The sequence below is a fragment of the Rhinolophus hipposideros genome (genome assembly GCF_964194185.1).
Source record: "Rhinolophus hipposideros genome assembly, chromosome: 2".
NCBI classification, from domain to species: Eukaryota; Metazoa; Chordata; class Mammalia; order Chiroptera; family Rhinolophidae; genus Rhinolophus; species Rhinolophus hipposideros.
Window position 1 is genome coordinate 53663679 of NC_138048.1, and position 120666 is coordinate 53784344.

At 38.2% G+C, this 120666-nt stretch overlaps 2 protein-coding genes across 3 annotated transcripts; both read left to right on the top strand.

The window, feature by feature from the left end:
- Positions 1 to 33704: 33704 nt before the first annotated feature.
- On the top strand, positions 33705 to 96518 carry ATP13A3 (ATPase 13A3). Of its 2 annotated transcripts, XM_081075273.1 has the most exons (34): positions 33705 to 33773; positions 33952 to 34014; positions 40976 to 41074; positions 42316 to 42489; positions 43167 to 43349; positions 43657 to 43727; positions 45404 to 45484; positions 46666 to 46735; positions 48492 to 48626; positions 49060 to 49132; positions 51385 to 51516; positions 52871 to 53050; positions 53191 to 53348; positions 54034 to 54222; positions 54936 to 54997; positions 58509 to 58659; positions 61533 to 61649; positions 62220 to 62237; positions 62330 to 62483; positions 62580 to 62700; positions 65749 to 65873; positions 67655 to 67830; positions 68340 to 68462; positions 68541 to 68620; positions 69253 to 69295; positions 69384 to 69493; positions 69716 to 69812; positions 70731 to 70803; positions 72844 to 73021; positions 74316 to 74503; positions 79617 to 79705; positions 85146 to 85226; positions 86598 to 86687; positions 93075 to 96518. In XM_081075273.1, the coding sequence occupies exons 1-34, from the start codon at positions 33729 to 33731 to the stop codon at positions 93270 to 93272; spliced, it is 3927 nt and encodes a 1308-aa protein (XP_080931399.1). In that variant the 5' UTR covers positions 33705 to 33728; the 3' UTR covers positions 93273 to 96518. The 2 variants fall into 2 exon arrangements, with proteins under 2 accessions (XP_080931399.1, XP_080931400.1); XM_081075274.1 differs by lacking the exons at positions 85146 to 85226; positions 86598 to 86687 and having other exon boundaries at positions 93075 to 96512.
- A 347-nt stretch (positions 96519 to 96865) lies between these two features.
- Positions 96866 to 101482, top strand: GP5 (glycoprotein V platelet; the record flags this gene model as incomplete). The annotated part of the gene is given in 6 exon segments (XM_081079058.1): positions 96866 to 96947; positions 99356 to 100368; positions 100860 to 100896; positions 100899 to 101066; positions 101069 to 101219; positions 101221 to 101482. Coding segments are annotated over 6 exon segments (1713 nt in total).
- Between the last annotated feature and the right edge of the window lie 19184 nt (positions 101483 to 120666).

Sequence of the window (120666 nt, forward strand, 5' to 3'; positions counted from 1 at the left end):
GTGGTCACCAGCCGCCCCCCAATCCCTTCACCCTTCCCCCCATCTCCAACCCCCTCCCCCCCGCCCATCTAACAAATCTCGGTTTTTTGTGTCCCCAAAACTGTTTCTGATTAGTTCATACACATATTCTTTTCTTTAGATTCCGCATATAAGTGAGATCATATGGTACTTGTCTTTCTCTTTCTGACTTATTTCACTTAACATAATGTTCTCTAGATCCATCCATATTGTTGCAAATGATAAGATTTCTTTTTTTCTTTATGGCTGCGTAATACTCCATTGTATAAATGTACCACAGCTTCTTAATCCAGTCATCGACCCATGGGCATTTCGGTTGTTTCCATATCTTGGCTATTGTGTAAAGTGCTGCAATAAACATAGAAGTGCATACAGATTTTTGAATTGGAGTTTTGGATTTCTCCGGGTAGATGCCTAGGAGTGGAATTACTGGATCATAGGGTAGTTCTATCTTCAGATTCCTGAGATACCTCCATACTGTTTTCCATAGTGGCTGCACTAATCTGCAATCCCACCAACAGTGCACTAGCGTTCCCTTTTCTCCACATCCCCACCAGCATTTGTTGTTTGTTGATTTATTGATGATAGCCATTTTGACTGGGGTGAGGTGGTATCTCATTGTGGTTTTTATTTGCATTTCTCTGATGGTTAGTGAGGTTGAGCATTTCTTCATATGTCTTCTTGCCTTCTGTATGTCCTTTTTAGAAAAATGTCTCCTCAAGTCCTCTGCCCATTTTTTAATTGGGTTGTTTGTTTTTTTGGAGTTGAGTTGAGTAAGTTTTTTATAGATTTGTGATATTAATCCCTTATCAGATATATGATTGATAGTCTTTTGAAAAAAACTTTTGGGGCTGCCGTTTAGCTCTGTTGGTTAGAGCGCGGTGCCCTTAACAACAAGGTTGCCGGTTCGATCCCCACATGGGCCACTGTGAGCTGCGCCCTCCACAACTAGATTGAAACAACTCCTTGACTTGGAGCTGATGGGTCCTGGAAAAACACACTTAGAAACAACAAAAAGCAAAAACCAAAAAACTTTAATTCGTTCTCAAATTTAATGATTAGAGGGAATTTTGACGTTAAGTAGGCTTCTGTCAGTTTACACAGAATCACCGCGGTCATTCAGGTCAGCAAATATTTATTGGGCATTTTTATTATGTTTTTAGTTTTTACTTAAATTTATCAGGGTCCCATTGCTTAAAAACATTATATATATTTCAGGCATACAATTTTATGATATAACATCTGTACACTCCACTGTGTGCTCAGCACCCGAAGACTAGTCTCCTTCTGTCACCATGTATTTGACCCCCTGTACCCTCTTCATCTTCCCCTCACCCTCTTCCTCTCTGGTAACCACATTCTGTTATCTGTGACTATGAGTTTGTTTGTTTTGTTTATTTGTTGTTTTTGTTTTGTGTTCTACACATGGGTGAAATCATATGGTTCTTGTCCTTTTTCCATGTGACTTATTTCACTTTAGCATGATACTCTCACGATGCATTATCGGGCATTTTTATATTATATTAAATCCTGTTTGTCAAAAGTATTTTATATGCCTAAAAGCACTCTGCAAAGATGTTATTATGTTTGGTGGATTCATAGACTCCAAAAATATCATGCCCCACATTTTTCAGATGGGGAAACTGAGGCCCTGGGAAGCAAAAAGACTTACGGATCATCTTTCCTTATTTAAAATGATAGCACCAGGCTCTGATGATTCAAGGAAATGAGACTTGCAAGTAATTTATAATCTAGCTCAAGAGAGAGGACACTAAGAAATTAAACTCATGGTGTTTAATTTCTTGTTTATACTTCATTTGAATAGCGTGCCCTGGTGCCTCTGAAGGTAAACTGGTGACATAGGAGCCCAAGTCTTCCAAGCAAGGTTGGAGAGACCATAGAGGAACCTAAGTGAAAAGAGGGCACAGAAGTGACTGAATATACCATGTTTCCCCGAAAATGAGACTGGGTCTTGTATTAATTTTTGCTCCAAAAGACGCATTAGGGCTCATGTTCAGGAGATGTCATCCTGAAAAATCATGCTAGGGCTTATTTTCTCGTTAGGTCTTATTTTCGGGGAAACACAGTAGAAGTATATCCATGGCTCCCTGGAGAGACAGCAGGCTGCTGACGACTGACAATGACTGAAACCTGAAACAAGGGCTGAATCTCTATGAACCTCTATGGGAGAGGCTTGGGGATCCCCTTTTAACCAGCACCCACAGGCAACTTCAATGATTGGCTAAGTATCAAGATAGAAAACATGGTGAAAGAGTGAGAGATGGTGAGTGAGAGGAGGTGTGGGGAGAACCCATCCTTTGGTCAAATCATTCCACTGAAGTCAATCTCAGTGAAACAATCAGAAATTTGGATAACAGTTTACGTGTTCCAGAATTATTTATCATTGCCTCTGTTCTCTCCATTTTTCTCTCCATCCCATTGCACTAGTCACATGGAATACTTGTAGTTCCCATAAACATACTGCATACTCTCTCATGGCCTTTACACATATGCCTTTATATAATATAGGCCTTTATGTATATCATATATATAAATATCTATCTATCTATATTTATGTCTATCATATATATATATATATATATATATATATATATATATATATATATATATCTCATATGGTGCATCTTTGTATCTCCTCTCACTTTTCATTCTTTACCATCCTTCTAGAATATGCTAAATGTCACCTCCTAAAAGCATTTCTATCACTAAATGGTTTGGGCTGAACTGAATTGAATTCATGTGTTGAGGCCCAGCCTCCAATGTGTCAGAATGTGACTGTGTTTGGAGACAGGGCTATTAAAGCAGTGATTGTGTTAAGAGGAGACCCTTAGGGTGGACCCTGATGCAATCTGTAAAATGAGATGTGGGTGCACAGACACTGGATATGCAAGCACACAGAGAAAAGACCATCTGGAGACACAGTGAGGTGGTGACCAAATCCGGGAGGAGACCTCAGAAGAAACCAAACCTGCTGACACCTTCAGCTGGGCTTCCAGCCTCCAGAACTATGAGAAAATCCATTTCTGTTTTTGCGTTGAGCCACCAGTCTGTGGTACTTTGTAAGGCCTTTCCTCTTTGGGTTACTACAATTCCTTGTGCCTCCTTTTGTCACCTTATATTAAATGTAGTTGTCTGCTTCCCAGTCACTTTCCTTCCACCATTTGTGTTCCTGGAGGTCTCGACTTATTCATGTTTGTTCCTCAAACAAGCTCAGTGCCTGATTCTTGAAAGATAAGAGTTCAATCAATGCAGAATTAATTAATTAGCATAAATGAAAGCAATATAAATAATGAACAATAAGGAACTGGACAAGCGAATTATAGCATATTCATATAACTAAAACAAGGCTTACAATCAATTTTGAATAATGTGGGGGAAAATCTTATGCTCTCATAGTAAGTGGGGAAAAAGTGGGATAACAGATTCTGCCTTCAGGATGAGCACAATTATATTGAAATGAATCAAAAGTGACTGAAAAACTGTGGAAAACGTTCACAGTGCCCCATCTGGATAGTGGCATTATGGATGTTTGTCTTTGCTAGTGCTTCCAATTTCAGAAATTTGTACCCCTAGTCTTTCCTATTGAAAGTCTTCCTTACGTCCCCAGGGAGTCTCCACAACAATCTGTACTTACCTCCTTTGTTGCATTTCTCTTTCTGTATTTCAGTTTCCTGGTTTCTTATTTCTGTTTTGCTAGACTAAACTGTAAACTCCTTGGAACGGGAGCAGTGTTTTTCTACCATTGTTTCTCCAGTGGTTGGAATATTCTAAAACACACAGTAGTCATTCATTAAATAGTTCTTCAATGAATGACCGCAACAACCACCACAAAAAACATGGCTTTTTTTTTTTTTTAAAGGAACTCATTAAACATCTTTTTTTTCATGTCTGGCAATCCAGAAATATGTGAGCAGAGGTGATGATTTGTCAATATGAATAGAGTCCAGTAATGATTCAGGTAACCTTGTGTCAAATAGAGGGATGAGATTGGCCCACAAGGAAGAAAATTTTGTGATTCGAGAAAACATTCTGAAAGGCCCAGTTGTGAAACATGCTGAGGATGAAGAAAGAAAACCTGGCCACATTTTGTCAGAAGTTTTTCCAAGTCCCTTACCAGTCAGTCCGTTTATTTGTTCATACAACTTGAGGTCACGGTAAGATAATACACCCAGGTTTGCAATGAAGTTACTAGCAAAACACATGGAGTGTTCAGATGCCCCAAGTTAACAGTTTTTCCTCTCGGAGTTTAGCCTCAGTTTCTGGTGAAATTCTGCAATGAATGCCCACATCCACCCTTGTAGATGAGTGTGGACCCATCTCCATAAATATGTACTAGATCAGGGTCTGCTTTGAAAGTTTAAAAACTACAGAGTGGCTGTTTATGGAACCTACTACAGAGCCCCACAGTGGCCTCAGCCCTCTGGATTCGTCTTAGCTTTACTCACACACTCAGAACAGGGTGAAACCCAGTGGGCCTAAAGCAAAGGCGGGGATCTTAGCAAAACACAGCTGCAAGTTTCAGCTTGTGTGTAAGTGTTACTCTGCCTCGTGCACATGCCGTTTTCTGATTTGCTTGGCTCTGAAAGCTAAGCTTTCGGGCTTTAAACTTAATCCAATCAGACCTGAATTGATGCCTCTTAATTATGCCTGTGATGTCGTAAATCAACACCCTATTAGGAAGTCATTCACGTATTAAATATTTAGGAACTTATTACAAGAAAATTGCAACATGTAACCCCTCAGGCGGGAAGACATGTTTCCTGTACAGAGCAGGGCTCCCCGACATTGTGCAAGACAGGGCTGAGCTACTGGTCATATCCCCATTCATATATTTCATCAATCCCAAAGCTTAAATCCAACCTTTCAAATAATGAAAACACCCACCCAGTATAACCCTCTACCCCACCTTTGTTTTTTGTGGGTTGTTTTTTTTTTTTTTGCCTCTTTGTGGTCCTCTTTATCAAGACAAGTTGAAATTAAGTCCTGATTTGCAGAGAGCAAAAATTTCCAATACTGAGTATTTTCTTTTACTGCTCTGGACATTTGAGATACACCGGCAAATTAAGTGAGATCTCTGCCGTTGTGGAACTTATATTCCAATGGGGGAAATTAACAATAAACAAAAGCAGAATAAACAAGAAAATTGTATAGGGTGTTGGAAGGTGACAGGTGACATGGAAAAAGTAATCAGTAGGACCAAGTATTGTTGGGGTGGTGGTGGAGGGAGTTGCAGTATTAAACAGGTGGTCAGTCACATGGGAAGACATGAAGACGGTGGGCCAGTTAGCCAAGCAGATACTTGGGGGGAGAGCATTGCAAGAAGGAACACGGAGCAAAGGCCCTAAGGTGGTAGGTGCTGGTTATGTCAAAATAACCCCTAGGAGACCATGTAGCAGTTGAAGAGTGAATCAGGTAGGATAATAGGAGGGGATAGCAGAGAAGGAAGGGGGAGGGGAAGCAGGTCAGGTTGGCTGTGTAGCCTGCACAAGGATGTTTGCTGGCTTTTGGAGTCTACACAAAACTGGATGAGGTGAAGAGACTGACAGACAAGACTGGTTCTTGGAATCAGATCTGGACTTTGCCTCTCCCTCTACCACTAAGTTAATTGTCTGACCTTGGACAAGGCCTACTTCAGAGCTTTTGTCTCCAGGGTTGAATTAGAACATTCCTAAGACTCCTTTTAGTTCTAAGATCCTATGACTTTAGGCAGCCATCTCCAACCTGTGCTTTGAGCAGCAAGAAAATATCTCAAAGTCCAAAAATCTCACACATTGGCAGCCACCAGACCTAAAATCTCCAGATAAGCCTCAAGGCTTCAGGCTTTCTGGAGTCATGGGGCCCTTTTGAAAATATTGGACAAGAGCTACAGAACTTCTCCCCAGAAAAAGGTAGAGCTATGTCGCACACAAGATGTTACTCACAGCTGTTGGGAGGTTAGAGGGTCCTTGAAACATAAACATGGGCCACCCAACCCAAAGTGATCTGTGGGTAACTCTTTAAGAATCAGTGCATTAAGGAGGCTTGTTAATTTCCCCTCAAGTTTCCATTATGAAAATAGTTCGTACAGTCAGAAAAACCAAAAGAATAGTACAACAAACTTCTATGCATCTTCCATTTAAATTTCTTCAAAAGTTAATATTTTACTATTTATTGTAACATTTTACTATTTATTCTATCTATCTATCTATCTATCTATCTATCTATCTATCTATCTATCTATCTATCTATCTTTGTCGTTGACCCATTTGAAATTTGCAGATATCACGGTACTTCATTCCAAAATACTTTCTGCAAGTATCTCTTAAGAATAATTTCCTCATGATACCATTATCACATCTAAGAAAACTAAAACTGATTCCACAACCTCATATCCAGTCTAAATTCAAAATGCCCTTCATTTTAAGAATTCCTTTTACATATTCCCAAGATTCTAATCAAGGTTCCCACATTGCATTTGATTGTTATGTTTTATTGGTCTATTTTATTCTAAAATAATCCCTCCATGGTTTTGTTTTCTGGTTGTTTATTTTTCAAGATACTGAATTTTTGGAAGAGTTCAGACCAGTTGTCTTGTAGAATGTCCCCACTTCTGGATTTGATTGATTGTTCCCTAGTAGTGTCTAACTCATTCCTCTACCCTCTACATTCCCTATAAGCAGGAAGTTAACTCTAATGGAAACTGTGAGTTTTAATTGAAGTACAGTCTGGGAGGGGGTATCCTTTTCTAGGTATTGACTGAATTAAATCCCACTTTAGGTCTTGGCACTTTAGAAGATCATCTTTAGCCTTATAGTATTCCACCCCTAATGGGAGGTGTGCAAGGGAGGTGGACATGGTTATATATGCAGAGGAGAGAGAGGCAAGCTTTCCATAGCAGGGAGAGGAGCAGCACTGAATTTGGAATTTAGCTCTGGAGTTGATTGTTTTCATTCCATGGCCCTCGGTTTTTACCATCTGAAAATTGGAATAATAATAATTTCCTTTTCAATGGACTGTTGGGCTCAAATAAAATAATAGATCAGAAAATTCTTTCTTTGTAAAATGAGAAGATCTACATGGAAGCATCTCCGCTTCAGGGATTGACACCAAGTGCAAGATGTCCTTGATTCATCTCAAGTGAGCAAAGTATCTATATCTGCCCATCTATCTATCTATGTATCTATGTATCTATGTATCTATGTATCTATGTATCTATCTATCTATCTATCTATCTATCTATCTATCTATCTATCTATCTATCATCTATCTATCATCTATCCATCCAGAGTGATGAATTTCTGACACTTCTCAAGAGTTACTGGAAAGAATGGTGAGGGTCAGTTTCTCAATGATGTTTTAATGCAGTGGTTCTCAATCAGGGGCAATTTTTTCCTCCAGGGGACATTTGGCAATCTCTGAATACATTTTAGGTTGTTAAACTGGGAAGTTGCTACTGACGTTTAGTGAGTGGAAGCCAAATTGCTCCTAACTATCCTTCAATGCACAGGACAGCTTCCTTCCTGCCCCCCCACCCCCAGCACACACAAAATTATCTAGCTCGACATGTCAATAGTGCCAATATAGAAAAATCTTGATTTAATTTAATGTGAGGTACAGTTAAATATTGAACTTTGTCCAAAATCCTGGACCAATCCTTCAAATAAATATTGAGATTTGGGGTGACTTACACCAAAATTCCGTGACATAAAATAGCAAATTATGAATAGAGGAAGAAAACCAGAAAGAAAAAATGGTGATACAAATATGTTAAAATCATTTCAATCAACATCGTTGTTTTGGTTCAACTGAGCTTTCTCCAAGGTTAAAAAGAAGTTACAATCAGTTCTATAGTTTTGATTATCAGAAAAGGTAATTCCTAAGGGACATTGCTTTTCTTAAATTGCAACCTAAAGTTTTCATAAAGTATTTTTGTGTGTGTGTGTTTATTTTTCCCCCAGGACCCATCAGCTCCAAGTCAAGTAATTGTTTCAATCTAGTTGTGGAGGGTGCAGCTCACAGTGGCCCATGTGGGGATCGAATTGGCAACCTTGTTGTTAAGAGCACCACATTCTAACTAACTGAGATAACTGGCTGCCCCCATAAAGTATTTTATAATCAGGGAATAATGAGTGATGTGTTGATGGGATGGGCAATAGTCTCAGTATTTGTGCACAAATGCAGAAGTAAGCTTCATATGGCTGTTTATTATAGCAACTTAGAAATGAACTGCAGGGAAGCTAGTTAGATGAACCCCTGTTAGGGGGATGCTGTGAGGCACTAGATTAATATGATTCCGTTTGGAGCCTTCTGTTGGCCTAATTTGATGAAAGAATTGAATTCTGGTACCTGGAAGAATATAAGGTTTAAGTAAAGGCACAGCTGAACCATGGCCCGGAGGCTTTATGTTATTTAAAACCCTTTGTAAATACACAATTTTTAGGAATAACAACTTTATGAAGATATTATTCACAGCTATAAAAATCACCTTTTTAAAGTGTACAAGTCAGCGGTTTATAGCATATTCACAGAGTTGTATAATCATCACCACTATCTCATTTCAGAATATTTTCGTAACCCCAAAAGTCAACCCTGAATTCATTGGCATTCACTTACTCTTCATCCCCTCCCCCCACGTCTTATCCCTGGCAAACATTACTCTATGGATTTCCCTGTTCTAGACATTTCATATAAATGGAGTCATATAACATGTGGCATTTTGTGAGTGACTTCTTTTACTTAGCATAATGTTTTCAAGATTCATGTAACATGTATCATGTTCTAACATGTTATCAATATTTCACTTTTGAATTGCCAAATAATATTCCATTGTATGGATATACTACATATTGTTTATTCACTCATCAGATGATGCACATTTAGATGGTTTCCTTTTTTTGTTATTGTGAATAATGCTGCTATGAACTTTCTTATTAATGTTTTCATCATGAAAGGGTATTGAATTTTGTCAAATACTAGTTTTGCCTCTATTGATATGATCATGTGGTTTTTGTCCTTTATTCTATTAACATGGTGTAGTACCTTTACTGATTTTCATATGTAAAACTAACCTTTACATTTTTAGGATGAGTCCTACTTGGTCATGGTGCAAAATTCTTTTTATATGTAACTGCACTTGGTTTGCTAGTAGTTTTTTAAAGATATTTGTGTTAAGATTCATAAGGGATATTTCTTGTAATGTCTTTTTTTTGGTTATCAGGTTAATAGAGATTTTATAGAATGAGCTGGAAAGTTTTCCCTTTTATTTTTTGGAAAAGTTTGTGAAGAATTGGTTTTCTTCTTTACATGTTTGTAGAACAGATCACTGAAGTCACCTGATCCTGGGCTTCTCTTTGTGGGAAGTTTTTATTATTATTATTATTATTAATTCAACCTCTTTACTTGTTATAGATCTATTTAGATTTTTTTTGGTAGTTTGTGTCTTTCTAGGAATGTATCCATCTTGTCTAATATCTAATTTGTTGGCATACAATTATTCATAGTAGTTCTTTACAATTCTTTTTATTTCTGTGAGGTCAGTAATGATGTGCTCTTTCATTCTTAATTTTAGTAATTTGAGTCCTCTCTCTTTTATTTTGGTCACTTAGCTAAAGGTTTGTCAATGTTGTTGAAATTTTCCAAGAATCAAATTTTGGTTACATCAATTTTCTCTGCTGCTTTTATATTCTCTATTCAATTTGTTTCTACTCTAATCTTTATTATTTCTGTCTTTTGTAAATGTACTATTGAATGTTTGCACAATATTCCATATGTGGATGTGTTATAAATTACATTCCAATTTTGCTGACTGTCTTTGGAGCTTTAGGTTTTCCCTTCTTCCATTTTCCCCCAGTATAAAAGATATCGAAGTGACCATATCTATATAAGCATTTTCTGTTTCAATTTCTTGTATAGGGTAATAGAGGAGAAATGGCTTTGGAGGGACACTCTCGTTCTTCAACTTACCTAGCTATGTGACCTTGGGTAAATCACTCATGTTTGAGTTTCTTCATCGGCAATGTAGGAATATTAATACCTTCCTAGGTACCTAGGTTATATTATTAGGGTTCTATAATTAAAATATCTAGGGCAGAGGATGTGAACATTTCTAAAGAAACTTGATACATAAAGGAATATTTTTAAATTAATCCTTCTTATAAAAAATAGGAAAAGGAAGTAAATATATATATGGAAGGAGTTACTGCCAAAGTTCCAAAATAGGTATTTGGAGGATGTGGTCTTTTTTGTGTATCAACTTGGCTAGGCCATATCTCCAGTTCTTCAAACACTAATCTAGTTGTTGCTATAAAGGTACTCATATTTTATAGATATGGTTACATTCCATAATCACTTGACTTTTAAATAAGGGAAATTATCCTAAAAATGTGGGTAGGCTAATTGAATCATTTGAAAGGTCTTAACAGTAGAGCTGAGGCTTCTCTGAAGAAATTCCATCTAAGAGTTCTAGTCTGCCCTTCCTGAAGACATGCCTTACATATTTCAGCCTTGCCTAGCCAGTCCTCACGATTGTATAGGCCAATCCCTTACAATAAATCTCTTTATATCTCCTACAGATTCTACTTCTCTGGTTGATCCCTGACTTTTACAAAGCAGGCCAAATTTACTGAGAAAAATGTTAAGAATTCTAAACTTCTTTCTCCCACATTTATTAAAACTATAGACTCATTTATTCAATATTTGTTGAGTAACTACTACCTGGAGGTTATTGTTCTAGTTGCTGGGGTCATAGGAATGAGCAACATCAAGAAAGTTCCTGACTTCATGGAGATTACATATCGACAATAACAATTATTGACCACCTGCTACTGTGGCCACATGTTGTGGGGGATAAAAAAGGTGAATACAATTCTGCCTTCTCTATTGGAGCTTGTAATTAGTGGGTGACTATTTGAATGGGTAAAAAGAGGGTGGAGCTGGACATGATTTTTATTTGTGGGAACATGTAATTTCTCATTAAAAGATAAAATCAAGTATTTTAGGAACCCGAAAAACCTATTAGGTATGACTTGAAGGAATATTTGAGATCTTTAGGGTCCTGAGTCTTCTTCAAATTTATGTATGAGTATGTTTAAAAAACGAAACTAAGTTTATACATTTATTTAAAGATACCTGCCCCCCCCCGCCCAGAAAAAAAATAACATAAATTTAAAAGATTATAAAAGAAACTTTTAGTAAAACCCAAGAGGTTTCACTTTGGTAGTCGGCTGGTGATGTGAGCTACTTAAATGTATTTAAGGAGTGTAGTGACAAAGAATAACGTGGAAACAGCAAGATTTTTCTAGTGGTCTCCACCTTGAAACCTTGCTCTCTTTTATTCTATGCCTGCAGCTGTTGTGGAATTTGCGAAACCTCGAGCTGTTTGGACTCTGCTTGCCAGACTGGATTAGATTACGGGTAACCTCGTGGTGGAGGCGTGTTTTTGGATCAACTCACTTTTGAAATGTTTGTGAAAGAAATTCTATGGCAATGGGACATCCACATGGGAGCTTTATCAGCATTGCCTTAATTTACCAATTCTGGTGAGGCATCTTTGCTTTGAGAAAGAAAACAAAAACAAAAACAAAACAGGAAGAGCAAATGGGCTCTTTTTCTTTATACGGAAGCAACTATCTTTATCAAACAGCTTTATGGTGGTTTTGAGATACTGACCCGTGGTTTATAGTGCAATGAAAATCTGCTGACCTGAGTGAGGCAGTCAGGAGCCAGTAAGACTTTCACTGAGCAATTCTTTTTTGTTGCCAGGAGTGCAAAGGAGACTTTGGACCACCTGTAGCTGGATTTGTTCCTCATTCGCTCTAGAAGCCAGAACTGCCAGATCTGAAAATAGGTCACAAGTGACAAGCAGTCCCTGTGAGGCTTACAGGAAGTAGCTGCAAAGGTTAGGGAAAGTTTTTAACTACTAATATATAGGAAGCCAGTGAATGATAGTTTGAGGAGCTTCTCTGCTTGGCATCTGAAATAGCCACATGGTGGAGCTGCCAGGGAGTCAGATGACAGGTATGGAGACGTGAACCTGATGCCTGAGCCCCATAAAAGAGGTACCTTTGCTCTCCTGTGCAAAAAACCCATGTCTATATAGAGGAATGATCCTGCAGGAATCAAGGGATGATCGTAAGGGATTTACAGCATTAACTTCAGAAACCCAGTGCAATATCCCCAAGTAGAAAGTCAGGGTTGGGATGAACAACCTCTGAATTAATTCCAACCCTGAGATGTTGGGATCCCATGAAGTCAGATATATGTTTCTGTTAATACACATTTTCATGGATCATTTGTTACTGAAGTTTAATGCTAGTTCACTGACATAATTGTTATAGTACAGATGTTAGGGTACAGTTAAATCTTGACATTATTTTTCACTTGTATTATTGGCCCAGAATCCAACTTCAAAGCCAGCTTGAACCTGGGGCCTACTAGACTCCTAGTAATAACTATTGTCTCATTCTATATGAACAGGGAGGACACCATAGGGCAGGTGTCAGTGAACCTTTTCTGTGAAGGGCCAGATAGTAAATATTTTGGGCTTTGTAGGTCTCTGTTACAACTGGTCAACTCTGCCATTGTAACACAAAAACAGCCATGGTAATGTGTAAATGAATGAGCATGTCTGTGTTCCAGTACACCTCTATTTATAAAAATAGTCGGCTGGCTTTGACTTGGGCTCTAGAGGGTAAAAGCATGGACTTTGGAGCCAGGTTCAAACCTTGGCTCTATTACTTGCTAGCTGCATGGCCTTGGAGAAGTTAGTTAACTTCTCTGTGCTTTGATCTTTTCATTTCTAGACTGATAATAGTACTTACGCCACAGTGTTGTTATAAAGATTAAATAAGTAAGTTTGTAAAGTACTGAACAGTTCCTAGCAGATAGTAAGTGCATATAAGTATTTGTTAGATAATCAACCATTTTGTGAGGTGGGTAATATTATTCCCATTAAAATTGAAGTTCTAAGAAATAAATACTCTGTTTCAAAGAAGGCTAAGCTTTGAATCTCATTTTCCCACCTCCGGTACAATTGCTCTTTACTCATCAGAGGTGAAATCATTACATCTAAACACAGGGAAATTTCTTGTAGCAGCATATGAGTCAGGCTTCACCCCTAAAACCATCAGTTACAGGGCTGCTTGTATTTTTCCTCTCCCTGTCCACAGCAGGAGTTACTACAAGCAGCAGCGTGCTGGAGCTGGTTTGTGTCAGCTTATTAGAACAGACTGCTAAATTTTCAGGAATTTTGTGAGCAGCTTAAACTGTTGATAGCTTGAAATTGTCTGTGGTGGGAGTATTTACACCACGAAACTGGCAGGTGCTGCTTTCCTGTTGGAAGACTCGCTTACTAGCACATGACTGGCTATATGTCAACAGTGAGCACTCCTCCAGCAGGAACCCTATGTCCTAAATAAAGAGCTGGTAAACAATATTCAGTGGCACGTGACGCATCACATCCTAGGGCACGGTGGCCTGAGAAGAATGCTGGGCCACTGGCTATTGCTTTGTGGCAGAGACCAAAAAAATAAATAAATAAAGATTACATTGCTTAGCAACACAAACTACTCAGTGTTGGCCCCTGAACTCTGATTTCTAGACATCTGACTCACAGCTTTGCTCCCTGTTCCTGTTCCAACACACACACACGCACACACACACACGCATGCACGCACGCACGTGTGTGTGTGTGTGTGTGTGTGTGTGTGTGTGAGAGAGAGAGAGAGAGAGAGAGAGAGAAATTGACAGAGAGGAGAGAGAAGAGAGAGAGAAATTGACAGAGAGAGAGTAACCTTCATGGTTCAAGCTAAATAGGGACAGATGGCTTAGGAGGAGCTAAAGGAAAGAGAGCTTGTTAGGCAAACATCATAATCAAAGTACTTTTAATGGACACTTTTTTCTAGGAAAGGCAGTGAGTGCTGTGGTATTTTTTTCAGTTTCATCTGGAAACAGAGAGATAATAATACCTACTTCCTAGGATTATTCTAAAGATTTAATGATTTAATACATTTAAAACTTCCTCAGTTTCTTTATAAAAAATACAGATAATAGTAACTGCTACTTTTAGTATTGGCACTGTTGAAAATATTCAGAACTGTAGAAAAAACATGAATATGACAGAGACTAATGGAAGACACAAACACTATACAGGGTCAATAAACAGACACTAGTTATTCAAGGCTGTAAATGATGTGAAAAAGATTCACTGAAGAGAGATTCTTAGCGTAGGAGCCAGGAAAAGCATTTGATGTTTGATTGTAAATTCATTCATTCATTTCTTCATTCGTCAGACTACAGGAATTTGAGCATCTCAAGTACGCCAGACTTCATCCCGTGCTGGGTCTATAGTGATAAATCAACTCAGTCTCTGCCAGTAGCAGCAAGAAATTGCTTGGGGGGGATGGAGAGGGGAAACTTTATGTGCCACTTCCCCATAATTCCCAAAGTCCGTCTCCACATTTACAAAATGGACAACTGATACTTTTCCAACCTTTAAAGTGCCATGCAAACACAGCCTCAAGACAAATACTCATTTCCTCTTCCAAAAGGATTGCCACTTTTTAAGCCCCTTCTAGAAAAATTCTGGAGCTATAGGTGGTCCCCATCATTACAGAGCCCAGAGACAGGTGTTAAATACAATCATAAACTCACAAGTAATTAAAATTATAATAATAGTTATAAAGAAAATAGATGGAAGTCATCAGAAAATAAAGAATGAGTGTCTGAGGAAGGCCTTTTTCAAGAACTGGTGAACGCCCATTTAAGACAAGAGCTGAAATTTGTAAGAGCCAGGCAAGGAAAAAAGGGAAGAGAAAAAAAGGTTTTGCAAAGGCCCGGAGGCAGGGAAGAGCTTGAAGTGTTTGAAGAACTGAAAGAAGGCCCACTGTGGTTGGAAGGAGGTAAGGTAGAGAAGAAGATCTGGGTGAGAGGAGACAGGTCGGGGTGGGGGGTGGGGTGGATGAGTGCCAGTGACAGAGGAGGATGGGCAGGACATATCCAAGAGTGGACCTTGTAGGTCATAGAAGTTCACATTTTATTCTCAGTGAAATGGGAAGCACTTGAAAGCCTTCATTGAGAACTATGCTCCAAGTCACACTCAGTAATATACTCTGGCTGCTGTGTGAGAATGGATTGGAAGCAGCGAAGAGTGAAAGTGAAAAATCAGTTGGGGACTAAGGCAGTAATTCCAGGTGATAAATGGAGGCAGCTTGGATTATTCTAGTGGCAGTAGAGATAGAGACATGTGGAAGGATTTGAAATGGGTTTCGCATTAGATTGGAAAGAATGACTCCAAGGTGTCTGGCTTGAGCAGCTAGATGGGTAGTGCCTTTTGAGAAGGTTGAGAAGGCTGGGAAAGGAGCTGGTGTAGAGAAGTAGGGCAAGAGTTGAGTTTTGGGTAAGTGAATGTATGAATCAGCGGAGAGTTGTCGTGTGAAGGTGAGAGGGAAGTATGGCTTAGGGACTGTGAAGAGAGACCTGGGCTGTGGAGATACCATGGAGAGTTACTAATGTCCATACACAGCTTCAGCTATGGGGATGAGTTCAGCTGGGGGAGCGCATGTGAATCAGGGCTCTTATCCTTTTTTTGGGTCCCAGACCCCTTTGAGAAGCTTATGAATGCTATACTTCTTCCTTTAAAAGTACCTGCTTACAAGTTTAAGGAATTTGTAGACCCCCCTAAAGCCCATCCAAAACTCTGTAACATTGATAAATAACAGATATAAAAGAACAACAATGAAACTGGTGTAGAGAGAGAAATAGGTCTTGGACTGAGCCCTGGGGAATAAGTACCATTTAGAGAATAGAGGAAGCATCCACAATAGGTTGAGAAGGAGTGAAAAAAAAAAAAAAGGAAGAATTCCAAAAGAGAGTTATCAAAGTATTTTAAGAATGGGAGCTAAATGCTGCTGGGAGAGCTAGAAAGAGTGTCCACTGGTGTTGGCTACAGCAGTGACCTTTGGGAGGCCTAGGATAGTATTTGTGAAGGGTTAGCTCCCTCAGCAGGAAGCATTGATTGATCCTCTGCAAAAACTGGAAGGAGAGAGACACTGAACAGGTATGGGGTGATGTGCAGATTTGTGAGTGTTCCCTCTTGTCAATCTGCATTTTCTCAATTAAATACGAGGTAAGGTGATGGTGAGAGGGGAAGTCATGCAAGGATGGAGCTTTTGAGGATGGAAGAAGTATGAAATAGTCTTTGTGGAAAGTAAGTTAGAGCTTACTGGGAGGGTTGTTGTCTATTTGCTGTTTATTAACTGGGAGGGTTGTGATCATGGGTGGGTGTTGGAGGAATGAGTAGGATCAGAGGAGGGAAGAGGTAGGCCCAGCATGAACAGTGGCCCTGCCCAGAATCATCCTGGGTGGAGAATCAACAAGCCTTCTAGAACCTCTCAGGACTTGCTTTGCTCTCTATCTCTCCTTTTTTTGACTTCTGGCATCTCCTCCTTTCCTGGCTCCATCTTTTCCCGCAGCCTATAAACATGCTCAAGCCTTTCTCAGTGACTCAGCCTCTCCTCCCATCAGTGTCCAAATTCGCTTCTTTCCATAGCCAAAACAACTCTAGCAGGGAATTTTTGGAAATACTCAATTGCTCTTTTTCTTCCTATAGTTTCCCCTTGCCTGGGCGTGTGTTACCTTTTTCTGGGGATTTTGGCTGCTTCTTGAATTCCTGTGTTCTTCATGGTCTTTTAGAAGCCCGAGTGCGTTGACAAGTTGATGCGGGATGCCTTGAAGGTACACATGCAGCCAGAAGCCAGGAGGAACCTCTGCAAGATTTTAAATAGGAGCACAGTTTAGATAGTGCATTCGGGAGGCTGAGTGGAGAATGAGTTTGTCTGAAGGAGCCTGTGAGGAAGGCTGCTGCAATAGATCCGGCTGAAAAGGATGGCTAGTTGCATGCCAGGGGGAACGCAGGTAGGATTTGAGGCTTATTACGGAGACGGAATAGATAGGACTGTGTGATCAAATAAGGCAAAGAGCTGAATCAAGAATGACTCACTCATCCCCAACTTTCCAATTCTGATGACTGTGGATGGTGGTACCAACAGCTGAGGGAGCAGCTGTTATGGAGGTAGAGGATGAGTTCAGTTTTGGACATGCTGAGTTTGGGGAGCCCCAATGACATCTATATAGAACTGCCTGACAGGCAGTTGAATATTTGGGTCTAACTTATGGAAGAGGTCTGGGCTGGAGAGTGCTGAGTTGATAGTTGAAGCCATGAGGGTGGAAGCAGGTGGTCTCCTAAGAGAGTGGGGTGAGAGGAGCTGTGGACTTAGAGTGAAGTTTTTCATTTAAGGTGCAGATTCACAATTGGTGTCATTTAAGGATGCCACCAGAGGAGGCAGAGGTTTTATTTACTGAGATGTGGGTATTGGGAGAGTACACTCTTTTGGAAACCATGGTAGTATGAGATTCCAGAAGGAGAGAGTCATTTGAGGTGTTAAATGAAGCAGAGATCCAGAGAGAGATGGTCTGAAGGTCACGGATTACTCTTGTCTGAGTGGGGTGAAGGGTGCGCGCAGCGCGGAAGTGTGTGTGTGTGTGTGTATGTGGAGAAAAGACCAGCCAGACGGCCAAGTGTTGAGAAATGAGGAAGTGGAGACAGCCAGGGGAGACCGCTGTTTAAGTGGTCTGCATGAGAGGGAGAGAAACACTTGGAAACTAAGTGGACAGGGCATTTCGGGTTGACTCGATAGTTTTGTTTTTAGGACTTGAGCTTGTTGAAAGGCTGAGGGGAAACAGCCAGGAGCCAAGGAGCCGGGAGAGGCGGAGGAGGCTTTAAGAGCTGAATTCCACTGAGACAACTTCTTACAGTTTGCCCACCACTTCCACACCCCTATCTCATTTAATCATTTGAACACAGTGAAGTTTGAAACAAATAAACAGTGAGACTGAGCCCAGGCGTTGGGAAGAGAGGTGTGGATCCCTCCCTGTCCGGAGTGCTGTCCCCACCACCACGCCCTACACAGCAGGGCCAGGAGCAGCTTTTTCCTGGCTCCTGGTGAGGTGACATCGGTGCCCTGGACTTGCCAGGGCGGTGTGCTGCCCCAGATGAGGTGTCACCATGTGTCGCGGACCAGGGGCCAACCCGTGCGTCCCCTCCCTTTCTTAGGCTCAAGCGACTAAAAGTTCTGTTAGCCGCGAGGTGGAATAACATCACCTAAGTTTACTCGGCCCGCGCCCGAGGGCCGGGTCTCACGAGCGCGGGCGGAGTAGCCTTAGGGCGGAAACGTGGCCCGAGCCCGAGACAGCAGGTGACTGAGCGCGCTCTCGCGTCGCAGAAGGGACGCGGCGAGAGCCAAACTCGCGATTTGTATATCCGGCCGGGGCTCTGCTGGGAGATAAACCTTCTGCGGAGGGAAGTGTTTAATTTGCATCCAGCACTGTTTGAAGAGACGCCTTCCCGCAGGGGCGGGGGGACTGGGCACGCGGGATCTTTCACGTGGTGCGTCTCCCAGTCCTGCGCCCGCGGCCGGGCGCGCGGAGCCAGTTGTCAGCTGAGAATTAGAGTAGGTTTTTGTTTGTGTTTGGAAGGCATGGGGTGCTGTTAAGGAATACAAGAGACCTGGATTGGGAGCTAAGATCTGGCTTCCTCTCCATCATTCTAGCACAAGCTTCCTCTGTGACCTTGACGCCGGGCCAGTCTAGTGTAGGGTCCTTCCGGAGCCTCAGTTTCCCTGTTCATAAAACAGGGATTTGGATTATGATCTCGTCTTTGCACGGTCAGGGTGGCATATTCCACCTCCTCCCGCCAAAGGAAGAAAAGCCGTCCTCCGTTAGTAACGCCCTCCCTAACACTGAACTCTTTTTAGAGTGCCCTCCCAAATGCATTCTTTTCTTCATTCGCTCGGGCGGGGTGGGGGGGGCTAAAACGGCGAGGGGTGGGCGGGGCCTGTCACATCGCCCCGCCCACCCGGTGGTCCCGCCCCTCCCGTCGTCCCCTTTGCGCCCCTCCGCCCTCTGCGCTGGGATGAGGCAACCACGTGACCTCACATCCGGCGCGGGAGTCCCGAGCTCGCGGCGCGCTCTACCGCCCGCCGGTCGGCTGTCCCCGCAGCTGGGTCTGGGCGCCGCCGCGGAGGGGAGGGGGGTCCGCTGCGTGGCTGGCGGGGGGAAGCCGTTTCGGATTGCAGACCGCCCCCCTCCCCTGCCCGCCTCCCACTGCCGCCCTCCCTTGTTCTCGCTCGGTCCGGCTGCACGCCGCCGCCGCAGGCGGGAGGAGAGCGCGGACACCCTAGCGCCGGGCTCGGCCCGGGCCCCGCCGCGGCGCCTCCCTCCTCTCACCCCAGCCGCGGCGCGCGGCCACGGCGGCGGCGGCGGCTCCCTGAGCCCGAGCGACCCGCGGCCGCCGGCGCCTGCCGAGGGCGATGGGGCTGGGCTGAGGCTTGGCGGCGGCGGCGGCGGCGGCGACAGCGGCGGGCCGCGGCCCGGGCCCCCGTGGGTGGCCTTCGGGGTGCTCCGGCCTGGAGGCCGCGGAGGACACGGCGCGGCGGCAGCGGCGGCCGGTGAGTGGCCCGGGCTTTCTCTGGGCGCTGGAGGGCGGGGGGGGGCGGGGTGGAGGAGGCGGACGGTATTGTCGGCGTGGTGGGTACCAGGTGAGCTTCGGTTCGGCCTCCTGGGGCCAGAGTGGGGCATCATTTCGGGGGAGGGGTGTGGGGGGGCGCCCTGAGACCGCGGAACCTCTTCTAGGACAGGTGAGGCGAGAGGGAGCGATCCACGCTGTGGGTGGGAGGGCCGGCTTTGGACACGTTCCCTGTGTTGGGGCTTGGGAGGGGGATGTTGCAGCAGCCCGGGTAGAGAGTCCGGGACGTGGTGTGGTTGAAGGTAGTAGGGATGCTGGCAGGTCATTTGATGGGTTTCTGCGGGTGCTGCTGACTCAAGGAATCTTGAGTTCGCCGGTGGCCATGGAACAGAAGAGCTGCTTGCCAGTCACCGCACTTGACAGATAAACTAAGGCCCAGAGAGGAGAAGGGACTTCTCACTGCTTAATTAAGGCCTCTCACTTTGACTCATAATGAGGGCTAGAAAAACCAGGCCCCTTTCCTCTAATTCTTAGGTGGCTGCTCTCTTTATGGCCTTTGCTTCTGCTCATTCCCTTCACAAAGTTACGTTCTGGTCGAGGTATGATCTCTCCCCCCCCCCTTTTTTTTTTCCGGGCGGGGGGAGCTAGTGAATCAGATTGAGGATTGACAGTAGCTTCCCAGTTTGGAAAGCTTTTGTGACAGGTGTTTATCGTTTCCTCTTCCCATAGATCTGACAGAACATCTTTGGATCTTGGTATCTGGACATAGGAGGTATGAATCACTAACATAATTAACTACTTTTAATCATCAGTGTCTTAGAGCTATATTTAGTGGTTATATTAGTGCAAAATGAATGGGTATGGAGTAGTAAACCTAGAAACAGAAACCAGTGTTTCCTACATAGAGTTCTGAGCTAAATGAGAACACTTGTATATGTAATGACTATTTTAGATCTATGAGTCAGAAGTTAGAATTTTAAAAAAATCTAAAATGCAGGAACGTAAAAGATTATTGCAAAATGAACACTATCTTCTAAAGACTGTGGCTAAAGTTAAAGGCGATTTGTCTTTTGAAGGACATGTACATGCTCTACCTTTGGTCAGAACTCAGCCTCTCTACCAAGGCACATTTATTAATTTTGTTTCACTCGAATGTAAGTAGCATTCTTTTCTCAAAAGGATTGCTAACTTGCGGAATGGCTACAGTTGCCAAAATATGTATGTAGGCACCCCATTCTGGTTTAGCAACCCCCTTTTTAAGGCAAATCAGTTCCTGGAAGTTGTTTGAAATAGTAAGCTTATTATTAATAATGGTTATGGAAGTTTACTTTTGCTACTATTGTTGGTTTTGCGATATTCACCGTTAGGTGATGGTGAGATGGTTAAGTGAGATTTTTGAACATTGTTAGAGCAACAAAGCTTGTTTTTGGTCAGGGGATTGGGTAGGAAAAGTGATGACACTGTTCGGTTGCCTCAATTTACAAGTAGTACAGTTATATATAAATAAATTATATATTTTTAGAGTTTTATTTGTGTTTTTCCAGGACCCATCAGCTCCAAGTCAAGTAGTTGTTTCAATCTAGTTGTGGAGGGCGCAGCTCACAGTGGCCCATGTGGGGATCGAACTGGGAACCTTAAGGTTAAGAGCACCGCAGCTCAACTGAGCTAACCGGCTGCCCCCTAAATAGAATATTAAGTAGCAGTTTATCTTGAAAATGAAGCCGTCCTCCATTTGATGCAGTGTTCAAGTTATGTAGTAGAAGGGCTGACTTCTTTGTGCAGGCCAGCCAGGAAGTTTTATTTGGGGTACGTCTGGTATTTAAGTTTTAATTTACAAGTCATTTGAGATAAATAGGATAAATTCCTACATAGGAAAATAGTATTAGAGTAATCAGAACAAAAGCTCTATAACCCTGAATGTCTAAGTAGTATCCATCTTCTGATGAAATTTCTGCTTGGTTCTCCTTATTAAATATTAGAGATGAAATACTTCAGTTGGTTTAGTTAGCTCTTAATAGTTATCTCACTTAGGTAATATCAGTTGCCCATCTATGTCATGTTTCAAGAGTGTGGATAATTGTGGGTTGGCAGCTGTAGCATACTGTAGTAGAAAAAGCATGGAGAATCAGACCTGAGTTTGATTTCTGACTTTCTTAACTAGTTGTTTGACTCTGACCAATGCTTATAGTTATCGAGTAAGCTTACTGTATACTAGGCTTTGAATTAAACACTTGACATGAAGTGTCTCATTTAAACTCCATTTTACAGATGAGGAAAGTGAAGTTCCGAGATGTTAAGTTACTCAGAGTCACATACAGCTAACTTGGTCACATACAGCTAAACCTAGAAGTAGAAACCTTCTCATACAGTAACAGAGCTAGGATTCTGGCTGTCATCAAAGTCCCTTACACTGTAAGTTGCTTAACTTTTCTGTTCTTCTTCCTCCTTTTTTTTTCCAAGTTAACAAAGACTACTAATACTTACCTCAGAGTTTTGAAGATTAGCTGAGAACGTATAAAGAAGAAGTACCACTCTTCCTGGCATATAATACATAGTTCCTTTCACTCTTCCATTCCATTTACTAAATCAGGCTGTGCTTGTATAACATTGTGGTTTTGCAGTCTATGCATATAAGGTTTTAAAATGTGAACATAGTTTATTCCTAAGATTAATAGCAGTCCTACGAGATGAGTTATGATCAGTGATACGGGGCATTCTGTGAAACTGTCTTTATTCTGTATTTTTTCCCTGTTTGGGTGTTGATGGAAATAAGAACTTAATGCTTGTGACTGACAACTAGGTGGTTGTAATTTCTAAAATCTTGGAAGACAGAAATAGAATTTCAAAATGATCTTGATTCCTTGGTTTATGTAAAGCTGGGTTCTGTTTACTGGTGTACTCAGCAACCTAAATTAGCTATGCAAGTACTAAGTGGGAGACCTTGTGAATAGACCTAAGTTAAATAAGAGTTAGCAGTTTATCGCTTATTAAAGATAACAGTCTTAAAACTCTTGAAACAATTCACAGTGATATGCTAAAAGAAGATACAGTAGTGTGTGACATCTACCTGATAGGTCACCAGAATGTTTGTTCCAGTGATAGACTGTATTCTGAATGTGTCATATAGCTCATCTGGTGAAATTTGAATCCAAGAGATAGCTGACGGGATTTAGTCTTTGGTTTTGGAACATAGTTTGTGCAATAAAGCTAACTGGCCTACGGAGACAGTAAATTTGAAGTCATCAAAACCATGTTCTAATTAACTCCCCTAACTAGTCCAGGAAACATACAAGAAGCAAGGATATAATATTAGAGTCTAACTTGAATTTTGTTAATCTTTCTATTTTGATAGTAGAGAAATAAGATCAGAATTGGGGCATATGTTTTGAGATTTAGGTTAAAATATGTAAAAGGCTCTAGGCTTATTTAATCTGGAGAAAAACAGGTGGTATTTATAAGATAGAATGTCCTGAAGTTAATGGTAATTAATGATTGCAAAAATTATGTGTTAAAAACATTTATATTAGTAAGATTAAAAATAGAAGTAATGTGAAATGTCATGAAAAATGGTAATTGGAAAAAACGATTGTTATTATAATAGTGAGTTAATGATATGCAGGAGAAAAATGGAATGCAGGAAAGGGACAACTACTCATATAACCAAATAACTGAGAATGAGTAAAGTTAAGGACCTAAATTCTCACTTCAGGTAAAAATCTTGTCAAAATTACTCTTGAAAAAGTCCTTTAGGAAGGCACCAGTTTGAAAACTGGTTAACTGACATATTTTTCAATTCCAACAGCCAGTTTTTCCTCCAGCTTTTAGAACAGGTTACTTTTTTTGGTGACCTGCGTTATAATCAGCTATATGGGATATCATTTGACAGGTGACTGGGCCTTTACATGGAGGAAGAGCAGATTTATCGTCCCCATCGCACGCTTACTCTGGTACAAGGGTGGAAGGGCAGGCATCCTACCACCATTATGGAAAGTATTTTTTCTCTTGTTTTTCTTTTTCCCCCACAGCACAGGTGGTTGAATGGATATAACTAAATGCACATATGATGTGACTCCACAGTGTGAATAATAGAGAAAGAAATTTGGTATTTATGAAAATCTGCTATCTCCCCAGAGTTATGCCATGCAAAAAAATGTAGCTTAATTAAAAGGCTAAGTAATAAAGTTGGGAATATTGGGGACCCTTGGTACTTGTATAATTCTGGGTTAATACTCAGCTACTTTCAGTGTTTTTAAGAGTTAATGTCTTCCTTAGCAAAATCTGTGTTATTTTAAAAGAACTATATAAGTTGTTAATATTTTTCATGAAATTTAAAGTGTCTGAAACTAAACATCACTTTTGGGATAGCACGGTAAGAAAACACCAGTCTTTAAAAAAACAACCACATAATGGTGGCTAAAGATGCCCTGGGAGGAGGGACTGGTGTATGGGTTAAAATGTGGACTTCAGAGCCATATACAAGTCATTTTGAATTCCAGCCTTATCACTTAATAGCTCTGCAGTCTGGGTCAAGTCACTTAACCTTTCTTAGTTTTTTCATTTGCTGAATGGAGGTAAGAAAATATAACTGAGTATTGTGAGGATAAAAGGCTCAGTAAATGGTAACTTACTATTATTTGTTAGTAATATTTAACATATTGGAAACTGAGAGAGAGAGAGAGAGAGAGAGAGAGAGAGAGAGAGAGAGAGAGAGAGAGAGAGAGAGAGAGAGAGAGAGGTGTGTGTGTGTGTGTTTGTGGGGAGACGTGATTGAGGATTGCTATTGTTTTTCTTTCTTTTTTCTTCCTAAACTGGAACAGCAGGCAATGATAACATGGTGTTATATTCAGGCTTTTCAGAGCAAAAATGCCATGATTTTGTATCGTTGATAACAACATCCTAAAAACCTCAAGATGTTAATCTCATGTATCTCTAATGTACATTTTATGTATATTTTCGTCTTTCTCTTTGTGTCTCTGGGCGTGTGTGCAGCAGTCTTTCCCCCATCCTCTGTTACTGTTACTTACCCATTGTCTTTCTCCCTGGCCACATTATAAAGTTAAAGAACATGTTTAATTGTATGTATTTAATAGGATTTTATGTGCCTTATTTTCATTGAAAATACTGATTAGTGAAATGTGTCTACATCTTTTCTTTAAAACTGAGACTTGAAATTTTACTTCTGTGGCCTTTGATTTGATTTCTTTAAACGTGGGTTACTGGTTCTTCATAGACTGAAGATTTTTCATACATCTCTAGATTATGCCTTTTTAAGCCATCAATTTTTAAAGCTCATTTATAATTAGTTTTTGTCCAGGATTCCCTAAAGTTTCTCTCTAAAAATTCTTTTTCCTTATTTCTCAAGTAAGAGGTGGAATCCTTATTTTACATGGCAACTATAATAACAATTTAATTTACTATGTAAATGTGAAGTACTACAGGTAAGTAGCCTGCTTTTGTTTGGAGCACATAATTATTGGAAAGACTAGACTAACCTAGCAAATTCTTAGTTAAAATAAATTTAAATTTTTATTTCATAGGTCCTTTTGAAATGAAAATGTGCTTTTTATAGTTATCACCACTGCCTTAGAGTCAGTTGATGAATAATTTTGAGGTAACCTCTGGTTGTTTTCTGTTAAGTTTTTGGTGAGAAGAAGAATAGAATAAACGGCTTCATTTAGTCAGGTTCAAAAGCATCTTAATGTGTTTTTCCCCTAAATCCTTTCTTGTCTCTGGTGTAGCCCACTGTGAATGACCCTCATGTTTTGTTAAAAGCTGTGGCAATTACCAATTACTGTAGTGCGTAAGAGTTGTGATCTTACAGGCAGTGAGAAAGGAGGCTTGGCTAGCGCCTCTTGGTTTTGCCTTTAGGATTGTGCTGGCACATCTAACTGTTCAATGCTTTTTTAGTTCCTGTGTGTGCCAAGCTGAGGGCTAGATACTGAGTCTACATTGGTGAGTGAGTTCTGCCATCTTAGAGATCAGCAGTCTGACAGGCGAACCCACGCTGCTGCGTCACACGAGTCCAGAGGGCGTCATTCACACTGTGTTCTTTGGGATGTGGCCCTTTGCGTGGCCTGGGTCTCTTTCAGACTCCATTACATATAAGTTCATCTGTATCTTTATCATGTCCAACAAGGCCCTCATCATAATCTGATTGTCTCATTTCCCCGCCCGTTTCCAGCCATTCCCCAGAGGCCACCCTGTGCTCCAGCCAATTTAAGTAACTTGTATTCCTGATATTTTCTAGGATTCCTCACATTAGTACTTCTGCATACGGCCTTACCTCTGCTTGGATTCCATTCCCCTATTATTTTTCCTCTTTTGACTGCTTGTTTGCTTGATGAACTTAACACCCTTCAGGTCTTAGATCAAGGGACAGTTCTTCTTTGAAGTCTTTTCTATCTTTTCCCTACTGTACTGTGGCACTCAACTGTTTTGTTTGATCTATGTTTGCGTACTTGCTGGATTCATCTACTAGAATTGGCTCCCTGAGGTTAGAAATTTAATCTATGTCGTCTCTAGCATTTAGCACAGTACTTGGCACATGTAGACAATGACATCATAACAAATGACTTTTTATGAAATCACAAGTGGTGATTCTTGCTAGAATGCTAAATTATTATTTATAGACTTATTTAAAAATATTAGGATACTTGGTCAACATCTTGGTTTTCTCAATTAATTTGCCTTTTCCTAAATCAAGCAGTGGTCTGGGGTTAGATTTCAAGTTACTACTTGGCTAGGATAAAAGTGGTGTTTTAAGTTGATAGGTGAACATGTTGGTGAGACTTTCTGTCCATAGTAATGAAAAATTAACCATGAATGGTCTCTAAAACAAACAAAGGCTTTCAATCCAGGAAAGGTGGGTGACTCCCAGGACTGCGGTGGCCCCCAGTGTTACCTCTGTCTCTGCCAGTGGTGCCCACTCTGCCGGGCAGGAGTGGATGAAGTGAAGAAGGGGGAACCCCTCAGGCAAGCCCAGTCAGGGAGACTTCCAGACTTGTACCCGCCAACCTTTGAGTGGTAGAACTGAAATGCCCACTCCCCACATCTCCGTACTTTTTACAATTTTGTTACTTAGAGATTTATCTTAGATTTGTCAGCTTTAAGAAGCTATAATTCATTTATGTATTAACTTCTGAACAGAGTGATCTTGACTGACAGGAAGAGGAAATAGTTGATAGTTAGGAACATAGCTCTGTGGTGGTGTTTACACAGGGTTAGGTGAGGTCACCAAGGGGCCTGGGAAGCAGATCATGGAGAGTCAGGACGCGGGCATAGGCTTGAGATGTGCGGGCACACCAAAGACAAAATGTACTTACTTGTCCAAGTTTGCCCACAGAAATAGAATTTTACCTTGTCTTGCCCTGTCTCGTTCATTCAGCTGCATTGCTGGGTGCTGGCCTGGTTCCCAGTCTTTGAAACGTTTAGTCTGTATGTCCAGTATTGTGGGAAGTGTTCTCTGCCGCATAAAGGAAGAAGGACAAACGTGGGAAAAGTCCTTTGCTGGAAGGTAGAAGGGACAGTCAGAGTTTAGTAGGGAAGGTAACAACCAGGGTCTGGAAGGACTAGCAGGAGCTCTTCAGCAGAACGAGTTAGGAAAGGGCGTTGCTGGCAGACAGTAACATACAGGAGTGGAGTCAGGAAACAGGAGGCTTTCGGAGGCATCACAAGTGGTGTTCTATGTAGATGAGATGTACGGTTTGTGAGGTGAACGACAACCACTAGCAGGGCCAGATTTGGAAGGACTTAGCATGGCTGCCAATTAGTTGCAACTTTGTCCTTGGATCCCAACTGGGCCTCACTTCCACTCCAGTTCCTCTTGGTAGTGGAATGGTAAGACTTTTCAAAGTCTTGCTAGTGAGAGGACTGCATAACTTTGTTTAATCCAGTATTTTTTTTTCAATTTATGGCAGCAATTTTAAATGCCTTTAAATTTTTTATTTTGGAAGGACCCTTACCTGTTTGGGAAATCCTGCTGCAGACAATGGGAAGCTATTGACATTTTAAGGAGAGAAAGAAATGATCATACCTGGTTCGTTTGTTGATTTGAATGAGGGCTGTTAGGGGATGAGGACCTGAGTTGCGGCAGTGCCAGTGGAGATAGGGCATGGTGAGGCGGATTAGAGAAAGGTAGAAATGATAGACTCATTACCCAGGTGCACGTAGGTGTGGGTTAGGAAAGAGTGTAGGATAACTTCCAAATTCCTGGCGTGGGGTTTTAGGCCAATTGTATTCATTAGAGTAGAGGAAATTGGTGGCGGTGGTGGTAGGGCATGTTTTTGGGAAGAAAGATAAGATTGAATTTTAACTGTATGCAAACATGTATGATAGATGTTTCAGTCTGGATGTTGGTCTGGCGCTCGTGAGACCAACTAAAATCAGCTAAAAGTATGATGGTAGGAGTTGCCACTGTAGATGGGCCAGTAGTGCCTTCCTTAGCCTCTGGTGATGTTACAAAGAGAGAAGCCTGGAGAAAATGCAAAGTTAAGAAGTGAGCAGAAGAAGTAGAGGTTGGGGAATATTAATAGTTCAGAAGTGGACAGAGGAAGTAGAAGTTTGGTAACCTGGTTACCCGCCCCCATTACCCAGGTTAACGTAACATGAACTGTAATTCAGCTTAATTGTGGGAGTAAAAAGATCATTTGTGGGCCATCTTGGGAGCCTAGTCACTATTTTTCTTATGGAAGGATGTATTTCGAGTTCACCGGATTTCAAATGAATTTTTGGAAAGTAGACCCTTGAAAGATGGTGCTGTCTGCATGTCATTCCTTTTTGGTATTAAGTCACTTCATGCTTGACTTTTTAGGGAAAGCGATGAGTGCTGATCTTGGTTAAGTGAATATTCCTCCCCCCCCTCCTCCCCCCGTTTTTAAAAGACAATGTTGATTGAAAACTGGTAAGTAAAGTAGATAATGCCTGTAGAAGTTTTCTGTAAACCAAAAATCTCTGTACAAATGTCACTATTATTATAGTTGGCACAGTACCCAAATACATCGATTTAAAAAAACACACAAAAAAAACCTCAATAGTGTATTACAGAATGACCGTAGGAAATGAGACAGTTCAGATTTCTGTAATGATTGTACCATGACTAAGGCCATTAACCTCTTCAACAGCAATTTGAAGTGCTGCATTTTTAAAATATTTGTTGAGTACGTAGTTAGGGCTTTGTACTTCCTTTCTATGCTGAGTCAGTATGGGTAGGCTTCAAGTTGGGAAAAAGGAGAAAAGAGGAAAAAGACTAATTCACATAATTTTAAAAAGTTGATCCAAATGCCTGTCAGTTATAATTCTAAATTTGTAGGATTGTACTTGTATAGAATAGTTTCCTAGTGATTTTGTGTTTCTTCCTTTGTGTTTGGGTCTTCATAATGTCTGGAAGAATGAAATGTGAACCATACTGTAATATATAGATCATGAGTAAAACGGATTTTGCTTTATTTATTTATTTATTTATTTATTTATTTATTTATTTAAAGTGTGTTTTTCCAGGACCCATCAGCTCCAAGTCACATAGTTGTTTCAATCTAGTTGTGGAGGGCACAGCTCACAGTGGCTCATGTGGGGATCGAACCGGCAACCTTGTTGTTAAGAGCACTGCGCTCTAACCAACTGAGCAACTGGCTGCCCCTTGACTTTGATTTTTTTCAATCATACAATAATCCTGAAGTGAACCATGCTGAGTAATGAAAAAAATATTTTTGGGTTTGCTGTTAGTAAGAAAAATGGGCATCTCTGATCTATAAGTAACTCCTTAACCTACTGAGACTTACGTAGACGTATACTTCTCTGGAACGTTTTCTTTTGTTCTTCCCTCTTTATTCTTCTCTGCTTTAACCTACCGCCCACCCCCCTTCTCATCCTGGTCCTTCTCTAAGATGCTGCTCTATTTTGGTTCCTATCTGTTCATGCTATTACTTTTTGTTTCAATATGCGACTACAGTGTAACTTTTTTGAGTAGTTTAATCAACCATTTAAATTCAGTGCTGTGCTACCAACAGAGCCCTTTACTCAAGTGAAATGACAGTGCTGTGAACAGTTAAGACCAACTTTGAGCACATGCTTGTAGTGACCACTGTATTTGGAAGGTCACCTGCCAATAGAAGCAATAAAACTTCATCTAAGCTGCCTCCTGATTTTAAGCTATGCTAAAATATGGTAAATTTGAGTCTTAGAATTACTGAATGTTTAAATTTCAAAGACTGTCTTTTTATTGCTGATTGAAATGTCAACAAATTACTAGGGATTTGGATTAATAGATAGCATTGCAGTTTAGAAGAAATAATCTCTAATTTGCATTAGAATAAAATAAACATTGATTTATATATTACTTAACAAAGCCACTTATCTTGAACTTAAAAGTGTAATTTTTAGCTTGGGGAGTTAGGCTTAATTATCCATTTTGTTTGTTTCTACAAGCTGTTAGTACTAGAACTCTTTTTCAGTGTGTGTGCTGCCCAAGCGAGCACTAGAACTCTTGATTTGTCAGTTCTTGTATTAGATGCCCATGCCACACAATTTCTTTTGTGCTTTTTGAAAATACTCTTACTTGTTTCAAGTAGGTTGTTTTGCTTGTAAGTACCCACTTTTCACCTCCAAAGAAAAAAGCACAAAACTTTTACTTATTTCATAGATCTTAACAATGCAGAGGAATTTAAAGAAATGGCTAATGGTAACATATACTATGTATAGGTACATGTGACGTGAATTTCTAATCGGGATTGTTGGATTAAGATATGTGGAAGCTTAAATTTTAATTTATTGTCAGTTGGTTTTCCAAACAGGTAGTACAGATTCGCTCTTAACAGCAACCTATAAGGGTGCTCCTTGCCATTTTTTTTTTTTGCCAGCTGTAGGCAACAATTTTTACACTTTACCTCATCTTGTTTCTGATTTTTTCATGTGCTCTTTGTCACTGGTTTCCCCTGCTCCACAGAATTGTAACATCTCTAGATTCTAGTTTCAGACAATTGGGGATTTGGGAGTAATCTGTAGTATTAAGGGAATAATAATGTACCTACACTGCCTTCCTCCCCTCCCCATTATCATTTGTTTTGTGTTTATTGCATGTCTTATTTTTCAATTGAGATACATGAAACAGAGGCTCTATTATATAGGCAACTCCTACTTTCCTGTATTAGTACCTCCAGTGGTACTAAAAATCTCTTAGATGTAATTTCTTACCTTTAATCACTCTTGATCAGCAGCCAGCTGCTCTGTGGAGACTTGTGAAAACTGTCAACCTCCTTCCAATGTTGGAACGTCACCTACTGGTGAAAGAGTGCAGCAGCAGACTATATACAAGGGCAATACATACTTTACTATCTACCTTAGGTCAAAAACTTCCATGGTTGGATTGCATCATACGAGTTATTACAACTGCTTCATTTTAGTGGAGAAGTTGAAACCAAGATAGTTGAAGGAGCTTGCATACAGTTCATGTTGAATTAATTGTCATTTACGGACAAATTAAAGCTGATTCTTGAATTCTGTGCTCCTTTCATTTGTTTTTGTGTATTATGTATTTTGGAGTACAGTTGTATATTTCCTACTGTCCCTAATATGGTAATGAATATGGCATATATGCTTTTTAATGCTTATAGATGAATTAGTCTGATAAAATAATTTTCAATTTGCTGTTCCTGTATTTATGTGGTGTCACTGGCTCATGCTTTTTCTCAGGTGAGCCAAGATGTGGAGGGGATATATAAAGAAAGAAATAACTGTAGCTTACTAGAAATGTACTTGTTAAAGAAGCCTTCAAAATTACTTGCCTGGGGTGATCACTTCGTAAGTTATGTAAATGTCTAATCACTATTGTACACCTGGAACTACTGTGTTTCCCCAAAAATAAGACCTAGCCAGACAGTCAGCTCTAATGCGTTTTTTGGAGCAAAAATTAGTATAAGACCGGTCTTATTTTACTATAAGACTGGGAATAATATAATAAAATATAATATAATACATATAATACATATAATACATATAACATAATATAATATAATACCCGGTCTTATATAATACCAGGTATAATATAATAACCGGGTCTTATATAATACTGTATTTCCCCAAAAATAAGACCTAGCCAGACATTAACCCCTAATTAATGTGTCTTTTGGAGCAAAAATTAATGTAAGACCTGGTCTTATTTTACTATAAGTAAAATATAATATTCAAATATAATTTTCAAAAACCTGAAAAGAAATATAAGACCGGGTCTTACATTAATTTTTGCTCCAAAAAATGCTTTAGAGCTGATTGTTTGGCTAGGTATTATTTTGGGGGAAACATGGTAATATAATATTGTATGTCAATTGTAATGAAAAATTTTTAAAAATTAAGAAGATGACTACTTGTTTGGGCTAAAGTAAGTTAATTAAGAGTGAGATCCAGAGAATCGGAGAACGGTCTGATAGAGCATCATGAAGTGCTTTGGCGGTTCAAGCAAGCTCAAACCCAAGGTTGACCATGCATTGTAGAATTAGAAGTTTATCCATATGCATATACTCAGCCTTCTTTCTTTTATTCCTTTCTTTCTTTAACTATTTAAAAATATTATTAAACGTAGATGGTGAAAGCATTCAAAAAGCATTGAAATCTCTCTCACTTCTACCCCAACACACTGTTGCCACTGGTAGCTAAGTTATGTAACTCCTAATGTTCTTAATGTCAAGTCTAAGCCAGATAATTACATTATCTTTCCCAGTTATAACTTACAGTATTTTGTTAAAGCTATCACATTGTTTTGTACATACAAAAAAGTATAATTTACAAAGACTGCACTTTACAAATGTAAATATAGTCTTACTTTGGTGTATGTTGGATACAATGGTCTTCCTTAAGCCTAAACACAGAAACAAAAGCGTGTATTCTAAGAGAAAGTTCAAGATGGGAAGTGATAAAATGGGTATTGAGTAGAGCTTTGTTAAAATTTAGCTGGTATCCTTGTAAAATTTCCACGTATTCATTAAATTATATTATGTCATCCTTATTGTTAGGAGCTGACTTTAAGTGGTAAGTTTTGCCCTCATAGCAAGTTGTCACAATTTGGTTACTGTAGTTAGGAGATTGAGGGGTTTTTTTTACTCTTTTTATATAAGTATTTGTACACACATGAAAATTGAAGAGGCTCATGAGCAGAGTTAGGATTTTATATGTTTTAGGGCATTTTTTATTTCAATTGTAAAGGTGGAACTGCTTTTGAATTGCAGAAGGTCATCTTAGTTGTTGGGATGCTTCAAACTTGACAGTGAAATAATATTCAGAATGCCAGCTATGCTGTTTATACTTCAGGATATTTAAAACACCTTTTGCAGAGTCCTTAAAAGATGGGTTTCTCAAATTTTTATTTGACATGGGCAGGTATGTTTAATTCTCAGAAAAATAATCTTAGAAGTACAAAACAAAGGGGGAGGATTCATTTCTCTTTCAACAATACAAGGTGGCTCAGAAGTCTTCGTTCAGTTTTAATTTTTAAAACTCCAGTTGTATACGTTACAAACTTATAAAAAGCATATTATTTGAGAATGTCTTTTGTAATAATGTGGTTTTGCGAATTTTGGAGTAGTACATTTTTAATTTTAGTTTTTTGCTTCAGCCTTGCTGATGTTGCCAAATACTGACTGAAGTAAACAATTAAATTAAAAATGCATTATTTAAAATTGCTTTGCTTGAAGTTTTACTTGAGTTACAGATTGTTCTCTAAATCACCTTGTGAAATTACTTACTTTGGAATTCTAGGCACATGTATAGAATATCCTTAAACCCTTCACACATACACTGTTACAATACTGTTGGTACAACAATGAGAAATTCAGGTTTTGAAGCAAAGAAGATTTAGAGGTTTGGGGATTTCTATGCCTGTTAAAGCCAACTCATCTTGTTTTAGGAAATGAAATATGACAGCTCTTATTCTAAAGAGCATGCTTTAAATGGTTCCTAGAAATTATATAATGGGAAAAAATAAGTAAACTTTAAAAAATTAGTATTAGATTTAGTGAGATTTATTCCTGATAGCTTCACTTTTTCCTGTGCTGATAGTTTTACTCACACACACAAAAATCAAGTTCATTGTAAATGCAAGGAAGGGTTTGGTTAAGCACAATAGCCTATGAGCTTCTTGCTTTTTAGATAACATCAAGGCTCGGGCATGCACTGTGGAAGTGGGGCTTCAGTGTGGTAGCTCGATATGATTTATTCAAGTAACAGGAGCTCGACCAGTGCTAGTCAGATGGTAAGAGGGGTATAGCTTCTGAAAACCCATTTAAAGTCAGTAAATTAAAAAATCCTAAATTTTAAGGTCTTAATAATTTTGGAAGAAGTTCAGGAAAAAATCCAAAATAAATATTTGGCAGAGAATTCTCACTTGAATGGATTTTTATGCTTAGATTTATTTTATTTTTATTATTAAGAGCCAGCTTTTGAAAGCTCTGCTAATATCAGCAATTGGGAGGAATGCTGATGTAGTGCTATTGGTAAGAAAAATTTCTTTGTTTCTTATGAGCTTGATTAAAAAACACATGCATTCCAGCACACCACCAACGCTATACTTCTGTAAGTTAAATGGAGTTTAGAAGTTTTCTATTAATGCTTTAAATGTCTAATTAGGTATATGGTAAAATAGTATTTAATGTGTATTTTCATCTTGATAGGCAGTATGTTTTAAATTATGTTTATATAGATTTTTATCTTCATGGAGTCATAGAACTGTTAAGGGCTTTCTATTTATGTACATGGTTTTAAAATTTAAATCTACATTTACAGTACATTTTAAATGTAAACTGTTGGAATTGTTCTTGTTGGATTTTACTAAAAGTTTATGTGAAAGGTGAATTCTTGGTAATTTCTTGTGAGGTATAATGTGTGTAAAGAGAATAATAATTGGTGGTTTTTAGAGCAGCTTTTTATTTAAATTATTTGTATTACCTTTAATATTTCAACTTTGGTAAGACTTGGTAAGACACAAATTTTGCCTTAAAAAGGAGCTAAATTTTGGAGAAATAACACTTGTTAAAAGAGTAATGAGATAATTTGGTCAAGAATTATAATGAGAAAAGTATGAAAATAGATTGTCATAGGCAGTGCACTATATACATAGTAGCTTATTTAAAAATTAATTGGAGTATTTTTTGCTATGTTTAGTGTTTGTTTTTTTTTTTTTTTTTGGGTGGTGGTTAGTTTTTAACTGTAGAAGATGAAATGAGAATATACTGTGTTTCCCCGAAAATAAGACCTAACCGGAAAATAGGCCCTAGCATGATTTTTCAGGATGACATCCCCTGAACATAAGCCCTAATGCATCTTTTGGAGCAAAAATTAATATAAGACCTGGTCTTATTTTCAGGGAAACACAATAGTTATGTTAGACTAAGGTGAATTCAGAGATATTTTGGGAAAAGATTTTAAATAGTTATAACTACGTGGACTTAATGAAAACAATGCATTTTAATGATAATTCATTTTATAAAATTATAAAAAGTATGCTTATTTATCTACTAATACATTCTACACTGAAAAATTAGGATTTACAAAGGTGGGGAAGTACATCTATATTCCTAGGTGATGGATAAAAAATCAGAGTGAAGAGGCATTATGTTCAAAACCCAGCAGTATGCCTGGTACAGAATAGGTTGAATCATTGGAATTTGGATTCATAGAAGCAGAATTCTCAAGATTTTATGGGCTTTGGTGCCAGGAATGAAAAAAAATTTTTTTCATGTAAAAGCTTTAGATGAGTGCTGTTATTTAATTAAAAGAATTTGTATTGTAGATAATTTCTCTATACTGGAAAGTAGAAAGATTAGTATAATGAACTCATGTACTTATTGCTCAGCTTTTAACTCAGCTTTAGCAGTTATTAACTCATGGCCATCCCCTGACTGATAAAGATAGGTGTTTTTTTTTTAATTTAAAATTTTTTTATTTGTAAGTTCAAAACTAGAAAAGTTGCTGTATTGATGTAAAATTGTCCATTACATTCCGTGATTATCCTTCTGACATTTGCAGAATCTGTATTGATGTCTCTTCTCTTATTCCTAATATTGGTCATTTGTATCTACCCCTGCCTTCTCTTTGAGTCTAATAATGATCAATTTTATTCATCTCAGAGAACCAGCCTTTGGTTCATTCATTTATTTTTCCATTTTTCTGTGTTTTATTTCATTGATTTCTTTTCTAAATTTGATTTCCCCTTAGTGCTTACTCTGGATGTAATTTGCTGCTTACTACTTTATTAAGGTATTAATAGAAGCTGAAGTCATGATTTGAGACCTTTCCTCTTTTCAGATACTGGAACTTAGTGCTATATATTTTTTAGATACTGTTTTAGTGGAGTCTCACAAATTTTGATATGTTATGTTTTCATTTTCATTCAGTTCAGAATACTTTGTATTTTCCCCATTGATTTCTTAGACTCATGGATTTTTTTTTTTAGAAGTGTATTATTTTGTTTCCAAGTATTAAGGCTTTTCTACTTATTGTTAATAATTTCTAATTTAATTCAGTTGTATTCAGAATATGCTTTGTATGGCTTGAATCTTTTTTATGTCCCAGAATGTGTTCTTCCTTGGTAAATGTTCTGTTGAGTGTTAAAAGAATGTATATTTTACTGTAGTTGAGTAGTGTTGTGACCAATTGGGACCACTTGATTGGTACTGTTGTTCAGCTCTTCTATATCCCAACTAGTATTTTTTAACTCTACTTGTTCTCTTATTGAGGGAGTAGTATTGAAATGAAATCTGAAACAATAATTGTGAATGTCTGTTTTCCTTCAGTTTTATCAGTTTCTGCTTTGTGTATTTTGAAGGTCTGTTAAGTGTATACATGTTTAGGATTATTATTTTATCTTCATGAATTAACCCCTTTGTCATTATGGAATGGCTTTATCTCTGGTAATATTCTTTGCTTTGAAATCTCCTTTGTTTGATATTAATACATTCATTCCAGCTTTATTTTGAATAGTGTTTGCTTGGTATATCTTCCATTTACTTTTAACCTACTTGTACCTTTATATTTAAGTTGTGTGCAGTTACCTAGTCTTGCATTTCAAAACTACAACCCCAACCTGCCTTTTAATTGCTGTTTAGGCCATTTATATTTAATGTAATTATTGATAGGCTTAAATCAGTCATCTTGCTATTTTTCTATTAGCCTATTGTTTCCTTTTTCCTTTTTTTGCTTATTACAGCAATTGAGTATTTTTTTATGGTTCTGTTTAATCACCTTTGCTGTTTTTTTAGCTATGACTTTGTTTTACTTAGTGGTTCCTTTAGAGTTCATAGTATACATCTCCAACTTATTATGATACACCTTTAAGTGATATTACATTATTTCATGTATTGTATAAGAACTTATAAGAATTTACTTATGTTTCTCCCTGTTCTTTGTGCTGTTATGTGTATTTACCCATATAGTTAACCATTTTTGATGTTCTTCATTCCTTTGTGGAGATCCATATTTCCATCTGTTAATTATTTTTTTTCTGCCTAAGGACTTTTAACATTTTTTAAAATAGTGTAGGTCTGCTGCTAGTAAATTTCTTTTCAGCTTTTGTGTCTCTAAAATAATGTCTTCATTTCACCTTTGATTTTGGAAGATATTTTTGCTGGGTATAGAATTCTATAAATAGTATTTTATTTTCTTAGTACTTCAAAGATATTGCTTTGCTGCCTTCTCACCTGTATTATTTTTAGTAAGAAATCTCATGTCGGTCTTAGCTGTCTTTGTAGGTAACATGTCTTTTTTCACTCTCTCCTTTCAAGATACTTTTCATCACTTGTTTTGAGCAATTTGAAGATGACATGCCTTGGTGTAATTTCCTAATGTTCCTTGGCTGACTTTTTTTTTTTTTTTTTTAATTAATTTTATTGGGGTGACAATTGTTAGTAAATTTACATAGATTTCAGGTGTACAATTCTGTATTACATCGTCTATAAATCCCATTGTGTGTTTACCACCCAGAGTCAGTTCTCCTTCCATCACCATATGTTTGATCCCCTTACCCTCATCACCCACCCCCCACCCCCTTACCCTCTGGTAACCACTAAATTATTGTCTGTGTCTATGAGTTTTTGTTTCTCATTTGTTTGTCTTGTTCTTTTTGGTTTATATACCACATATCAGTGAAATCATAGGGTTCTCTGCTTTTTCTGTCTGACTTGTTTCACTTAGCATTATTCTCTCGAGATCCATCCATGTTGTCACAAATGTTCCTATATCATCTTTCCTTAACGCTTGGCTGACTTTTAGTTGGGCTTCTTGGATCTGTGGACTTACAAGTTTTTCAGCTGATTTGGAAAAAAATTCGGGCCGTTATGTCGTTACATATTTTTTGGTCCCCCTCACCTTGCATGCATCTTAGTGTGCTTGAAGTTGTCTCACAGCTTACTGTTGTTGTGTGTGTGTTTTCCCTAGTCTTCTTCATTTTTTATTTTGGGTGTTACATTATTATGCCTGCTAGTTCATTGATTTTTTTCTGTAATGTCAAATCTGCTCATAATTCCATCTAGTATGTTTTTCATCTCAGATATTGCACTTTTTATCTTATATTCCATTTGGTTCTTTTTTATTTCTCACATCTCTACTACCATGTTCAATATTTCCTCTAGGTTTTTGAACACATGGACTACAGTTATAGCAGCTGTTTCAATGTCCTTGTCTACCAATTTTATTATCTGTGTCAGTCCTGGGTCCTTTTCTCTAGATTTATTTTTTTCTCATTGGTTGTATTTTCTTTCTTCCTTGCATTCCTGTTAAGTTATAACGGGATGCTAGCCATTGTGACTTACTGGGACTAGATAGTTTATAAACCTGTAAGTCTACTTGAATTTTATTCTTGAAGCAATTAAGTTACTTAGAAACAATTTTATCTTTTCAAGTCTTAAAAGCTTTGTTAGGCAGGACTAGCTTTTAGGACTACTAAAGCAAAACTCTTCTAAACACTCTCCCCTGATTCCTTGTGTCTAATGAGGTTTTTCACTGTGTTTGGGGGAAACAGGCACTCTTCCCAGCCGTGTGAGCCCTGACGCTTTTTTCCCTTTAATCCTTTTGGGTGGTTCTTTCCCCGGATTCTGGTAGTTTCCTCACACACAAAGGCTGATCAGTACTCAGCTAAAGACGTGAGGGGGATCATCTTGCAGATTTTCAGTGTTCTTTCTCTGTACAGATCTCTCCTCTGGTAATCTGCCCTGCACACCTGGTCCCTTTGTGCCTCCCCAGACTCCCAGCTTCATCTCCCCAACTCAGGGAGACTACTCTGCCCCCCCCCCCCCCCCCCCGCATTCCCTACCCTCCTATTTTGTGGCCTGTAAACTCTTTAGTTTGTAAACTGGGACAATTGTAAAACTCACCAAGTTTGCTGCTTCTCATCTCTGTATCAGTTTTCTTCTTTGCCTGATGTCCAATTTCTTGAAAACTGTTTTTTTGTATATTTTGTACATTTTGTTGTTGCCATCATTTTAGGCAGGAGGGCAAATCGGGTTCCTGTTTTTGCATCTTGGTTGGAAGCAGAAGTCTCTCCATATAAGAATTGGAAGTAGTTCCTTCCCCTAAGAAACATTTCAGGTGGTGGTGATGGGAAATGAATATCCAAATTATATGTATTTAGTTATAAAAATGAGTCTTATGAATCCTGAATGATGATCCTGAGATTCACGTCAGAATTTAAGGAAGAACCATAGACTGAAGGTTAAAAACTACAGACTGGTGGTATTCTTTAGTGGGGACAGTGTCAGGGCAGAGTGCCTTTGCGTTACCCTTTGAAGGTAGGTACGCGCTATTTACCTGGCATGGTTAGGCAACAACAGCTGATCTTTTCTACGGGGAAAGAGGTTGGGCTTGCTCCTTCTCCCCATTATACATCGAAATCGTACTGATTTGATAGAGCAGTCTTACCTTGAGGGGAATGACTCTGGTAGCATGCTTCAGGGTTGTAACACTACCCTAGACTGAAAAGAAATTGTTAGTAAATCGCTCAAAGGGTTTTGCATGACAATGTGGCTTGTTTTGGAGAAGTTGGACCAGATACTTTTACAGTTTGTTTTGGAAGGGGTGTGTGTGTGTGTGTGTGTGTGTGTGTGTGTGTGTGTACACATCCATATTTGTAATCAAATTCCTGAATTTTATTTTTGTAGAAAGACTCTACTTAGCCCAGACTCCATCTTCAGGGCCACTGGAAGGTAGAGAAATTCTGGGTACTGCTGTAGGAGACGTCAGTATTTTTTATTGGTCATTTTGTTGACATAAATCAAGATATTTCAATAATCTCATATAGGATTAGTTTAAAATCCTGCAGTTAGTTTTATTTAGCTATTAATTTCTATCATGTAAACATTAAATTAGTTATTGCTATCTTAGCACAAAGTCTTCATCTTTTGAGTGCCTACCATGTGTCAAGCCTGTCCTACACACTGGATAGATAGAGGTATGCCATCTGGAATGAGGGAGGTAATATTACCGCTGTTCTGCAGAGATCACCTTAAAGCAGTGCCTCTCAAACTCTTTAGGCTTACACCCATAATCTTGACAATTTATTGTGAACTCTAAAGAGCTTTATGTGGATTATATCTGTTGATAACGTATTAGTTAAAACTGGTATATCTTTGAGAATATTAGTTTGATAAAACATAATAGTAACAAACATTACATATTAAGTAACATTTTCCTGAAAAGTATTTGCCAAAACAAAACAAAAAACGGTTCATAAGAAAACTGGCATTGTTTTTCAATTTGCAGATCTCTTTAATGTATGCTGAATGTCTAATATTTGAAATTCATCATATTTTTTAATACAGGAAAATTTGTCAATGAGCTCAATGGATTTTCTCTTAGACAAATATCACGGGTAGTCAGAAACAATCAGAAAATTGCATAGTGGACTTTGACTCAGAATGGAGGATTCAGTTGAGTGCTCTCCAATAGGGGTACACCTGTCATAGGGATTGACTCTTGGCCAGGGAGTGTCATTCTTGTAATAGATGCTCAGCAAATATTTGTTGGATGATTAGTTTAATCCCTGGGAGGTTTTGGGTTAGTTTCACTACTGGTGCTTTACTTCTTCACTATACTTCAAACAATAAATTAAGTTGTGAGAAGCACTTTTAGCTTCAAGTGGCACAACTAGGTTACTTCTCTGAGTCTGGAGAACAAGAAAGGAAGATTCTGTAGAGTTTCTCCCAGAATTTAAATTGTTTTGTAGCAAGGCTATTGCTAGTATAAATTAATGAATAAATACGCCAAATTTTTTGATAGTAAGTAATGCCAGTTCAAGAACTGCACACCATTGAAAATGTCATTAGAACCAGCAAGCACTTCAGTGACTACTTAAGTATCAGTTAAACTTTGATACATGTATCACAATGAGAAATGTGATAGTATGAAGTTATATAGTCTACTAAGATACAAAATAATTCCCTAACATTTGTTCCTCTCTCTCCTCAGTTATCTTCAGCTGTTCTGAAGCACACGACCTTTCAAATCACTGTAGATATGGACAAAGAAGAAAGGAAGACTATCAACCAGGGTCAAGAAGATGAAATGGTAACCGGTTTTTATAATTTACTTATAAAGTATAAAGAATTTTTCTCTGCAATTTATTATTCTAGGGGAGTAGAAAAGTATATTTAAAAAACCCAGCTAAATCAATATGCTTTCCTCATCCTGTGTTTTTGAATTGGGATTATGTTAACATCTCTTTGTTGATTTTAGTATAATTCCTGTTTCACTTGTCAACTATTAAAACTTAGAGGAAAGAGGTATATTTTTTTGTTTGTTTGGTAATTTAAGAAGTTATGTTAGCTAATGCTTAAGTATAATCCCAAATACAAAATTTCTAATTTTGATTTATAAAAATGTTTAAAATCAGCTTAATAAAAAACAACTTCTGAACTCTGTGTGTGTGGGGAGAGGGAGGGTTGTCAGGTAAAATATAAGATACCCTGTTAAACGTTAAATGTGAATTTCAGATAATCAAGGAATCAATTTTTAGTATAGTGTCCCAATGTCCAAAATATTGCATAGGGCAACAAAAAAATACTAGTTTTTTTTTAAATCTGAAATTTAAATTTAACTAGGACCGCTGCGTTTTCATTTGCTAAATTTGGTAACCCTTGTTAGGAAGGGGGATAACTGAAACAACTGAAATAATTTGGGTCATGAGGTCTAATTGATAGTCATAGTGGTATTGGGATAATTAACGAATGATTTGGAAAAAAAGTAGTGAAAACCTATCTCATCTAAATGAAATGTGATATTCTGAAACAGAAATAAGACAGTGAAAAAACTGGTGAAATCCTAATAAAGACAGATTTACTTAATAATAATGAACAGTATTAATTGCTTTGATTTTGATAAATGTACTGAGATATTAACATTGGAGGAAACTGGATGAAGCATATATAGGAATTCTTAATATTTTTGTAACTTTTCTGCAAATCTAAACTTATTCCAAAATTAAAAGTTTATTTCAAAAACTACCTCATAACAAGATAAATTCTTGAAGAATTAAAAAGGTAAATATATTTTTTATCAGTGGGAAAGTGTTATGTTATTAAGCATAACATCAAATGTAAAACCATAGCATGTAAATATCAACATATTTAACTATTTAAAAGTGTAACTTTGATCTCGTCGAAACAAAATTCATAGGTAAATTAATGGGTTGGGAAAATATTTTTCGTTTATGTGACAAGACACTGACACCTATTTGGAAAACAAAGAACTTTGGAGTTTCTCTCTCACAGCATTTGATGCTTGATCATATGATGACTGTGTCCGTACAGGAGATTTATGGCTATAACTTGTGTCGCTGGAAGCTCGCCGTGGTGTCTGTAGGAGTGGTGTGCACCGGCGGCTTTCTCCTCCTCCTCCTGTACTGGATGCCTGAGTGGCGGGTGAAGGCCACCTGCATTAGAGCTGCAATTAAAGACTGTGAAGTGGTGCTGCTGAGGACTACTGTAAGTGCACGGCGTCGCTGTCGCCCATTATCTGCGGAGGGAAATGTGTCTGTGTGTGTACGCTGTTCAAACCAGTGGATGAAGAGAACATCACTGCTAAGATACAATGAGGAGTGCGGTCACAGTAATTCTAAAGCCCCTGAGTTTGAAGTGCATGTTACCACAGCAGTTAGCGTATAAGGAATCTTACTGATGCTCAGAACCACCCTTTTCTTTTATAGCTCTGGATGCGCTGACAGATTAGATGCTTGTGCCAAGGTGACTGGACAGTTAGCACTATATCTTAGATCTCTTATTCGCTAGACCAGCTGCCTTTACTGTGTACTGCTGCTGCAACCCAGTGTTTTTTGTTTTTTGTTTTTTTATCCAAATTGGAAGCATTTTATAAGAGGCTTTAATATCTAATCTCAGTATGTTGATGGGTAAATTAAGAAATTATTCATGACCTTTTATGGGATATTGTATCAATGAAGTATGTCACTTAAATGGTGAGTAATGGAAAGCACTTCACACTTAAATTTATGCATCTTCATGAAATGTTTTAACATTTGGTGAGTAGGAAGTGCTGCTTTCTCAGTTAGAGATGAACAAATAATATGTAAGAGATGGAAATCAAATAAAAATATAGGAAGTTATATAATATACATAATTGGCTTATTACCTTTCTCTCTTCTAAGGATGAATTCAGAATGTGGTTTTGTGCAAAAATTCGCTTGCTTTCTGTGGAAACTAATCCGTTTTTGAGTCCAAAATCTATGGCTAATAAAGTTTCGAATGGCCATGCTATTCTTTTAAATGAAAATCTGGCTGAAGAGAACAGACATGAGATAAGTACACATTCACAGATGCAATCAGAACAGGTATTGTGATATTAATCTCAAAGTTTCTTTAAAAATCAGAAATGTTACATTTTATGCCATCTTGGATAGTGTATAATTTTGTGCTTGCAGTTATTTTTGTTTGAGATAAATTTATATGCATGTAAAATACCCATTTATCACTACATATAACAGTTTAGGTATTAGTAGAAGAAACAGATTATGTGTCATATGTGAAAACTTTAATTTTAATATGTTGTTATGTGACAAATTTGTGTTAGTAAACTTAATTGATAACAAGTAATGATAATGCTTTTTGATGTAACATTCATTTATGTATGTTCTATAGATTCGTTATTTCACCCACCATAGTATAAAATACTTCTGGAATGATACCCTTCACAATTTTGATTTCTTAAAGTAAGTAATTTTCTTTTGTTTGGATTATATTATGAGTATATTAAAAATGTTTTAGATAGAAAAGAATTTATTCTAGTGAAGAGATTTACATGAAATTGAAGAGATTTTTATTTATATAACTTTTATTCACTTATTCATTAACAACTCTTGGTGTTATTTAAATACTGATTAACCATTTTAGAATCAATCTCACCTGCAATTTATACCTTGGCAAAATTTACATAAAAGTTAGAAGCAGTGTAATCCTAAAATCCATTCTGAGTCTGAGTTCTTTACTTCTTGAGGGTTCATCTCAAAGTGAATTTTGAGTACCTCTTATAGCCTGTCTGAATCATTACCTCCCAGTTTGCTGACAGTTACATCTACTTGTATTTGAGGGATGGAGCGATAGACAAACAGAAATTTAACTTTACTATGTGGGTTAAAATGGGACATTGTCAAATGCGTTAAGCTTTGGGTGGGACAAATTAGAGTAGTCCCTTAAAATTTATTTTTGTGGAGGCTTCAAGTTATGTAAGTACTAAATTAATGAGGAGTCTATTTTTATTGCTTTTGTTAAGCTGATTATTATAAATGCCCATTAAGTATTGTTGCTTGAGGATGCTAAAGGAATTCTAATATCAATATAAAGAGAATCACCTTATGAACATTTAAAATATTCATACCTGGATTTTTAACCTTGACAGTAAGAATTGGAATATTCTAGAATGGACCAGGAGATTTCCACATGCCTAGTTCTGAAGAGCATTCCTAGTTAAGAACCACTGCCTTACAGACCACAGCCAATGAGCTGCCATTTGAAAAAAAAAAAAAATTGATTTGGAACTCATCCCTGCTGCCTTTAGAGAGGTCATAAACTTTGGGGAAAAATGTCAAACATATTGCCGTGCAGTCTTTGCCAACCATAGAAACATGTAGAATTTAAGCTTATCCTAATGCTAGCAGTTAATTATGGAGCTTAGTTTTCCCATCTGAAAAAAGTGGAAAAGGATTGGAATTAAATGATATGAAAGATTCTCTTCAAAGTTCTTTGACTAGTATCTCGGTAAAAGAAGCATAATTAAGACATTTGGAGGGAAAAGTAGATAGTTTAGTCGAATCCCACTTAGAATTGTTACAGATTTTAGACATTGCCTGGGACTCATATAAATTCTGTACTTCTCTCCCTGGTATGCGTTAGGTCAGGGAAAGGTTTGGATTGATGTTTTTGTAGGAAGAAAAATAAGTGAAGGGATTTCTTAGTGTGAAGCTTAAAAAATTGAAGAGGGAAAGCTATGTAAATAAAAACTAAAATGTTTTCTCATCTTTAGTTTGGAATTCTCAAACTAATCATACTTTACATTTAACTTGATTAATTTAATTATTAACTCTTACAGCTTTGGTACACAGCCTTAAAGGATAATAATATTATATAAACTTGAGTATTTAGAGCCACTTTATCATGTGATAGAAACACTGGATAACTTAGAAGTTGTCACATTTGAGACTTAGACCTTTCTTATTGTTTATCTTAGGAATTTGAGGTTTTAAGATTCTCATTCATTATCTCAATTTTTGTTAAGGGTTTCTATTTTTAAGGTAGTCACACTTTAAAATCAGGAATATAGAAAAATGAGGCATTAAGACATTTGGATATTTTAAACTTTGTTTAAAGTAAAAACTTTGGATTTATTTAGGGGACTGGATGAAGGTGTTTCTTGTACGTCAATTTATGAAAAGCATAGTGCAGGACTGACAAAGGGGATGCGTGCCTACAGGTAACTTTTATGCCACTAAAGTTAGACCTGTTATCAAAAGTCCTCAATAAGGTAGTGTGCACAGCCCGCCCTTTTACCATGGAGCTGTACGTGTTAACATTTAAATATTATAGACGTACTAGTTGACAACTTACTGGTATTTTATTTGGATAAAACTGTCTCTCAGTTTAAGTATCATAAAAATGTTGAAGCTGATATTTTGAAGTTGATGCCATGAAAATATTCCATAGTTCATCAATCCTAAGGTGCACGTTTTCCTACATTTTAACATCTTTAAAAGGGGGGATATGTCCCACAAGGAATGGAGTATCATTCTTTACTTCACAGCGTTTCTATCTTTCTTGATGGTGCATAGAATAATGGGTATATCCTATTGATAGCATCTTAGATTTTTCTGAAATATATTGGGAATTTTAAACATGAGCACAGATTTACCACGGAGGATTTGTAAATTGGGAGACAGTCTTTTTTATCATGTTATTCTCTACTAAAGTATAAAAACATATCAGTGTATTGCATATTTTAAATATAAATGGCATTTTGAAATTAAATTAGACATTTTCTTACACTCCTGTAGCATGTTTTGTCAAAGTGTTAAAATGTAAAAGAATTCATTCATGCAGACTTAATACTTTTTAAAAGGCAAGAATTACTGTATCATATAGAAAGTACTATTATACCATAAAGAATTTAAGTGGAAGGATTTAAGCAACTTAAGTATTTTTTTAAAAAGTTAAATGTACAATGTTTTGAAATAAACATACTTAGTACGGTATTCTTACTAGAAAAATAGTACAGGACCTTTCAAATTGATTTATTTAGTTTCTTGCAAAAATTAATTGCAATTGAAAATTGTTGAGACCTTTTATATTCAAAAATGGAAAAGAGCCTTTACTGACATGGTTATTATAAACTAGTGGAAAAGATACTTGTCACCCAAAAAGATATGTACAGAATGATACAAAATGTGAATGGTACATTTATCTAATATCGACTAGATTGATTTAAATACTGTAGCTAGAGAATTTGAATTGTAGAAGACAAGTATTTAGAAACATGAATGTTTAAGTTCTAGATTTAAGAGCAATCTATGGTTTGAGTGTTTTGCGGTGAAATGCCTTCCCTAAATTATACTATTATTATGTAACATAATGTATTACTATTATATTTTCTTGTTATAGAAAATTGCTGTATGGAGTAAATGAAATTTCTGTGAAAGTGCCTTCTGTTTTTAAGCTTCTAATTAAGGAGGTAAGACTGTTGTGCATGTCTCAACAATTGGGATCAATAGATTTGTCAACTTGAAAAGAGCCATGATTTGAGTAACGGGACACTATTAGTTTTCTGTTTCCTAACTTCTGTCTTTCTCTCTCTTTTTTTCCATTTGGATGGTAAAGATAATAACTCTGGTAGAGAAATAATTTGGCACATAAATTACCTTTTTATTTTGTCTTTTTCTTTTTTTTTTGCTTATCTGTATTTTTTTTTCTTTCTTTTAATTCTCAGGAAGTTGCTCATTTAAATCCTGCCGTGTCCTTTTTTGTTTTCAATTTTTAAACAGTTTGTCATGCTTTATTCTTCATGTGGTGTTTTGTGGTACCTTATTGGAAACTAGACATTGTCCCATAACTTTGGAATACAAAACATGACCTGATGATTGGGTTTAGCCTGGGAAGAACCGTGTCAATAGTTATTGTAGTGACTGTTGCTCTAAGTGTCATAGAAGAGGTGTGAGTAAAGGTTGTGCCTGTAAAGGAAGGGAGTAAGTGGTTTTGCCCAGCAGAATTAGGCTCTCCAGTCTTCTGATTTGTTTGCCAAAGATCAAGAGTAGCTTATTGGATGAATACTTTTAGTAGAAATAACAGATTGTTTTCCATGAGTTCCTGAGAGTGGCTGTACAGTGCTGCTTTAGAACATAGCAAAGTGTGGTAGTGATAGGAGTTAGAAAGCCTGGTTTGTAATATGGTTCCATCTGTAACTAGCTTTGTCGTGAGAAAACCTTTCTCTCTGCTGCTTTTTATCTGTAAAAATGGAGTCTTTTCTAATTATCTCATTTAATTTGGAAGTAAAATGGGTCTCTCTCTCTCTCTCTCTCTCTCTCTCTCTCTCTCTCTCTGTCTCTCTCTCTGTGTAAATTATATATACAGAGGGTGCCAAAAAATATATACACATTTTAAGAAAGGAAAACTGTATTAAAATTGTAATAATATATACTGATAACGAAAGATGAATACAAGTCACATCTGACTTCTGCAATTACAGGAGGTGCTCATAGTGGTTACCATCAGCGTCCAGACATTTCTGATTATGGTGAACTACTGCTTGAGCAACGTTGACCAAAGTGTCCACTTGTATACAGTTTTTTTGGCACCTCCAGTATATATGAAGTGCTTTGAAAAGTATAGAAGCAGCAGTTTTAAGACAATGAGACATTATTAAAGAAATTGATAAAATATTGTGAAATTTGGGCAAATGAGGTCTATTGCCAGGACTCCCTTATTTCTTTTCTCTTTCAGGTTTAGAGCCTTAATTACTTCTTTAGAAAAAAGCAAACCAGTGTAACATTTCATATTTGTCTTCCTTTTGGACTATAGTGAGCCTTTGACTTATAAGTAAATTAGTGTTTGGAGTTCACAAAAAGTAAACATTTGTTCCAACTGATTAAAAGTTTTGTATCTTTTAGTCTCCCCGTAATTATTGGAAATAAATGTACTTTATTGCTGAAGCAGAATGAAAAACAGCTAAATTCACATGTTAGCTCTTTCTAGCTGAATCTGTATTTGGGTTTGGTATGACTAATGGATGCAGCTTAATTTAAATTAAGCTTGTTTAGCCAAATGGTAGTAGTTTAATGGTAAAACCATACTAAGCTAACGTCTTGCCCTCCTATGTGGTTAGTACATGTTGCCCTAAGTACCTTGTTGGTTACTTCTTAAATGAAAAAGTGGAAAATCTGTATGGTTATAAATATCTCACTCAGTTTGACTTAAAAATCTTATTTTTTCAGGTTCTCAACCCATTTTACATTTTCCAGCTGTTCAGCGTTGTGCTGTGGTGCACTGATGAGTATTATTACTATGCTCTGGCCATTGTGCTGATGTCTGTAGTATCAATTCTAAGCTCCCTGTACTCCATTAGAAAGGTAAGTCCAGCTCGTTACAGGTTTCACAACTGCACTTGTGTTTCGTAATAACATATAAGGTATATTGAATAGTACTTGGTCCAAAGGAATTCTCAATATAGTGATTGTTTTAGTTATATGAATATATACTTTTTTTATTGAGGTGATTTTTAGAGTCAGACTACCTACCACTTGACTGTCTGGAGTCCAGAGGGATCTATACTTGCTTATCACAGGCCGGAATATTGGTTGTACTGGTTTCAGGGCTAAAGTGCTTCTTATTTTGTCTTGAGCTAAAACATTGAATAATCTTTGAATCTTTTAGTCTTGACATTTTTAAAGGCAGAGTAATATGCATTTATTATATTAACTTACCTTATTGTATAGTACCCTTGCTTTTTAATATCTCAAAGAGTGGGTTTATATTAGTTTTGAATTTTTTTTCTTATTTCAGCAATATGTTATGTTGCATGACATGGTGGCAGCTCACAGTACTGTGAGAGTTTCAGTTTGCAGAGTAAATGAAGGTAAGTACTTCAGGTGACTCTTGGAAAAATAAACTAAACAAAAATATCCGTTAAGTACTAATATGTATACATTAATTTCTTAAGAAATAAAAATAGGTGTTTGGATTTGTACTCATATGAGTTTGTATCAGATTCGTATGTTTACGTAAAATTGTATTTTTTTTTTCTGCAGTGTGACAGGTACTGTATTAGGCTCTGGGGATGCAGTGGTTACCAAGGTGTCCATGGTCCTCGCCATCACCGAACTTCAGTCTAGTTGGAAAGACAGATGATAAACAGTAACAACAAAGTGTGACAAAAGCTATGACAAGGAGAATTCAGGGAATTAGGGAGCGCTCATTTATTGTACGTGTCAGGGATGGCTTCTTTGAGTAAATATTTCTGAAGTGGTTGAATTAGTCAGCTAAGAGGTAGGTGAGCAGTGGTATGGTGGGGATGGGAGAGAGGGAGAAGAGGTTCTCAGGGCCCAAAGGCCTGGAAATTAGACTCTGGTTGCATACTGACTGAAAGAAATTCAGTGTGCAGATGCTGCAAGCTGGTGATGGACAGTCTTCTAAAGCATGCTTAAAGAATTTTGACTTATTCCAAAAGGCAGTGGGAAACTATTGAAGAGTTTTAAGCAGGGGAGTGATCTGATCATATTTTTTGAAAAAAATCATACTGGCTGCCATGTTCAGACTGGTTTAGAGGGGAGTAATATTGAAAGCATGAAATGGATCAAGGTGAAGGTTGTGGACATGGAGAGAAACAGGTGGTTTTGAAAGACACTTAAATGTGGGCATTGAATGGGATCTGGTGATTCGTTGGATACAAGGTGATAGAGCGCTATCAGGCTGGGGGGAGGGGTGTGATGTCATTAAATAGGAGAAGCAGGATTGTGGGGAAGGATAATGTTGTGGACATGTTAGTTTGGTGAGATACTGAAGAGGTAAAGGAGACAAAGGGGAGGCAGCACAGCACCATGGGCCTTGGGGGCAGTATAGCCACTTTGATTTATTGAGAATATCAGTCTCCATTCTCTTGGCTGTAAACACAGTTTGACCTAGCAGGTTACTTCCCTGGGCTTCTTGGTCACTTGCTACTTTAGCCAGGAGTGTCTGTCTGCTTCCCCGAGCTCCAGTCTTATATGTATAGTTTATTGTTCCTCCTCTTCCCACTGTGCTGCTGCTGAAGACATGGGGGAGGCCAGGACACGTACCATTCAACTTCTGCCTTCCTCACCTCCTATGTGTACTCTAACAGGTCATTGATAGTTTGCTTCTTGATACACCTAAGAGGAATAGAATTTAAAGTGGCGTTAACAGCTTTAAAAGAGTAATGTTTTTAAAGCAGGGATCTTATTTTAAAATGAAGATTATTGTACCTGCTATGTGCTAAATATCATTAGAATTATTTTCCTCATAGCTTAGTGAACTAGTTCTTCATGTTTTAGAAAGGAGAGTGTTTGTCCTATAGACTAGTGTCACAAACCATAATTTTCTCCTCACTCATCTTTGTTTATAAACTAGTGTAACTCTTTTGAGCATGGTATGAAGCCTACGTAGGAAAAATAAACAAAGGGAGAGAATGCCCAAATATAACACAATCCTAAAGAAAAATCTTTAACTTGGGAAGATCTTTTAAAAGTGTTTAGCTAGCTTGAATATAGTACACAAAGTTCTAAAGAAATAATGAACTAGATAAAATATCACAATTTTATTTATAAATTTATTTAAAATAATATCTAAAATATTGTTAAGACTATTTTAGGAATATTGAGAAGGCAATGAGACTTTATAGCTTATAAATAATGGCAGTGAGAAGAAGAATGCTGTTAAAAAAGAAATAATGCTAAAATTCTTGTTGCTTTCTTCTGTTTCCAAGGGATCATATAAACCTGTTTATTTACACATTAAAGAGGTTCTCATGACGACTCACTATTTTCTCAGAGGGCTGTTAGCTAAACTGGATCATTGGGTGTTGTAATGAATATGGGAGCCCATTCACTGTGTCGTCAGAGGAGGCTCGGCGTCACCCGTGCACAGTTGGCAATCCTATCAGGGCTCAAGCTAGCCGACACACTCAAACACCACGCCTTGTTGGCCGAAGGAATAATAATCTTATTTGTTGAAATTCTTCATTTATTGGAATTTTCTTATTTAACTCCATTATAGTAATATAGATTAAGTGACCTTTGTATAGATCTTTTGTTTGCTTATTTTTATTCCAATTTAAAGAATATGCATTTCAGACTTTTCTTTCTTTAAATCCAGAAATAGAAGAGATCTTTTCTACAGACCTTGTGCCGGGAGATATCATGGTCATTCCATTAAATGGGACAGTCATGCCTTGTGATGCAGTACTTATTAATGGTACTTGCATTGTGAATGAAAGCATGTTAACAGGTAAACTAAACAAAATGAGTAAAAATCAGATGAGTTGTTTATAATGATATTAGGATTAAGTAGTTACTGATTAAGCTATTTCAAAATTAGCTGTGCCATTTGTATCCTTATGAATGTCCCGTGAATAGGATGGTATTGAAGTTTTGTTTTTTTTTTAATTCTGAGGGCACCAAATTCTGCGTTATACTCAGTTGCGGAACTAAATCACTGTGCTGGTGTTAGCTATGGTACATTTCTTGGCGTGCTCCTAGCCACTCTTCTTGACATGAAGAAATGCTTTATAGTAAGGCAAGAGGAAAGAAGTCCGTAGCCCAGGGGTGTCAAAACTTTTTTCAGTGTTTTTCACCAAGGGCCATATGCGGTAAACTACACCAACAGCTGGGCCACTCACTCGAGGTGAAGTACCACCTCACCTGGTTTATTTAAGTAAACTAAATATATTTTTGGAATTTGCTGTGGGCCAATTAACAATGGATCACGCGCGGCGCGGGCTGCAGGTTTGACGCCCCTGCGCGTAGTCCATAGAGAATGCAACATATTTACCTCTATTTGATGTGTAAAAAATGGGAATAAAGACTTTATATTTTTCTTAAACTGGAGAGAAGTAGACTTTAAAATGACTTCTCTTTGGAAATTCACAATTTGAAGATAGAGCTTGATATATTTTTTATCACATGAATTTTTTTTTATTGCTATAATCTGGTAAGAAAGTGATTCCTATATGATATGTATGTTTTCCTACTGTTAAGAATTTGTCTTAAAACACACTCACACATATAAATATCCCCACACATCTGTGAGCTTTGAAGTGAGAAGTGTGAATGCTGCAGAGAATTAAATTTCAGCATTAAAAAGAATTTGGTTGTTTGTTACTAACAGAACTACTATACACTTTCTCTTCTCTCTTCTCCAGATGCCTTTTTTCTTTCTTACTCCTGAAAGTGTGTGCGTGTGTGTGTAGTGGGGTCAGGAGTAGGTCTTCACATCTCTTTGTGTGCTTGACGTTTCAGAGTGCTTTCCAATTCAGTTCTTAGGGGTAGGAGAACAGGTGCTGGGCTATGGCATCTTAACCTGGTTTCCTTATTCGAAAGGACACAGTCATTTCAAAATGATTACCTTTGAATCACAAATCACTTTCAGGAACTACTGTGGGGATAAGATTTGATATTTTTGGGCAAGGAAATTGGTAGACAAAAAGCTCATCGAATAAACTATGTTATCCACATATGAGAACTTTATTTTAATAGGTATTCTAAACAGTATGATAACATTTAGGGTATTTAATAATTCAAGGTTTATGTGTTTGACACTGATATTTCTCTGCTTTCATTTTTTTTTTTTTTTTTTTTTTTAGGAGAAAGTGTTCCAGTGACAAAGACTAATTTGCCAAATCCTTCAGTGGACATAAAAGGAATGGGAGATGAATTATATAGTCCAGAAATACATAAGCGGCACACTTTGTTTTGTGGGACTACTGTTATTCAAACTCGTTTCTACACTGGAGAACTTGTCAAAGCCATAGTAGTTAGAACAGGTAGAAAACATTTAATCTCTTCTTGCATGGTATAGCATATTTGATGCCTGCTGAATGTTTAAAAAGACATTTTGTTTTGGGAGATAATTCTCATTTTTTATAAAAATATAGTCATTTTCTTCTTTAATTTTCTTTTAAAGGATTTAGTACTTCTAAAGGACAGCTTGTCCGTTCCATATTGTATCCCAAACCAACTGATTTTAAACTCTACAGAGATGCCTACTTGTTTCTTCTGTGTCTTGTGGCGGTGGCTGGCATTGGGTTTATCTACACTATTATCAATAGCATTTTAAATGAGGTATGCACATGGGACTCTTAGTAGTGTTTGATCCTTAATTATCACATGTGACTACTGAGGATTTGTGAGACTGAAGAACTAAAATTCTAATTTAAATTAATTTAACTTTAAAAAGCCATATGAAACAAGTAGCTATTTTATTAGAAAGTACAGATACAGAACATTTCCATCAGAGCAGGAAGTTCTTTAGGATGGCTCTGGTTTAGATGGTGTTTTACTTACTATCTTGTGACTTAAAAAAAAGAGTGGTAACCACATATCAAAAGCTTACCTTTGGGATGTATTGCATTAAAATTATTTGCAATTACTTACTTGACAGTATTACTAAGGAACCTTGTCAAATTTCTCTTTACTATTATCCCCTGTAGAGTCTGGCACAGGACAGTGCTTATAGTAAGAGTCAGTCTCTGACACATGTTTGTTGGACTTGGAAGTGTGTAGTGAGTGAAGTATGTAGAGCTATTAAAATGAGTTTCCTTTTAAAACAGCTGTCATTCCATTGACAGTTTATTGAGCTTTCTATTGTGCAGAATCTCTAAAGGGAAGAAATGATAAAGGGCTAATGGATGTATACATACACAGTTATTATATATAAAATTGAAAATGGTTTATAGATTTTTTTACTAAATAAATACTCAGATTAGTAAATATTTGGGTCTGACATTTATTTTGCTGTGAATTGTAGGTAGAAGTTGGGGTAATAATTATCGAGTCTCTTGATATCATTACAATTACTGTGCCACCTGCACTTCCTGCTGCAATGACTGCTGGCATTGTGTATGCTCAAAGAAGACTGAAAAAAATTGGTATTTTCTGTATCAGTCCCCAAAGGATAAATATCTGTGGGCAGCTGAATCTTGTTTGCTTTGACAAGGTTGGTTCAGTTTCATAATCATTCTTAAAGGTTACCTTGTGGCTTTTAAGTATTTAGATTAAGGTTTTCTATATTCTGTATCAACCAGTTCTTTAATGTTCTTCTCATTTTCCTCTTTTTCAGCTTACTTGGCACATGAATCTTTTTTGTCTCATTTCGTCTCATTTTTTTTCAGTGTTTCATAGTTGGGGTATTGTTTTATCTGCCCCGTTGTCTAATCAATTATATCCCGAGTTATGCCTTAGAGTAGTAGTAGTAAAGCTATCTGATCTTTCGTGTTTTTAACAGAATAGGCTAAGCATTTGGCTGATTGCTTCCTCCTGATGTCATTTAACTTGTTCCTCTTCCCCTTTTTGGCTCCCTATGCCCTAATCTCTCCCCGCTATGTAGGCATTCTTTATTGATTGATAGATTAATTGGTGCATTGGTCCACTGTTTTGTTTTTTTAAAATAACATAAGCACGTAAATGTACAGATCTACACATATGCTCCCCACCTTACATAGAGAAACCATACATAGTAAGGAGTGTTCTGCACCCTTTTCCCCACTTTAACTATTTGTCCTGGAAATTATTCTCTGTTAGTATATAGAGATCTTACTCATTTCCTTTTTAACAGCTGTGTAGTACTCCATTGTACATATGTAGCATAGCTTTTCATGATTTTTATTTTTGGAGGCATTATCCGTATTTTGTATGTGTGCTTTCTTTTAGACTGGAACTCTTACTGAAGATGGTTTAGATCTTTGGGGGATTCAACGAGTGGAAAATACATGGTAAATATTAGTTAGACTTGATCATTTATTAGTTAATATTTAATAAATATTTTAATATATGAAACATTCAAACATAGAGAAAGTAATATGTCAGACAGCTGTGTACCCACCACCAGGATTAAACTATTGACATTTTGTCATATTTGCTTCAGAGCATTTAAAAGATTTAAAATATTGCAGATACTGCTAAAGTTTTAATCTAATCCCTTTCCATCCCTACCATCTTTCTGAAGTTGTGTTCTGTTATTATCTTTGCATGGTTTTTTATTTTCACTACATACATACGTATCTATAAACAAGATCTATGTATAAACAAATACACACAATTGATATCCTGTACACGTTCGTGCCTCTTATATTGTTTTTCAAGATTTATCAGTGTTGATATGTATAGATCTAATTTATTAACCTTAGTTGTTTAGTATTTAATCATTTATATGATTAAACCTTAATATCTGTTCTTGTAAAGAACAGTTTCATGTTTTTCTCCCCTTACCCTTCCACTTTCACAAACAATGCTACAATGAGAATTCTCATACACAACTCCCTGTGTGCATGTGGTTGAGTTGCAGTAAACTCACTTCCCGGAAATATCAGTGCTGGGTTCCATGGCACAGGCATGGCCATAGCTTTAGTAAGCATGGCCTGGTTGCTCTCTAAGTGATGGTGCTCCCTCGGCCTCGTACGTGAGATACCTGATGCTCCACATCTTTGCCAACATCCTGCTCAGACTTCTCATTTTTGCCAGACGGATAGATACGAAATGGTATTTCATTGTGGCTCTATTTGTAGTTTCCTCCTCATTTACAAAGCTGAGCATATTTTCACACTTTTGGAAGGAGAGTCATTTAGCATTCTTCTGTGCACTGTCATTTTATAGGCTACTTTTTCTATTGTGTTGTTACTCTTTGTCTTACTCATTTGTTAGAAGTCCTTTGTATTTTCTGAGTGGTAGTCTTTTTCTTTTGCGTTGCAAAAATATTCCACCAGTCTTTGTCTCTTTTTAGTTTGTGTCTGTTGTCCTTTGATGCTTATATGTTTTGTTACCATGGTTGTGTTTGTCATGTTTTTTTCCTGTCAAAGTCTGTGGGGAGAAAAAAAAGAGAAATAACAACAACAAAAATCTGTGGGAATTTGGTTTATATAATTTAAGAGACTATTGTTTGGTTCATATAATTTCAGAGTTGTTACATCTTAGTAAATAGGTTGTCACATTGCAGCCTTATTTACCCCTGATAATGCATCTTGCCTTAAATTCTGTTTCATCTAATGTTTTTATGTAGTTACATGCCAGCTTTCCTTTGCCCAATGTTTGCCTTATGTATCTTCTTTTCCATCTCTTCTCAATATTTCTGTGCCATTGTGTGCACATTTATTCTAATTTCAGATATATTCACCCATTTCCTTATATTTCTCTCTCACTTTTTCTCAGAATTTATACATCCTAATCTTTTATTTACTACTTGTTCTTAAATTATTAATATTCATATTTAGTGTCTAAAGTTCATGGATTTCTTTATTGGTTTTTAACCCTCCCTGCCCCCAAACCCCCCCATGGACTGCAGAATACTTTTACTTTGATTATTCCCCTCCCTTCTTATATATATTTGTTACATAATACTTGGTGATTATTATGGTTTTCTACAATGCATGCAAAGATTTACCTAGGTTTTATGAATATCTTTGCTAACCATTGCTTTTTGTATCCTGTTCCTCTGGATTAAATTGTCATCTATAACTACATTCATTACTAATTCTTTGTTTCAGTATCACTCTTGAATGATGGTCTATATAGATATCTGGGTTGACAGTTGTGTTCTCTCTGCACTTTGAAGGTGTTAATTCTGGTTCTCCTGATTACTTTTGTTATTGCTGTTGAGTTTTACTTAATCTCTTTAATAATCTCTTTTCAACTTTGTTGTTTTAAAAATATTCTTTATCCTTGATTTCTGCAGTTTCACCATGATCTTTTTACTTGTTTGTATAGGACTCATTTTGCTTCTTGATTCCAAGGATACATGCTTTTCATAAATTCTGGAAATTTTTAGCCTCTTTCTGTTCCATTATGGCCTTTCCCCCATTCTTTCTTTTTTCTCCATCTGGGAATCCTAACCATATGTTGGACAAGAAATTTCATTTGGTCCTTTCCAAATCTGCCTCTCCCCGTCTCCCCCAACTCCATGGTGTTGTATTCTGTTTTCTAAGTCTTTAATTTAAAAATGCCTTTTTTGCATTCTTTCAGATTGTCATTCTGTTATATCAAATTTATGGGATTCTAATTCTGTCTTTGTTGTGTCTGTTGACTGGTGAGAATTGTTTCCTGGTGCATTTTTAAATTATGAACACATTCTTAGCAGCATTTTTCTGTGAGACTCCCTCTTTTGTGGCTATGTTGTGGGAGTTCCTCTCTAGAGAGCTTTGACTTTCCTTAGCCAGGAGTTTGGCCAAGAGCTTGGCCAAGAGTGGTATCAACTTTGCCAGACAAATTTTAATACTGCTTTCGTAACTGAGGGATTTTTGGACCAGACAGTAGAATATAGTCAAACCCAAATCCCATCCTGAGTGGCATAGTGGTTCAGAGTTTAGGCCCTGACACTGGACGTGTGTGAGTCCTTGCTCTGCCACCTTTGTGCTGCGTAACCTAGGCAAGTTGCTTAACCACTCTGCTTCCGTTTTCTCATCTTTAAGTGGGAATAATAAAACACCTTTCTGTGGTGTGAGGATGAGATGAGTCAAATACAGTATTTAAAGTTCTTAGAACACGGCCTAGTGCACAGTAAATACTATATAGATAGTAATTATTTTCTTAAACGTTGGGCAGGGGGGAAAGAGATAAGCTTATTCTTAGTTAGGCCTTTGGGCCTGTGGGAACATTTTAGTGGTACACTGTTTTTTGAAGCTCTTGAAGAGCAAGCACTGGCTATCTTGGATGAGACGGATTCCCTTAATTTCAGGTTGCCACTTTGTATGTGGCCAGGACTTTGTCTCCTGTTCCTGTGTGGGTATTAAAACCCAAGTTGTCAGGGTACTGAAATGGTTTCCCTCCCTTCTTCTGCCCCAGGTAGTCACAGCATCTGCTCAAGTTCAGGCCCCACTGCTTTTCCTTTCCCTCTATTTATGGCAGTTGAAAATTTCCCTTTATTTCGTATGAGTTTAGTTTTGCATTCAAAAGATTATGTGCTACACATTCGTTTTATCTTTTCGTAAGACAGTTTTAATGTATTCTAATCTGCCATATGTCCATAAGCAGCAGTTTTAATTATTTAGTATCTCGTATTTTCTATAGTGTTATATCTGGCCTAGTTATTCAGAATCTGAGCTAAGGCTGTATTTTAATATGTATGATTTTAATGCAGGAAAATGTTTTTGAATGCCTAAAACTATGGTTAAAAATATTTTAAAATGCAAACATTTTATTTCTATTTTTAAAAATTATAAAACCTGAATATTGTTAGAATATTGTCTTGAGTCTTAGGATTTATGAATCTAATTCAGTGTACTTTCTATGTAGTTTTCTTTTGCCAGACGAAAACGTTTGCAATGAGATGTTGGTAAAATCTCAGTTTGTTGCTTGTATGGCTACTTGTCATTCACTCACAAAAATTGAAGGAGTGCTTTCTGGTGATCCACTTGATCTGAAAATGTTTGAAGCCATTGGATGGGTAAGTTCAATATTTTTGGGGGGGGGGGAATTTTTTTTTTAACAGGACTTTATTGGGGAACAGTGTGTACTTCCAGGCCTTTTTTTTCCAAGTCAAGTTGTTGTCCTTTCAGTCTTAGTTGTGGAGAGCACAGCTCAGCTCCAGGTCTAGTTGCCATTTTGTAGTTGCAGGGGGCGCAGCCCACCATCCCTTGCGGGAGTCGAACCGGCAACCTTGTGGTTGAGAGGACGCATTCCAACCAACTGAGCCAGCCGGGAGCTCAGCAGCAGCTCAGCTCAAGGTTCCGTGTTCAATTTTAGTTGCAGGGGGCGCTGCCCACCATCCCTTCCGGGTGTCGAAGAATCGAACTGGCAACCTTGTGGTTGAGAGCCTGCGCTCGAACCAACTGAGCCATTCAGGAGGCAGCTCAGCTCAAAGTGCCATGTTCAATCTTAGTTGCACGGGGCGCTGCCCACCATCCCTTGCGAGACTTGAGGAATTGAACCGGCAACCTTGTGGTTGAGAGCCCACTGGCCCATGTGGGAATCGAACCTGCAGCCTTCGGAGTTAGGAGCATGGAGCTCTAACCACCTGAGCCACTGGGCCGGCCCAAGTTCAGTATTTTTAAGCACAAGTAACTTTAGGAAATACGTAGAGTAAAAATTACCTTGCCAGGAGGATTGTTTCTGCTGGTTGTTTTTATGACAGTCTATCTTGTTCCATAAAAGGAACTATGTAATTTCTAAAGATGCATGACTGGAGAGATTGTTAAAATTGTGTAAAAAAATGTCTGTTTCAGTTAAATTGACTTCTTAAACACCTTCAATAGACAATGACCTGCTTAGGCCCCTGCTTTATGTGTGTTTATAAGAGAAATCAGCTGTCAGCAACTTCGGGCAGTTGGCCTGAGTCAGTAAGATGGTCTTCAACTGCACAATTTGTTGGTCAGGTAAAAAGTGTAGAGTAGTGATGTGTCTTCAATGTTCTTTGTCCCCCCCCATCTTCTACTGCCTATGTCCTTACACACACACACACACACACAGAGAGGCTTGTATTTGTTTGTTCCTTCTATATATTTTGCCATTGATAATTTTAATTTCTGAGTGCTTGCTTATGTTCTCAGGTTGTTAGTGTTACCATTTTACAGCATTCATTTCTTTTTTTATAAATGCAATAATAGTTTGTTTTTAGAAGATTCCTTCTGGGTTCTGAATGATTTATTTTTTTCTGGATCAGTATTTTTTTTTCCCTTACCCTGAATCCTTCATGCTTTTGGTTTTCACTGTACATCTTGTTAATACTTGCTTATTTAAGAATGAAGATCTGATTTAATAACTGGGTAGCTGCAGTAAGATTTTTATCCTTGCTTGTGTCTGTTAGATTGTGTTCTTGAGAAGCATCTCCCCTGAATGGGAGGCTAGAAGGCTGACTAGGGAGAGTTTGTTGGGGGTCAAGGGTAGAGTCTCATCGGCAAGCATTCTTCAGTTTCCGAGAAGCAGAATTCATCTTCAGGTTGAATTCCTCACCCGCTCCCACAAGGCTTTTGCACAAGCAGGGTTTTACTCTGGAATGCTAACTCTCATAGTACAGCCCTTCCTTTAGGTAGGGAGTCCATATGTCTAGTGGATGACTCCCTCATTCTGGTCTTTGTTTTTTTGCTTAGCGCAGCAGTTCTGGCTGAAGACAAATGTTCCCACTTCTGTATTTCCTCTTGTGTTTATTCTGGGTTCCTGTTTTCTTCATTGCTGAATTCATCAATATGTTTCAGTTTACCTTTTGTTTCCATATTGGAAATCTATCTGTCTCCCTGCTTTCCTTTCTGTTTACTTTTATAGGTTTATTTCTTTTTTGTGTGTTTTGTTGACATTTTGAAAGGGAGGCTTAACTGCTTTACAATCTTCTGAAAGCCCACGATAAATACTTATCAAATTTAATTTATTTAAGGAGACACACTTCATTTGCAGAGAGTAAAGCAAAATAGGACTGATTCATCATTGGTGTTCTGTAAAGCCTCTCTCCAACTGAATAGATTTTCAACAGATTTTAGTGTTCTGTTTGTGGAATTTAAAAAAATAGGTTAAATGAGTTTGTATAATAGCATGTTTTGTTGACTTAGATGCTTTGATCTTACCAGAAAGGATCAGTGGAATGTTTTCACATAAGTGGGCACTACTGCTTTTGGTTATGATTGATGTCATGTAAGATACATCCCAATTTCAGGAACGTTAAGGAGTGTCTTAGAATTGTATAGAATTGGCTAATTAGACACAGTTTCCTTCGCCATCATTTTCCCATTGATTGATTACTCCAGTTTATAGAATCAAATTAGTTTGTTTCTCGTGTATGTGTATTTTTATACAAGTTCTTGTTTGAATGTTTTCAACAAAAAAAGTTTTAAAATAAATTTTAAGGGGTTAAGATAGTGGTATCCTATGTAGAAATGTTTAAGCTGAAACAATTAACTCACATCTTTGGACCTCAGTGTGTTCTTGACCTAGTGTTTCTACTAACCATATCTGAGCTCTATGTACTTTTGATTCTTACCCTGTTAGAAAGGAATCCTTGGATGGTAAACTGAAAATGTTGGAATTGTAAGAACCTTCTAGTTTTTTTTTAGAACTAGTTTCTGAGCCTAACAAGCAGTAGGAGCAAAATTAGAGAAATTTTTCTCTATTTATTTACTCCACTTCTAACCTCTGCCTCTTCTCTCCCATGAATTTAACTAGCTTTGTTTACATTCTGTTTTATTTATATTAATGATTTAGTAGTGCTCGTTTATTTCTTGGACACGAAGTTTTTTTTAACTTCGCTGAAAATAGCCATAATATTTCATTTAAAAATGGAACTAGTGCATTAAATTTTATGAAGCAATGTGTTGCATATTTTCCTTTCAGATTCTGGAAGAAGCAACTGAAGAGGAAACAGCGCTTCATAATCGAATTATGCCCACTGTGGTTCGTCCTCCAAAACAACTGCTTCCTGAATCTACACCTGCAGGAAATCAGGAAATGGTGTGAAATCACTTTAAGCTAGGTTATATTGTGGATGCTCATATTTAACTCGCACTTTGAAATGTAACCAGAAGATGAAATCACGTGTCATTTAACCCTTACGCAGATAGGAATTTTTAACTGCGTTTATTAGAAACTACAGCTGGAGTGTTGCAGGCATTCTTTGTAAAATATTGAGATTTATTTTTCGGTACCATTACTTTTCCTTCCTATTTATTGAGCAGCTTAGGGCCTTGTAATTTACATACATGGTGACATGGTGATTAATCCTTTTAAATTGCACCTGTATTTTTAGAATTTACTAAAAAGAATATATGAGAGGCTTTATTTTTAGGTGAATTTTAAAACATGTTCCCCTTAGTTTATTTTAGTACTTTGAAAATATTCAAGAATATACATTTTAAAAATGGGAGGTGGTGGAGAAGCTGATCTTGAAAACTGACTTTGAAATAATTGAAGTTTCTTGCTGTTTTCCGAATAATGTTTTGTGGATGTATAGTTTTTTTTTTTTAATTTGAGTATGTTAATGGATTTAATCTATACTGTTTCTTTATTCTCTTTTGTTTTTAGGAGCTGTTTGAACTTCCAGTAAGTGAACGGTGTTTACTTGTTATCTAAGTTTATTTGTTTTAATTCTTAAAGAATAATAAATGCTTTGTGCGTCTTTTGAAATGATGCAGGCTATTTATGAGATAGGAATTGTTCGCCAGTTCCCGTTTTCTTCTGCTTTGCAACGTATGAGTGTGGTTGCGAGGGTGCTAGGGGATAAGAAAATGGATGCCTACATGAAAGGAGCCCCTGAGGTCATTGCCGGTCTTTGTAAACCTGAAACAGGTAAGAGACAGCCAGACGTTGAATAAAATTCTGGCATTTATATAGGCTTGTATGAGCACTTCTAACAATGACATTTATTGTTTTCCTTTTAAACAGTACCTGTTGATTTTGAAAAAGTTTTAGAGGACTACACTAAACAGGGCTTCCGTGTGATTGCTCTTGCACACAGAAAATTGGAGTCAAAACTGACATGGCATAAAGTACAGAATGTTAGCAGGTAAGGTTGGTGAATGACTTTTCTAGAGTTTTGTCAGTGATGTGTCATTTATGTTTATGTGAGTACCATACAATAATTTGTATCTAGTTGGCTATTTATTAAATATTTATTGAATTTGTACAGGTACACATACTGCAGTGTTTGTTTCAGGTGACTGAGGTAAAAGTACAGCTCTTTGGAACTATTTTTAATTCATTTGTTAAATAGTTATTGAGTGTCTGCTATGTGTCAGGCGTGTTCTAGGAACACAGTTATGTTTCAATAAACCAAATTCTATAGTTTATTTTTCCCAAATGATCAACTTGCTTGTTCCCAGAGGTTGGAACCAAGTACTAACTTAGTCGGAGTATCATGACTCACAGTAACCAGTTACCTACCCTCCACCCCAAAGGTCAAACGACGTTATCAGCATCACATTTACTTCCATGTATAGATACGGGTTTGACATTCAAGGATTGTTGCTTTTGCTGTAACTGATACAGACCTCCCGCTGGAGGAGAGCGTTTTTGTTTAGGAATTTTCCATGGTATACCTAGCATTTTGTAAGCAGAAAGGAATACTCATTAACTGCTGCTGATTCTGCTTATCACATAGCCTTCTCTTCTTCTAGTCCCACTGCCATTGTCTCTAACTTAGGGACTCAGCTCTTTTCTCTAGTCTTTCTCTAACCTGTGTTCCATCCTGCCTCCAGAGAGAACTTTTCAACATTCAGGTCTAATACCAATCTGTTACCTGGAATTCTTATAAATGGCTCACCATCACATACTAGAGAAGTTCACAATCAAGATTATGCATTAGGAAAGGAAACAAAACACATACACATTATTTTAAAAATGGGCAAACTATACAAACAGGTAAACATCAGAAAAAACATACAGATGGTCAGCAAACACATGAAAGTGATAGGACAGTTCAGTTCTTGGGAAACTACAAAATGAAACCACAATGTGACATCTCTCTTAAGGTTGGCAAAATTGGAAAGATTGATAATAGCAAGTGTTAGTGAAAGTTTGAGAAAATTATAACATATACCTACCAACATATAAATTTGCTTGTATAATTTGATTTAGCAAGTGTAGTTCTAGGAATCCCGCCTAAAGAAATATTTCTACATGTGCACAAGTTCATGTTTAAATAGTGTAAATAACATACTACCAGTAGGGCAGTGGTTAAATTATAGACTATTAAGTACTTCTGTTAATTATTCCACACAAGTGAAAAGGACAGGACAATATTTATAGTACAGTACTGTTTTTCTGAATGAGCACTAAAGGAGTGGAGTGGATAGCCAAATAACTAAAAGGAAAAACTACATTAGGAATTCTAACTATAAAACAGAATATCTGGGGGATGTGGTCTAAGCATGAACATTTCTAAAAAAAAAGCGATAATTAAATGATCTGATGATTGGAAGCCACAGATATAAGATACTATATCCTCACTCCTGTGAAGAGCACATTAGGCTCTTTTCCTCTACAGTCTCACCTTTTGCCATTTCCCTCCTTAAAGACTATTGAATTGCCTGTAGTTCTTGAGCCTGTTATATTCAGACATCCTTCCGTGCCTTTGGATAGACTCTTCCTCCTGCCCAGGATACCCTATCCCTCCCTATCAACTATTTTTTCTCTCTACTTCCCTTCATCCTCATCCTTCAACCAAGACCTCTGTGTTTCCATTCTGCCTTCTGGGAACAGGTTTTGGCATTTTTCTTACAGCTTGAACCATTTTTATCTTATATTAAACATTGTACTATTCATTAACTAGAGGGCAAAAATGACCTGCATCATTCATAGGAGAGTTAGGACACCAGCTGTAGCCAGAAACTATTAGTACCTCATAGGAAAATAGCTGCAGTGCTTTTGACCCAGTAGTTTCACATTTGTACAGCTTCGTGCTTTGAAATGTTTTTTCAGGTTTCAAGGCTTGTTTCTCCTGTTACCACCAGCAGTATCATTTCTATTAAGTTTTTAAACTATTCTTTAATCCCTTTTATACACATTGTTCTAAATTATATTTTAAGATGTTTAGGTTTAGCTGTATACTTACAGGACCTTTATTGTTGAATTCTGTGTAGAAAAACCATTTGGTATTGCAAGTCTGAAATTTTGGTCTCTAATCTCAAGTCCCCTTTCTGCATTGAAAAAAGTGTTTCTGTGATATAATTTGATAGCTTGAGATTTTTTAACAACACAGCTATCACTGAACAGAGTTCATCCCCATTACAGTGCTGAAGCACATTTTATTTTTGCATGCATTTTTTTGCTTGCATGTCTTTCTCCCCACAAAAGCATACTGAGAGTAGAGATCATGTCTTTTCATCTTGACCTCCCAATGACTAGCATAGTCCTTGGTGCATTGTAGATACTCAACTACTTTGAAGGAATAGCATCTTGGCAACTATTGAATATGAATAAATATGGTAACAGACCCATCTCTGGGTCCTGAGGAGAGCTCATTGTTGGACTGCTAATAGTTCTTAGATCACACTTCCAGAATCAAGAATTTGATCAACAGTTTTATAAAATTCATCAAAGACTTGATAATGAATCTAGTATAATTATATCAAATGTGCTTATGGTATAGTTTTTTCCTTTTCTCTTAACATTTAAATTAGAGTATGTTGTATGGGGGACAGTAAAGAATAGATTTATTTATGCTTCTTCATTTGGTGAGTAAGATGCAAGATGAACATTTTTAGTATTACAAGTATTACAGAGATACACAGTTCTCCCTTGGTATCCATGGGGGATTGGTTCCAGGAACCCCTTGGGGATACAGAGTACCAACTGGACATTTCCAAATGATCCTTATATCCCCACATTTCAAAGGGTAAAATTTAATTTCAAAACGTATTTCTTGGGAATTCTTTTTCCAGATTTAAACTTTTTGAGACATTGAACTCATAAACACACACATTTATGGTTTATTGTGCATGTAAAATGTTTTAATTTATGATTTATGGATATTTTAAATTGCTTTATCAATATAAAGAGAAAATACTTGTTCTCTTGACTAAACCATAATGTCTTAAAATGTCTTTTTCTGCAGAGATGCCATTGAAAACAACATGGATTTTCTGGGATTAATTATAATGCAGAACAAATTAAAACAAGAAACCCCTGCAGTACTTGAAGATTTGCATAAAGCCAGCATTCGCACTGTCATGGTCACAGGTTAGACTTTATAAAGGACACAGAAAAAATGAGTGTGACTTTTTTTAGATTTCAAGATACATAATATTGAGGAATGATCATTTGGTTATAAAAGCATATTGCATAGTGGCCCCATCCTACAGTGCCCTATTTCAGCTCTGAATATTTTTCAAGATATAAGATGACTTTGCAATACTCTTTTGAGGTCTAGCATTCTATGTATAAAAAGTATAGTAAAATAGCGAAGGCCATACTATAAAAATGTAAACTCGGCTCCTTGTTATCTTTCTTTAATTATATATTTCTAATAGCACTTACTTTGTCTCCCCTTGTATTAGTTATTTATGGATTTGTTTTCTCTACTAGAATATAAGATTCTTGAGGGTTAAGAGTTATCTTTTACTTATTTTGGGGTCTTCTACAGTTTTAGAACAGTTCCAGATGCCAGGAAAATGACTAATAGACACTTGTTAGAATTACATTATTTATGTATAAGATAGTACACATTATCGCTTGAATGCATAATGATGAAAATAGCCTTTTTTTTACTATTGCATCTAAATGATTCTCCTGGTTGTACCGTGTTTCCCTGAAAATAAGACCTAGCTGGACAATTAGCTCTCCAAAAGACAATCAGTCTTTTGGAGCAAAAATTAATATAAGACCCGGTCTTATTTTACTATAATATAAGGCCCTATATGATATGATATGATATAGCGTAATATAATATATACCGGGTCTTATTTTCGGGGAAACACACGGTATTGTACTGTTGGTAATGTTAGATAATTGTCATTCCTTACCTGTGTGAAATGGTGGCATCTCTAAGTATTTTTTTTCTCAATAGGTAATCAGAATTAAGATACTCATTTTATGGCATTTATATGTTCAGCAACACTTACATGGAAAAGGCCTGTGTACGTTTTTATGTTTTAGAATCTGAGATCCATCTAATAGCATACTTATTATCGTATAGCTCAAATTACTAAATTTATTAGCATCCCAGCAAACTCTTGGTTCTAATGACTCCTTCAAAGCACTTTACATCTCTCTCTCTCCCCCCCTTTCTCTGCCATGACAGACTATGGCTTTGTTGTCCCAAAGCGGGTCTGTCTGGTCACAGGAAGACACACTTGGAAATAGTGAGTGGGAATTGGGGAAAAAAATAATATTGCCCTTCAGTTCTGATAGCAGTGGGTTCCCAAGACCTTTGCCTACTTGTCCTGTAAGCTTATATTTTCTTCTCTTGATCCTGTCCTGACATTGCTGCTCTTCAGTTCTTTCCTTCTCATGACTGAGAGGTAGTCTGTCTTGCTTCTCTTTACATCTTATAAGATTGTATTCTTGTTACCTTGCTGAGCTTTTTGTTTTGTATAATCTTGCTTTTGTAATTCATTCTTTTTTTTCTGTGATATTACTGTAGTGTTCTTATATAGATACCAGTCACTCCTTGGTTATTTCAACAAATATTCTTTGAGCGCCTGCTCTGTATGTAGCATTGTGCCTGATGTTGAGTGGATACTCCTAGTGCATGACTCAAAAAGATTGAGAATATATTTGGCTATAAAAATTGTGAGTGAGAGTCTTTTGACTATTTAGTATATACTATGTGCCGGAATTATTTGAGGCTTCCTTTGATAAGTATGTCCTAATTTTGTTATTATTAAAACTCCAAGAGTAAAGATCATACATTATCTCCAATTTGCCCAGTCACAAAGACTATAGTAGATTCTCAGTAAATACTTACTGTTTAGTACATTTCCATTTTAATTTTAACATATTTTCAATATTTTGAAAATTAGGTGACAACATGTTGACTGCTGTCTCCGTGGCCAGAGACTGTGGAATGATACTACCTCAGGATAAAGTTATTATTGCTGAAGCATTACCTCCAAAGGATGGGAAAGTTGCCAAGATAAATTGGCATTATGCAGACACCCTAACACAGAGCAGTAGTTTGTCTGCTATTGACTCAGAGGTAATGTCAAGATGAATTTTCGCTTTTGAAGCTTGCTAGTCTGAAAAAATAAAAAGTTTTATTTTTTATTTTGTTTTATTGTCAAAACAAAAAGTAAACAAAAGCAGAGGCCTGGGCCATCTCCTCAGGTTTTCTGATTCATTAGACCTAGGAATATCAGTGTTTAAATTTTGATAGCCAAAGTTAAGCACACTTTTAAAGTATAAGAATCCCAAAGATTTATTCTATTTTAAAAGTAGTGATAAATAATGCAGGTGGTTCCTAATATTCAGTTCATGGATCATTTCAAATTAAAGCTGATACTTAGCCTTCATTAGGTTTTCTTTTTCCCCCCAAATAAATATAGATAGATTACCTTAAAGTTGAATTTTACTTTCAGTAAATGTTAAATTTTCTGTCTTGTGTAAATATTAACTAAGAGAATTTAGTTTTGTATCAAATATATTTAAAGTAGGATTGTGTTACTTGATTTGGCTGCCTAAATGTTGTTCTGGATGTCGTATACACAGGCAATTCCAATTAAATTGGTCCATGATAGCTTAGAGGATCTTCAGGTGACTCGTTATCATTTTGCAATGAATGGAAAATCATTTTCAGTGATATTGGAGCATTTTCAAGACCTTGTTCCTAAGGTTAGTGATTTGGGTTTATGAATGTGTTCACATGAATGCATTGTAATAGTATTTTAAAGAAATTCATATTTTTTTCAGTTGATGTTGCATGGCACGGTATTTGCTCGTATGGCACCCGATCAGAAGACACAATTAGTAGAAGCATTGCAAAATGTAGAGTAAGTATTGGGGGTGGGGTGGGGTGTGTGTGTGTGTGTATGTATTGTTTCATTTTCAAACCCAGAAAAGTAAGTCATATTTCATGCATATAAAATAAGTGATAACTTTAAGTGTCTATTTAAAAGAGGCTTATGTGCTCATTTATTTAGCTAAAGTAAAATATTCACAATTTCTTTTCCAGTAATATCTGTGTTAGAGTTCATTCATATCAGTTTGATAGAAGTTACTTTACAGTTTTCGTAAATAATTATGTTTCACGTTTTTAAGAGATGAAGTTAATAATTATGTTTCATATTTTACTGATAGCCTTAAAAGTAAGTGTACTAAAGACTTAACAGGCCCAAGTATTTTGCTCTAAAGGTTAGGAAATTGAGATGCCAAAATGATAAACTGATTTGCCCATCTTATGACAGAAGTAGGACAATAACCCAGATCATTTGACTTGTAGGCTGGTCCTGTTTGCAATGCAATATACTTGTGGCTCATTGTAATGTAAAGAAGATTCATTAGTTTCACTGGGGGAATCTTGGTCTGTTAGCTGCTTATAATACTGTATTGGAGAAATCTTAAGTTAAATATTGCGTATTTTTAAGAAATTAATCCAAATCTTAACGCATTTTTTGTTTCTTAGTTACTTTGTTGGGATGTGTGGTGATGGTGCAAATGATTGTGGTGTAAGTATAATTTTTGTGATTTATAGTTCTTTTTCTAGCCTCAGTCACAGTCACAAAACTTAACCAGTCACCTTTTTCAAACTTTTAGGCTTTGAAGAGGGCGCATGGAGGCATTTCCTTATCAGAGCTCGAGGCTTCGGTGGCATCTCCTTTTACCTCCAAAACTCCTAGTATTTCCTGTGTGCCAAACCTTATCAGGTAGTGCACATTGAAAATGTTCCCATTATCTTTTTGTAGTTTGCTGTAATAATATAGGAAAAAAATTATCATAGAAAGTGATATGAATTTGTTTTCATGGTATATTGGTATATTTGATATGTAACTTATTAGCTGTTGAATGTTGATGTTCAGCTAAGATATAATTGCAGTTTGGAGGAGTTTAAAATGCCTTTATTCACATGCCAACATTTGTTTTCACAGGGAAGGCCGTGCTGCTTTAATGACTTCCTTCTGTGTCTTTAAATTTATGGCTTTGTACAGCATTATACAGTACTCCAGTGTTACTCTACTGTATTCCGTGAGTACTGACATTGCTTACAGAGATGGCACTTAGTGTTAAGATATTTAAATTAAGATTTGAGTATGTATGTTTGATTTTGAATGCTGCATCCATTAATTATGGAACTTTCATAAGTAGCATCTGTAAATTTTTCTTTACCTTACTGTATTTTGAGTAACATATTGAAAAATCTCGTTAATCTGGAATAGCATTTTCCTGAAGGCTGACCACTGTGGCTGAAGCCTTGTGAATGAAAGATGATTGCTTTTTTTTTTTTTTTTTTTTTTTGCCTTTTGTGCAGATTGGACATCTTTCTTAGAACTCTTCAAATGTCAAGCTGTGACATATTTCAGAGCTGTACTTAACTTTGCTATACATTTACAGGAAAAGGCCAGAATGAGAAAAGATATTTCAGCAATAGTTTGTAAGATGTTATGCATTTGGAGAAAAAGCTTAAATGGTGTCCATAGGTACCCCACCAGATTTTATACTTGAAGTGATCTCACTTTAGATTTATCTCTAAATGAACATCGGTAACATCCCAAGGAGTCTTTGTAAAACTATACCTTTTTGCCACTTGTAGAAAGTATGAGGTGGGATGGTGTTAGATATTAAGGAAGCTTCAAGATACTAATTTCCAAGAATGTTGAATATTGTAAGGAAAAGTTTGTTTTCCTTTTGCCAAAAAACTTTTAAAAGGTTTTTATTGAGTCAATTTTTAGGAGATGCGCATACTCCTCTGTTAATATACTAATGTATTAAATTGAATGTTTGCTAATATATATTTCATTGATTTGAACAATAAATGTATTTCACTTTTTAAGCAGGTCCAAGTGTCTATTTTAAAGTTATTATTGAGGAGGAGACTAAAACGGGGGAAAATGATATAAAAATAGTTCCTGAAAACTAAGTATGTTTTTAAAATTACTTTTGTAGGTCTTAAGTAACTTAGGAGACTTCCAGTTCCTCTTCATTGATCTGGCAATCATTTTGGTAGTAGTATTCACAAGTGAGTATTTTGTTTTGTTATTGATTTCAAAGCAAATGAAATTCTGATGTGACTTATTAAACTTTGGTAAATTTACATTAACAATTGTAACACTGTACATACCTCTCCCAATTCCCTGTAAATATTCTTTTTTATTTTCAATCTCTTACATTTTGCCCCATTTGTTTTATTCTCTCTCCACTGTTTTCTGAAATATTTGAGAATGTTTACGCGATCATGCCCTATTGCTTCTGAATATTTTAGTATATATTGCCTAAACAAAACCATTCTTTTATACAATTAAACATTTATAAAGATCAGAAGGGGCGGCCGGATGGCACAGTTGGTTAGAGCGCGAGCTCTGAACAACAGGGTTGCTGTTTCGATTCCCACATGGGCCAGTGAGCTGCGCACCCCACAACTAGATTGAAGACAATGAGCTGCTGCTGAGCTTCCAGAGGGACAGCCGGATGGCTCAGTTGGGTAGAGTGCGAGCTCTCAACAACGATTGCTGGTTCAATTCCCGCATGGGATGGTGGCCTGTGCCCCCTGCAACTAAAGATTGAAAATGGCAACTGGACTTGGAGCTGAGCTGTGCCTGCCACAACTAGATTGATGGACGACTTGGAGCTGATGGGCCTTGGAGAAACACACTGTTCCCCAAAATTCCCCAATAAAATTAAAAAAAAAAAAAAAAAGTAAATTCAAAAAATAAAAAGATCAGGAAATTGAACAATGTTATCTAATCCACAGCCCATATTCAAGTTTTGTCATATGTCCTAATAATGCCCTTTATGTCAATCTTTTACTATAGTCCCCTAGCCCAAGATCTAATCCAGGCTCACAAATTTCATTTAATTATTCTCTCTCTTTAGTCTTCTTTAATCTGGAATATTGCATCAGCCTTTTTTGGGGGCTTGTTGATGTTGACATTTATGAAAGAAAGTAGACTAGTTATATGAGTTTGTCTGATGTATTCTCATTAGACTCAGGCTGTGAATTCTTGGCAGGAATATCACAGAAGTGATGCTGTGTCCTTCTAGGTCCATCATGTAAGGAGCACAAGATGTTGAATTGTTCCAATATTGGTGATATTAACATCAAAATAAATAATGATGGTAATGGGATATGACTCATTTAATCAAATAATTTATAAATCCGTACTGGCAATAAATAGGTAGGTAGGTAGATAGATAGGAAAGGGAAAGCTTTTCCTTACAGTAAAATGCTAACTAATAAATATAGAATGAATGATGAACTTAGACCTTGGAAAGACCCTGGTCTTATTGACATTTTAGGCTGGATAAATCCTTGTGCGCTGTGCATTGTAGGATGCTTACCAGCGTCTCTGGCTCTACCCAACTGGATTCCACTAACACTCCCCCAGTTGTGATAACCCAAAGTATCTACAGACATTGACAAATGTTCCCTGGGGGACAAAATTCACATTAGTTGAGTGAAAATGAATTATTTCAACAGTCTTCAGTGGATGTTAAAACTAGCGAATGAACATTTGATGAGGAACAGGAGTTTTACACAGTCTTAGTATACAAATTATTCATTCATTACAAAGAAAAAAATAGAAACTTTACAGCGGAGAAACTTGGTGGATACCATCTTAATAAGCAGTCAGAGCCCTTTGGTATGTTACTGGTATGTTCATCTCTTCAAATCTGTTAATGTCTTACGAGGAAGAAATAAATATGTATTTTAACTTTAGCTTTGCAATTAAAGATTCAGAAATAAATTCTTAGTTAAATATATAAGTATGGTAATTAATCTTATATATGCTCATACTTAGTATTCTTTTTACTTGTACTAGTGTTTCCTCTGAATTTTAATAGACTAACGTAAAAAGCGCTCCTGTGTCATTTTTAGAAAAGCCTAAATTGTTTAATAGATTATTTATGGACATCTGGCTTGATTTTTGGACATTTTTCATACTAAAGATTTGTTAGACAAAAACAAAATTTTTCAGTTTCTAAATGAATCTGATTATGTATTTTATGATGACAAATTAATGTAGATACAAACATTTCCTTTTTTTTCTTCTTAACATAGTGAGTTTAAATCCTGCCTGGAAGGAACTTGTGGCTCAAAGACCACCTTCAGGTCTTATATCGGGAGCTCTTCTCTTTTCCGTTTTGTCTCAGATCATCATCTGCATTGGGTTTCAATCTTTGGGGTTTTTTTGGGTCAAGCAGCAGCCGTGGTATGAAGTATGGCGTCCACATTCAGAGTAAGTTGGTCAGTCCATGTAAAAAGCCGTGTAAAGTCTGTGTAACATACATGCATGTAAAAATAAGTAAAAATGCATATAAATGTTTTGCATGCAGCTTGGTTAAACACTTAATAATTTGGCCTGTATTTGACTTTATATCATGATAACTCCTATCTATAGAAAGGTGGTCAGGCAAGATGTTAAAAATCACTGCCGGGATGGGGACGTTGGACGAGTTTCTTAATTCACTACTGAGACTTGCTTTCCTCATCTGTAAAGTGAGAGAGCTGGAATTGATCACTAGGGTCTCTTCTAAACCCAGAATGTTGGTGCTTCTAACTTTTCTGACCCCAGCTTAAGAAATGACATTTTAAAACCTAAACAAAGTTTTTTTAAGTAATGTTTATTTGTTTGTGGGTAGAGTGTTCTTCAATCCACAAATTATGAGAACATTATTGTAATTAAACACAAGCTATTCACTAAGGTAATTTGGTAGAATTAAAATCTTCATATGCAAACGTTTGGTTTGCTTATTTGAGGGAAGAGTACTTGTCTTTAAAAGTTTTAGAAATTTAACATTACTGTTTGCCTGTATGTACATACAAATGCTGTGCATGAAAAGGAATAGAGTTGTTCTCAAGAATCTTTCCAGAGCTTATTTGTAGCAGACTTAACATTTTGTTACCACTTAACTATGTTTATTATAGTGGATGTTTTAGTAATGGGCACTGGGGACTTCTCACACTTAGTTCTGTATATGTTTGGCAGTCCTACCCACCTGGAAGTAGAGATGACACAGCCAAAGCTAGAGAATATTGAGGGCCATCTCAGTGCCAAGTGCTTTGCTGAGTATTTACACAAGTCATCTTACTCATTCCCCACAGTAACCCTGTGATGGAGTAGGTGGTATCCACACTTACAGGTCAGGACATGGGCTCAGAAATTAAATAATATTTCTTCAATTATAGCTAAGAAGTGGTACAGCTGAGGTCAAACCCAAGACCTGTTTTACCTTCACTATGCTAAAATGATTGTCAAAAATTCGAAAGTGAAAGGGGTTTATTACAAGTGAGAGGGGTTTACTAATGAACTGTCTTCTAATTTTTTAACTGATTGGAATGTGACTAAAGAGAAAAAACCCTTAATACCCTTTTACCTGTTCCATATATCTTACCTTAATATTGTTGGATCTTTTGCCGTACACTTTATTTCTGTTTATGTAATAGTGATTCAAGGCAGTTAAGGTAAAGTTGGTTTCTTTTGGGAAATGGGTATTGTGTTTAGTAATATAAAATTTTTTTGTGTGTTTTAGTGCTTGTAATACAACAGGAAGCTTATATTGGAATTCTTCACATTTGTACAATGAAACCGAACTTGATCCACATAATATACAAAATTATGAAAATACCACAGTGTTTTTTATCTCCAGTTTTCAGTACCTCATAGTGGCAATTGCCTTTTCAAAAGGAAAACCCTTCAGGCAACCTTGCTACAAGAATTGTAAGTTTGGCATTTAATGTGATTTCCATCCTACTTCCCTTCTTTACAAATAATGTAAGAAGAGTACAGTTAAAACTGTCTTTTCAAAGTTAAATAGATCTTCACAAATAGAATAAACTTAGTGTTTCAGATGTTTACTGTCTTGTTTTTTTCTCATGGTAGCTGCCACCCTAACTTAAAAATTAAAGCCACCAGTTCTAAACATTCATGGTTTTCACATCATTTTACTTCTGGCTCCAACTTTTATTTTTACAACTCATTGCAGAGAGAGTTAGAAATAGAAGCAAGAACAGAGGTTTCTCAATTGGAACAATGGGTGTTACACATTCTTTCTGGGTGGTCTGCACAGCACGAGCTGTCTAGTCTTCATTTGTTGACACTGGTACAGCCAGTGTTCACCTGGAATTCTTCACGTCTGTCACCTTTGCGTACTACAGAAGGAGCTAGTAGGATAGAGACATGTGCCTATGTAGACTTCTCTGCCTATGGCAATAGGAGATCGCATTTTGTTGATTAGGATTAGGGTTTATGTATAAAAGCGAGTTACTATATAAAAATTGCCAGTTTTTTTGAAAGTCGAGAACATACTAATTAATATATGGAATAACAATTTTTTCTTCATATAGAAGAAAAACCAGATTTTGCAGTATCTTGGAGTGAAAAATGGTTATTTTTTTTGCTATAATTGTGAAGAAATGTCAGAGTTCAGCTTAGCAAAATGTTAGGTCCCAGATTTCGGTCTGTGATAGGAGTAACAACTACTAGAACCTCTGTCTCATGTCAGAGTTTACAACACATTTTCACGTGCCTTATTCTTTACCTTTACCTAATGTGTTTTGTAGGGCAGGCTTTATTACTTTATACTCATATTTTAGATAGGAAAGACTATTCAAATATAAATATCAATAATATTGAAATCTGCCCTCTATTTTTTTTTAAAGAACTATTTCCTATCTAACAAATAGAAACTATGTTACTGAGAAGCGTGTTAGAACCATGCTGTGGGACAAGTGCCTTCTGTAGAAGGTTGTCGCTGTACTCCTAAGAGGGCTTCCTTTAATAATTAAAGTTATTGTAAGGTGAACTTAATAATTAACATTGATATACATGTTTTATTTTTGCCATAATATTTTTAAATTTCAAGGAAATTGAGCATGCCCAAGAGTAGCTAAAACATCCATCCAAAAGCAATGCTTTCTTTATATAAAGAAAACTGGTGTTCAGACTATCTGGTAAGCAAGATGGCCACATTAGGAAAGTTACTTTTAGAGATCTAAGTAAATCCATCCTATCCATACTTCTCCAATTAAAGAGAGAGAGAGAGAGAGAGAGAGAGAGAGAGACTTTTGTTGCCTATTTTTATAGTATATCTTTTATATTTATTATTGTAAATAATATTTATAATTATATATTGTCTATTATCCCACTTAATTTCAAATTGACTTGAATCAATAATAAACTCAATTGTTTACCACTGCTATTTTTTTAAAACGTGTATTAAAAATTATATTTTAGCAGACATATAGCCATAAAACCTTTATCCTTACTTTAAGCAGCTTGTGCATGTCTGTCAGTAGATAAACAAAAATGCATGCTGTCATAAAACACGCCTTCCAAAAAATACAGTGGGAACAGTATAGGCAACAGATGCATATTTTGCTAATTTTTGCATCATGTCTGTTTGTCATTGGAGTCCCCTAATCCTTGAATACAGTTGTTAAAGATGAGTAAAGAAAGAAAAGTGAAAAAGAAAATAAGAAATGACAGGGATAAAGTATAACTCTATAAAGTAATATACAGTATAAAGTATAAATATAGAGGGAATGAGTGGGGAAAGATTAAGGCTTTACTAGAGCTGACAGCTTTTCATTTTCTCCTACAGAATAGTTCGCAGTTCTTTGTAGAACTTGCTAATTGCCATTCTCTGTATCTAAACAATGTAATATATTAAATCTGTTTTGAGATTATTATTTTAAAAAGTTAATCTCAACCTTAGGCGTTTAAGTCATTCTCACTAGAGTTTTTTGCTATCTTTTGGTTCAGTTGAATTCTAAATAAAACCTAATTTCAGTCTCTGGTTATCTATTTTCAACTTTAGCTTAGCCCAGTTATATTTTCTTGCTTGGCTATGGTATCATTTCAAGGGCCATGATGATATGGACTAAATTCTTGCACTCTTATTTAACTAGATGTGATTTTTGGCTTCAATTTTTGCTACAGTTTCTTACTTGATTCCTACAATTTACTGCTTGTGAAATCCATGTCCTTTCTCAGTCTATGAAGGCATTATATTGAATTGCCAGTATCTGTCCTATTCCAGGCCTATGTATCTCTTTCTTGTCCATCTGCTGTGCCTGAATTGATTGGAGCAGATACCTAGAGGCCTTGCAGGATAAGACAAGTAACTGAGTAAGGAAGGGGGGAGAGAAATACTAAGACTTTAAATTTGTTGTTATAGGTCAGAAGATCCCAGTTAGTATTTTTGAAGAAGGAACAAGAGAAGTGTATATCAGAGCCATAAATGAGTATTGTGGGGTTTTTTTTGTGTTTGTTTTTTTTTTACCCTATGTAAGGTTTTATTTTTGAGTCACTTAACTAAGGGGACATGAAGGAAATCCTTTTTGGTGCCTTAATTTGGTACTATATTCCAGAAAAAGGATCTGGTATCATTAACAAATCTGTGACTCCATAAGCTGGGACATATTTAATAATAACTTTAATTTACATATTACTTTGCAGTTTAGATACTTAAATCTACTCTTTCCTATGGTATCCTCATCATATGTTCATTTTATATTAATAGTTAAAATAATTTTACTCTGAATGATTTACTCATGTTCATATAGCTTTGTGGCAGAATCTCAAACATAACCTAAGTCTCTAACTTAAGGACCATTCTGTCCTGGCCTCCAATCACCACCAACACAGAAGTTGTTTTGATAACTGTCTTCTGGTGAAAAGTATTGTAATACTTGCACTTCAGTAGGATTACTAAGAAATCACTGACAATGCCAGGAGAATGTAGGAACTGAGAGCATAATCCACTAGAAACTCATACTTCTCTAAAATGAAAACCTGATTTTTCCAATCTGGTTGAAATCCTTAGTGATTTTTTCATTTGGGTGGTTATAGAAATCTGCCAGCCATACACCTCCCCTGTCAAATTTATTTGAATAGTACCTGTTTTTCTCCCATGGCTAAAGAAAGGAATGATTCAATTATTTATTTTCTCCTTCACATGGAGATCTTGGCAGAGATTTAGAAGTGTGATCAAAGAGGGTGGCTCCAGGAAACAGACAGATGAATATTTGAGAAACACTGTGGAAGTAGATGTAAGAAGTTTCTGAGCCTGAGTAAATTTTTTTTCCTTCTGGAAACATGTCAGGAACTAGATTGCAAATCTATTTTTGCTTATAGTTGTGAAAATGCAGTAGAATTTGAACAATGTTCAACATTGGCTGTTACTTCATTGAAACAAAACTTTTCCTGTCTCCACATCTCTCTGGCATTTGTATTCTGACCATTTCTTTTTGTCATTTTTCTGAGTTTGTCTTCTTTTGTTTGTGTGTTTCTGTACTTCCAACTAGCACTTCTCAAACACTTTTTCTTTCACTGACCATAACAACTATTTGAATGACTAACTTATGTATTATGAAACTATATATATATATATATATGTGCATGTGTGTGTATATATATATGTATATATATACATACATACATATACGTATATATACCAAATTATGTGTGGTATATATATCATATATATATATACACACATACACACATACATATGTCATATATATAGTGCCAAAAAATGTATACACATTTTAAGAAAAGAAAACTATTAAAATTGTAATAATGTATACTGATAACAAAAGATGAATAAAAGTCACGTCTGACTTCTGCAATTACAAGAGGTGCTCAGAGTGGTTACCATCAGTGTCCAGACACTTCTTATTATGGCGAACTACCGCTTGAGCAACGTTGACCCAAGTGTCCATTTGTATACATTTTTTTTGGCATCTCTGATATATACATATATGTATAATGTTTTATAGAACAATACATATTTGCCTATAGTTTTGAACTGACATTAACAAAGTTTGTATTTACAAATGATTCCTACATTTAATAATAGTACTGAGACCCCTTGTTTACTGTCCATAAAATGGGCTATTGACTCCTTTATTCAATCTGAAGGCTTTATCATAAAGTTTTGGTTATATGTGGTCTTAGTAAAGTTTGAGTTTGAAGCCAACCTCAAGTAGGAACTTGTAAATAAATATACAGACTGAAGAGAAAAGGGAAAAGAATTGGGTGTTATCACTATAATTGGGACATTTCTCCACCTTCCTTTAGCTTATTATATAAGGATATGCTTATATACATTCATGTGTGTGCTTGTAATTACAGTTAACAAAATGGCTATGAGCAGGTAGTTTTATTTTTGTAGTTGGGAAAGTAATACTAAGTACTGATGGATGGTACTATTTCTAGCTAGCACAGCAAGCCCACATTTAAAATAATAGATCAATTCAGTTTCTAGGTTTTAGCTAACATTTTCTGTAGAAATATTTTAATAGAGGAAGTCAATGAAAATGTGGGATTCACTTAACAGTAATATGTTTACATTCAACTTAGAATGCTTCTACTTAGGATTATAATATACCTAATACTGAGAATAAATGTTATTCAACACTTTTACAATCAATAATAATTGTCATTGCATACATGTTTAAATGATAATCTCATTTTGCCATACAGAGTGTATCTAGTCTCTTATTTGTGAATTACATATTGGCTTGATTGTCTTACAAAGTAGCTAGCTATCTGGGAAAAATACAAATAAATGTCCGTAAACGTCAGTCTCTTTTTATAAATGCTGTTTGTTTTCACATCACATAAATGAATCCTTTGGGCCTGAATGATGTATCATAGTCTAGGAAATAACACCGAGCACATACTTTGTATACTTCACCAACCTAAATAGAAGCATTCAATATTCAAAACCAAATGTAGGATTGACAGTATCGACAGTATACCAGTTGTTATTATATGCCTTTTTAGTTAAAGGAACTTCCTAATTTAATTGTTTTACTTTCTTTTTCAGATCTTTTTGTTGTGTCTGTGATTATTTTGTATGTTTTCATGTTATTCATCATGTTGCATCCAGTTGCCTCTATTGACCGGGTCCTTCAGGTAAGGCTTAAGCACGTCAGTTGTTACTGATGGTCCGAGGAGTGCTAGTACCTGACACAGTAACAGCAGATGACACATTAGCATGATGTGATCATTTACCAGCCACATGAGACTTCGGGATGTTTGCTCGGGCTTCAGATCTATCCCTCTGCTCTTACATGGCACTGGAGAAAGAGACTAAGCTGTCCACATTTCTTTTTTCCAGGATCTCCTTTTCTGAATTTTCTAAGATGCAGTTCTTAGAAAGATGCCCAAAGTTAACCCAAAGATGCCCTAAAAAGAATAAAGAACATAATTAAAACAGCAGCTTTTATTGATTTGTACCTGTTATTTTTCTTCCGTGTTTCTTCAGTCTTTGCTTCTGGTTCCATTTCCTTTTGTCTACAAACAAATGTCCCTTGGTCTTTAAAAATAAAAAACTTCGATCCTGTTATTTGATCTGTCCCTTACCAGCCTACTTCTTGAGTAGTCTGCACATGCTGCCTCTTCACTGTGCTTTGACTTCTCCCTGCTTTTTTTCATTAAAACCTTTATGCATGATGAAATACTTGTTGTCTACCAAAGAATATGCATGCATATTTAAGTTAAGCATAATGGTAATAAAATAGCGCCCATGAGTCCATCATTAAATCTAGAAACGCAGCTTTACCAACACCAGTAAGGCACTATCATGTACCTTTCTCCAAGTACCTTGATGGAACCACCATTCTAATTTTTTACCTCATTGTCTTGCTTTTCATTATACACTTACCTGTATGAAGTCATAAAAGATAGTTTTTCTTGCTTTTGAGCTTTATGAAAATAATATCTTACTATCTGTATTTTCTGTGACTTGCTTTTTTCCATCAGCATTGTTTCTAAGATTCATCCATGTTGGTACATGCATTTCATTTTCACTTGTATATAGTATTCCACTATGGGATTATACTATAATTCATTTCTCCATTCTCCATTGGTAAATAGTTGGTTTATTTATCATCTTTTCCTGTATTAACAGAGCCGTTACAAACATTCTTGAACATGTCTCTTAGTGTGTGGGAATGAGTAATGGTGAACCAAAGATTGGGGTGGGGATGGTACATCCCTTGTACATGCAACATTTATTATGTATTTATTGCTGCAAATATAGCAGTAAAGCCCACTGAAAGTCCATCTGGTATTAAATACCACCACGTGCTGGGAATTCTAAACAATGTCAATGATAAAATACTACTTCCACTATTACCCGCTTTACCCTGGTATACCACTAGGGGCAAAGGGGTCACCGGTGTAGTCTAGTTTAAATTTGAGCATGTACTCTTCAGCTTTCTCAGATGTGCCAAGTTATTTTTGAAAGTGATTGTACCAATTTATACTTTCATCAGTGTATGAGATTCATTGTTACACAGCATTGCCTACACTTGTCTAGTGGATTAAACAATCTTATATCATGATGGTTTTAATTTGCAAATTATATTAATTTTGAATTGTTAATAGGGTTGAGCATTTTACATATGTTTATTGACCATTTTTATTTCCTCTGTGATTTGACTATTCATGTTTTTTGCCAATTTTTTCTGTTAGGTTGTTGTCTTTCTGTTTTCCTCACGAATACCCATTTATTTCAGCATTATTTATTGAATAGTCTCATCTTTTCCTACTGATCCTTTGGGGGTATTACCTCTGCTCTCAGTTTTCCATATATATAACCACTGACCTGAGAGGGGCTCCATATTTTCTTCTTTAGTTCTTTTATCTTTCTCTGTGCCAGTACCACACTGTCCAGGTTGCCATGACTTTATAAGAAATCTTGGTGTCTGGTTGGGCAGGGCCCCTGTCCTTAACCTCACAGAGTTGTTCATCATGATCTTTTTGTATGTTCTGAAGCTTTTCCTCCTCCATATAAATTTTAACTTTAACTTGTCAAGTACCAGGAAAAGCCCTCTTAGAATTTTTATTAGAATTGTACGGGGTTTATAAATAAATTTGAGAGAATTGATTTAGCCTCCCTTTCCATGAACAATATTATCTTTTTCCATTTTTTAGGTCTTCTTGATTATCTTTAAAATCTAACAGTTTTCTTCCTGAAGGTTTTTATACAAGTTTTTGTTAGATTTTTTTTTTCTGGACTATCATAGTTTTTGTTCCTCTGATAAGTATCTATTTAAGATCACATTTTCTAATTCTTTTATGCTGGTGTAAACAGTACAGTTACCCTGGATATTTATCTCATATTCAGCAGTGTAGTCAAAATTTATTCTCACAATTTTTAGATTCTGTAGGATTTTCTGTTTGAGACACTCATCTGCAAATAATAACAAACATTTTGTTTCTGACATTTCAGTACTTGCCTTGTATGTATTTTTCATATGTTAATGTCAGTTGTAATGGTAGTGCTAGGCTTGTCTTGTTCCTGACTCTAAAGGGAAGTTCACCATTGAACATATTGTGGGCTGTAGGTTTCTGGTATAAACTCTTTGGTTTAAGAAGCTTCCCTCTATAGTGTTGTTAACATAAATAGGTGTTTAATTTTATCTAATGCTTTTTGTACAGCTATTGAAATGATCACACAGTTTTATTCCCTGGAGAATGTGGTGAATTAGAGTTGACTGGTATTCAAATGTTAAACTAACATTGCCTTTCTAGAATAAATCCAATTTGGTCATGATGCATTTTTTTTATAGATCCATTTATGTATGATTTTTATATATGATTTTGTCGAGGATTTTTGCTTCTGGTTGCATGAGTGAGAACAGACTTAAGTTTTTTTTTCTTGTATGTTATTAAGAGGTTTGCGTATCAAAGTTAGATGAACTTTATGGAATGAGTATTCTATTTCATGGACTTTTCTATAATTTAACTAATCCCCCTTGAATCGGTATTTAGGTTGTTTCCAGTGTTTTGCTGTTATAAAAAAATGCTACATTGCAGGTCCTTTCACAATTCATTAAGAAGGACAAATGTATAGTTAGAGGTCAAATGTGCAGAAGTGGAATTGTTTGGTCAAAGGGTATCTAGAATTTTAATTTTTTATAAATACTGTGTTATTGAACTTTGAAGAGGTTGACAGTTTATAATCTTAGCCAGCAGTGTGTGGGTGTGTCTGCTTCCCCACATGCTTCATTGAGAGACTTAGATAAGCACTAAGCAAAAGAAAAAAATAAAAACACCTATTTCCTGCCACATGTGTCTTCTGCTTCACAGTCAAGTTATTTCTTGAAAGAATGCTACTCCTGCACACTCATCAGCTAGTCTGGCTCCTGTACCTGCCAGGCTAGTGAAACTACCCTTGCCAGGGCAGTTACCAACCTTAAGTCCAGTGGATTTGTCCCCTTAATTTTTTTTTTTCAGTCTTACTTGACTCCTCAGCAGTATTTGACAAGTTAGTTAAGCCATCATTCTTGAGATTTTTTCCCCTGCAATTTTGTGATGCTTTGCTCTCTTGTGATTTTTTTTCCCCCTACTTGTGTGACTCCTCATTCCCCATTGTGGTTCCAAACCCTCTACCTCTTCCTCAAATGTTAGTGTTCCACACATTTCTCTAATTGTCCTTCATCTTACTCTATACATTCTGGTGACCTCATCGATAGCCATCAATGTATAGAAGATGCCCAACTTTATACTCGTAGCCTAGCTCTCAAAACTGAGCTGTGGACCATATATCCACTGACATACTGAATATTACCTGCACGATTCACCTATCATTTCCTTCATTCAACATTTTAAAAACTAAGCTCACTGAAAAACAAACAAACAAACAAAAAAACCTAAGCTCATTGTGTTCTCCCTGAGCCCTGCTTTGTCTCTTTCTTGGTAGCACCATTTATCCAAGTCAGAAGTGTGTAAATGTGTCCTTGTCTGTTCTATTTTTATAGCTAGTCTGTGGCTAGATTTTCTGTTTTCTTATTCTGAATCTCTCTTTTTACTCCAATCTCATTTATCACCTACAAGGAAACTATTGTTTCCTCTACTCACAATGCTTATGACACCAAATATATGGGGATTGTTCCTATGTCAGCCAATTTTCCAACTCTTCGACACCAACCAGGTATCTTGAAATTCAGTTCTGACACTAACTACCTGGAGTTAGTATAGACCCTGTAGGTTAAGGGCTTAGTCCCACAAGACTATCCCACAGCTCCAGACCCCAGTTGCAAGTCCCAGGTTGTCACCTGTACTTGTGACTGCTGGAAATTGGTTCCCACAATCCCTTTCTCAGGTTTGATAATTTGATTTAATGGCTCAAAGAACTAAAGGAAACACTTATGTTTACTGGTTTATTATAAGGAGTATAATAAAGGTACAGATGAAGAGGTACGTAGGCTGAGGTCTGGAAGGGTCCTGAGCACGGAGCTTCTGTCCCTGTGGAGCTGGGATGCACCCCCCTCCCAACACATACCTAGATGTGTTCATCAACCCAGAAGCTCCCCAAACCCTGTACCATAGTTCGGGGATTTTTAACGGAGGCTGCATCTCATAGGCATGATCAGTTATTAACTCAGTCTCCATGGACGATGGGGTAGTGGAGCTGAAAGTTCCAAGCTTCTCATCATGGCTTCGTCTTTCTGGTGAGCAGCCCCCATCCTGAGGCTGTCCAGGAGCCCACCCAGAGTGGCCTCATTAGAACAAAAAGCACTCCTGATACCCAGAAATGCCAGGGGATTCAGAAGCTCTGTAAGGCACTCCTATGACCTGCGTCACTCAGGCAACCACAAGTTTTAAGAGCTCTGTGTCAGGAACCAGGGACAGAGACCAAATATACATTTTTTATTATGCTACCCACCACTCTAGTTCAGGCTGCCATTGTCTCTTTCCTGGGTCACTAGGGCACTCTTCACCCCTCAAATCCTTCTTGCTGCAGTCATACTTGTTTTTCTAAAACATTGGATCATATCACTCCTCGCCACCTAGCACCATATTTTAGGTACTCAGTAAATCATTTGCTGACTAAAAAGGATAAATGCATGAATGGGACATTTTTGTTGTTTTGTAGGCCTTAGAAATTAATGACAGATTTTAAAGTGAAAACAGGTTGTGTTTCTTAAGTTGATCTGTATAGTTCTTCTATGAATTTATTTTTATAACAGTAAATAGTTTTGAGTAACATTAGATCAGTATCTGTCTGCCTCATTGTTTAAAGGTAGGATTTTATTTAAAAAATAGGGACTTGTTAGAAAAAATGGTCTAGTGGAGCATGGGCTATTGAATCTGAGTGAATCGGATTTGATTGTAAGCTCAACCACGTGAGTAATTTTTTAACCTCAACTTACACACTTTGAGTGTTATTATCCAAAAAGTGGATAAAATATCTACTACCTTGTGGTGCTGTTGGAGATTGAGTAGGTAATCTTTATGAGGTGTTTGGTACATAATAGGAATTCAGTATATTTGGAAGTTAAGATCCGTGCTGTAAATACCAACCACATACAACCGTGTTCCCGTAATCGTTTTTATCTTGCAGGTCGTATGTGTCCCGCATCAGTGGCGTGTAACGATGCTCATCATTGTTCTCGTCAATGCCTTTGTGTCTGTCCTGGTGGAGGTAAGCACGTCAGATGATCACATGACTACCTTGCTGCTCTGGGATTCTGGCAATTTAATGGTAGTGGGGGAAGAGGACAGGTTACATTATGGACGCCCGCACGGTTTCAGGTTCATTTTAGTTCAATTCATTTAGCCTTTTCTTCTGACGTTTTCCCTTAACTGGTAGTAGTCATCTTAAGGGGTATAACTTAGTTGCACTCATACAGGAAGGAGAAAATAAGCAGTGAGATAGCAAAAATTAGTGATTAGTAGAAAGAAGATTGGTGCTCAGGCTGCCCACAATATCGTAAATATTAAGATGTTTGTTGAGAGTATAAAATAATGACCATTAGGAGCTTACCTAATCTTAGCATTGATTACTGGAACTGCCTCCTTGCTTTTTGCTTTTAAGTTCCCTCTGGAGGTATTATGCACTCTTTGATCCAGTGCGTATTATATAATTACTTTTCTATTAGGATTGCCTTTAGGGCAGCTTCCATAAAAGGTGCTACTAAGTAAGTTCTCATGTGCTGCTTATTAGTATAATTTTGTCTGTTGTCAGAACTATTATAATTCACTCCTACAATAACAATTTATGAAATGGAAGAAGGAGATACAGTTGTGATTTTTAAGGCAGGATTTTTAATTAAAATTAGGTAATTTGTGAAACGCATATTTTAGTGGTAATAGTTTTAGACTTAGAAATTATGCTTAATTTGTTAATCTTTCGAAAAGATGACTTGTGGTCTTTAAATTGGGCCGTAGTGGGCAGCGTGGATATTATAGTACTGGTACTGATCTTTCTAAGTTGCCCAATGGATAATAGAAAGCAAATCCAAGATACTGTATTTTAAAAGCTTTTTTTCATATAGTATAAGTTCATCTTTTCACTCAAATGTTTAAGATAGAAAAATTTAAGAAAAAAACAAGACTTTTTAGGGGATCTTTTTGTAATCCCTCATAATTTATTATTCTTCCTCACTGTCAAAAGAATTATTTGTGTTGCACTCTGATGAAGTCATACTCATTTATAGATATAGCTATATGTAGATATAGAATTAATTTATGTATTAATTAAATGGAAATAACTGATCGTTAAGACTTAAGATTATAGACATTAGTTTAATATGGGAAAGACCCGAGGATTCATATATAATTCATATTTTGTGGAAAATTTAGAGGTCCCTTTTTATCAAAAATTTTATGATTTATATTTGTCACAAAAGTCCTGTTACTCTGTCATTTTGCAATATTAACTGAAATTTTTTGTGTGAAAATCAAATCATGTTTTTTACTAATGATTCAGCATTGTGTGATCTTTTTAAATGTACACATTAATAAAGAATGACTTAGTCCTTTTTAATTCTTAACTCACTGGACTATCTCTCAGAACTTCTGCCTTGACATGGTCCTTTGGAAAGTTGTGTTCAGTCGAGACAAACAAGGAGAATATCGCTTCACCACCACACAGCCACCACAGGTTGGAAATCAGCACTTACTCTTAATTCTTCACATATATCTAGGCTCATTCAGTTGTGTACTCTGCATTCTGTAGAGTGGTGTTCTATCGTGTGTTGCTTCAACCTTTTCCCTTATGCCTGGCATTTCATTTCTTATAAGGAGTCCTAGAAAAGTCATGGCAAATCTTTGTTACAGGCTTTTCAGGACTTCAGAAATTTCATTAGTCTTTTCCATTCCAATCCTTATTTTGTGTGTGTGTTGTCTTCAGTGGTGAGAGTTAAAAAATGTTTCCATTTCTGTCTGGCTTAAAGTTTATGTTTTTGGTTTTCATGAGTCCCTTTAGAAGCTAAATGAGATTCATGTGAACAGAGTTATGAAACGGGAATTATTTCTTCATGAATCAGAGTCCAAAGGTCAAAATTTTGAGGAATTATTTCTGATGTCTTGTTATTGTGCCTTAATTTGGGGCGGCTTTTTGGCTTTCCTCAACATATGCCTCTAGTCATTCCAAAAAATTTTCAGAGCGACAGTGCTCGTTTTTGTACAAACCATGGCTTAGGATTATTGACTTTTTGGATCCATTAAGTAGCCTATTATTTGAAAGATATGCAAGCTTTGTGATAAAAAGAGAAAAGAATCAGATGAATAAAACCCATTTCCTGGTGTATAGTTTTTAATAGGAAATACAGGTTAGTCTTGTTTTTTAAACCAATGCCATTGGATTACATGCTACAGCTTTTTGTGTACAGAGAACTTGACTCACCCCTTCATTATCTTACCCATGTGTTTAGGTGGGTGATGTGGTCTAAATCTTTTACTAAAGATATCTAAATCTAAATTGTTCCCTTATCCTGAGCCACAAGGAAGCTTGTAGGGTTCAAGAGGATTCCCTCGCACTGCTGAGTTGGGATGCTCACTTATTTTAGCCTTTTTTTTTTTTTCTTTTCTTTACCTAAGTAGCAAACTCCTGAGCTTTATTTTGGTGAATGCAGCAGGTTTGATGCCTGGTGTAATATCACAGAATCCCTTGTAAGAGGTCCTGGAGAGTACCATTTCCTTTCCTAATGCTTTACCATGAATAGTGGTACTTTTGTAAGGATGGGATGAGTCTGGAATCAGCTTTAGTTTCTTTTTCTCAAAGCAGTGTAATGCCCACTTGTCCCTAGTAGTGGGTATAACCAGAGCTGTATTAGGGACTCAAGTCCTTGAGCTAAAGCTCCTCTGTGTCTATATATTTTTCTTTTTTGGTTATCTTACTACATTATCTGGAAGTGTTCATTTTGGCTCTTACCATCAGTCCTCATATGAAATACTTATAGGGCCTGGCCAAGGAAAACATTTACATTGAGTTTTCAGCTTCTCCAGAAAGATATTCGACTGTTTAAACAGAAAATGTAAGTTCTGAAGAGGAGTTATGCCCTGACTTAGTCAAAAGTGGGTGTCATACTGCTTTAAAATATTTGAATTGGAAATCTCTCCATGCTTTTCAACCAGAATTAAATGACAGAAAATTCTGTCATTTGTTACATCTCTGTTTTCTGAAAAATAGAAATGTTAATAAGTATCTGTCTTCCTTATTTCTAAGATTTTGTCTCTCATGTGAAGTCCTCCCTCTGAAGTGTTTAGGGGAGAACGATGGTAGAGAAAGGGCTGAGCAAGTAGCTGCAGCATGTCCTGTGTGCTCCCCACTTCTGAGAATCATTGAGTGATAAGGATTTTAATCTTCAACTTTTATGGTCATGATTAAGAAAGCATTTTTTAACTTATGAACTGGCTGTAGAAAAGAGAGTTTTTTAACTTCTTACTGGCTTTAGAAAAGAGAGTTCTTAGAACCTCTTAGCACAGAATGAAATACTTTCATCTTCTGACATTTCTGTGTGTAATGTGGTGTCATTGTTCACATTCATGACCCTTCAAGAGTTAATTAGTCATATTACTGTAAAGCCGTGGTTCTCAGTTGGGGCACTCTTCTGCTCCTTCCACTTCCTGGGACATTTGGCAGTACCTGGAAACATTTTTGGTTGTCACAGTTTGGGGTGCAGGGTGTTGCTACTGGCATGAAGTTGGGTAGGGGCCAGGAATGCTAAATAAACATCCTACACAGGACAACCCCTCACAACAAAGTATATGTAATTCAAGGTATCAGTAGAGCCAAGGTTGAAAACCTGCCGTGAGATGTAAAAGGAAGTGAAGATCAGAATGGCTTGCTACACCTAGGACTTCTGTGGCTGCTGTAGTCTTCCTCACCACAAACTCCCTTCTGTGCCCTTTCTACTAAGAGTCCCAGGAGGACTTCTCAGACTGGAACTTCCAACCTTCTCTATTAATGTCAGGGGGAAGAAAAGCCCTATTTCTTCTTTTCCTCCCTTACCAGGGACCACTGAATTGGGTTGAAAGTTTCAAAGCTAGAGAGACCCTGGAAGTAGGCTCCAGGTCTTTGACAGGTGAATTGGGAAGTCAAGAACTTCCCCTGGAAATCTCTAGTAACCGTGTCCCAAATATCTGGTCATCTACAAGGCACTATACACTTCCAAGTATTTCTAACTTCATTTTATACAGCATTCAGTCCATTTGCCAAGGTTTTGTACCATGAATGGTAGAGTTGGGAGTTGACGTCAGGGTTTCTGATTTCAAGAGGAGTGTTGCTTTTCATTATGCCACAGTCCCTGACACACATAGGATCATACAGCTGTAAACTAATAGAACAATCAGATGACAAAATGGAGACACAGTAGTTACTGTTTTCAGTACCTACTTTCAATGGTAGACACTGTGTGAGGCATTATGTATAAATTCGCTCTAATTTTTACAACAACCTTAAGAGAGCAGTATCTTTAGTCTCTCCCAATTTTCACAGATGAAAAAACAGTGTTAGAACTGGAATTCAAATTGAGGTTTTTCTGGACCCAGGACAATAATATTTCTATACCAAAAAGCTCCCATCTGTTCTTTAAAGACAAAATAAACTTTTAAGAATCATTTTTCTTAGTAGTAGACATTTTAGATACTATGTTCTACTTGGCCTACTGAACTTGCATGCAACTAACCTAATTTAGATCCAGGAGGGTTTTTTACATAATAGTAATGTATTTCCAGTAGTGATTGTTTTTCTTATTGATACTCAGTGGCCCCAGGAAATGTCCACTGAATTAAACTGAACACAGATTAAGTAAGCCATTTGCAAATAATCAAAGTTAAAACTTACGTAGCTAAATATTTTTTCTTGTAATATTGATACATCAGTGATTTTTAAGCAAAGATATTCTTCAAAATTCCTTGAGCTTCACCCTTGACCTACTGAATGAAAAATCTTTAGCAGAGGGTCCCATCATCTGTGGTTTTCTATAAAGTTTTATCCCTGTTTGAGAAGATCTGTGCTGCACATTCCGTTACTAAGAAGCACGTGTACCTGTCTTCTGTCTGGTAAACTGAGGGTGCGTAGTGATGAAGGTGGAAATAACATCAATACCATCGTGCAGTTTGATCCTGCCTGATGATTGTTGCCTGATTCTGTTTTCTTTTTTTGGGGCAAAAAAAATCACTTGGAATATTATTCAAGCTTATTTAGATAGAATGCTAATTCTGATTGTCTTTCCTTTATATTCAGGATTGGTATAAAAGAAGACTTTTATGAAAACTAATGTACCATTGTAACATTCCCTACAAGCATGGTTTTATCTTGTACATGCTCCCCATGAAAACACTTCCTAAAAGACCCTGCCGGGAGTAAACTGGCCTTGGGGTTCTAGAATGAACAGCTTGTAATGGTCTAAGAAGCAAAAAGAACTTTAGCTGTAGGTCTTGAAATTTCTTTGTGTTCTCTCTGCTGGTCTGTGGTCGCCCCTTTCCCTTCTCTGAGGGATACACTGGGTTATGTAACCATTCCTTTTCGAGCAAACCCAGAGCTCCAGTGACTAGGGCTCCTTGTTCTGCTTCAGGGACTTCGGCTGAGCGCTCATGCTAAGCCGGTGTGTGACGCTCACCCTCCACGCTTGTGTGCTGCACGGTGCTTGCCTGTTTCCTTGGACACCATCTTCTCTCCCTTGCTTTAGCTCTCATTCCAGCATGCCTGTGGCCCCTTTTATTTTTCTCTACCAGTGGATTATACTGTTTGAGGATATGTGTGATATGTTTGTGTTTATAACCTGATAAACCTATGCTTGCCTGTGGTGTGATATTGGGGACATGAGGGCACAGGAACAAAATATATGTCTCTAATTACACTGGTTGGGGTATCCCTGGTGTTCCTTGTGACTTAATTTATTTTTTCTAAATTATAACAAATGTGCATTGCTTTTAATAGAAACGTGAGGATTTTTTAGAACATGTACCTTAATGTAAAAAGAATTATTCAATTGTGATTCGGTTTGCAATGAAATTAGTTTTAATTTTTTTGCTTTCCTCACTTTTCACAGTAGGGAACAGTGGATTTAGGGGCGTGTGTGTGTGTGTGTGTGTGTGTGTGTGTTCCATTTGAATACACTTGGCTGTGACTTGCCTTAATTCAGCCTGCTGTTCATTGCCCTTCAACCATGCTGGCTCATCTGGAAGGACAGGACCTATGTGTTTCTGCTTTTTTAAAAAAGTCAGCATTCACCATTGTCCTTTTCCTGTGATCCTTTAACAGTGCCACATGCTGTAAAATAAAAAATGACAGCTTTCAGATTGATTTAGGAACAATGATCTTTTCTGCAATTAGATTGAAGACGTTAAATACCAAGATAGATCCAAGCAGTGAGCCATCACCTCCCATTAAATGTTAAGGTTTGTTGTGTATGTGTATTCCTACACTGGAAAGGAGTTATTTGTTATTTGGATTACCTGAAGAATCCTTATATCTAGTCTCTTTTATCTCTTAATGCTCAATTTGTGTGTGGGGGGGTGGGCTTCTTTTAAGGTGATGGGAATAAGTCTTTTTAGCTATGGCATTAAAGAGGCTACTAGATGAATAGTGTTTACATCTGTTCCCCAGCCCCCAGAATTTAAAAGTATAGCTTATTTGAGACCACAGTTTCTGCGTGTAAATTCTTGGTAGCAATGCAGCTTACTGTGTTTTGTTGACAAAGTAACCATACTTTTAAAAGCACATAGTTGTTGTTTATTATGGTCTCAGTGCTGCCACTTGCCTACCCCACGGTTTGGGGGAAGGAAATATTAGTGTGTTCCTGGTGGTTGTCTCAATAAGATGAGAAGCCGTACCATATAAAAATATGGAAATGTTTGAAAGAGTTTTCATATTAAAGTATTTTGCTCTTCTCCATTGTCAAATTTAGAAACATATGTTTCAAAATATGTGTTAAAACAAATCTGCCTTTCTTTATCATGAGGATATTTTGGTGTTAACAGAATATCTCAGCTATGTTATACTTCCATTTGTGAGATTACTTCAGCTGAGAATAGACCTAGTTGTAGCCTGGGTTATATGCTGATGGCAAAACAAAACAACCTGGGATTTAAACTTTTCTTCGGAGAAGCAACAGCCAAAATAATTAAACTTTGACTGTTTTTTTAGGGGTAAATATAACTACAGGTCTCAGTATAGTCATTTAGTTTTATTTCATTTCTGTATCTCAGATTTCAATTAAGGTACATTCTGAAGGCTTCTATTGAATTTACATTTCTATACAGTAACCAGGGAATCTGCTTTCTTGTTTTCCAAGAATTATTTATTTAAGATCACATTCATTTAAAAAATCAGGATTGATCAGAAGAATTTCAGCAGAGCTTTTTATAATGAAATAATACCAAGAAATAATACTTTATACCTTTCTATGTACCTCTTTCCAGTCAGTAGTGGAGCACTGAGGGAAACCATCACTGTAAAATAAAATTGTTTTTTATATTAATAAAAAATGAGGTTTTAAAAGAATTGATTGACAATTAAACATGACCTAAGTTCTAATTTTGATCTAACAGTATTTTCATAATGCTTCATGTTTTGAAAGGTGATATTAACAGTAACAATATTTTTACACTTCCAAAAATGATCAGGTAGCTACGTTGTTTGGAGCAATAGAATATGAGGATTTGCATGTTAAATATTAAAAATGTTTTCTGTTGTTGAATAGTTTAAAGTTATTCTTAATACCTTAGATGTTTTGTGTTACAGAGTTACATTATCCAGATCTGCATGTCATTTTAATAATGCATCCATACACAAGAAGATAGGTACATAATACTAAATAAAATAAATTACATCAATAACTAAAGCAGCTTATCTTAAAAAACAATATGTTCCTAAATAATTGAAAGCTGAATTTTTTACATGGATTTTTTTTTTCATTTGTTGTGCTCAGAAGTCATTTCCTCTTATTTTTCTGTGTTGATGTACTATGCTTTAACAAACGTGTTAAACACAAGCAGCCCTTAATCTACGAGGGTGTTCTTTTTTTCCTTATTTTCTTAGGAGTCAGTGGATCATTGGGGGAAATGCTGCTTGTCCTGGGTCCTGGACTGTAGAAAGAAGATGCCAAAGGCAAAGTACATGTATCTGGCCCAGGAGCTCTTGTTTGATCCAGAATGGCCACCAAAACCTCAGACAACAACAGAAGCTAAGACCTTGGTTAAGGAAAACGGATCATGTCAGATCATCACCGTCACATAGCAGTGCGTCAGTCTCAGTGGTATGCTAGCGGCAGTGTTGAGCAGAATATAGTTTTAGGACTTTCTGATCCTGTGTGTCAGAATGGCACTATTTCAGTTTATGCCCCTTCTGATATAGTAGCTGATTTGAATGCTTTTTTAAAAAAAAAAGAAAAAGAAAAAGATTGACCTGCCAGTTAAATTAATAACCAATCTGTGAAGTCCTCTATCTTCATTCAGTAACTCTGAATATTATAAATATTTCCAGAATTTTCTTGTTACCCTCCGTGATACTCTTTATATAGGGTACAGAAGAAAGTTGGTATTTGGTAGGGTTTTAGACATTACCTTTTGAGACTTAGTTTGCACCTTTAAACTTATGTTCACAAACCCTATTAGAAAAAGTCCTCGTTTATATTATAGGCCCTAAATTTGTGGTGTTAGTCTTTACATGGGTGTTAGTCTCCAGTGAAAATAGGTAGAAAGCCTGTTTTCATTTGATTCCAACATTTCTTCCAAAGAATTCTATATATACATACACCAGTTCCCTTTGATAGCCTAGAGTTAGGAGTGAGTTTTATGGTGTTGCTTATAGAACAACTCAGGTGATTTCCATTGATGGTTTTATATTTTCTGTACAAACTACCTGGGTTTTATTTTTCTAATCAGCAAGGTGCTTCACTGCCTTCTTGAGATGTCCCTCAAAGCTATTAAATGTGTCTGGTGTCAGTAGTGTGATTTGTTTCAGTTACATGTTGTAAAACCTTTTTCATTAGGAGAAAAGATTATTTCTTTTGGCAATAGATGTGGATCTATATTTCTAATATCTCTTCATACCTGTTTTTTCTCTCAGGTTTTATATTATTTAAATGTCTTTATTTTCTACTTTTTTAATTACCTAAAGACATAGGATAATAGTGAATTGGTTTTGTTTTACATGTGTGTTTTTTAGTTTTTTGAGTTCGACTTTTGCCATCTAAAATTTAAGGTTTGATATGTATCTATCCTATCAATAATAAGGCTTACAAAATAATGAGTGGTTTTGAATGACTGCTATTTTTGCAAAGCAATATGAACACAGTGAAAGTTTCTTTTGTGCCATTAGGTGGCACCAGAAGTCAGAGCGTATTTATTTTGGATTGGCTGTTGACAAATGAGCACATTTTGGTTGTGGAAATTACTGGAAGAAAAGAAAAATGGAAATAAAGTTAAAGAATAGACATTCATTGAGCCAAAAGAAATGTGGATAATATTTTTTCACCTTTGTGTTTTGCCTGGTTAATGTTTAAATTCTAAACAAAATTAAAGTAACTTTAAAAATGCCTTTGTAAGTAAGATCTAGCAGTTTGGCAAAGCCCACAGTTAATGATAAACAAGGAAACTGATATTGCTGTAAAATGGACACTAAACTATTAACACATTGTGACATTATCCTATGTTCTTCCTTAACCAGTAGCATGCATGTACTTTCCACTTCTAGCTGATCATTATTTTCTTGATACATGCTTAACCAGCTTATCAAATGTACCCAGAATTGTAGAACCAAATGGTTCTCATTTTTTATGCTGCAGAGACATGAATGATGTTTGGTAACTATAGAAAAAATGTAAGTTACACTCAGGATCACTGTTATTGCTATTGCCACTGATGATTCTTAACAAAAATATAATCGAAGTTTTCCATCAAAAAGTATGATACGATATTAATACATATTAGATGATAAGAACAATTGTTCCATGAATGATTCTATGAAGCTATGCATCTTAGACCTCTTGAGCTGTGAATTAGCACTGTTTTCTATAGTTACTTATTCTCTTGATTGTTTAATTTTCAACATACACAAGTGTTATTCTTCAGTGATATCCCAGAATTGTAAATCTTATTCATTGATTTAAATACTGAAGCATATAATTAATTACTAAGTAGCAGCTTAAAACCCAATTATCAGATTGTAATTAACATCTTTAAGAGCATGATCATAAAGAGCTATATTTTTTACACCCTTCCCCTTTTTTAACATTTAGATTTTATAAGGGTTTTATATCTCATCTGTCCATATTGTTTTCAAAGGAATAAGGTTTTTAGGTAGGTGGAAAAGAAGTTGTAGGAAATTAGATTTGAACGTAGACAAAGTGGGTTGTTCAAGTTGTAATTGATGGCTTCCAGAATATTATTTTGAGAATGTCTGTGAATCCAGGTGTGGGTCCTACTCAGTGCCATAGACAGAGTCCTCTCTCTGTAGGTCACCATTACATAGTAATTTTGATTCTGAATTTCACATTAAATTATTTGAGTGTATACAGACCTAAATTTTAAACTCTGTACATATATTATTTTGATGTATTAAGATTAATAAATATTGCTGATTTAAATTTTATTTATGCATATAGTTAAGGACAGAAATGTCCGGGAAAGTAATTGTTAAATAATGATATGTAATTTTTAACTTTTTAAATAAATAACAAGATTTTTAATGTGTGTCTCCCTCAGGGTTGTTTAAAGTTTTTTTTTTCCCCTCCCTCAAATATAAATAGTGGTAACTGTATGTTTTGTATCTTCTAGCACCAACTGCTGTAAAGCAATGCTGCAAATAACGCTTGAATAATAGTGGCTAAGCCAACAACAAGTAAATACTTTTTATATTAGTTTTATAATCCTTACATTCGAAAGCTTTCCAAATTGTACTTGCAATTAAACAAAACTGTTGCAGTTGATTTATTTTGTTTTCCATGTTTATGAAAATACTGCATAGTTTCAAAGGCATGGTAAAATATCGGTGATTATATGTTCTGTTTCCAAAATGGCTATACATACAATATTCAGAGAAGAGCAAAATTCAGGCTTTAGGAAACATTCTAAGATCTCATGCATGTAATTTTGACATATCTGAAAATAGGTTTTTGTATATTTATGGTGGGAGGTGGTTGGGAACTTTTAACAGAATATGGGATGTTAATTTTTGTACAGTCTGTAGGCATTTACACATATTTTTAATGTATTTAAATTTGGTAATTATGTGCACATTAAATTAATAAAATAGTTACTTCCTGTTATGATTTGTGAATTCCCTAAGACTTTGGATTTTTTTTAAAGAAACTTTATATCAGAAATGATACTGCATCTTTATATTTTTTAAATTGTATTGCTGCTCAAGAATGGTACCCAATGTCAAAAAGGCATACATTCATAATTGTACATTCAGCACTGTAAATAACCTTATGAAATCTTTTTTGATTAAAGCTATTCAAAATAAAAATGTAAATGAATGAAATAACATTTCTTTTTTTCTGTGTCTTTATACCTTTGTTTGCTGTTGATATGAATACCGCCCTCTCTGGATTAATTTTGCTGCTTAATACTTTCCCATTTCCTTTTTTTAAAAAATCTTTGGATTTTTGAAGGAAATAAATACAGCATTTCACATAATATGTCATGTCTGTGACCACCCCTTGGAAACCTCTCAGATACAGTTTAGAGCCAAATGTTAAGTGTCAGGAGGCCTGGGGGAAATGGTAAATTCTAAGACAAGGGATTTACAATCTGTTACTTGTTGGGAAGGTCAGACCTACAGCTAATACCATGGAAGACATGTTACACTGAAGTGAAGTGACATCCATGGGTACAAGAAGAGCCCTCCGAGAAGAGAGAATCTTTGGAGCTAACTCCTGGTCGGTCGTAGAAATCCCAGGGAGGACAGGTTTGTGTTGGCCTTTTGTGCTTGGGTAGGTGTTAACTGGTATCACAGGTTCTGTGGGAGCCTTACGTCGTCTGCTGTGGGCTATGCGGCTGGCTGTGGTGTGATGGATTCAGTGGTGTGAAGGCCTAGTTTTGCTATTCACTATGGTTTGTGTAGCACATGATCATGTCCCCATAGCCTGCTGACATGGGCAGTTCGTGCCTCTCCTTCCCCCCACATCACTGCCAGGTGCTTTATTCTGAGTCTATGTTGCTGGGAAGGACAGGGGCTCCAGGAGTTTGAAGGAGACTGTCCCTGTTCAAAGTTGAGGTGGTGGTTACTTTCTAAGAGCAGAGACCCCTGCTGTGTCCTGGCCGCTGAGTCTCCCCGTCGAGGAAGAAAAGCATATTCCATCCAGGAAGACACCTGCTTTGGAATGGCAAAACCCCACAGGCCAGGGGTCTATGACTGATGCAGAAGCCGCCTTTCAGAACAGCAAATTGCTGACCTGTTCTGTGGATCCCAAATCCAGAGGACTTGAACACTGCACTTGTCAACTTCATTGCTCAACATACTTCTCTGCACCTGGTCTGTTCGTTCAGTGGATGGACTCGCCATGTTCCTCCGTCGTCCGCATCTTCTGTACCCAGTTTTCCCTTCTTGGGCAATCAGGATGTCCTGCTGTCTTCAAAGAGCAAACCCTGAGGCCATACAAACTGGAGGTTTTCCTGAGATAATAGGCTGATGACACTTCGCTGGAGTCTGGCCCAAAGTCTTACTCTGATCATTTCACAGTATTCTTCCCAGTCTATCACAGTTGCTCCCTGACGTTTTCGTGGGCAAGGGGACTTTTACTTGGTGTGCCTATGTGTGACTGACTGTCCCCAGGGCAGCTGTTCCAGGCTCTGGAGTTGCTTCCCTTGATAGAGCCGAAAGGTACATATTCTCTGATGCCTGGCAGAGGCAGGGGCTTTCCCTGTGGTTTAGGACTTAATGACGTAGGAGATAATTTCAGTCACTTCAGCATTTACTGGGCTTTGACTGCATTTGCTACATCAAAGGCTGATTGCATCTCAGTGCTTTTTCTACAACACCTGAAAATGTCATGGATCCGGGGACTTTTCCCAAAAGGGATAATTTAAGAACCACATACACTGTCCCAGAGGTTCGAGTTGACTTGTTCGTAATCAAGCATTGACTTTCTCCAGTATGTGTTCATATCTTTATTCTTACCTTTTTTCTTCAATGATGCTATTTTCCTTCCAAATCGTTTTATTTTTGCATTAACGTTTATTAAAAGATAATAGTGATAGAAGCACATTTAATAAAAATGCAAACCTCACAGAAAGGTATATAAGGAAGACCACCTGTGCCTTGGTTGCTCCCCTAAAAGGTGAATACTAAAGTTTCTTGGGTATTTCCAGAAAAACATTCATTTTATATATATATATATATATATATATATATATATATATATATATATATACACACACACACACACACATATATACATATATACGTATATATACATATATATAATCCTCATATAATAATACGTTTTTAAAAATCCTGCACAAGTAGAATGGACCAACATCTCCCATTTTATATGCTACGCTGCCCTTGTTTTATGTCATTCCATATGTCTGTGAAAGTTATGTCAGCATTTGCAGCTCAAAGTCATTCTCTTTAAAGTTTGCAAGGCATCCCATTGAATGGGCATATCATAATTTAAATGACTTGTTTCCAGTTGATGGTGATTTAGGTTTTCATTTATTTTTCTATTACAATCTGCAATAAATGTTTTTGTGCACATAATGAGCATATCCATAGTGTATTTTTTGCAGTAGAACTGCTGGACAAAGGACACGTATATTTTAAATTTGGTTGATACTGCTAAGTTTTCCTAAGTGTGCCTCAATTTATAATGCCACCAATGTAGTATGAGAATGTCTATTCATGCTTCAAAAAATACTGGATATTTTTCAAGCTTTAAACATTAAAAGGTTATTTCAGTGTGGTATTAGTGCAGGGATTATAAAATAGAGAACCCAGAAAGAGACCCATACATTCGTGAGATGTTGGTTCAGAGAGAGAGAGAGGGAGAGAGAAAAGCTGTGATGTCTGGAGCTTAACTGAGAATGATTATTTAATGCGTCCTATCTATGTAAAGATCTTAAAAGTATTGGCTTTTCTATAGCTGGAAAACGATGTAATGTCCATGCTGAGAGTGGAAAAATTAGTAAAACAAAAGAATGAGACTTCGTTGTGTAGAGCGAATGTGTTCTTACCATCCTGGAAAATCTCCAGTCCTAAGAAAAGAGGGAGACTTATTTGTTTGTATCTGGATGACGTTCCAAGTCCGTGATGACCCCGGCGATAATCATGGCTCTGCACAAGTAAATTCCCGGGGCTCCAAGATCGAGTATGAGCGCTTGCCCTTGTGTGTCGCCTGCAGGTTTCAGACAAGCTGAGGGGCACCCTGCTGTGCGCGGTGCTGGGCCTCCCGCGTGCCCAGCGCTTTCCCTGCCCTCCCGCCTGCAAGTGTGCCTTCCGGGACGCGGCGCAGTGCTCCGGGGGCGACGTGTCGCGCGTCGCCGAGCTCGGCCTGCCCACCAACCTCACGCACATCCTGCTCTTCCGAATGGGCCGCGGCACCTTGCAGAATCACAGCTTCAGCGGCATGACCGTCCTGCAACGCCTGATACTGTCAGACAGCCACATTTCAGCCATCGCCCCCGGCACCTTCCATGACCTGATAAAACTGAAAACCCTGAGGTTGTCGCACAACAAGATCACTCATCTTCCAGGAGCGCTCTTGGATAAGATGGTGCTCCTGGAACAGTTACTTTTGAACAACAATGAACTAAAGGGCATTGAGCAAGACATGTTTCAGAGACTGGTTCACCTGCGGGAGCTCATTTTGACCCACAATCAACTCGTTTTCCTGCCTGCTACCCTCTTCACGCATCTCGGGAACCTGAGGTTGTTGGATCTATCGGGAAACCATTTGACCCACCTGCCCAAGGGATTGCTCGGGGCACAGGCTGAGCTTGAGAAACTTCTGCTCCACTCCAACCAGCTGGTCTGTCTGGATTCGGAGCCGTTCAGCGGCCTGCGCGCCCTGATGGAGCTGCGGCTCCACGGAAACCGCGTCCGCGCCATCGCGCCGGGGGCCTTCGACCGGCTCCGCAGCCTGAGCTGTGTGACTCTCTCTGGAAACCAGCTCGACTTCCTGCCCTCTGCGCTCTTTCTTCACTCGCACACCTTGAGCTTCTTGACCCTGTTCGAGAACCCGCCGGCGGCGCTGCCAGAGGTGCTCTTCGGGGAGATGGCGGGCCTGCGGGCGCTGTGGCTGAACCGCACGCGGCTGCGCACCCCGCCGGGCGCCGCCTCCCGCGGCCTGAGCCCCGCCTGGGCGCGCTCCCGGGGGGCGCCTCCCGCGGCCTGAGCCCCGCCTGGGCGCGCTCCCGGGGGGCGCCTCCCGCGGCCTGAGCCCCGCCTGGGCGCGCTCCCGGGGGGCGCCTCCCGCGGCCTGAGCCCCGCCTGGGCGCGCTCCCGGGGGGCGCCTCCCGCGGCCTGAGCCCCGCCTGGGCGCGCTCCCGGGGGGCGCCTCCCGCGGCCTGAGCCCCGCCTGGGCGCGCTCCCGGGGGGCGCCTCCCGCGGCCTGAGCCCCGCCTGGGCGCGCTCCCGGGGGGCGCCTCCCGCGGCCTGAGCCCCGCCTGGGCGCGCTCCCGGGGGGCGCCTCCCGCGGCCTGAGCCCCGCCTGGGCGCGCTCCCGGGGGGCGCCTCCCGCGGCCTGAGCCCCGCCTGGGCGCGCTCCCGGGGGGCGCCTCCCGCGGCCTGAGCCCCGCCTGGGCGCGCTCCCGGGGGGCGCCTCCCGCGGCCTGAGCCCCGCCTGGGCGCGCTCCCGGGGGGCGCCTCCCGCGGCCTGAGCCCCGCCTGGGCGCGCTCCCGGGGGGCGCCTTCCGCGGCCGCGCGAGCTCCAGGTCCTCGCGCTGCACGCCCACGGCCTGGCCTCCCTGCCCGGCGGCGTGTTTGGGGCTCTGCCCCAGCTGGCGGAGGTCCTGCTAGGGCACAATCCTTGGCGCTGCGACTGTGGCCTGCGGCCGTTCCTGGCGTGGCTGCGGCGGCACTGGAGCCTCGTGGGCGGGCCGAGCCCCCGCGGTGCCGCGGTCCCGCGCGGCGCGCCGGCCTGCCGCTCTGGGCCCTGCCGGACCGCGACCCGGGCTGCCCGGGCCCCGCGAGCCCGCCTCCCGCCTCCCCCCTCCGCCGCCCCCTCCCGGCCGGCCGAGCCCACGGCCCCGGCCCCCCCCCCCCCGGACTCGGTGCCTGCGAGCGCAGGGCCCGGGGCGTGGGCCCGGCCGGTGGCCGCCGGGGAGCGCCCGGACCGTAGTCGGTTCTGGGTTCTTTATGCTCTGCTTTGGGCCACTCAGGCCGTCATAGCCGCGTGCATCGTATGGGCGATGATTAAACTCGGCCGGCTCTTCCGAAAATTAATCAGAGAGAGAGCTCTTGTTACAATCAGTGGGAGACACTTGGAATTAATTAAAACGTGACCAGAGTATTGTTAGACGTGGCTCTGGGGAGAATCCAGACAGGCTGCCGGTGTGTCCCTTTTTGTTTTCCCTGCGCCTCTTCTCCCTTCTCCATCCCGCTCTGCCCTCCCCGCTTTCCCACCTCTGTCTTCCTCCTCCTCCTCCCTCCCCTTCCACAGAATAGCCTTTACATTGGTAAATCCTGACTGCCAGCTTTGCTTTGGACACCCCCCACACGCCCACACCCACACCCACACACTGTGTGCTCCTGCGTGTGGATTGTCATTGCCCCATCCTTCAGCCCGCTGTGCCAGGTGGAGAGATGGTCTCTTCAAAGTTTACCGAGGAAGGAAGGGTACAAACAAGCCGGCCAACTCCAGGCTAGGGACCAGCTCCTGTGCAGAGTAGGTGTCTGGTAAATGTTTGTGAAATGAATGAATAAAGTGAATACACATGGTCCAAGTGATGGAGACTTTTCCTGCGGGAAAAGTACTTCTTATGTACTGTTATTTGAAAAAGCAGAACTCTTCCAGTTCTTTCCTTTATCCTGTTTTTGTCCCTCACTTTCTCTATCTCCCACCCGTGGGCTATTAGGGAGAGTGCTGGACTCCATTCAGTCAGCGCATATTTTCAGAGTACACTTACTCTGTGATAGGCTGAGAGAGAAAAGGACATGGGGACTTCTCTCCAGGAGCTCAGCACCCAGGGACAGAAACCAGGCAGCCACCCTCAGGGCTGAGTGCTTAGGAGCAGGAGGAGGGGCCGTGGGGAGGGCGAGTGGAACAGGTTTGAGAGAGAAGTTAGCAGCTCACCAGGAGGTATAAGTATGTGTGTCTGCACAGATTTCTGAAACTGCTAGGAGAAAGAAATATGTCATTTTGACACTGGGCTGGTTTTTATTTCCTGCGATTAAATGCTACCTCATTTCACAAGCATTTATGAGGCACCTAACATGTGACAGGTGTCCGTGAATGTAATGAGAAGCTTGATTTCTAGTTTATTATGCTCAGATGATGTTCTCCTTCTTCAGTTGAAAGCAGTGAAACCCTTGATGCTTTTGCTGAATGTCCTTGTGAGCACAGGAGTTGAAAGATGGGCTGGAGAGTTGACTCCCGTGGGCTCAAATCCCAGCCCCACCACCACTTACTAACTGCTAGGCCTTGGTGCAAAACACCTCAGTTCTCTAAGCCTGGGCTTCCTCATCCCAGGAAAGGGATCAATAGTAGCTGCCTCATGGAGCTGTGAGAATCAGCCCAGCGCACTGCATACGCTATACACTCAAATGTTAGCTCTTATTAAAGGGCAAGCAATTACCTATAGCGCTGCTGTCATGATTTTTAAAGAAGAGGTCCGAGTTGTTTTTTTCTTCGTGTGTATAAAAGTGAGAGCAAACTTTCTCAAACTGGACATTGCATTCAAACCAATTTGTCTTCACATGTGGTCGGTCTCTGCCCCGTGTGCTCAGGTTCTGTGCTCACAGCCCAGGGCAGTGGACCCCCTGAGCAACACCAACTGGATGGGGGTTGAATTACTGGGTTCCTGGCATTTGTAGCTGCATTTCCCTTCAAGGCCAAGTTTAAATGTGTCTTCCTCGTAAAGCCTCCCCTGACTACCCAGGCAGACTAGTGTTCCCTGCTGTGTGCTGCCCTCTCAGGCTATCAGGCTCCAGGCACCCTCCCCACCCCATCTGCTCCTGCTCAGCCTTCACTCTGGGGTGTGTGTGTTCATGTGCCTCTTTGTCTTGTTTATTTCCACTGCTCCAAATTTTGCAACTACCCAGCATAAAACCCAGACTTTTTTCTTTTGATGGACTCTATCTAGTCCTATCCACTATGCTCTCAGGTAAGCTACCTAACTCTAAGTGTCCATTTGTCACCTGTAGCGTGAGGATAATAATGGTCATTACCATGGTTGCAAGGATGAAATGAAATAATCCAGGCCAAATGGTTAAGTCAGTGGTTGGTACATGTGGAGCTCCATAGAAATTGGCTATTTTTATGATTAGCTCTTTCAGAACACGCTGTGTTCTAACACATCTCAATGCCTTTGCGAAGTTCGTGCATTCTGCAAGTATTTGTTGGGTCCTTCCTCTGTACCAGGCCTCTTCGAAATGGAGGGATAGAGCAGTGGATGAAACAAAGTACATGATTCCGTTGGGTTTACATTTTGGTGTTTCCTCCAACGAAAACATCTTTTCTGAACTCTTTGCCATTATCTTTAAACATTCAGAAATGTAAGGAGAACAACTTTGGACGCCTCAACCGCTTTATAAAATCTTCATTCCTTGGTATTAAATATTTGCTATGGATTTTTTTTTTAAACAATAAAACAGGACAGATGAACTTGAAGGCTCCTGCATATATGTCTTCCGTGTTCTCATTGCTCTCCTTCTCTCAGAAGTAACCCACGTAATAAATTTGGTGTTTTCACATCCTGAGGCATGTTTTTATACTTATTACATGTGTCTACAACTCTGAGCAAGCTGAAGTAATGCTTTGCCTGTTTTCAAATTTTATATAAAAATGCTACTCTGCATATAGTTTTTTTTCTAGGCTAACATAATTTTGAGATTTATCCATATGAAGTATTTGGTTCTAGTTCATTCACTTTAATAGCTATCTCATTATCTATTGAATGAATACACAACAATTTATCTGTTCTCTTGTTGATGGAACTTGTTTCCAGTGTTTTTTCTTTTCTTTTTATTCCCTATCACTCTGTATCCTCCCCAACTCTACATAATGTCAGAAATTTTAATTTCTGTCAATCTGAAAGGTACGAAATGCTAACTCATTATTGTTTTATCCTTTATTTTCCTGATAACTGGTGAAGTTAAACTTATTTTTTTGTTTATGGAAACTCAGATTTCTTCTGAGAATTATCTCTCCATATACACAGACCAATTTATAATCGGGCATTTTGTCTTTTTCCTTTTGATTTGTAGGAATTCTTTACATATCCTGGACACTAATCCTCTAAATTTTGAGTTCTGACAATTAAGTTCGCAAACTTGTGGCAACGATGTTGCTAACCTTTTTTGATATCAGAGGGATTATTCATTATGAATTTGTACCAACTGGACAAACAGTTAACCAAGTTTACTATTTGGGAGTGCTGAAAAGGCTGCGTGAAAAAGTTAGACGACCTGAACTTTTCACCAACAGTTCACGGCTCTTGCATCACGACAATGCACCAGCTCACACAGCACTGTCTCTGAGGGAGTTTTTAGCCAGTAAACAAATAACTGTATTGGAACACCCTCCCTACTCACCTGATCTGGCCCCAATGACTTCTTTCTTTACCCAACGATAAAGGAAATATTGAAAGGAAGACATTTTGATGACATCCAGGACAACAAGAGTAATATGACGACAGCTCTGATGGGATTCCAGAAAAAGAGTTCCAAAATTGCTTTGAACGGTGGACTAGGCACTGGTGTCGGTGCATAGCTCCCCAAGGGGAGTACTTCGAAGGTGACCGTAGTGACATTCAGCAATGAGGTATGTAGCACTTTTTCTAGGATGAGTTCACAAACTTAATTGTCCGACCTCGTATATGCTTTGCAACTATTCTTTTTCAGTTCGTGGCTTCCTATTTCACTGTATACTGTGTTTTGTGGAACAGAAGCTTTAATTTTAATCTAGTCAAATTTAGCAAAATACTTTTATGGTTTGTGCTTTTGAAAAAATCTCGTTTTAAGAAATTCTTCCCACTCTCAAGTCATAAAAGTAGTCTCCTGTATTTTCTTCTGAAAGTTGTAAAATTTTGCTTTTGACATTTAGGTCTTTGGTCCACATGGAATTTATTTTTGTATACAGTGCGATGTAGGGAACCCAATGTAGTTTTTCCAAATGTACATTATGTCCTGTTTTCCCAGATCATTTATCCCACAACCCCTCATTTATCCCGCAGTCCCCACTGACTTGCAAAGCTACCGGTCATGTATCAAGTTCCACACGCACGGGGCGGTTTCTGGGTTCTGTGGCCTAAGTCATGAGCCTATTCATCTAGGCTTATGTTATACTCTCTGTGTTCATTATTGTAGCTTTAATAATTCTTGGTATGGGGTCACTGCTCCACCTTGCTCTTGTTCAGAAAAGTCTTATCTATTCAGGGCCTTTTGCAATTTTATGCACGGTTTAAGGTCATCATGTCAAGTTCCACTGAGAAGCCCTGCTGGGATTCTGATAGAATTGCAGTGAATGTGTAAACTAATTTAGGTGGGGAGAGATTTACATTCTTCACAATACCTAGTGCACTGTCTATAAACTGGTTCATCTTTCCATTTATTTTGGTCTTTTCTAATCTTCCAATGAGGTTTCAGAATTTCTTTAATAAAAATCTTGCACGTATTTTGTTAGATTTATTTCTAGGTATACTCCCCTTTTTAAAAATTATGTTGCTATGTAGATGTTGTCTTTTTTAAAAAAAATAGTTTCTAATTGTTTATTACCATTACATAGAAATGGAATTTATTTTTACATAATTATCTCATATCTGATAATAATCCTAATAATTTGCTTCTTCCTATTAAAACCTTACACCTTTTATTTATTTATTTAGAAAAATTCTTACCTGCACCGGCTAAAACTTCCAATACAGTATTGAATAGAAATAGTGATAATGAGAATCCTTAAAAGCATCTGATTGTAAATGGAATGCCTCTAATGTCTCATCAATCAATATGACATTTCTAGCTCTAGTTTGCTAAGTATTTTTTAAACTATAAGTAGATGTTAAATTTTATCAACATATTTTCCTCTATTAAGATGCTCATAAAGTTTTTCTCCTTTTATGTGTCAAAGTGCTAAATAAAATGTATAGGTTTTGAGAACTAAAATAATTCTTGCATTCCTGAAGTAAACTGAGCCTGGTCATGCATTTAAAAAAATATGTTGTTGGATTTAGTTTGCTAATGTTTTGTTGGGAACTTTTATTATCTGTTCATTAGTGAGATTCTCTTATAAATTAAAAAGAAAAATCTTTGACTGATTTTGACTGTGTCATCCAAATTACACAGCCTCATAAAGGGGGTGGGGATAATCTCTGGAATAGTTTGTAAAAAATGGGATTAGTTTTTCCTTGAATGTATCATAGAATTCTTTTCTAAAACCATCTTGGCCTGGTGTTTTGTGTGTATATTAATGATCTATTGCTGTATTGCAAATACCTGAAATTTTAGTGGCTTACAACAACATTTATTATCTCACGGTTTCTGAGGATTGGGAATTTGGGAGCAGCTTAATTGGGTGGTTCTGGCTCCAGGACACTCATGGGGTTATGGAAATGTTGACGGGGACTACAGTCATCCTGACGGGGCCAAAGGATCTGATTCCAAAATACTTCCCTCACACGGTCTTTGGCAGTGTTTTGCTGGCTAATGGCAGGAGGCCTCAGAGCCTTGCTGCATGGACCTCTTCATAGGGACGCTTCAGTGTCCTCGGGACACGGCACCTGGCATCCCCCAGAGCTAGGATTCAGACAGGTCAGGGCAGAACTCACCATGTCTTTTATAGTTTAGCCTCAGAAGTCACATTTCCTCTTTTCATCACTTCCACAGTATCCTACTGGTTTACTTAGGTCGGCCCTATTCAATGTGGGAGGTCAGGACACCAGAGTGTTAATACCAGGAGGACAGGATCACTGGGGCCATTTTGGAGCCTGGCTACCACAGCTGTGTGGTTTAACTACTGATTTAATTTTTTTCAGTGGTTATAGATCTCAATTTTATACACCATATATTTATATATATATATATATATATATATATATATATATATATATATATATAAAATTTTTTTTAGGAAGTTTCTTTTCATCTCTAAGTTTCAATATTTTCATAATATTTTTATTTCTATTTTGCTTTAAAATCTCTGCTATAGCTGTAGTATCTGTAGTTGTCCCCTTTTTTCATCTCTAGTATTGTTTATATCAATCTTCCTTTTTTCTTGATCAATCTTGCAATCCTTTTTCCTATTTTATTAGTTCTTACTAAGACACCCTTTGGCCTTTGTTACACTTCTCTTTTTGTGTCATTGTTTTCTATTTCATTCGTTGTCAGTTTTTATCTTTATTATTTCTTTCCCCTATTTTCTTTGAGTCTATTTAGTTTTTTTCTTCATGAATTCTGAGGTTGGATACTTTGCCCATTCATTCTTTCTTCTTTTTCAGGATATAAAATTTCCCTAAATACTGCTTTAGCAGCAGCTCCTGTTTGAATCTGTGGCATTACTGTTAACAATAATTCTGTGTTATTGTTCAGTTCTGTATTTTCTCATTTCCACTACGATTTTTTTCTTTGAGTTGAGTTGCTTAGAAATGTTCTTTTTATTCCATTTTCTTAATCTTTTTATTATTGATTTCTAACTCAGTTGTTGTCTGTATGGTCCCAATTCTTTGAACATTTTTGAGTCTTGTTTTATGGCCTAGTACACAATATTTGTAAATGTTCTCTATGTGCTTGAGAAAAAAAATTCTCTTTTAAGTTGGGTTCAAGATATTATATGTCCATTAGATAAAACTTGCTAATTGTGTTGTTCAAGGCTTCTGTAAGCTTACTAAATTTTGGTTTGTTGATTAATTAATTACAGAAAGAAAGTTTGTGAATTTGAATTCCTATTATAATTCTATAAATTTCTGTATATATTTATGTAATTTATATGTAATACACATATATAAAATTAACCACATAGAAATTTAAAATTCCTAGTTAATGTAATCTTTTATAAGGTTATTTATATAGGTTTTTTTAAAAAGTTTTAAGGTTATGTAAGTTTTTGAAGTTATATAGTGTCAGTCTGTATTCCCTATAATGTTTTCTTTTTAAAGTCTATTTTATGTGTTTTTTGTTTGTTTGTTTTATAACCACTGCAGGTTTCTTTTGGTTAATATCTCTATAGTATATATTTTTCCATTCATTAATTTCATCTTTTTTCTTTAGTTTTACTTTAGGTGACTCTTTTGTAGACAACATATAGTTGGAATTTTCTAAATTTTATTTAGATAACGTCTTTCTGTTAATAACTGAAATTAATCTGCTTATATTTATTTTAGCTGATTACTGATGTACTGTTACTACAAAGTGATTTTTTTGTTTTCTATTTCCCATTTCTTTCTTTGTCCCCCACCCCCCTACCACCACCAACCCCCTGGACTTCTTTCATGCCCTCTGGGAGATTGATAAGTTTATAGTAGTACTCTCATATCTGTTGGTTTTTGTTGTGTTTATTCTTTCAGTGGTTATCTTTTGAAGCATGCATACTTAATTATATTTTTTTCTAACTAATTTTAAAGTATTCAGTCTTTCTTTTCTATTTCTAAACATGCAATGGATTTTACTGTCTTAACTACCCAGCGAACACAGACAAACATCCTCGGTATCTAGATATCTAACTTTTGGGTTGACCTTTTAAAACTTGGTTTTTAACATTTTTTTTGTAATTAAATTTAATTTACTGATGTATTATACATTTCTGCTCATATATATTTGTTGAATCATATGAAATTTCTGATTTTCAATCATTTTTTACCTAAAAAAAAGTTTAATGTGATTCACTTTAAAGCTCTAACACCACATATACCTTTTAATAATTACATTTGTAACTTTAAATTTCACCTTTATGTCGTGTTGCATCAACTATAGATGGTCTCTATTAATTAACACCTTGCTCTGTAAGTTGACATCATTGCTCCGATTTGTCCCAAGCTCTTCTTTTCCCTTTCACCTCCCAATTTCTGTCAAGACTGATGACTTTTATATTCTCTTATCATAATTAAAATTTTCGTGATTGTTGAAAATTTCAAAAATGAATAAAAAGGAGTTGATGTCGTTGTTCCTTTGTAAATATTATTTACTATAGTGTCAAGTAGTACATTGTAATTACATTTTCTTTCAAGAACTTCTTTCATTTTTCTAGAATTTCTAGAAATCATTCTGGGCCAGCTACCCGGCTGTTTCCTGGAGGTTTTTTTCATGGTGTTTCTTGGTTGCTTCCACTGTTTACTAAATTCCTACTTTACTCCCTCATTTTATAATTTCTTAGGAGAAGGGATACAGAGGGTATCCTCTTTTCTGAGTACTTGCTTGAGAATTTCTTTATTCTCCTATCCACACGTGATTGCTAGTTTAGCTGGGAATAAATTCTAAATTCAGTTTCTCTTCTGCCATCAAGATTGCTGGTGAGATTTTGTTATTATTTATAGTTTACTCTTTTATTTATGTATTGATTGATTGATTGGAAATCTTTCAGATCTTTTCTATGTCCTTTCTGTTCTGGTTTCAATATGATGTGCCATGTATTGCTGTTTATTTCATTCACACTGCTGGAGACATTCAGGGTACTCTGGAGACTTTTGTCCTTAAGTTGTGTGAAATTATACCATTTCCTTGATTATTTTTTTTGTCCTTTCTTTTAATCTTTTTTTATCTTTTCTTTTCTCTTGTCTTTTTTATTTCTTTTTTCTCTTTTCTGGAGACTTCTCAACTCTATCTTCCAATAATTTAATTAAAATTTTAATTTCTGCGATTATATTTTAAAATTCTGTGACCCCTGTTCTTTAATTGTTTTTAATTGTTCTTTTTTGTAGACTCTTATTCTTTTGTTATAGATGCAGTTTCTTTTAGATTTTTCTTAGGATACTAGAGTTTACATTTTTGTACTTTTTAAATGTCCCTGTTACTTTCTAAGCTGTATCTGTTTTCTCTGGGATTTTTGTTATTTTTATTGCTTGTTTGCTTCCCTTAAGTCCTTGGTTGTTGGTTCATATTTTAAAAGTGAGGCAATAAGAATACACTTTGGGAACTTTGTGCACATGGCAAGAGTTACTGACTGGCAAGTTTCATTTTAGGGTTCTGGGGTAGCAAGCTGAGTATTTACTGGGAACCTCTACGCACAAGAATGTTTGTAGAGGGTTGTTTTCTCTGTTACCTTGTAACTTCTTTAAGCAAATTCTTTGTTTGCTCGTTTTCCTCTGGGAACAAAGCAGAGGCAACTGTTGCATATGTTAGCTTTCAAGTAACTCCCTGGGTTTTACTCCTGGATCTCAGACTTGTCCTGCATTGTATCTGGTATAATCAATTTTCAGGCCTCTTTGGGGTTCTGTTAAGAAAATGAGCTATCTCTGTTCACACTGCCTTTGGCGTCCTCCTCCCCACCTACCTTCTGTTGTTCTGTTCCATAAACTGGCTGAAATCTCCAGTCCGTTGAGACTCCGCTCCCATTTCCTGTGATGCTGTGAGTTTATACCACTTCAATTCCTTTACTATCATCTAAGTGGGATTCAGGGGTGGAGAGGTGACAACTGGGTACAATCAGTTTTCATGTTTAACTGAAAGTCCATTTATGTCTATCCTCTAAGTTTCCAGCTCTAGAAGTTTCTTTGACTTTTTCTGGACAAAATTGGGTCTGCATTTTCCTGAGTCTCCAGGTTCCTCCTGGCACTTTGAGCCTCTCCCTCATTCCCCCTTCCCCATTGCATGTTCTAATAGGCTTCTCTCTCTGGAACCACGGCATTTGGGGCTCTGAATCTCTGCTGACACTGGGACTAACCAAGGCTGTTTTGGGGAGAAGTCACGCTGGGCTTCCCAGCTTTTAAAAATCACCATTACTACCAGGGCGTGCCAAAGGTAGGGAGATTCCAGGACTCACTACTTAGTTGCAGCACACACCCTCATTAGGCATCTGGAATGCTACGAGATGATTTCATCAACACCATAAAGAGACAAGCATTAATTGAGTTCAGTGGCTGGATCCAGAGTACCAGAGCCTGAGATGCCCAGGGGAAGAAACGATGAGCAGCCTCTGCCCAGTGACTCTAGGCATACAGTTGCCTCCTTCCCCCATTCCCTTCCACCTCTCTGTCCAAGCTTCCAGGTGCTTCGTGGCTTTGATTTTCCCAGCACAGATATAGATATTTCCAAGTCCAACTCTTGGGAGGCTTCTGTGTTCCAGCTGCTACCTCATTCAACCAACCTTTATTGAACATCTGGCTATGGCTGGCACCATCAAATCAACTTTCTTAACCCTCAAAACTGCCCTGGGAAGTAGGTATTATTATCCCACTTTACCCAAAGCAGAGGTTCTGAGTAGGGCAGTAACGTACATAAGGTATGATTGGCAGAGATGCCGTGTAAGCTCCAGTCTCCTGGCTTCTGGCCTAGAGCTAGTCCAAGCCATCTCCCCACTGCTTCCCCTGATATGGCTGGGGTTAGTGCCCAAGCCAGGACCTGCTGGTCAGAGATGCCAGCCCCAGAAAGACAGGCACGTTTGTGGCTGTGGACATCCTGACACACATCCTGATCTCGGATGTGGACATCCTAGTCCCTCAAACTTCGGAGAGGCGCCCTGAGAGCTGAGCGCTACTTGTGGGGGTCTTGGCTGGTGAGAAGGAGAACAGAGGAGACTAAGAGAGTGGACTACACAAGAAAAACGGATGGTGAGAGGCAGTTGTAATGGCCAGGACATGGGAGAAGGGAAGTAGAAATCTAAGTGTGATCCTGGCCCTGACCCAGCAGAAGTGACCCAGAGTCCATGGGAGGTGTCCTAATGTGGTGAGAATGGCAGAGGTGGTCTCAGATGTGGGTCTTAGCTCTGCCACAGTCTCAGGTTCCCCATCCTCCCTGGGGTGTTATAAGAGTCCAAGACAGTAATGCATGTGAAAGTGTGCTGTAAACTGAAGCTCTGTCCAGCAGTAAAGGGTTCCCTTGTTGCCACACCACGCGGGCAGGGTGATGTCTGCTCCATGCCTCCACCCCCCAAAGTGTAACCAAGAACAGTGTCACGGTGTCACCTGGCACAGAGGAGGCCCAGGAATGAAGGATGTTCAACAGATGATGCAGAGAGAGAACAGGATGCGGGATGTGTCTTCTCGACAAGCCTCTTCCGTGGCACTGTCCTTTTTGCAATGGCCCCACAGCCCAGAGACCCCCACTTCCTCCTCTGACAGCCATAGCGACCACCGACAGGCCTGCCAGACCCCAGCTTGCCTCAGGCAGAAGGCAGAGAGTTGAGTCTCCTCCCTGGCTCCAAACCCCTAACATTTTATGTTCCCAGTGACATCAAAAGAGAGATGAAAAATGTTGGTATTTCTGAGTTTTCACCCCTTGAAGTACAAGTTCAAGTTCAGCCTGTGTTCAAATTATTTTCAGTTGAGAGGAGATGGTATCAGTGAAATTTTACAGACTGTCCAGCTCTGGGAATGGTATTCCTTTAATAAGTTATTGGCCTGGAGACCTGCCCGGGGGCATTCATTCATGTGGGACAGTCTTTCTGAGGTCGAGGCTCAGGGAACCTCCTGGATGTATCAGACCCCGGTATGCCATGACCTCCCAGTATCCATGTCTGGTCCAACTAAAGAAACTCCTGGGCACTGTGACATCTATAACATTTCCAGTGATGATAAATTGAACATTAGGGTTCAATTTAAGGATTCAATTTAAGGAAGACTCTTCTCCATTTGTATCTGTCAATAGGAAGAAATAAGGTACCTTGAAAGGTAGTGAGCCTTACAACCCTAGAGGCAATCAGGCAGAGGCTGGCTTTTCCTGGAAAAGAAGTGAAAAGAAAGCCAACAAATAATAACAATAATAGTGAAGAGCAAAAACTAGCCATGCTTTCTTGTCTCTATGCCTTGTGCAAGCACATTCTTCTTGTAAATATCTTTTCCCTTTCATACGGGGGTGCTTCTGCATAAAACTCCTGCAAAGCCCTAAAGAATCCATTCAAACGTAATGCCTCTTTTCATGCATACAGTTAGTTGTTCCCTGTGGGAAGCAGAATAATACCTGATAAAAATGTTCAAGTCCTAATCCCCAGAACCTACGCATATGTAGATATGTCATCTTACTCGGCAAAGGGAACTTTGCAGAGGAGATTAAATTAAGAACCTTGAGATGGGAAGATGATCGTGGGTTATCCAGGCAAACCCAATGTAATCACAAGGGTCCTTTTAAGTGAGAAAAGGAAGCAGGAGGTTAGAGAAATCTGAAGAGATGACAACCACTGGCTTTGATGATGGAGAAAGGGGGCCATGAGCCAAGGAATGTGGGCAGCCTCTAGAGGCTGGAAAAGGCCTCTAGAAGAGCAACCTCTCCTAGGGCCTCCAGAAGGAACCCAGCCCTGCTGACACCTTGATTTTAGCCCAGTGAGTCCCATTTGGGGTTTGTGGTTATTTGTTACAGCAGCAACAGGAAACTAAACATTCCCATTTTCAAGCATCTTCAGTTACAGCACCTAGCATATTGTCCTATAATTCTATGTGTGCTGGTCTCCTTAACTGAGCCCGTTGGGGTAAAAGCTATATTAAGTAGCCTTTCTATCATGGCTGCAGAGCACAGTCAGTACTTAGAGTTAGTGCTCACCTGAATGAAAATGTAATGCCCCAGAATCAGCCCCAGAATCAGACCTGACAGAGTTTAGCTTCAATACATGCTGTGCTATTGAGGTTTTCACCTGTGACCCCACTACCCTTTAGAGTGTTAAATATTTCTCCTTATTAAAGTTTTGGAAAATCAGGATTTGCCACACATCTTTAATTATGGGCGTAGGTACCTGTAATTTTGCTCTCTGAGCAAGTGTGGCCTTCCCATCTGGGTCTCTGAAGCTTGGATCAGGAAGTCCAAACACCAGACAACAGGAAGGAGAAGGGGCATGCGGATAAAACGCCCTATTAGGCCTCTAGATGGAGGGTGATTTGAGAGGTTGGCCTTCACGTTGAATGTCATGTTCAATCCTGGGGAGCCACAATTAATCAAGTGGAGAGAGTGTGGTAGAAAATAACTACGAGGGAGGGTGAGAGGGAAGCTGGGTGAAGGACTGGAACCCAGTCATATGGAAACTAGTCGAGAACCAGGAGTATTTAGCTGGAAAAGAGGATTTGAGGGTGCTGGTCACTGTGTGTAACCACTCAAAAGTTTGGTATGGGGAAGAGGAAGGGATTCGTCCCGTGACGTATCAAGGGATAGAAGGAGGACCAACAGGTAGGAAGCACAGGGGGAGGAGGGGAGGAGATTTGGGCTGAGTCCAAGGAGAGCTCGGTGAGTGCCATCTGGGCTGGGAGTGGTCAAGCACGTGGGGCCGTAAGCCGCCTCTGGAGGAGTCCAGGATGCGACAGCAACCCCAAGACGGAAGAAATTCCGGCGTCTGATGGCAATAGGTGTGAGGTTTTCAAATGCTCTTTAAGATCTCTGCTCCCCGGCACAGACTGTGATTAATCGGCCCTGCCCTGGGTTCAACAGGGTGGGTGTGGGTGTAACCGGCTGCCCAGACACTGGCCCCTCAGACTTTGGCCATGGCTCTGTTGAGCTGACCTGCCCTGAGTGAAAGAGCAATTTGCAGACTTGTGTTGGCGTGGGTGCTTACTGCCCCGGGGTCAGTCTACTTCTTTAAACAAACACACAGGAAACCAGCAGTCCCAACAGCAGGCAGTTTGCAATTTGCTGTTTCTCGTGGCCTGCAGAGACCCCCTCCTTGTGTTTTATATTCCCAGATTGCTTCGGCAAAGCTCAACCTGAGGTTCACATGCAGTCCTTCCAGGGCTGGCTGCTGGCCAGAGTGTGTATTTGGTTTTCTCCCACCTCCCAGAGTCTCTTCTTTTAGATACCCTTCTTTTAGTTCCCCGCCCAGGGATCAAATCCTTGCATGGTTACTGACCAGCTCGGTGACCTCAAGTAAATTATTTCCACTCCCTGGGGCTTATTGTCCCCATCTGTAAAGTGGGGTTCCTTCCCACTCTGATGCTACGGGAACCCAGAGTCTAGGTCCTGAATCAAATAACTTTGCCTCCCTTGTCGGTCAACCTATGTCCTTTCAAAGACACATCCCTGTCACCTCTCCCTACCCCATAGCCAAGCTGCACTGGACTGGCTGACCCTCCTCATCTCTCTTCCAACACTTACGTGGTTATAGAAAGGGCCCTTTCTCAGAACTGGTGGAGAATCTGTGCATGTGCTTGCCCTGGTGTCCCTGTCCCCTGTGTGTTCTTACTGCCTGCACCATACTTTGCAGAGACATATTTGGACTTATTGTTCTCGTGACTCCTGGTTGGAGGGCAGCCTGGAGATATCCTCTCTGAGTCCCAGTTCAGTCCCTGCTGAGGCTGGTCCCAAGACTCCCTGCTAACTGGGAACACCGCCTCTGTGTTCTGAAGCAGCTATCCACTACCCAGTCCCTGCTCACGAAGAGAAACTCGTCCTCTGGCACCAGCATGGAATCTCACTCTTCCTAATGTAACAGCAAGAGGTCCCTGGTCTAGTGTGGCCCGGCGCTAACCACTGCGGATGGCTGTGAATGGGCATTCCTGGCACAATCACGCTGAGACATGGGTGAGAAAGTGCTCTGTGACTTGCAAAGCTCTGTGTGAGGAATCACTACACCCCGAAGGTCCACTGGGCCTCCCAGGACTCGGTCTCTCCCTGGGAGCGTCTGCGGGGCATGTAAGGTCAGCAGGTACTTGTGTACCTGGGGTCAGATGTATTGTATTCTGGTGCTTTTGAGAGAGAGAGAGAGAGAGAGAGAGAGAGAGAGAGAGAGAGAGAGAACTCCCGACTTGCCTCTCACTACATGACCCTGGGGAAGTTTTCCGTTTCTTTGGACTCAGTTCCCTCAATTATAAAGTGAGAAGTTTCTTTTCAATGCCACAGACTTCCACATGCTCTTATTCTGGGTGAGGCTCTGTGAACTCAAGAATCTTCTCCACCTTCTTAAGACTCCTGCACCACAGAGCCCTTGAGGTGTCACCAAGGCTGAGGCAGCAGGGAGACCAGAGTGCTCTGGGCAGCTCAGTGGTTGGATAAGGGAGCCGGTGTGGTGATGGCGGTCCCTGCTGGCGCTGCCCCCAGGCCCTCCCTTACATAGGAAGCTGCCTGTGGTAGACGTGGGGCTGATTCCAGGGAACCATCCCAGCATGGGTGACACAGCTTTCCCAGCATGTTGTCCTCTTGACAGGACTGCAGTGCTAGCCTCTTAAACAGAGCCCAACCCTTTGGCCTTGGTTTATAGATAGAGTTATAAGATGCCACCTAAACGCCCAGTTCAAAACCAATTCCTTCATCTTCCTTTCTCTCTGAGAAATTCTTGCTTTTCTCAGGTTACCTAGTGGTTCCTTCGTTGCTCAGGGAAAGACTTTCCCTTTTTAGGCAATTTGATTTCACATGAGCTCCAGCGTGGCTGGGACTGCACTTTCTGGAGAGACTTGGCCAAGAGAGTGGTGTTGGCATCATAGCCATCAATGTTGTTTAAACACTCAGGTGAGAGGAACAGTATTTAGGGAGAGTTGCTAGAAAGACATGGGGTTCATGCACTCCTCCCGATAGCCTAAAATATGTCCCTGAAGCAAGCCAGAGGTGCAGAGAGCTGGGGTTCGGACCATACGTACTGAGCCCTCTGCTTCGTATTTCATGAATAGAATAGAATCTGCTTCCTATTTTATGGTGATTCCACTGGCTAATATGGAGGGGTGTGGTGAGAAACAGCCCTCGGAGCTCAAGGCCTCATCTGTTGTTACGATGCTCGATGTTGAAGATGTTTGGACTAAGTGACAAAGTGTCCTCCGTGCAAAGACTCTTGGGAGAAATGCTCATCTGGCCTGTGCGCCTGGGTTTCTAAACCCCTCCTCAGCTACTGGGCTCATGTAGCATTTGTCAACCAGCTCTTTGGCCTGGGCACTGACACGTGTGTGCTGGGCAGTGCAAGAGTCAGGAGGGTCTGACATTAGTTAAGGTGGATACAAATATGAAGTGTGAACAAATTTTGCCTCCCTTCCTCCCTCCCTCGCTCTTTTCCTTTCCTTTCCTTTCCTTTCCTTTCCTTTCCTTTCCTTTCCTTTCCTTTCCTTTCCTTTCCTTTCCTTTCCTTTCCTTTCCTTTCCTTTCCTTTCCTTTCCTTTCCTTTCCTTTCCTTTCCTTTCCTTCCTCATTTCCTTCCTTCCATCCATCTTTCTTTCCTTTTCTTTAGCAGATAAGGTGAAAAGTTATGATTTCGTCATAGAACAACAGGCTGTCATAAATGGTTATCTCGTGTAATGTCCTCACTTTATGGATGGAAAAACTGATATCAAAGGAGGAAGTGACTTGCCAAGGTCCGTTTTCTGGGCTCCTAGCATTCCATGTGTTCTCGAACCTGTTCCTTTCTGGGTTGTACACTAAGAGGAATTTGTAGAGGGAGTGATGAGCAAGACAGGTTTCTCAAAGTGGGGAGCAGAGGAAGAGTGGGGCTTCCTAGATTGAGCCCACGTGCCCTTGTGTTTCTGTATAAACTTCAGTCATGTAGGGCATTCAAAATAGACCTGTTCATTCATGTAATAATTAAGGAAAACACAGCAGCTCTTACAGCACCCATCTCTGACCTTTAATTACGTGTGGTGACGCTCTAGAAGCTGCTCCAGCCATGAGGAGTATGAACTTGCTAGTTTAATCATTTCAAAGGTTGTGCTGTTTTATTGTGGCATAAAATTTGGAAGTCTCATATTAAAGTGTACAATTAAATGTAACTTGAATAAATTGCTTTAGGCCAAAGAGAACTTTTTCCTTCCTCTTCCTGAAACTGGCCCTGTCCCCTTACCCACCCTTATCTTTAAATTGTCTATTTTCAAACTCATTGAGTTCCTTTGAGGGAAAGGGATGGGTGGGCTCTTTGAAAAACGATGTTTAAGAAGACGTTTGGCAAGCTTACCTGAGTTCCTCTCAGACTGTCCTCAAGGCTGGTTGGATACGAAGGCAGAGTCTGAGGCCTCTACATTCAGGTGGACTGGTTTCTCGATAAAATAAATGAAAAAATAATGACCACAACCTGTTCTGGTTCCCAGTCACCCATAGGAAAAAGTCCAAGTTTCTAAGCCTGGCATACAAGGACTTCGTAATCCATTTCGCTCTAAAACTCTTTGCCCTCAGACGAAGCAACATTTTTTGCCTTTGAGCCTTTGCTCCCCTACGGCCCTCCCCTTTTAACTCTTTCAGAATCCCAATCATCCTCAAAGCCCTATATCCACCCCACCACACTCTCTGTGCTCTATCCTGTCTGGACAAACGTTTCCTTCCCCTGTCCTTTCAGGACACATTGCAGGCATGACGTCAGGGTTGGTTTTAGTTTGGGATGCTTTAAGTGCTTTGCTTCTGTATCTCAGTCTCCTGAGACTGAACCCTGAGGGTGGGGGCGGAAGCTCCTCCCAATTTGTTTCTGCAGACTCCTAGCTGAGTACCCACCTCAAACCCAGCTAATGGCCACAGGGTTTGCTGAGACGTTTGCTCATCTAGACTGTGAACTTAGCCCGTCCCTATGATCCCAGCAGCATGACTCACCTGAGAAGAGCGATTTCACTCAGGGGTTAACCCTGGGCAGTGGAAGTTCCTTTTGAGAAACACTGAGCCCTTGCTCACAGGGCCTGGCATGGAGGACAGAGTCTTTAAAATATAAATAATTTAAGGAATGTTTCCTTCATTGTAAAAATCATCCAGCCAATTACAGAAAATGCAGAAAATATATAAAGGACAAAATTATAGAGGAGAGAAAAATGGCTCATATTTCTGTCATCTAGATAGACCAGCTTTCCTCAGAAGCTCAGACATGCTTGCTGGGCGAGGGGAACTGAGTTTAGCTCAGAGCAGAGGGAGGGATTCAATGATCTGTCCACATCCGGGGGGTGAACCAGGGACCAGCTCACTCAGATTGGGCTTCTGTGTTCTTTATTTTTGATAATATTTTCAGATAAGCCTAATTTCTAATTTCATAGGAAAACACTTTACCTGTTAAATAGTGGTCACCAACTCTCTTTGACATAATTTTATGTGAAGATTGCTTTTTGTGTGTGTGGTAAAATATATACGTAACATAAAATATACCATTTGAACTGTTTTTAAATGTATAGTTCAGTGGATAAACTGAATAAATATTAAGGATATTTATATTATTGGGCAGCCATCATCCCGATCCATCTCCAGAACTTTTACAATGTCCCAAACTGAAACTCTGTACACATTAAGCATTAATTCCTCATTCCCCCTCCCCCAACCCCCGGCAACCCCCCTTCTACTTTCTGTCTCTGTGAATTTGATTACTTTATGTACCTCATAGAAGTGGAGTCATACAGTATTTATTTCTTTATGATGGGCTTATTACACTTAGCAGATTGTCCTCAAGTTTCATCGATGTTGTAGCATGTGCCAGAATTTCCTTGCTTTTTAAGGCTAAATAATAGTTCATTGTATATATATACCACATTTTGTTTATCCATTCATCTGTCAATAGGTCGATTTTGGCCATTGTGAATAATGCTGCTATGAACATGGTATACAAATATCTCCTCAAGACCCTGCTTTCAGTTCTTTTGGGTCTGTACCCAGAAGTAGAATTGCTGGATCATATTGTGACTCTGTGTTTAATTTTTTGAGGAACAAGACTTGTTTGTCACAGCAGCTGTGCCATTTTACATTCTCACCAGCAATGCACAAGAGGTTCCAATTTCTCCACATACTTTCCAACACTTATTGTTTTCTATGTTTTAGATAGTAGCCATCTTAATGGGTATGAAGTGGTATTTTATGGTGGTTTTGATTTGCATTTCTCTGATGAACTAGTGATGTTAGGCATCTTTGCATGGGCTTGTTGGCCATTTGTATGTCTTCCTTGGAGAAATGTCTACTCAAATCTTTTGCCTGTTTTTTAATTGGGTTGTTTGTTTGAGGATTGCTTTTTCATGTGTGAAATCCTCTCTCCTCCACCCACTGCTCCCAGGCTTAATAACCTCTGACCAAACAGCCTCCTTGGGACACTCATGACTTCTAAACACATCATCATCAGGAATAGAATGCTGGGGATGAAGAGCAATCTCGTGACACTTGTCTTAGGAGAAACACCACTAATAACCAGGTATGAATGGCGACGAGTCTGGGAACTGACACTGGGTGACTGTTAAGAAGGTGACTGTCTGTTTGTTTGTCCCATTATTATTATCTATATATTTTTAATGATTCTGGCTTCATCCCTCCCACGTGAGGATGGTGTGCAATACTTTAAATAGACCAAATTCTGCCACTTTGGGACAAGTAGGAAGGTTATAAAATCATTTTCTTTAAGACTGTCCTTTTCCTGCAAGAAACTAAAGCGAACCCATCCTATAAGGAGGGAAGGGTGGGGAGGGGAGAAGTAGATGCCACTTACTGAGCATCTCCTGTGATATGGAGCTCAGCTGAGCACGTCACACATGATTTTTCT

Coding starts and splice junctions, on each gene's coding strand:
- ATP13A3 (XM_081075273.1), top strand. CDS start 33,729: ATGATTTATTCAAGTAACAGGAGCTCGACCAGTGCTAGTCAGATG. Junction 67,831..68,339: donor TGTCTGCTATTGACTCAGAG/GTAATGTCAAGA, acceptor TCGTATACACAG/GCAATTCCAATTAAATTGGT. Junction 70,804..72,843: donor TTTGGTAGTAGTATTCACAA/GTGAGTATTTTG, acceptor TTCTTAACATAG/TGAGTTTAAATCCTGCCTGG.